The 142578-nt window shown below is 43.8% G+C and overlaps 8 protein-coding genes across 16 annotated transcripts; 6 read left to right on the top strand and 2 right to left on the bottom strand.

Moving 5' to 3' along the window:
• The first annotated feature begins 29893 nt into the window (after positions 1–29893).
• On the top strand, positions 29894–47402 carry LOC121537695 (TBC1 domain family member 22B). Of its 2 annotated transcripts, XM_041845294.2 has the most exons (13): positions 29894–30159; positions 32776–32832; positions 33783–34135; positions 34322–34489; positions 42202–42272; positions 44534–44662; positions 44891–44956; positions 45294–45408; positions 46105–46211; positions 46351–46426; positions 46593–46720; positions 46842–46937; positions 47202–47402. In XM_041845294.2, the coding sequence occupies exons 1-13, from the start codon at positions 30104–30106 to the stop codon at positions 47328–47330; spliced, it is 1551 nt and encodes a 516-aa protein (XP_041701228.2). In that variant the 5' UTR covers positions 29894–30103; the 3' UTR covers positions 47331–47402. The 2 variants fall into 2 exon arrangements, with proteins under 2 accessions (XP_041701228.2, XP_041701229.2); XM_041845295.2 differs by lacking the exon at positions 32776–32832.
• An 8459-nt stretch (positions 47403–55861) lies between these two features.
• Positions 55862–59129, top strand: si:ch211-148l7.4 (uncharacterized protein LOC563603 homolog). 2 transcript variants are annotated; one of them, XM_041844998.2, is made up of 2 exons: positions 55862–55978; positions 56616–59129. In XM_041844998.2, exons 1-2 carry the CDS (start codon positions 55874–55876, stop codon positions 58197–58199), a joined length of 1689 nt encoding a protein of 562 aa, XP_041700932.1. In that variant the 5' UTR covers positions 55862–55873; the 3' UTR covers positions 58200–59129. The 2 variants fall into 2 exon arrangements, with proteins under 2 accessions (XP_041700932.1, XP_041700933.1); XM_041844999.2 differs by having other exon boundaries at positions 55869–56072.
• Positions 59130–59448: 319 nt separating this feature from the next.
• Positions 59449–63725, top strand: LOC121537696 (small nuclear ribonucleoprotein G). Its single transcript, XM_041845296.2, has 4 exons — positions 59449–59556; positions 62833–62855; positions 63228–63352; positions 63496–63725. Exons 1-4 carry the CDS (start codon positions 59525–59527, stop codon positions 63544–63546), a joined length of 231 nt encoding a protein of 76 aa, XP_041701230.1. The 5' UTR covers positions 59449–59524; the 3' UTR covers positions 63547–63725.
• A 351-nt stretch (positions 63726–64076) lies between these two features.
• LOC121537699 (pyridoxal phosphate homeostasis protein) lies at positions 64077–69963 on the top strand. 3 transcript variants are annotated; one of them, XM_041845300.2, is made up of 8 exons: positions 64077–64208; positions 66977–67084; positions 67180–67215; positions 67307–67382; positions 67659–67799; positions 68841–68983; positions 69087–69185; positions 69346–69963. In XM_041845300.2, the coding sequence occupies exons 1-8, from the start codon at positions 64119–64121 to the stop codon at positions 69499–69501; spliced, it is 849 nt and encodes a 282-aa protein (XP_041701234.1). In that variant the 5' UTR covers positions 64077–64118; the 3' UTR covers positions 69502–69963. The 3 variants fall into 3 exon arrangements, with proteins under 3 accessions (XP_041701234.1, XP_041701235.1, XP_045063236.1); XM_041845301.2 differs by having other exon boundaries at positions 64131–64208; positions 66963–67084; XM_045207301.1 differs by lacking the exon at positions 64077–64208 and adding an exon at positions 64290–64314.
• A 442-nt stretch (positions 69964–70405) lies between these two features.
• On the bottom strand, positions 70406–72988 carry LOC121537700 (transmembrane emp24 domain-containing protein 4-like). 2 transcript variants are annotated; one of them, XM_041845302.2, is made up of 5 exons: positions 72804–72988; positions 72376–72476; positions 72113–72238; positions 71857–72003; positions 70406–71390 (listed from the first exon to the last, which is right to left on the bottom strand). In XM_041845302.2, exons 1-5 carry the CDS (start codon positions 72940–72942, stop codon positions 71241–71243), a joined length of 663 nt encoding a protein of 220 aa, XP_041701236.1. In that variant the 5' UTR covers positions 72943–72988; the 3' UTR covers positions 70406–71240. The 2 variants fall into 2 exon arrangements, with proteins under 2 accessions (XP_041701236.1, XP_045063237.1); XM_045207302.1 differs by lacking the exon at positions 70406–71390 and adding an exon at positions 71409–71626.
• Positions 72989–73074: 86 nt separating this feature from the next.
• On the top strand, positions 73075–82020 carry LOC121537698 (protein FAM50A). 2 transcript variants are annotated; one of them, XM_041845298.1, is made up of 13 exons: positions 73075–73377; positions 73610–73694; positions 73795–73894; positions 74351–74484; positions 74572–74648; positions 77770–77836; positions 79522–79583; positions 79710–79786; positions 80131–80185; positions 80893–80941; positions 81039–81109; positions 81246–81356; positions 81898–82020. In XM_041845298.1, exons 1-13 carry the CDS (start codon positions 73267–73269, stop codon positions 81904–81906), a joined length of 1008 nt encoding a protein of 335 aa, XP_041701232.1. In that variant the 5' UTR covers positions 73075–73266; the 3' UTR covers positions 81907–82020. The 2 variants fall into 2 exon arrangements, with proteins under 2 accessions (XP_041701232.1, XP_041701233.1); XM_041845299.1 differs by lacking the exons at positions 80893–80941; positions 81898–82020 and having other exon boundaries at positions 81246–81286.
• Positions 82021–94118: 12098 nt separating this feature from the next.
• On the top strand, positions 94119–126641 carry LOC121537701 (SRSF protein kinase 1). Of its 3 annotated transcripts, XM_041845304.2 has the most exons (16): positions 94119–94180; positions 95006–95060; positions 99895–100013; positions 102401–102509; positions 102703–102790; positions 102935–103129; positions 104000–104165; positions 104310–104335; positions 105095–105329; positions 105641–105810; positions 105841–106213; positions 110640–110740; positions 111044–111151; positions 112290–112359; positions 125476–125568; positions 125982–126641. In XM_041845304.2, the coding sequence occupies exons 1-16, from the start codon at positions 94168–94170 to the stop codon at positions 126215–126217; spliced, it is 2157 nt and encodes a 718-aa protein (XP_041701238.2). In that variant the 5' UTR covers positions 94119–94167; the 3' UTR covers positions 126218–126641. The 3 variants fall into 3 exon arrangements, with proteins under 3 accessions (XP_041701238.2, XP_041701237.2, XP_041701239.2); XM_041845303.2 differs by having other exon boundaries at positions 105641–106213; XM_041845305.2 differs by lacking the exons at positions 125476–125568; positions 125982–126641 and adding an exon at positions 117186–118509 and having other exon boundaries at positions 105641–106213.
• Positions 126642–127146: 505 nt separating this feature from the next.
• Positions 127147–135444, bottom strand: LOC121537923 (LHFPL tetraspan subfamily member 5 protein-like). The gene is made up of 4 exons (XM_041845579.1): positions 135213–135444; positions 134082–134252; positions 129050–129286; positions 127147–127187 (listed from the first exon to the last, which is right to left on the bottom strand). The coding sequence occupies exons 1-4, from the start codon at positions 135442–135444 to the stop codon at positions 127147–127149; spliced, it is 681 nt and encodes a 226-aa protein (XP_041701513.1).
• Positions 135445–142578: the final 7134 nt, after the last annotated feature.

Below are 142578 nucleotides of genomic sequence, written 5' to 3'. Positions count from 1 at the left end.
ATTGTATTGTGGTGTTTTAGGCTACTATAGTCTAGGTAGGATAATTGTATTGTGGTGTTTTAGGCTACTATAGTCTAGGTAGGATAATTGTATTGTGTTGTTTTAGGCTACTATAGTCTAGGTAGGATAATTGTATTGTGGTGTTTTAGGCTACTATAGTCTAGGTAGGATAATTGTATTGTGTTGTTTTAGGCTACTATAGTCTAGGTAGGATAATTGTATTGTGGTGTTTTAGGCTACTATAGCCTAGGTAGGATAATTGTATTGTGGTGTTTTAGGCTACTATAGTCTAGGTAGGATAATTGTATTGTGTTGTTTTAGGCTACTATAGTCTAGGTAGGATAATTGTATTGTGGTGTTTTAGACTACTATAGTCTAGGTAGGATAATTGTATTGTGGTGTTTTAGGCTACTATAGTCTAGGTAGGATAATTGTATTGTGGTGTTTTAGGCTACTATAGTCTAGGTAGGATAATTGTATTGTGTTGTTTTAGGCTACTATAGTCTAGGTAGGATAATTGTATTGTGTTGTTTTAGGCTACTATAGTCTAGGTAGGATAATTGTATTGTGTTGTTTTAGGCTACTATAGTCTAGGTAGGATAATTGTATTGTGGTGTTTTAGGCTACTATAGTCTAGGTAGGATAATTGTATTGTGGTGTTTTAGGCTACTATAGCCTAGGTAGGATAATTGTATTGTGTTGTTTTAGGCTACTATAGTCTAGGTAGGATAATTGTATTGTGTTGTTTTAGGCTACTATAGTCTAGGTAGGATAATTGTATTGTGGTGTTTTAGGCTACTATAGCCTAGGTAGGATAATTGTATTGTGTTGTTTTAGGCTACTATAGTCTAGGTAGGATAATTGTATTGTGTTGTTTTAGGCTACTATAGTCTAGGTAGGATAATTGTATTGTGGTGTTTTAGGCTACTATAGTCTAGGTAGGATAATTGTATTGTGGTGTTTTAGGCTACTATAGTCTAGGTAGGATAATTGTATTGTGTTGTTTTAGGCTACTATAGTCTAGGTAGGATCATTGTATTGTGGTGTTTTAGGCTACTATAGCCTAGGTAGGATAATTGTATTGTGGTGTTTTAGGCTACTATAGCCTAGGTAGGATAATTGTATTGTGGTGTTTTAGGCTACTATAGTCTAGGTAGGATAATTGTATTGTGTTGTTTTAGGCTACTATAGTCTAGGTAGGATCATTGTATTGTGGTGTTTTAGGCTACTATAGCCTAGGTAGGATAATTGTATTGTGGTGTTTTAGGCTACTATAGCCTAGGTAGGATAATTGTATTGTGGTGTTTTAGGCTACTATAGTCTAGGTAGGATAATTGTATTGTGTTGTTTTAGGCTACTATAGTCTAGGTAGGATCATTGTATTGTGGTGTTTTAGACTACTATAGTCTAGGTAGGATAATTGTATTGTGTTGTTTTAGGCTACTATAGTCTAGGTAGGATAATTGTATTGTGTTGTTTTAGACTACTATAGTCTAGGTAGGATAATTGTATTGTGTTGTTTTAGGCTACTATAGCCTAGGTAGGATAATTGTATTGTGTTGTTTTAGGCTACTATAGTCTAGGTAGGATAATTGTATTGTGTTGTTTTAGGCTACTATAGTCTAGGTAGGATAATTGTATTGTGGTGTTTTAGACTACTATAGTCTAGGTAGGATAATTGTATTGTGTTGTTTTAGGCTACTATAGTCTGGGTAGGATAATTGTATTGTGTTGTTTTAGGCTACTATAGTCTAGGTAGGATAATTGTATTGTGGTGTTTTAGGCTACTATAGTCTAGGTAGGATAATTGTATTGTGGTGTTTTAGGCTACTATAGTCTAGGTAGGATAATTGTATTGTGGTGTTTTAGGCTACTATAGTCTAGGTAGGATAATTGTATTGTGGTGTTTTAGGCTACTATAGTCTAGGTAGGATAATTGTATTGTGGTGTTTTAGGCTACTATAGTCTAGGTAGGATAATTGTATTGTGGTGTTTTAGGCTACTATAGTCTAGGTAGGATAATTGTATTGTGGTGTTTTAGGCTACTATAGTCTAGGTAGGATAATTGTATTGTGGTGTTTTAGGCTACTATAGTCTAGGTAGGATAATTGTATTGTGGTGTTTTAGGCTACTATAGTCTAGGTAGGATAATTGTATTGTGGTGTTTTAGGCTACTATAGTCTAGGTAGGATAATTGTATTGTGTTGTTTTAGGCTACTATAGTCTAGGTAGGATAATTGTATTGTGGTGTTTTAGGCTACTATAGTCTAGGTAGGATAATTGTATTGTCCCTAAACAAGATCAATAGGGGAGCTTTTTGAGCTGCGTGTCTTCACTGTTCTTTCATGCACAATGACACACCTGACCTCTCCGCTTATATTGAAAATTGGTGCAGCTTTGATGTGTGGTATGATTGCTAGTTAGCCTTATTTCAGATCTGGCTAGGATGGAAGAAATTATATAGTAAAACCTGCAAAAGAGCAAACGTAAACCAGGGGAAAAACACTACCCTCCCCTGTGCACAATAAAAAACCACACAACCCTCCACAAAGCAACAAAAAAAAAAAGTTAGACAACCCTCCCCTATTTTGGACCAACAATCTTGCCCAGCTAATAGCCTAACCACCGATCAAGCAACATTATGGACTAAATATTAAGATCCTGTTGCTGCAGAATTATTTTGCTCTGACAATACTGGTCTAATTAAGATCCTACATCTGTACCTCACAGGGGAAGTCGATCCACAACATACTGCAGGGAGAGGCTGGGAACTTAGAAGCAGGAGTGTTGTGTTGCACTGGTGCGTGGGTGATGATACGAAATAAGAAACCAAAAAACACAGAGGCGACTGACTGTACGTTTTAACAGTCCCCAAGCAACACAGATATTCACTAAAGGAACATTTGAAATCAATCTGCTAGTAAAACAACACATGGACTACAGACGGCTACCACTGTTGTAACTTTAATGGGTTACAGAGTTAATGTTTACGTTAATTCATTGAGCTGTATCTAAAGATATTTTCTTTACAGTTATTTACATATGTAATTGTATTAGAATTGGTTGTATTGGTTAGTATTGAATTACTCTTTTGACTGCAAGTTCCAGAATGCCTGGCGACCAGGGGGGGGGGCTCCAGTTATGTCAAGTGTCAAGTGATTATCCTGACTTTTCGCTAGCAACTTACTTTTATTGTTTTATAGAATCTAAAGTTGTTAAATGTAACGTGAACAAGTATTATTACTAAAATAAGCTTTCATTTCAAACCCGACATCCCGAGTCATTACTTTGAAGATGGTTATTCTATAACCACACAAAGAGTGTTTGTACACCACCACACTCCTCTTCATTTGGTTGGATCTGTTTATTGATTGGCTGCTGTTAAGTGGTGGAGTGAAACAGATCTAGCGAGACCAGATAGTGATCAATACAGAGTGGGTCAGGAGATTCACTGGGACTCACATTAATAATAATGTCTTAAAGGCCAGCGGGAAGAACAACCCTCCAATCTGCAATACTGCTGCCTAATGTTGTGTGTGTGTGTGTGTGTGTGTGTGTGTGTGTGTGTGTGTGTGTGTGTGTGTGTGTGTGTGTGTGTGACCACTGTCCAGTCCGCCATTCTAATACACATACGCTGTTCACTGAACTCCCTTTACATTAGAAACATCAACAACACATTCGCTGTTCACTGAAATCCCTTTAAATTAGAAACATCAGCAATACAAAGAGCACAAAATACATCCGGCATCAACAGAATTCATACAAAACATATAGATAGTGATGGTTCTGCAAATACACAGCACACACACACACACACACACACAGCACACACACACACACACACACACACACACACACACACACACACACACACACAGCACACACACACACACACACACACACACACAAACAAAGTGTCTTTCTAAGAAGATGGAAGCTGGCTGATTTAAAACCCACTGCTCATTATCTCTTCAGAGATGAGATCACAGTGGCGAGTGGAGGCCAGGGAAACTCATCACCATGATGAGACCCTCAGGCATACGGCAGTGGTGCTATCTGCCTCCCTCCCTCCCTCCCTCCACCCTCCCTCCCTCACACAAACACAGAGGACGCAGCACACATATATACATATACACCCTACACAACAGCACACAGATCAACTATAGACTGCATTGAGTGGCAAGCCTATTTTGCCTTTATGCTTGGTGCTCCAGCTCTTAGCTTTTTAGCTGTATGGCGATAATGGTATTCCTGTATTCCTCCCCCCATTTTCTCCCTTTCTCCCATCCTCTTCGCCATCCATTTGAAAAGGAAGGCACTGTATTTAAATTACATAGGCAGTTTACAGTAAGAGTACACTGGGGAAATAGAAGGACAAAGAGAGAGAGAGCAAAGGGGGGTGGGCGTGAAACAGAGTTCTAGTAGATTGAAGAGAGAGAGAGAGAGAGAGAGAGAGAGAGAGAGAGATAGCGAAAGAGAGAGAGAAAGAGAGAAAGAGAGAAAGAGAGAGAAAGAAAGAGAAAGAGAGAGAGAGAGAGAGAGAGAGAGAGAGAGAGAGAGAGAGAGAGAGAGAGAGAGAGAGAGAGAAAGGGAGAGAAAGGGAGATAAAGGGAGAGAAAGGGAGAGAGTGACAGAGAGAAGGAGAGGAGAAAGCTCATTGTAATGCTCCTGACATTGATCTCTGACCTCTATGTTGTTGTGATGGGAGGATAATATTTTTTGTTGATCATTCTCCCTCCTCTGTTAGTGTGGGCTGTTGTTGTCCAAGGAAGGCCTATGGGAGTAAGATGTCGTTAGTTTCAGAGTGAGGCTCAATGCGTTCTGACCATGCCTGAGTCCCACTCCTTATACATTATCAAATAAACCAAGGCAATCCCAGAGTGCTCTTTGTCATCCCTGCAGTGGACGGAAGGCTGGTGCATGGCTATTTACATGCAAATGGCCGCCCAACGCTCCCCCTCCCTTTGTCCCACGCCGCATTCACTTAATCTCCCAGCCAGAGGAGATGTGCACCGTATGATGATGACGAGGGTTACGGCCAGGGCTCCCTTCCCTTCCTCTACCACCCACAGAAACATCAACATCACAGGAGTGTCAACCAATGATACATGGAGAGATGATGAGGAATGGAGAGACTTAAGGTGTTCCTAATATTTGGTATACTCAGTGTGTGACCCATACCAATATTTACTCACATAGACACACACAGAGAGAGAGAGAGAGAGAGAGAGAGAGAGAGAGAGAGAGAGAGAGAGAGAGAGAGAGAGAGAGAGAGAGAGAGAGAGAGAGAGAGAGAGAGAGAGAGAGAGAGAGGAAAAAACATACAACATTATAGAATCCAGGTACACAAACAACAAGTGTGCGGGTAGAATTGGCTAAAAACACACACATTTCTTTCCACAGGGCCGTGGGGTGAGACAGGGATACAGTTTAAGCCCCACCCTCTTCAACATATATATTAACGAATTGGCGAGGACACTAGAACAGTCTGCAGCACCCGGTCTCACCCTACTAGAATCTGAAGTCAAATGTCTACTGTTTGCTGATGATCTGGTGCTTCTGTCACCAACCAAGGAGGGCCTACAGCAGCACCTAGATCTTCTGAACAGATTCTGTCAGACCTGGGCCCTGACAATAATCTCAGTAAGACAAAATAATGGTGTTCCAAAAAAGGTCCAGTTGCCAGGACCACAAATACAAATTCCATCTGGACACCGTTGCCCTAGAGCACACAAAAAACTATACATACCTCGGCCTAAACATCAGCGCCACAGGTAACTTCCACAAAGCTGTGAACAATCTGATAGACAAGGCAAGAAGGGCCTTCTATGCCATCAAAAGGAACATAACATTCGACATCCCAATTAGGATCTGGCTAAAAATACTTGAATCAGTTATAGAACCCATTGCCCCTTTATGGTTGTGAGGTCTGGGGTCCGCTCACCAACCAAGAATTCACAAAATCGGACAAACACCAAATTGAGACTCTACATGCAGAATTCTGCAAAAATATCCTCAGTGTACAACGAAAAACACCAAATAATGCATGCAGAGCAGAATTAGGCCGATACCCGCTAATTATCAAAATCCAGAAAAGAGCTGTTAAATTCTATAACCACTTAAAAGGAAGCGATTCCCAAACCTTCCATAACAAAGCCATCACCTACAGAGAGATGAACTTGGAGAAGAGTCCCCTAAGCAAGCTGGTCCTGGGGCTCTGTTCACAAACACAAACAGATCCCACAGAGCCCCAGGACAGCAACACAATTAGACACTGAGCAAACTAGAATGCTATTTGGCCCTAAACAGAGAGTACACAGTGGCAGAATACCTGACCACTGTGGCTGACCCAAACTTAAGGAAATCTTTGACTATGTACAGACTCAGTGAGCATAGCCTTGCTAATGAGAAAGGCCGCCGTAGGCAGACCTGGCTCTCAAGAGAAGAAAGGCTATGTGCACACTGCCTACAAAAGGAGGTGGAAACTGAGCTGCACTTCCTAACCTCCTGCCAAATGTATGACCATATTAGAGACACATATTTCCCTCAGATTACACAGATCCACAAAGAATTCAAAAACAAACCCAATTTTGATAAACTCCCTTACCTACTGGGTGAAAAACCACAGTGTGTCATCACAGCAGCAAGACAACAATGGTGCCAGAGAAGATGGCTGCTGTTTTACAGTCCTCTAACCAATTGTACTATTATGTGTGTACTACTATTATTATTTATTCTGTACATAATGTTTCTGCCACTGTCTCTTATGACCTGGATATCAGGACAGCGATTACTCACCTCGTATTGGACGAAGATTTTTTCTTCAACGAGTCGGACGCGAAGGATATCCTATAGACACCCGACAAGGCCCAAATCCCCGTCATTCGCATGAGAAAGAGACTGAGATATCGTGGACCTAGGTCGGGGTGCCTTGTAAGGATCCGACGGCGAGCGAGTAAACTGCCTCTTCCATCAATCCTATTAGCCAATGTTCAATCATTTGAAAATAAATTGGACAACCTAAGATTAAGGTTATCCTACCAACGGGACATTAAAAACTGTAATATCTTATGTTTCACAGAGTCGTGGCTGAACGACGGCATGGATAACATACAGCTGGCGGGATATACGCTACATCGGCAGGATAGAATGGCTGACTACGGTAAGACAAGGGGTGGCGGTCTATGTTTGTAAACAACAGCTGGTGCATAAAATCTAATACTAAGGAAGTCTCGAGGTTTTGCTCGCCTGAGGTAGAGTGTTTTCATCTATATGTTTCGTAGCTGTCTATTTACCACCACAAACCGATGCTGGCACTAAGATTGCACTCAATGAGCTGTATAAGGCCATAAGTAAACAGGAAAATGCTCATCCAGAGGCAGCGCTCCTAGTGGCCGGGGACTTTAATGCAGGGAAACTTAAATCCGTTCTACCTCATTTCTACCAGCATGTTAAATGTGCAACCAGAGGGGAAAAAAACTCTAGACCACCTTTACTCCACACACAGAGACGCGTACAAAGCTCTCCCTCGCCCTCCATTTGGCAAATCTGACCATAACTCTATCCTCCTGCTTATAAGCAAAAACTAAAGCAGGAAGCACCAGTGACACGGTTAATAAGGAAGTGGTCAGATGACGGAGATGCTAAGCTACAGGACTGTTTTGCTAGCACAGACTGGAATATGTTCCGGGATTCTTCCGATAGCATTGAGGAGTACACAACATCAGTCACTGGCTTCATCAATAAGTGCATCGATGATGTCGTCCCCACAGTGACCGTAAGTACATACCCCAACCAGAAGCCATGAATTACAGGCAACATCCGCAGTGAGCTAAAGGGTAGAGCAGCCGCTTTCAAGGAGCAGGACTCTAACCTGAACACTATGCTATGCCCTCCGATGAACCATCAAACAGGCAAAGAGTCAATACAGGACTAAGATTGAATCGTACTACACCGGCTCTGACGCTTGTCAGATGTGGCAGGGCTTGAAAACTATTACAGACTACAAAGGGAAGCACAGCGGCGAGCTGCCCAGTGACACAAGCCTACCAGACGAGCTAAATCACATCTATGCTCGCTTCGAGGCAAACAACACTGAAGCATGCATGAGAGCAACAGATGTTCCGGATGACTTTGTGATCACGCTCTCTGTAGCCGATGTGAATAAGACTTTTATGCAGGTCAACATTCACAACGCCGCAGGGCCAGACGGATTACCAGGACGTGTACTCCGAGCATGCGCTGACCAACTGGCAAGTGTCTTCACTGACATTGTCAACATGTCCCTGACTGAGTCTGTAATACCAACATATTTCAAGCAGACCACCATAGTCCCTGTGCCCAAGAACACTAAGATAACCTACCTAAATGACTACCGACCCGTAGTACTCACATCTGCAGCCATGAAGTGCTTTGAAAGGCTGGTCATGGCTCACATCAACACCATTATCCAAGAAACCCTAGACCCACTCCAATTTGCATACCGCCCCAACAGATCCACAGATGATGCAATCTCTATTGCACTTCACACTGCCCTTTCCTACCTGGACAAGAGGAACACCTATGTGAGAATGCTATTCATTGACTACAGCTCAGCGTTCAACACCATAGTGCCCTCAAAGCTCATCACTAAGCTAAGGACCCTGGGACTAAACACCTCCCTCTGCAACTGGATCCTGGACTTCCTGACGGCCACCCCAGGTGGTAAGGGTAGGTAACAACACATCTGCCAAGCTGATCCTCAACACGGGGGCCCCTCAGGGGTGCGTGCTCAGTCCCCTCCTGTACTCCCTGTTCACCCATGACTGCATGGCCAGGCACAACTCCAACACCATCATTAAGTTTGCCGACGACACAACAGTGGTAGGCCTGAGCACAGACAACAATGAGACAGCCTATAGGGAGGAGATCAGAGACCTGGCTGTGTGGTGCCAGGATAACAACCTCTCCCTCAATGTGATCAAGACAAAGGAGTTGATTGTGAACTACAGGGAAAAAAAGAGGACTGAGCACGCCCCCATTCTCATTTACGGGAGTGTAGTGGAACAGGTTGAGAGCTTCAAGTTCCTTGGTGTCCACATCACCAACAAACTATCATGGTCACTACAGAGGGTAATGCGTACGGCCCAGTACATCACTGGGGCCAAGCTTCCTGCCATCCAGGACCTCTAGACCAGGCGGTGTCAGAGGAAGGCCCTAAAAATGATCAAAGACTCCAGCCACCCTAGTCATAGACTGTTCTCTCTGCTACCGTACGGCAAGCGGTACCGGAGCGCCAAAAGGCTTCTTAACAGCTTCTACCCCCAAGCCATAAGTCTCCTGAACAGCTAATCATGGCTACCCAGACTATTTGCTTTGTTCTGGTCCATTACAGTTTTAAACTGAAAGTTCTCTCACGCAGCATCCCGTTGTGTTGAACCCGGGGCAGAGGAGTTCCTCTCAGCCACAGAGTGGGGACACAGCTGCCTCTCTGGCCTTCTTCTGAGACACCTCTATCTCCCAACCAACACCATTGGGACACAGACAAACCCTTATGCCTGAATGCATAATGGCAGGGATAAACACATACACACACACACGCATGCACACACACACACGTTAACACACAAGCGCACAAAAAAACCTCCTCTTTTTATGAATGAAAGGGCGGAAACTTGGAAGAAAAGAGACGTTTGTATAGACTTCTCCGTCTCGTGTGTCACTTCTCAGCATAAATAAAAGAGACATGCAGCCTCAGTGAATAATTCATGATGCCAGTACACCGCACAGGAGCTTGTTCTAGAAAACATCCCCACGGTCATTTAATCATGCCAGTCAAAAACACTGTCATTTTCATAGTTAAAATACCAATCATGGACTAAACACAATAGATCCTTGTTCCAAAGTAATCTTTCCCTAAATCCGTAGAAGACTGTTTTTAATTTCTCACAGGAGGCTCTCTATTACATGCAACTTCAGGGACAAGACAGGCATGGGTACTCTCACCTGAATTCACATTCACAGACTGGCTAAGATTGTGAGTTAACCAGCGTTGTCTTTAAGTAATGAGGCCAAGATAACAAGACAAGGCTTTTCTAATCTTGCCAGTCTTTGTTGTCCCTCTTTAAACAGAGATGAAAGTGTCCTCCATTTTCAAAATGGTGGCTCCTTTTCTCCCATCTGGCACACTGGTACAGAATGCTACATCCGGATCAAAGAAAGAGGTTGATGACTTTTATCAGAACAGACTTTCCTTTCATCAATGTGAAATCACACAGAAATAGCTGTTACTTGTGATTACAACAAAAACAGCATCCCCATTGAACCATGGGCCTTTTTTCTTTCAGGCATTTCAGGTCTAATCTCTTCATTTTTTGGGAGATCACTGATAGGCGATAGCCTCTTAAAGGAGAGGAGACAGAAGTGATCACTGATAGGCGATAGCCTCTAAAAGGAGAGGAGACAGAAGTGATCACTGATAGGCGATAGCCTCTAAAAGGAGAGGAGACAGAAGTGATCACTGATAGCTGCCCAACACAGGGGACCAGCGTTCAGAGGCCCACAAGCCCACATGTCTGGGTGCCAAACCTGGACAACTAGGGCTCCTGGAGGCTTGGGGGGGCTGCTTTGCCCTGCTGTACAGTATGTGGGTCACTGGGAGCCTCTGTCTGTCTGTCTGTCTGTCTGTCTGTCTGTCTGTCTGTCTGTCTGTCTGTCTGTCTGTCTCTCTATGTCTGTCCGTCCGTCCGTCTCTCTCTCTGTCTGTCTCTCTCTCTGTCTCTCTCTCTGTCGGTCCGTCCGTCTCTGTCTGTCTGTCTGTCTGTCTGTCTGTCTGTCTGTCTGTCTGTCTGTCTGTCTGTCTGTCTGTCTGTCTGTCTGTCTGTCTGTCTGTCTGCCTGCCTGTCTGTCTGTCTGTCTGCCTGCCTGCCTGCCTGCCTGCCTGCCTGCCTGCTGTCTGTCTGTCTGTCTGTCTGTCTGTCTGTCTGTCTGTCTGTCTGTCTGTCTGTCTGCACCCACACTGCCTGGGGTAATTTAGGGAAGGTCTCTCTCTAGGAGCACTCAGTGGAGTGTAAAGAGGACACACAGGCCTATATGAGGAAACAGTAAGAGCAGACAGAAAAACACACAAGCAGAAATACACAGCATTCAAAACATTATACACATTAGGTAGTCCTTTCTATATAAAAAAAATCATATTACAGCGATGTACAGTAACACTACAGTACAGGTAGAAATACTGTGCAGCTCACAGCTAACAGCTCACAGCTCTCTATTTCAAACAGCGTCTCTGGTCTCTGTGTTTCACATGAATATTACATATGATTCCTGAAAACAGGGCCCTGTGGAACTGCCAAGCAGAATGCAGTCTTCAGCAGGTCAGTGTGTTTCATCTACTGATACATACTACTGGGCCAAGCAGAGATGTCTCACACTGCTAAGGGAGGGGTCTAACTCACACGCAGCAGGGAGGGGGAGGGGTCTAACTCACACGGAGCAGGGGGGGAGGGGTCTAACTCACACTGAATTTGGGAGGGGGAGGGGTCTAACTCACAATGCTCAGGGAGGTGTCTAACTCACAATGCTCAAGGAGGTGTCTAACTCACACTGTTCAGGGAGGTGTCTAACTCACACTGTTCAGGGAGGTGTCTAACTCACAATGCTCAGGGAGGTGTCTAACTCACACTGTTCAGGGAGGTGTCTAACTCACACTGTTCAGGGAGGTGTCTAACTCACAATGCTCAGGGAGGTGTCTAACTCACACTGTTCAGGGAGGTGTCTAACTCACAATGCTCAGGGAGGTGTCTAACTCATAATGCTCAGGGAGGTGTCTAACTCACAATGCTCAGGGAGGTGTCTAACTCACAATGCTCAGGGAGGTGTCTAACTCACACTGTTCAGGGAGGTGTCTAACTCACAATGCTCAGGGACGTGTCTAACTCACAATGCTCAGGGAGGTGTCTAACTCACACTGTTCAGGGAGGGGTCTAACTCACAATGCTCAGGGAGGTGTCTAACTCACAATGCTCAGGGAGGTGTCTAACTCACACTGTTCAGGGAGGTGTCTAACTCACAATGCTCAGGGAGGTGTCTAACTCACAATGCTCAGGGAGGTGTCTAACTCACACTGTTCAGGGAGGTGTCTAACTCACAATGCTCAGGGAGGTGTCTAACTCACAATGCTCAGGGAGGTGTCTAACTCACAATGCTCAGGGAGGTGTCTAACTCACAATGCTCAGGGAGGTGTCTTACTCACACTGTTCAGGGAGGTGTCTAACTCACAATGCTCAGGGAGGTGTCTAACTCACAATGCTCAGGGAGGTGTCTAACTCACACTGTTCAGGGAGGTGTCTAACTCACAATGCTCAGGGAGGTGTCTAACTCACAATGCTCAGGGAGGTGTCTAACTCACACTGTTCAGGGAGGTGTCTAACTCACAATGCTCAGGGAGGTGTCTAACTCACAATGCTCAGGGAGGTGTCTAACTCACACTGTTCAGGGAGGGGTCTAACTCACAATGCTCAGGGAGGTGTCTAACTCACAATGCTCAGGGAGGTGTCTAACTCACAATGCTCAGGGAGGTGTCTAACTCACACTGTTCAGGGAGGTGTCTAACTCACAATGCTCAGGGAGGTGTCTAACTCACAATGCTCAGGGAGGTGGCTAACTCACACTGTTCAGGGAGGTGTCTAACTCACAATGCTCAGGGAGGTGTCTAACTCACAATGCTCAGGGAGGTGTCTAACTCACAATGCTCAGGGAGGTGTCTAACTCACACTGTTCAGGGAGGTGTCTAACTCACAATGCTCAGGGAGGTGTCTTACTCACACTGTTCAGGGAGGTGTCTAACTCACACGGAGCATGGAGGGGGAGGTGTCTAACTCACACTGTTCAGGGAGGTGTCTAACTCACAATGCTCAGGGAGGTGTCTTACTCACACTGTTCAGGGAGGTGTCTAACTCACACGGAGCATGGAGGGGGAGGTTTCTAACTCACAATGCTCAGGGAGGTGTCTAACTCACACTGTTCAGGGAGGTGTCTAACTCACACTGTTCAGGGAGGTGTCTAACTCACAATGCTCAGGGAGGTGTCTAACTCACAATGCTCAGGGAGGTGTCTAACTCACAATGCTCAGGGAGGGGTCTAACTCACAATGCTCAGGGAGGTGTCTAACTCACACTGTTCAGGGAGGTGTCTAACTCACACGGAGCATGGAGGGGGAGGGGTCTAACTCACATGGAGGGGGAGGTGTCTAACTCACACTGTTCAGGGAGGTGTCTAACTCACAATGCTCAGGGAGGGGTCTAACTCACACTGTTCAGGGAGGTGTCTAACTCACACGGAGCATGGAGGGGGAGGGGTCTAACTCACACTGAGCAGGGAGGGGGAGGGGTCTAACTCACACTGAGCAGGGAGGGGGAGGGGTCTAACTCACACTGAGCAGGGAGGGGGAGGGGTCTAACTCACACTGCTCAGGGAAGGGGAGGGGTCTAACTCACACTGCTCAGGGAGGGGGAGGGGTCTACCTCACACTGAGCAGGTATGGGGAGGGGTCTAACTCACACAAAGCAGGGAGGGGAGGGGTCTAACTCACACTGAGCGGGGGGGAGGGGTCTAACTCACACTGAGCTGCGAGGGGTCATATTTCCTTCTTTTAAAGAAAGGGCGATGATCTTTTTCAACTGATGATAATAGCAATATACACAATGGCGAAGGTGTTTTGATAAAACACCAAGATGGTTTACACTGAAAAGTCTGTAGACACACATGGAAAAATACACACCGCAATGAAACCTCTTTTGTGGAACTTGACATACGTTACACAAAATGTCCTTCTCAATTTCAGACCCAACTCCCACTGACATCCTCATCTGCAGGCAAACTGCCACTCCCTCACTCTCTCCCTCTCATTCACTCTTTCTGAAAGTCATCTGCTCCCTAAGCAGTAAGCAACATCTCGGCCCGCTCACCGAAATGAGAGCATACAAATGATTTGTGGCACGGCCGTCCCAATGGCGCCAGCCGATGGCAGCCGAGGGGGGTGGGGAGAAGAGGGAGATAATATCATTTTCACCTTGTGTTTCTGCACCAGCCCATGATGATCATTTCCCCCATTTTCACAGAAAATTGGTTTCGGCGTCGGCAAGTCCCCCAATGGTGTGAGTATAAAGACAGAGAGAGAGAGAGAGAGGGAAACATGGTGCCAACGAGAGAGGTAGGGGATAGAGAGAGAGAGAGAGAGGTAGGGGACGGAGAGAGAGAGAGGTAGGGGACAGAGAGAGGGAGAGAGGTAGGGGACAGAGAGAGAGAGAGGTAGGGGACAGAGAGAGAGAGGTAGGGGACGGAGAGAGAGAGAGAGGGGTAGTGGATGGAGAGAGAGAGCGGTAGGGGACGGAGAGAGAGAGAGGTAGGGGACAGAGAGAGGGAGAGAGGTAGGGGACGGAGAGAGAGAGGTAGGGGACAGAGAGAGGGAGAGAGGTAGGGGACGGAGAGAGGGAGAGAGGTAGGGGACAGAGAGAGGGAGAGAGGTAGGGGACAGAGAGAGAGAGGTAGGGGACGGAGAGAGAGAGAGGAAGGGGACGGAGAGAAAGAGAGAGGTAGGGGACGGAGAGAGAGAGAGGTAGGGGACAGAGAGAGAGAGAGAGGTAGGGGATTGACAGAGAGAGAGAGGTAGGGGACAGAGAGAGAGAGGTAGGGGATGGAGAGAGAGAGAGAGAGAGAAAGAGAGGTAGGGGACGAAGAGAGAGAGAGGTAGGGGACGGAGAGAGAGAGAGGAAGGGGACGGAGAGAGAGAGGAAGGGGATGGAGAGAGAGAGAGGTAGGGGACGGAGAGAGAGAGGTAGGGGACGGAGAGAGAGAGAGGAAGGGGACGGAGAGAGAGGAAGGGGATGGAGAGAGAGAGAGGTAGGGGACGGAGAGAGAGAGGTAGGGGACAGAGAGAGAGAGGTATGGGATTGACAGAGAGAGAGAGAAAGAGAGGTAGGGGACGAAGAGAGAGAGAGGTAGGGGACGGAGAGAGAGAGGAAGGGGATGGAGAGAGAGAGAGAGTGTAGGGGATGGAGAGAGAGAGAGAGAAAGAGAGGTAGGGGACGAAGAGAGAGAGAGGTAGGGGACGGAGAGAGAGAGAGGTAGGGGATGGAGAGAGAGAGAGAGAAAGAGAGATAGGGGACGAAGAGAGAGAGAAGTAGGGGACAGAGAGAGAGAGGTATGGGATTGACAGAGAGAGAGAGAAAGAGAGGTAGGGGACGAAGAGAGAGAGGGGTAGGGGACGGAGAGAGAGAGGAAGGGGATGGAGAGAGAGAGAGAGGTAGGGGATGGAGATTGAGAGAGAGGGGGATGGAGAGAGAGAGGTAGGTGATGGAGAGAGAGAGGGGCAGGGGATGGAGAGAGAGAGAGGCAGGGGATGGAGAGAGAGAGGTAGGGGACGGAGAGAGAGAGAGCGGGGTAGGGGATGGAGATTGAGAGAGAGGTAGGGGACGGAGAGAGAGAGGTAGGGGACGGAGAGAGAGAGGTAGGGGACAGAGAGAGATAGAGGTAGTGGACGGAGAGAGAGAGAGAGAGAGAGAGAGAGAGAGAGAGAGAGAGAGAGAGAGAGAGAGAGAGAGAGAGAGAGAGAGAGAGAGAGAGAGAGAGAGAGAGAGAGAGAGAGAGAGAGAGTGGTAGGGGATTCACAGAGAGAGAGGTAGGGGATTGAGAGAGAGAGAGGTAGGGGCCGAAGAGAGAGAGGTAGTGGATTGAGAGAGAGAGAGGTAGGGGACGGAGAGAGAGAGAGGTATGGGATGGAGAGAGAGAGAGGTAGGGGACGGAGAGAGAGAGAGGTAGGGGACGGAGAGAGAGAGAGAGGTAGGGGATGGAGAGAGAGAGAGAGAGAGAGAGAGAGGGGTAGTGGATGGAGAGAGAGAGAGAGGTAGGGGATGGAGAGAGAGAGCGGTAGGGGACAGAGAGAGAGAGAGGTAGGGGACGGAGAGAGAGAGAGAGAGGTAGGGGGATGGAGAGAGAGAGAGAGAGGGGTAGTGGATGGAGAGAGAGAGAGGTAGGGGATGGAGAGAGAGAGAGAGGTAGGGGACAGAGAGAGAGAGAGGTAGGGGACGGAGAGAGAGAGAGAGGTAGGGGATGGAGAGAGAGAGAGGTAGGGGACGGAGAGAGAGAGAGAGGTATGGGATGGAGAGAGAGAGAGGTAGGGGATGGAGAGAGAGAGAGGTAGGGGACGGAGAGCGAGAGAGAGGTAGGGGATGGAGAGAGAGAGAGAGAGAGAGAGAGAGGTAGGGGACGGAGAGAGAGAGAGGTAGGGGACGGAGAGAGAGAGAGAGGTAGGGGATGGAGAGAGAGAGAGAGAGAGAGAGGGGTAGTGGATGGAGAGAGAGAGAGAGGTAGGTAGGGGATGGAGAGAGAGAGCGGTAGGGGACGGAGAGAGAGAGAGAGAGGTAGGGGATGGAGAGAGAGAGAGAGGGGTAGTGGATGGAGAGAGAGAGAGGTAGGGGATGGAGAGAGAGAGAGAGCGAGAGAGAGAGAGAGAGAGAGAGAGAGAGAGAGAGAGAGAGAGAGAGAGAGAGAGAGAGAGAGAGAGAGAGAGAGAGAGAGAGAGAGAGAGAGAGAGAGAGAGAGAGAGAGAGAGAGAAAAGAGCAGGGTGATCTGATCCAATCTCACTGGTGAATCCTAATGAAGGAATTAATAAAATCACAGTTTACAATCTGCCTCTGCATCAATCGAATTCAAAACAGACCCCTTTTACACTTCCAATATCATCTCCAGCCCATCAACCCTCCAATGCAGCCCCCCCAACCCCCTGATGCAGCCCCCCCATCAACCCCCTGATGCAGCCCCCCATCAACCCCCTGATGCAGCCCCCCAACCCCCTGATGCAGCCCCCAACCCCCTGATGCAGCCCCCCCAACCCCCTGATGCAGCCCCCCAACCCCCTGATGCAGCCCCCCCATCAACCCCCTGATGCAGCCCCCCAACCCCCTGATGCAGCCCCCCAACCCCCTGATGCAGCCCCCCAACCCCCTGATGCAGCCCCCCATCCCCCTGATGCAGCCCCCAACCCCCTGATGCAGCCCCCCTCAACCCCCCGATGCAGCCCCCCAACCCCCTGATGCAGCCCCCCTCAACCCCCGATGCAGCCCCCCATCCCCCTGATGCAGCCCCCCAACCCCCTGATGCAGCCCCCAACCCCCTATTGCAGCCCCCCCTCAACCCCCCCGATGCAGCCCCCCTCAACCCCCCGATGCAGCCCCCCTCAACCCCCGATGCAGCCCCCCATCAACCCCCCGATGCAGCCCCCCATCAACCCCCGATGCAGCCCCGCCATCAACCCCCGATTCAGCCCCCCCCATCAACCCTCCTATGCAGCCCCCCTCAACCCCCCGATGCAGCCCCCCATCAACCCCCCCGATGCAGCCCCCCTCAACCTCCCGATTCAGCCCCCCATCAACCCCCCGATTCAGCCCCCCCATCAACCCCCTGATGCCATGGGGTAATTTGAGCCAATGGCCATGGGGTAAATTGAGCCAATGGCAATCATACCCCATTCAAATGAGGATTACATATTGTCAGTTTTATGCATAATATGCATAGTATTTTTGCAATGTGTAATGCATATGAACTCAAGATGCAAGTGCATTTGTATTGTTACAGAGCAAACATCATCATGCCCCGTGTATACAGGGGTCTGGCCCCCCTTGAGGTTCTTGAGAGAGCAGCCAAGGAAATAAGAGAGGGGAAGAAGTCCATTGGAGCATCAGCAAGGGATAAAAAAAAATAGATTGAATGACACTGAAGAGGTACTGTACACTGACAAAAAAATAAAACGAACGTGTACCTGTGTGGAAGAGAGGCTATGACAGAGTAGCAGAGGAACACAAGGTCTTGTCTGATGACATGGAGTCTGAGCTTGCTAAACATGTCAAGAATCTCACAGAACTGTTTCATGGGCTTAGTAGCCTCAAATGCAGAGAACTTGCCTATGAATTGGCACATTGTAACAACATCCCTGTACCTGGCAATTGGTCAAGGAATGAAAGGGTAAGTGATATTGAACAGAAAGATCTATATCTGAATGGAGGCATACATTTAAGATAGACAATATACCCCCATTGCATGAATTAAACTTTGACCTACCAGCACCATCACCCACTGTCACAGGACACCATCACCCACTTACCCCAAGGTGGCTCAGCTTACCCAGTCCCTATGCTCAGCCTACCCCATACCCGGTGTAAATTGTGCCAAGAGACCACTTTTTTGGGACAAGCTATGTTTTTTAAAACTGTTATGTTTACACAAATTCTGATTATTTCCAGGGATACACAACATCCTGAAATATATGTAGATATGTTTGTTAGAAAGAATACTATATTTCCCTTGAAGTAGTGATGCTGAATGTCAGCATACCCCACTCTCTCTTAGTACATGTGCTGCAGGGGATAGCGGCCGCATTGGTGATTCCTTCCATCTACATCAACTTTGTCCTCTGCTTAACCTAACATGGCGATACATAGAATACAGCGATACGTAGAATACAGCGATACGTAGAATACAGCGATACGTAGAATACAGCGATACGTAGAATACAGCGATACGTAGAATACAGCGATACATAGAATACAGCGATACATAGAATACACATAACAAATATGTACATATTTCAACATTAAACAACACATAAACAATATTCTCAAGTCCATATGAAGACACAAATACACACACACGATGTATTCACATCTAATCTGCATGTTCACCGTTTTCTCTAGATAAACCTTGTCATCAGATGAATATCAATATGATATGAGTAGATGAAAAGGTTTCAAATTCATAGATTCCGTTTACCTAAAAATACTGTTGGTTTGTGATCCCTCGCCTCTTAGATCAATTTAAAACCGTTAACTACTCTGCAACAGGGACATCTGCTGGTGAAAAAGCACATGGCAACCAGTAAATTAAACCCCCAACAATTACAGTTTTTTTCAATTGTTTAAGCACAATTTTGAAAACAGGGCCCGGTTTGTCAAAACACTACACACAATTAGCACAACCCTACACCAAAGTAACACAACACTTCAGATCATTTGCAAAATGGAACACTTTTGTCAAAACTATACACGACTTCATAAAAACTATATTTTGTTACCATACGAAACACACACATTTCATATGACTTCAATCTTTTTGAACCAGTTACACACTGCTGTTGCTAACCTAAAACACTTTTAGCAAGTCTAATTCTCAGTGATTAGAGTACTGTAAATGAAGTACACAGAGAAAGTGCAACTATACAAACACTACACAAGACCAATGCTGCAGACTGAGGAAAATATCATTTATTTCTCTCCATATACCCAAATCAGTCAACATGTCAATATGGAGAATCACAACAAAACATGTCCCAGTTTTCATGCTACTACAGTAGTGTGCAGAACACTGTTAGCTCAGCAAACAACAGACAAACGTAAAACACTGTATCCAGTACAGGTTACAATTACAGTAAATAACAACAACAAACATACAAAATAATCTGAAAAAAACGGACAATATTGTACAGAAAATACTACAGTAAACATACTATACATTATCTCTTCTCTTAGCTGGATCTGGCCAGAGAATTTCATCAACATACACAACAACAAAAAAAAACGCATGACTGTAAGTCGCTTTGGATAAAAGCTTCTGCTAAATGGCATATTATTATTATTATTATTAACATCACAAGCAATATCCTCATTAGCAAGACAACGCGGGAAGAACCGTCTTGAATGTCGAATCCATCCTTGCACAGCTGCGGCGTCGACTTGGTCACAGGCGTCCTCCATGGCCTGAATGAGGGGTACCTGAGCCTGGGGCTGGAGATCGTAAACCTTTCACCGCCATGCAGAGAAAAACTATTTGATAGGGTTTAGAAACGGAGAGTATGGTGGAAGGTATAGGACTGTCAACTGTGGATAGTGTTGAAACCAGTTCTGGACTAAAGCAGAGCGGTGGAATGACACATTGTCCCACATGACAGTGGATTGCATCTGGTGAATTTCATTACCTGCTGTGACGATGTGGTGCAATCGGTCCAAAAATGCGAGAATGTGAGGTGTGTTGTAAGGGCCCATTTTGGCATGACGGAGGAGAACCCCATGCTGTGAAATGGCAGCGCAAAGGGTGATGTTACCCCCACGTTGCCCTGGGACATTGATTATAGCCCTGTGGCCAATGATATTTCTGCCTCTCCTTCTTGCTTTTGTGAGGTTGAACCCTGCCTCATCAATATATATGAATTCATGGAGGATTTCCTCAGCATCCATCTGCAAAACTCTCTGAAATACAGTGAAAGACAAGATTGTGTAGTTCAGGATAGGTCTAGTATACAGTCAATGTAAAAAAGTCATGTGTGCAGTATGCAACATCACAGTGCTAAAGTGAACAATACAAACCTCCACATACTCATGCCGCAGCCGTTTGACCCTCTCTGAATTCCGCTCAAAAGGCACTCGATAAAGTTGTTTCATTTGAACCTGATGTCTTTTCAGGATGCGTGCCAGTGTTGACTGAGAGACCTGATGGACATTATTGAAAATGGCATGGTCACTGATAATGTTGGCTTGTAGTTCTCTGAGCCTGATAGCATTATTGGCCAAAACCATGTTTATTATCTCTCTCTCTTGTTCTTGCGTGAATATGGGCCCCCTTCCTCCTTGTCGTTCCCGACCCTCAATCCTATGTAGAGAATAATACATGTAACTTACTGTACAATGTCACAGGAAGGGGTATCACAAGTGCTGATATGGTGCATACAATAAGCGGCTGATTACTGTAACTGTAGACAGATCTTCTTTTACCTGTTTTCCTGTCGAAAAGTCCTTATGACAGATTACACTGTATATCTGCTAAGATTTGGCTGAACTCTCAGTCCAGCCTCCCTCAGCGTCAATCCGTGGTTCACAACATGGTCCACTAGTGTTTTGCACGAATGTCATTTGATAAGTTTGGTCCTCTTCTTCTTTGTGCACGTTCTCCTCCTGCTTCAGGTCTTCCTCGACCTCTGGCTCGGCCTCTGCCTCTTCCTCTACCTCCTTCTCCTCCTCTGTGTACTCCTCCTCTCACCCTCACTCTTCTTCTGACTCCTTCCATTTTGGTTGAAGGCAGGTGAACCTACCTGCTGCATTTTTATAGTGCTTAAACCTGATTGGTGTGTCTACAATTTAGCAATCGTGTGTTTGTGCACCTGATGGCTGTGTTTAACATATTGGCTCATAGGTGTGGTAATTTGACAGTCAGTAGTTCTGTGTCTGATGTATACAAGTGTGTTTAGTGTTTTGCAAATCACTGTGTGTAATGTTTTGCAAATAGTGTTAAGCTGACAATGTGCTTACAGTTGTGCAAATCTAGCCTTGTGTTTTGCTCCTTGAGTGTAAGGTTTTGCTAATTGTGGGAAAAGTTTAATTTTAGTGTGTAACTGCAACAGATTTTCAACCACACTCTCAAGCAACCATGAAACTTAGATGCATTTATTAGTACAAAAGCATAGCTTGTCATTTACACATTGAATATGTGGAAAGAAAAGTGAGTGAAGTAACATATACCAACTCAGATAAGAGACATGTTTGCAGAAATAAATATATGAGAAACCAATGGAAATGACAAGTCATTTTAAATAGTTTGAACTTTAAATGGCTTGTGTTTCAAGGTTTGCATGATAACGTCTTTGTCCATTCATCCTCACTCTGGGAGGTAATTCCGCTATCCATATTGTATAGATCCAAGGTTGCTTTGAGTAAAATACCCATTGATTGGAAATGAGATAAGCAAAGCCAGACTGCTGTAACTGAATGGCTGTAATTGTTCACTGATTATATTTAAAACTGCAATTACTTAGGCCCATATCAACTACATGTGTAAGTGAGAATGTTTGTGCCAGCATAACAATCAACATCAACCCAAGTGTGTGTTCCAGCGTGTATGTGTGTGTGTGTGTGTGTGTGTGTGTGTGTGTGTGTGTGTGTGTGTGTGTGTGTGTGTGTGTGTGTGTGTGTGTGTGTGTGTGTGTGTGCGTGCGTGTGGGTGTGGTGAGAGTGTAATGGCTGTGAGTGTGTATGCATCCACAGAAGAGTTGATCAGAGTGTGGAACGACAGCTGTGCTACAAATCAGAGCCCATTTACTAGTGACAGAGTCATTACAGCCTGCTCATCTCATAAAGCACAATGCACATGGTCAAATACCAGCCTCCATTCACTCTCATAACTCAGTCTGCTAGGCACACACATACGCACGCACGCACGCACACACACACAAACACACGCACGCACACACACACACACACACAAACACACACACACACACACAACGCTAAACCGAATGTGTCAATAGGATGGTGGTGGGGAGTGTGTGTGTGGGAGGAGGGGGTTCTGTTATGTGCGTGCAGATGCATGACAAGTAGGGTGCTAACCATAGCAGTAACAATGGATATTTTCTCAAATCAGAGGAGCAGTAAATACTGTCACGCCTTCCTTGACTCATTTGTAGTTTACGATAAGTGCAAAACCACAAGAACACACTGCCTTCTATTCATGTTCTCCAACAACAACTCCTGTCCTCCTCTCAGTATTCATAGTATGATAGGGGCCAACATAACATGCTTTACACTACAGGGTAAACAACCTTCCCCTCTGTCTGTCCTAACCCTGTGTGTCATGATAACCAGGACACAGACTACAGTACTGTAACACAGGGAGAGCTGAGCCTTGGTCCACACGCACACACACACACACACACACACGTGCACACACACACACACACGTGCACACACACACACACACACACACGCGCACACACACACACACACACACACGTGCACACACACACACACACGCGCACACACACACACACGCGCACACACACACGTGCACACGCAGACGTACATGCACACACGCACACGCACACACACGCGCGCACGCACACACACGCACGCACTCACTCACGCACACACAAACACACACACACACACACACCTGATTTATGCAGCGTGAGCGAGAATGCCATCTCCAGATTAAATGTGTCCAGGGGCACTGAGGTGCGAAACACCACTGCTGCCCTCAACCTGATCTGAAGTCAGTCAGTCAGTCAGTCACCTAGCTACATGTAACAGTCATTTTGGGATACCATCCTATCTAAATGTACCATGTTTCTAGCCCTTGAACGAACCATCCTGATCTCACGAGTTTACACTCTTACTGACAGTTCCGACCGTCACATTTTGTTGAAGGTCCCCAAAGCACACACATCCCTGGGTCGCTCCTCTTTTCAGTTCGCTGCAGCTAGCGACTGGAACGAGCTGCAAAAAAAAAACACTCAAACTGGACAGTTTCATCTCCATCTCTACATTCAAAGACTCAATCATGGACACTCTTACTGACAGTTGTGGCTGTTTCGCGTGATGTGTTCTTGTCTCTACCTTTTTGCCCTTTGTGCTGTTGTCTGTGCCTAACAATGTTTGTACCATGTTGTGTTGCTACCATGTTGTTGTTATGTTGTGTTGCTACCATGCTGTGTTGTCTTGTGTTGCTGCCATGCTGTGTTGTTGTCTTAGGTCTCTCTTTATGTCGTTTTGTGGTGTCTCTCTTGTCGTGATGTGTGTTTTGTCCTACATTTTTATTTTTAATCCCAGCCCCCCGTCCCCCGCAGGAAGCCTTTTGGTAGGCCGTCATTGTAAATAAGAATTTGTTCTTAACTGACTTGCCTAGTTAAATAAAGGTTAAAATAAAGGTTAAAAATACATTTAAAATGATGTGCGAAATCAGGATGGTTCATACGAGCCTACCATGTTTTTCCCCCCAAATGAAAACGAAACAACCAAACACGTGTCAGCAGCACACAACGTGTTCTCTGCAATAATAATGTTATGACTGGGCAAATGGCCTCTGAGATGATCCTATCCTTTATGGTCCCATCTTGTACCAGTGACATACCGTACACACATAAAAGGCAATGGCATACATAAATGATGTTAGAGAACAGAGAAATGGGACAGATGGGTCAACTTATTTCCACCCACAGAAAGAATGCTTATACTTAGCACACACATTCAAGAAGTGGTCATTATGGCAAAATTGAAGTTTTTTTTTACCATATGGGTTTTCTGCTCTTTGCCAAGAGTATCATCTTCTGATTCTTATTGCTGGGTATGTTTACTATACATCAGCACAAGGATCCTATCTTTCTCTGAGAATTCACAGTCCTCCATGACCTGGGCAGAGTCTCTGCATAGGGTTACAGCTGACAGCTTAACCTTCAAGTTCAGACCTCTGACTTGGCTCGGCATCACCGACCACCCGAAGAGAAGACACACAAAGTAAACTCTGTTCTGTTCTGTTGTCACAACACCTTGCACTGCCCCTGATGTGGTTTCTCAGCTTTACAACAAAGCTTTCACTTTCTCATACCAACAAAATAAAGTTATGTTTCTCCTGAAAACACATCTGACAGTGCCCCCTTCCCTCCAAAACATACATTACACTTACAGTGCAGTTAGCTGAAGTTTAGTTAAACGTTCAGTTAAACAGAGGGAGTTGTCTGTAAATAAATAAAATAAATGTAAAGGCTTCTGAGAGGAGGACGGCTCATAATAATGTCTGGAATGGAGTAAATGGAATGGCATCCATGTGTTTGATGTATTTGATACCATTCCACATTCCAGCCGTTACCACAAGCCCATCCTCCCCAATTAAGGTGCCACCAACCTCCTGTGCTCTGCAAATTTATTTATTTTTTTACTTGAAAGTTAACTTTTGAAAAACTTTATGTGAGCTCTTACTTCACTCTAAACCATTGCTAACAACATCCAGCATAGTAGCCCAACAGTACAAAATAAGAAAAAGTTTGTATTTTCTGAAAGAATGCTGTTGGAATGGTTTTATTGCTACTTAAGCATTCAGGAAGAGAAAGTCACAATGCTTTCCTTTCAGAGTGTCACACCAGCCTTCGCTTTGGCTCCCCCTCCTGTCCAGCTCAGGCGTTCGGCGTTCGCCGGCCTTCTAGCTGCTGCCGAACCTTCTGCTGGCAAACGCCCTTCACTCATCAACCCCGGACTTGTCTCGTCATCATTACACACACCTGGTTCCAATCCCCACTCTATCACTGTATATATATATACTCCCTCTGTCATTTGTCTTGTCGGTCATTGTATATGTTGCTTGTTTTCCTGAGAAAGAATCTCGCCTACGATTTCCTGAGTACTTTATATTTTGCACTGTGGGTTTCGTCCCGCTTTAAGCTATGGTGCTTTAATAAATTCAGTAGTTCTAAACCTGCGACTGCCTCCTGCCTACTCCTCTCTACACGTGTGACACAGAGGGGAGCGCGAGACCAAACAAGGGGGTTACACAAACCAAAATATGTCTGGGGGCTTTAATGCTACTGAGCATGTCTCTTCAAACAAAAACATACAGAATGTACCTCTTCATAGCTTAGACCAAGACCCCCACAATTCAGAAGCCCATCAAGTCCCAGGGTTGTCCAAAGTCCTCAACCCTGCCTGAACTACGCAATGTCATGTTTTAATTTAGGTGAAAATGTAACAACAGTTGGTACTGTATTGACTGTATGATTTTTGTCTCTAAACTTCTAAAGCAAATTACTTAATTGATACAGTACAACTTGGCTGTGATTCTAGAACGTTTATGGAACTATAAAAGGTGTGCTTGTGTTCTCATGATATTATACATGTAGGCCTAAATATGTTCTTGTCACGATCGCTCATTAACGAGAAGGACCAAGGCGCAGCGTGATATGTATTCAAATTTATTTCCGTACTGAACACACGACAAAACAACAAACGAAATGTGAAGTCCGAGGTAGACAAAATAACATACCTCACACGGAACAAGATCCCACAACTGACTGGTGCCAAAAGGCTGCCTAAGTATGGTCCCCAATCAGAGACAACGAGCTACAGCTGCCTCTGATTGGGAACCACCCTGGCCAACATAGATCTAAACCAGGGTTCTTCAATTCCGGTCCTGGAGGGCCGAAACACTTCTGTTTTTTATTTATACCTGGTAGTTAATTGCACTCACCTGGTGTCCCAGGTCTGAATTAGCCCCTGATTAGAAGGAGAGGATGAAAAACAGAGGTGTTTCGGCCCTCCAGGACCGGAATTGAAGAACCCTGATCTAAACGATCTAGAAACTAAACAATGAAATAAACACAACACGAAATATACACACCCTGACTCAACAAATGACCGTCCCCTGAGTCAGGGCGTGACAGTTCTCATAATACGGTAAAATATCATCGCTCTTAAAAAAGAAGTAGCATGAGCAATATGTCCTAATTTCCGCCCCAAAGGCCGTTATAACCCATATTCCTGTATCACTCTGAAAGTTCAAACTGACTTGGTAAGAAGACTCTTTCTGCATCAGGAACCATTAACAGTCCCTCATTTCAGAAACTGTTATAAGACATGACAATAACTTAGTTATTGTCATGTCTTGTGACATTCTTCCCAACCATGTTTTTGTTAAGTTAACCCATATCAAAAGGAAAGAGGGAAAGAGATCACAAGAACTGCTTGAGAGAAAAATGTTTGAGAAAGTTTTCAAAAAGTTAACCCAGTTGATTTACATAGATAGTAGGCTAGTGAGTCACGCAGAGGCACAGTCAAGAAGGAACTTAGTCTGAGAGAGATACATCAATTACCCTAAACACACATAACAAACACATCAGTATTTTTGTTTGGAGGCTAGATTAGCTACTCTTCTCACTGTTTACGAGAAATAAAAGGTTATTACAGAAAACATTATACAGTAGGTAGTAAAAACAGTCTCACCTGCATTTTGCCAGTTGAAGGCCTTTTCCCCTAAGCAACCAGACAGAAGAGTCTACCTGACATTTCCCTAAGCAACCAGACAGAGGAGTCTACCTGACATTTCCCTAAGCAACCAGACAGAGGAGTCTACCTGACATTTCCCTAAGCAACCAGACAGAGGAGTCTACCTGACATTTCCCTAAGCAACCAGACAGAGGAGTCTACCTGACATTTCCCTAAGCAACCAGACAGAGGAGTCTACCTGACATTTCCCTAAGCAACCAGACAGAGGAGTCTACCTGACATTTCCCTAAGCAACCAGACAGAGGAGTCTACCTGACATTTCCCTAAGCAACCAGACAGAAGAGTCTACCTGACATTTCCCTAAGCAACCAGACAGAGGAGTCTACCTGACATTTCCCTAAGCAACCAGACAGAAGAGTCTACCTGACATTTCCCTAAGCAACCAGACAGAGGAGTCTACCTGACATTTCCCTAAGCAACTAGACAGAGGAGTCTACCTGACATTCAAATATAGGGTGATGTGGAAAGACCAGCTCATTTATGTGCATAATTGTAATTTCCCTACATTTGCATTTGAAAGAGCGTTATAAATGACTTGATCTGTGAAAACCATTGAGTAAGGGGTCTTTGAGTATGTGCTCTATAGATTCAGATAAGAATATGCTGTACTGAAGGAAATAAACAGAATAACAATATGCTGTATTGAAGGCAATAGAATAACAATATGCTGTATTGAAGGCCATAGAATAGCAAAATGCTGTATTGAAGGCCATAGAATCGCAAAATGCTGTATTGAAGGCCATAGAATAGCAATATGCTGTATTGAAGGCCATAGAATAGCAATATGCTGTATTGAAGGCCATAGAATAGCAATATGCTGTATTGAAGGCCATAGAATAGCAATATGCTGTATTGAAGGCCATAGAATAGCAATATGCTGTATTGAAGGCCATAGAATAGCAATATGCTGTATTGAAGGCCATAGAATAGCAATATGCTGTATTGAAGGCAATAGAATAGCAATATGCTGTATTGAAGGCCATAGAATAGCAATATGCTGTATTGAAGGCAATAGAATAGCAATATGCTGTATTGAAGGCAATAGAATAGCAATATGCTGTATTGAAGGCCATAGAATAGCAATATGCTGTATTGAAGGCCATAGAATAACAATATGCTGTATTGAAGGCCATAGAATAACAATATGCTGTATTGAAGGCAATAGAATAGCAATATGCTGTATTGAAGGCCATACAATAACAATAGCCCACAATTCTGCGTAGCACTAATCTACATCAGAAAATGCCTGCCCTCTTGTGGGAATAAGATCACAATGCAGAACCTTGAAATGAGGAACAAGTAGTGATGTGGGAACAAATCGATACAGCAAAGGAGGTTGGTGGCACCTTAATTGGGGAGGACGGGCTCGTGGTAATGGCTGGAGCGGAATTAGTGGAATGGTATCAAACACATGGTTTCTATGTGTTTGGTGACATTCCATTAGCTCCATTCCAGACGGGGGGCTAGTATGACAAAAATAAAAATAAAAATAATAATGATGTATGCACTCACTAACTGTAAGTCGCTCTGGATAAGAGCGTCTGCTAAATGACTAAAAATGTAAATGTAAAATGTAAATTATTATGAGCCGTTCTCCCTTCAGCAGCCTCCACTGCTACAGTTACATATTGTGATATTAAGTACCAACTTGTTCTCCATCTTCTTTTTAAATAGTGAGCCAATATGTTTTCAGCACTTTTATTTCCCTGACTGATCAAAACTCGTTTTCTCATGCTCTCTCTTTTCTCTCTGCAGCAGACATATAGTGAGCAATATGTTTGGAACATCGAATTGCAATACATATCGTATCGGCACCTAAAGTATTTTTATTTATTTTACTTTTACTTCACTACATACCTAAAGAAAAATTGTTTTACTTTTTACTCCATACATTTTCCCTGACACCCAAAAGTCCTTATTACATTTTGAATGCTTAGCAGGACAGAAAATTGTCAAATTCACACACTTATCAAGAGAACATCTCTGGTCATCCCTACTGCCTCTGATCTGGCGGACTCACTAAACAAAAATGCTTCATTTTTAAATGATGTCTGATAGATGGAATGTGCCCCTGGCGATCCGTAAATAAATAAAAACAAGAAAATGGTGCCGTCTGGTTTGCTTAATATCAGACATTTTAAATGATTCATACTTTTACTTTTAATTTTTGATACTTAAGTATATTTAAAACCAAATACTTTTAGACTTTCACTCAAGTAGTATTTTACTGGGTGACTTTCACTTTTACTTGAGTCATTTTCTATGAAGGTATCTTTACTTTTACTGAAGTATGACAATTGGGTACGTTTTCCACCACTGATAATATCGTATCGTGATGTCCCTGGCAATTCCCGGCCCTAGGAACAAAGTCAATAAAATGATTGCTTCTGCTTTGAAATATATTAAATAATTTATTTTTTCTCATGCTGATTTGTTTCTGTTTGGAAAGAATAACACTGTCCCTTACAGAGTACTAACTATGTAACATAAAATACAATAGTTGTGGAACTAGAAGTAATAAATAGCCTTCTATCTCTTCTATCGCAACAAATCGGACTAACAAAATCGGATAATCAGCCTATAGACTTTAGCAGAATGAGGCAAGGCCTGATGTAATAACTTCAGAGTGGTCTATATCTGAACTTCATCTACACAGTAGGCCTAGCAGATCGTATAGCCATTAGCCCATAGTAAAACCCCAACTCTTTGCAGGTTATATAATCTCAAACAGTGTACAGTATGAATGGACCGTAGACCTACGGACAGATTCAGACACGATGTTGTCAAAAATGTAAAGGTGATACCTGGGGTGTAGGAGGCCCGAGGCTAGCTAGTTTACTATTTATTACACATTAGTCATAATAACATAATAGCCGAATGTTTATATTTCCCCCTTCATCTAAACCGTTGGCCGTTAAAACCTGTAACACCACGCGATGAAGGACGCGTGTTTAGAGAAGGTTGACTCTCTTTCACTATAGTATTTCTATTGGTAAGTGTCTATGCACCTGTTAAACCCGTCCGCCAATCACACGTCCATGTAAATGTGTCCAAGATGGCGACCTCCATCGTTCTGTATTATACGGTCTCGGCAATTGCAACAAAATAACATTATTATCACACGTCAAAACGTTGTTGTTGGTCGCAGAAAATACAAGCCGGTTTAGTATATCGAATCCGAAACGTTAAAATAGTCTCCAATGCTGTGTAGGTTTGTAGAACTGCGCGCGGTGTTAGTGTGAGGGGACTTCCAAGCATGGCCACCGACAACAGAATACATTTCTGGAGGAAAAACGCAAAGGTTCCAGGAAGGTAGGTTTCAGTTCTTCCTCTCTTCTATGATAACAATCTCGTGATTCTTAAGATTAGAATTGTGTATTCTGATAATGAGTTAACTCTGTATTTTAGTGGGCGTAACGTCGTTGATTTTGCGTAATTACAGTGCCATTAAAGGTTAATAATACTTATGCTTAACCTTGTTTGATATATAGTTTATAAAGCCTTTAGACAATAAGGACGTGGTGGTCTTTGTTGCATCAAAGCACTTATTAGAGCGCATACTGAGGTCATCTTCATGTCTTTGTCTTGGCTACCATATGTTGTTACCTATATATACAACCTATGGTTCAGACATGTCAGGTGGTCTGTAACGGGTGAATGTTGACATGTAGCATATACAGCAGACTGAGAAAATACTTCAGAAACGTCCCCAATAGATTATTAACAAATAGACTGGTGTATGGTTTATCTTGTGGAAACCCTTTACCGGTGGGAAAATGGACACAATGTGTCTATCTAATTATGGACCATAATGACGTTTCACAATGTATCTCTTCAGAAACGATCATAGGGGAAGTTGGTTGCAACATTGTAGCTATCAGAGTTGACAGTCATTTCTGGTCTAGAGTGAGGATCTTGATTTATTCATTTTAAACTCAAGAACCTAGTTTAAATATTTAAACATAATGTTTTTTGAAAAATCAAAAGCTTTATCCTGAGTTTCCATTTGTGCTGTTCCTGTGAACAATTAGTGGATACAGTTATTCTATCCCAATAGGCTACATTTTAGTTGTCATGCACAGTTTTATGAATGAATATTATCCATTATTTTAGATACATAATGTTGAACGGAAAGTACAAATCATTCCTCGTTACAGGTTTATCCTCCGCGTTGGTGCCCCTCCTAAGTCAGTAATTGAGTCAGTCACATGGGGGATGAGAGAACACTCACTCAGCAGCAGATGTCAGTCACATTGGAAATGTGGTCCTCTGTAGCTCAACTGGTAGAGCACGGCGCTTGTAACGCCAAGGTAGTGGGTTCGATCCCCCGGGGCCACCCATACACAAAAAAAAAAAAAATGTATGCACGCATGACTGTAAGTCGCTTTGGATAAAAGCGTCTGCTAAATGGCATATTATTATTATTATTATTTTAAATGCATGACCAAGGCCCATATTCACAACGTGCTGATCCAGGATTGGTTTAGCCTTTTAGATCACAATGAATACAATTATATGAACAGGGGGGGATTTGATCCTAGATCAGCACACACACTCCGAGACACTTTGTGAATACATTTTACATTTAGGTCATTTTAGCAGACGCTCTTATCCAGAGCGACTTACAGTTAGTGAGTGCATACATTTTTCATACTGGCTCCCGCCCGTGGGAAACGAACCCACAACCCCTGGCGTTGCAAGCGCCATGCTCTACCAACTGAGCTACACAGGGCCTAGCCCGAATCAGCCCAGGCAGTTTAATGGTTGTTTTCCTGCCAGGCTGCCTGTGTCTGTTGAGGCTCCAGGCCAGGCAGAGGCAGGGTGTGGTGGGTGCCAAGGTAATGCGAGTAGTCTCTAAGGAGTGGGAGTTGCCTTTGTAAGGAAATAACACTGTTCCCAATCCTGACAGAACAAGTTACGTAATAAGCCATTATGAGATACCATCCAGACATGATAGGGTATTGCCATTGTCCATATTACAGTCTGTAAAGAAATACGTTCTACTAAAAGGTTACCAGGTAAAGTTAAGCTCCTACAAATATCCCTGAAAGACCCATCTGATGAGCCATTTTACTACAACATGAGATACTATTGTGTCAAAGACCCAACATAGTCCAGATAACATTAGGCTATTTCCCCCTCCACCGAGCTTGGTTCACGTCAGAAACACAAAGGGAGACAGACACGCAGGCGCCTTTGGACTGTGTTGCAGGTCACAGCTCTTGTAGCATCATCAGATTTGGTGGTGAGTGCTCAACATGCTAGCATCCGCTGAACAGGATACTCTCTCCATGGGGTGGCAGTAAGACTGTCACTCGCCCTGGCAAGCTGTTCACATAATCTCTTAAAGCTACAGTATACGCCTACTGTTCCAGTCAGCAATCACTTGATCATCTGCTTCATTGTGTTGAGAAAGCTGCTGATTAAGTAAGAGTGACTGTTTTATTATCTATCTATGCATAGTCACTTTACCCCTACCTGCATGTACAAATTACCTCGACTAACCTGTACACCCCCGCACATTGGCTCGGTACCGGTACCCCCTGTATATAGCCTCGTTATTGTTATTTTATTGTGTTACTTTTTATCTTATTTTTTACTTCAGTTTATTTAGTAAATATTTTCATAACTCTATTTCTTGAACTGCATTGTTGGTTAAAGGCTTGTAAGTAAGCATTTCACAATAAGGTCTACACCTGTTGTAACAACCCTTACCCAACACCAAAACATATCATTTTTATGACTATTTTAGGAGCGTATCTAAGAAGTCCTCAGTCTGACCGTTATGGCTGCTCTGGGAAGTCTATGCTTTCATAATGAGTCCACTATAATGGCCGACAATTGTCAATGAAACATGAAAAGAGGCCTCAATGGGCCCACATGCTCCCAGTGACGTACAGGTAGGCTACTGCTCTTTGTCTTCTACAGTATACAGCCAGTTTATGGAGCGCAGCATCCTCCACTTGACCCCAGAATACACCGCACGTAAGTGCTCTGCGTAGCTGGTCTGCATGGAACCCACAGGGATTTATAATATGTGTCATTCAGCAGATGTTTTGATTTCACCCTTTATTTTAATTGATTCAACATAGATTTTTCGCATGCTTACTTTAGATTGTTGATGTTTGTGTCTCGTCTATATTGCCAAGCACTTGAACAAGTGTGGATGGTATTTTTTTTATTTCTTTAGATTTTTTTTTTTTAAGGGGGTAGATCTGCTTTAATATTGCAGATAGATTGTAGCTTCCATCAATGTGGATGGTATTGTTGGTTTGATTGTTCCATGTTATTACATTGATCTTCTTTTTAGACTATTTTTTTATTGACCTTTTTATGCCTTTTGTTCAGCGGTTCCTTTTTATATTATACACTGAGTATACAAAACATTATGAACACCTGCTCTTTCCGTGACATAGACTGACCAGGTGAATCCAGGTGAAAGCTATGATCCCTTATTGATGTCACTTGTTAAATCCACTTCAGTGTAGATGAAGGGGAGGAGACATGTTCAAGATGTATGTGTGCCATTCAGAGGGTGACTGGGTAAGATAAAATATTTAAGAGCCTTTGAACGGGGTATGGTAGTAGGTGCCAGGCGCACCGGTTTGTGTCAAGAACTGCAACGCTTCAAGGATGGTCCACCACCCAAAGGATATCCAGCCAACTTGACACAACTGTGGGAAACAGAGTCATCATGGGCCAGCATCCCTGTGGAACGCTTTCGACACCTTGTAGAGTCCACGCCCCGACAAATTGAAACTGTTCTGAGGGCAAAAGAGGGTGCAACTCAACATTAGGAAGGTGTTCTTAATGTTTTGTACACTCAGTGTATGTTGTCAATGTATCATATTGTCTTTACCATGAGAGAGCTTTAGCTGCTCAGTGGTTTCTTCTTTGTGGCACGTAGATTAAACGTTTTCATTTTTTCTCTGCAGGTTTCCTAAAGACACGCCAAAGGCAAATAATCTCAAGTCCAAAAAGGCGTCTAGTTTCCACGAGTTTGCCCGTAGCACCAACGATGCCTGGGACATTGATGATGAGGAGGATGAGGACTTCTCAGCTCCAATCCATCCCTTATCTCTCCCGCCCACCCTGCACTCCACGCACCAGGTACAACAACCCATTAACACCACCACTGAGTCAGAAACAGGGCCGGGGCTTGCAGACCGGCTGGCTCCCCCAACAGCAGAGGTCCGTCTTCAGCATGAGAAGGCCACAGACTGTGGACAGATCAATGGCAGAGTGGTGGTGAAGTCCAGCAGTGAGGCCCTGCTCAACACCAATACAGGTAATGTGGACACTGGCCACTAAAGTCAGGGGTAGAGAACATGTATTTGCGTTTAGTGTTAATATCAATTAAAGATATTGCTCCATTATCAACTCAAAACTGCCTTGATTATTATTGATAATCTGCTCTCTATGACTTGTCACTCAGCAATTCCCATGATCCTCCTCGCACTCTCTTCCTCCACAGTGCGCTCAACTCTGCAGAAGCAACAGTCTCTCCCAGTTCGCCCCATCATCCCGTTAGTCGCCAGAATCTCTGACCAAAATTCCTCGGGGGCCCCAATCATGACAGTGCGAGACAAGAGCCGATTGGACAAATTCAAATACCTTCTGTCCTGTCCTAACACCGACCTCGGTGAGACTCAACACCATATTTACTGAAGAAAAATATAAACGCAACATGTAAAGTGTTGGTCCCATGTTTCATGAGCTGAAATAAAAGATCCCAGATATTTTCCATACACGCAAAAAGCTTATTTCTCTGAAATGTTGTGCACAAATTTGTTTACATCCCTGTTAGTGAGCATTTCTCCATTGTCAAGATAATCCATCCACCTGATAGGTGTGGCATATCAAGAAGCTGATTAAACAGCATGATCATTACACAGGTGCACCTTGTGCTGGGGACAATAAAAGGCCACACTAAAATGTGCAGTTTTGTCACACAACACAATGTCACATATGTTTTGAGGGAGCGTGCAATTGACATGCTGAACTGCAGGAATGTCCACCAGAGCTGTTGCCAGATAATTACATTTTCATTTCTCTACCATAACCCGCCTCCAACATCGTTTTAGAGAATTTGGCAGTACGTCCAGCCGGCCTCACAACCACAGACCACGTGTATGGCGTTGTGTGGGCGAGTTGTTTGCTGATGTCAACGTTGTGAACAGAGTGCTCCATGGTGGCGGTGGGGTTATGGTATGGACAGGCATAAGCTATGGACAATGAACACAATTGCATTTTATCAATGGCAATTTGAATGCACAGAGATACCGTGACGAGATCCTGAGGCCCATTGTCATGCCATTCATCCACCGCCATAACCTCATGTTTCAGCATGATAATGCACAGCACCATGTCGCAAGGATCTGTACACAATTCCTAGAAGCTTAAAATGTCCCAGTTCTTCCATGGCCTGCATACTCACCAGACTCACCCATTGAGCATGTTTGGGATGATATGGATCGACGTGTATTGACAGCATGTTCCAGTTCCCGCCAATATCCAGCAACTTTGCACATTGAAGAGGAGTGGGAAAACATTCCACAGGCCAAAATCAACAGCCTGATCAACTCTATGCAAAGGAGATGTGCTGCTCTGCATGAGGCAAATGGTGGTCACACCAGATACGGACTGGTTTTCTGATCCACACCCCTACCTTTTTGTTAAGGTATCTTTGACCAACAGATGCATATCTGTATTTCCAGTCATGTGAAATCCATAGATTAGGGCCTAATGAATTTATTTCAATTGACTGATTTCCTTATATGAACTGTAACTCAGTAAAATCTTTGAAATTTGTTTAATGTTGCGTTTATATTTTTGTTCAGTGTAGATTGAAGTAGCTATCACAAGAAGGTGTCACGAACAGAAGAGGACCCAAGAGCGCAAGTTCAAATTCAGAGTTCTTTATTCAAGGTTACAGGCGGGAAGAGGAGTCCCAGGGGTGTCAGGGGTCTTTCAGGGTCCTCCTGTGGGTACCTGTGCTCCGGGGGTCACCAAATGTCCGGGGGTGTCCAGTCCAAGTGCTTAGTGTGTGTGTTCCCCAGTGATGGAGCGGCGTATCGGGCTGAGGGTGGTGAAACGTCTGGGCACGCTCATCTGGTGGTCGGAGACCTGGGGGAACACACACACACAACAGCAATATGAATGGCAGGCAGAAGTACAGATCAGGGCTGGGCAAATATCGTGGTGAGAGACAGAAGGCAGAAACGAGTTACCGGAGGGGCTGAAGATCGGAGAGTAGTCGAGGTCCAGAAGGCAGGTTGGGATAGACGGGGCAGTAGAACAAGGAGGCAGTCAAGAAAGGATCGGTATCACAAACAGGAGTCAGAGCGCAGACAGGCAGGTTACGGGTCCGGGTTTGAAGACGATCTGACAGGGCTTGGCTGAAAAACAGGGCTTGATATACTGGGAGAGGTAGTGGGGAAATGCAGTTCAGCTGGCAGAGTAATTAGAACAGAGTGAGGCAAGGTGAGGATGGTGAGTGGGAAATGCAGTGCAGCTGGCCAGGTAACAAGAGCAGAGCAGGGCAGGTGGAGCTAGTTAGGCTGAGTAGAGAGAGGGAGGTGAGCAGAGTGGAAGATAATTGAATGCAATTAATGTTGCTACCAGGGAGAGAGAGTGCTCATGACAGGACCCCCCTCCAAGGGACGGCCCCAGAAGTCCCAAGAACAACATCATGCCGGGAGGGTGGAGGGGAGCAGGCGGCGGGTCAGAACTCCTCCGAGCGGTCCGAGTGAATCTCCTCATCCTCAGAAGGAGCTGGAGGGTCACGGTCGGGAGACAGGACAGGCACTGAGACAGGAGCAGGGCGGGCCGGACGGCTAGGAACCCCTCTTGGACGGCCCCTACGGATTGCAGGCTGATCAGGATGTAGTCGGTGGAAGTCAGTGATAAGGGTCCGGTCCACTATCCTCCTGGCCGGGATCCAGGTCCTCTCCTCTGGACCATATCCCTCCCAATCAACGAGGTACTGGAGACCCCTACCCCTTCGCCTAGAGCGGAGCAGCCGCCGGACGGTGAAGACAGGACCGCCATCTACGAGGCGCGGAGGAGGTGGCGCCGGAGCTGCAGGGACCAGGGGACTTTCATGGACCGGCTTGACCTTGGAGACGTGGAAGGTGGGGTGGACCCGCATGGAAGCGGGCAACTGAAGTCGGACCGCCGTTGGACTGATGACTTTCTGCACAGGAAAAGGACCAATGAAGCGAGGGGCCAGCTTTCGTGATACAACCCGCAGCGGCAGATCCCGGGCAGACAGCCAGACCTTCTGACCAACCCGGTAAGTAGGTGCTGGGGTCCTCCGTCGGTTGGCACCGACGGCGTAGCTGGTTCCAGACTTCAGGAGCACAGTGCGAGCCTGGGCCCAAGTGCGGCGGCAGCGGCGGGCATACGCAAGAGCAGACGGACAGGTGGCATCCGCCTCCTGGCTGGCAAACAGTGGAGGTTGATACCCGTAGACACACTGAAAGGGGGAGAGCCCGGTGGAGGAACTGGTGAGTGAATTATGGGCATATTCCACCCAGAGCAGGTGTTGAGCCCAGGCCCGGGGATTTTGGGAAGCCACACACCTCAGTGCCTTCTCCAGCTCCTGGTTCATGCGTTCAGTCTGGCCGTTTGACTGCGGGTGGAATCCAGACGATAGGCTGGCGGTGGCCCCAAGGAGATGACAGAACTCCTTCCAAAAGGTTGCTGAGAATTGCGGGCCCCGGTCTGACACTATATCCTGGGGTAGGCCATGGATACGAAACACATGTTCCAGGACCACCTGGGAGGTCTCTTTAGCAGAGGGTAGTTTGGGAAGGGGCACGAAGTGGGTCATCTTACTAAAGCGGTCAACAATGGTAAGGATGACTGTGTGTCCGTCAGAGGGCGGAAGGCCCGTAACAAAGTCCAGTGAAACGTGGGACCAGGGCCTCTTGGGTATGAGTAGGGGTTGCAGTAACCCAGCAGGAGGCTGGTTGGGAGTCTTGTTTCGGTTACAAGTGGGACAAGCTCGGATGAATTCTCGGACATCCCGTCTCATCCCCCGCCACCAGAACCGCTGGCGGACCAGATGAAGGGTGCGAGTGATGCCGGGATGACAGGCCAGACGGGATTCGTGCCCCCACTGAATCACAGGTGACCTGAGATTTGCTGGAACAAACAGACGGTTGGGGGCGCTGGTGCTTGGACCTGGCTGGTCCCGAAGAGCCTCCATGACCTGCTTCTCGATCTCCCAGGTGAGGGCCGCTACGACCAAGTGGCTGGGAAGAATGGGAGCTGTCATGGCGGTGGTCTCGTCCTTCTGAAACATCCGGGAAAGAGCATCAGGTTTGATGTTGCGAGATCCCGGGCGGTAGGAGAGCGTGAAATTGAAGCGCGTAAAGAACAGAGACCACCGCTGTTGACGGGAGTTCAGCCTCCTGGCTGTTTGGATATACTCCAGGTTCTTGTGGTCTGTCCACACTACGAATGGTTCCTTTGACCCCTCTAACCAGTGCCGCCATTCTTCAAGGGCGAGCTTGACAGCCAACAGCTCGCGGTTCCCAATGTCGTAGTTGCATTCGGCAGGGGTTAGCCGACGGGAGTAGAAGGCACAGGGGTGCATCTTGCCATCCTCAGCTGCTCTTTGAGAAAGCACTGCACCCACTCCCACGTCCGAAGCATCTACCTCCACCACAAACTGCCTTGCTGCATCTGGCATCTGGAGGATGGGAGCAGAAGTGAAACATGTCTTGAGGATATTGAAGGCCTTATCAGCAGCTGATGTCCATTGGTACGGTTGTTTAGTGCTGGTTAGCGCCGTGAGGGGTGCAGCCACTGTGCTATAGTTTCTGATGAATCTCCTATAAAAGTTGGCAAAGCCCAGGAACTGTTGCAACTTCTTCCGAGACTCAGGAACTGGCCAGGAAGTGACAGCCGACACCTTCGTGAGATCCATCTGAATGCTGCCCTCGGTCACCACATACCCCAGGAATGAAACGGTCTTGGCATGGAACTCGCACTTCTCTGCCTTCACGAAAAGAGAGTTCTCCAGCAGGCGGCGCAGGACCAACCGGACGTGGTGCGTGTGTTCTGACAGAGTCTTTGAGAATATTAAAATATCGTCAAGGTACACAAATACGAACGTATTTAGCATGTCCCTGAGGATATCATTCACTAGGGCTTGAAAAACTGCTGGGGCATTGGTGAGGCCGAAGGGCATGACGAGATATTCATAGTGGCCGGTTGGTGTGTTGAACGCTGTCTTCCATTCGTCTCCCTCCCTCATCCGCACCAGATGGTAGGCATTGCGAAGGTCCAGCTTAGTGAATACAGTGGCTCCCTGCAGCAGTTCGAAGGCAGACGAAAGTAAGGGCAGTGGGTAGCGATTCTTAACCGTGATGTCGTTCAGACCCCGGTAATCTATGCATGGACGAAGAGAACCGTCCTTCTTGCCGACAAAGAAGAATCCCGCTCCTGCGGGGAAGACGACGGTCTAATTATCCCCGGAGGCAAGAGAGTCATTAATGTAGTCCTCCATGGCCTTTCTTTCCGGGGCTGACAGTGAATACAGACGACCCTTGGGAGGTGCTGTGCCAGGCAGGAGATCAATCGCGCAGTCATAGGGTCTGTGTGGGGGTAGAGATGTCGCCTTGGATTTGTTGAACACCTCTTTCAGGCTGTGGTAACAGGCCGGAACATTGGATATGTCGGAGGTAGCGCTAGATCCTTCCCGGTGAACGGGCAGGGTGGCCCCCCTTAAACAGGTCTGGTGACAACTCCTTCCCCACTCACGGACTGTTCCTGTCTCCCAGTCGATGTGGGGGTTGTGCTGACGGAGCCACGGGTATCCAAGAATGAGTGGTTGGCCAGGTGAGTGTAGGAGGTGAAACTGGATGGACTCCTGGTGGTTTCCTGACAGCAGGATTGTCACAGGGGCGGAGATATGAGTGACAGTGCCAAGATGATGCCCATCCAGGGCTCGTGCAGGAATGGGTTGTGTCAGTTGATGATGGTTCACGCCCAGTTGCTGTGCAAGCTCAGGGTCCATGATGTTTGCTTCGGCTCCGGAATCCACAAGGGCGGCCAATGTATGAGTCTTGTCAGAAAGCTGAAGGCGGAGATGAAGCAAGGTCTTTCGGATGGAGGGAGACTGAAGGCTTGTTGAGCTCACCCGGATCTCCCCTACACCTGGTGAGCTGCGGCTTTTGCCGGACAAGTAGCGACACGGTGATTCTCGCCACCACAGTAGAGGCAAAGGTTGGAGCTTAGACGGCGCCCGACGCTCCTCGGGAGTCAGAGAGGCACGGCCAATCTCCATGGGCTCAGGCTGATTGAGTTGGCTATGGGACTTGACAGGCAGGGGCTGGACAGAAGCGGTATCGACCCGAGTACGGATGGCAGGTTGACTGAGACGGCCCTTCTCCCTCCTCCGGGTCTGTATACGGCGGTCAATGCGAACGGCAAGGTCAATGGCGGCATCAAGCGTTGAGGGCGGGTCATGGGAAACAAGCTCGTCCTTGATATAGTCCGCCAGGCTATGGAGGAAGGCTTGCACCAGTGCCTCTGGGTTAAACGAGCTTTGACTGGCCAGGGTACGAAAGTCAATGGAGAAGTCTGCCACTGTCCGATTGCCCTGACGGATGGTGAGCAGAGCTTGTGACGCTTCGGCTGTTGGCGAGCCTAGGTCAAAGACCTTTAACATCTCCTCCTCAAAGGCACTGAAGGAGGCACAGGCTGGGGTTTGCCGGTCGAATTCCGCCGTTCCCCACAACCGAGCTCGACCGGTGAGATGTGTGATGACATACCCCACCTTGGCTCCCTCTGTTGAGAAAGTCCTGGGCTGTAGTGCAAACTGGATTCGGCAGCTGCTCAAGAATGGTCTTACTTGCTTCTGGTTGCCATCAAAACGTTCCGGGTTCCCAATCCTTGGTTCAGGAGCGTGGGGATCTGGTGGCAGCACTGCCGGGCCTGCAGCATTGGGACCTCCAGCGGAGGGATGAAGGAGTATCGGTGGTACAGGAACAAAAGGACCAGGGGGGTGCAGGGGGAGTAGCCGGGCTTGAGAGTAGTTGCAGGGCTTGGGCTAGCTGTTGTTGCTGCAGTTGGAACTGTTGTTGCTGCTGGTTGAATAGCTGGAGAAGGGAAGCGATGTCGCCAGCCATCCGATTTATGTCTCCCTCAGAGCGTTCCAGTCGCTGTAGGGCAGTCCTCTCTGGCTCTTCCTCCATCGTGGTCAGGGGAGTGCGCTGGGTCCATGATGGTCAGATCGTTCTGTCACGAACAGAAGAGGACCCAAGAGCGCAAGTTCAAATTCAGAGTTCTTTATTCAAGGTTACAGGCGGGAAGAGGAGTCCCAGGGGTGTCAGGGGTCTTTCAGGGTCCTCCTGTGGGTACCTGTGCTCCGGGGGTCACCAAATGTCCGGGGGTGTCCAGTCCAAGTGCTTAGTGTGTGTGTTCCCCAGTGATGGAGCGGCGTATCGGGCTGAGGGTGGTGAAACGTCTGGGCACGCTCATCTGGTGGTCGGAGACCTGGGGGAACACACACACACAACAGCAATATGAATGGCAGGCAGAAGTACAGATCAGGGCTGGGCAAATATCGTGGTGAGAGACAGAAGGCAGAAACGAGTTACCGGAGGGGCTGAAGATCGGAGAGTAGTCGAGGTCCAGAAGGCAGGTTGGGATAGACGGGGCAGTAGAACAAGGAGGCAGTCAAGAAAGGATCGGTATCACAAACAGGAGTCAGAGCGCAGACAGGCAGGTTACGGGTCCGGGTTTGAAGACGATCTGACAGGGCTTGGCTGAAAAACAGGGCTTGATATACTGGGAGAGGTAGTGGGGAAATGCAGTTCAGCTGGCAGAGTAATTAGAACAGAGTGAGGCAAGGTGAGGATGGTGAGTGGGAAATGCAGTGCAGCTGGCCAGGTAACAAGAGCAGAGCAGGGCAGGTGGAGCTAGTTAGGCTGAGTAGAGAGAGGGAGGTGAGCAGAGTGGAAGATAATTGAATGCAATTAATGTTGCTACCAGGGAGAGAGAGTGCTCATGACAGAAGGCCAATGTTGTGTTTACATTGTATGTATTCTCATTATATTATTTATAATGTATATATTCTCATTATATTATTTACAATGTATGTATTGTCATTATATTATTTACAATGTATGTATTGTCATTATATTATTTACAATGTATGTATTCTCATTATATTATTTACAATGTATGTATTCTCATTATATTATTTACAATGTATGTATTGTCATTATATTATTTACAATGTATGTATTCTCATTATATTATTTACAATGTATGTATTCTCATTATATTATTTACAATGTATGTATTGTCATTCTATCTCCTGGGCCTTGGGATCCACAGAGGAGCTCCGGAAGCACAGCTGGTCAGGCATTCCACGAGAAGTGCGACCCATCACATGGAGGCTCCTCTCAGTAAGTACCATGATGACCTTGGACTTCCTCTCTGTAAGTACCATGATGACCTTGGACTTCCTCTCTGTAAGTACCATGATGACCTTGGACTTCCTCTCTGTAAGTACCATGATGACCTTGGACTTCCTCTCTGTAAGTACCATGATGACCTTGGACTTCCTCTCTGTAAGTACCATGATGACCTTGGACTCCCTCTCTGTAAGTACCATGATGACCTTGGACTTCCTCTCTGTAAGTACCATGATGACCTTGGACTTCCTCTCTGTAAGTACCATGATGACCTTGGACTCCCTCTCTGTAAGTACCATGATGACCTTGGACTTCCTCTCTGTAAGTACAGTGCCTTGCAAAAGTATTCATCCCCCTTGGCGTTTTTCCTATTTTGTTGCATTACAAATGGAAAAGTGGTGCGTGCATATGTATTCACCCCCTTTGCTATGAAGCCCCTAAATAAGATCTGGTGCAGCCAATTACCTTCAGAAGTCACATAATTAGTTAAATAAAGTCCACCTGTGTGCAATCTAAGTGTCACATGATCTCAGTATATATACACCTGTTCTGAAAGGCCCCAGAGTCTGCAACACCACTAAGCAAGGGGCACCACCAAGCAAGCGACACCATGAAGACCAAGGAGCTCTCCAAACAGGTCAGGGACAAAGTTGTGGAGAAGTACAGATCAGGGTTGGGTTATAAAAAAATATCAGAAACTTTGAACATCCCACGGAGCACCATTAAATCCATTATTAAAAAATTGAAAGAATATGGCACAAACCTGCCAAGAGAGGGCCGCCCACCAAAACTCACGGACCAGGCAAGGAGGGCATTAATCCGAAAGGCAACAAAGAGACCAAAGATAACCTTGAAGGAGCTACAAAGCTCCACAGCGGAGATTGGAGTATCTGTCCATAGGACCACTTTAAGCCGTACACTCCACAGAGATGTGCTTTACGGAAGAGTGGCCAGAAAAAAGCCATTGCTTAAAGAAAAAAAGAAGCAAACACGTTTGGTGTTCGCCAAAAGGCATGTGGGAGACTCCCCAAACATATGGAAGGAGGTACTCTGGTCAGATGAGACTCAAATTGAGCTTTTTGGCCATCAAGGAAAACACAATGTCTGGCGCAAACCCAACACCTCTCATCACCCCGAGAACACCATCCCCACAGTGAAGCATGGTGGTGGCAGCATCATGCTGTGGGGATGTTTTTCATCGGCTGGGACTGGGTGAACTGGTCAGAATTGAAGGAATGATGGATGGCGCTAAATACAGGGAAATTCTTGAGGGAAACCTGTTTCAGTCTTCCAGAGATTTGAGACTGGGACGCAGGTTCACCTTCCAGCAGGACAATGACCCTAAGCATACTGCTAAAGCAACACTCGAGTGGTTTAAGGGGAAACATTTAAATGTCTTGGAATGGCCTAGTCAAAGTCCAGACCTCAATCCAATTGAGAATCTGTGGGATGACTTAAAGATTGCTGTACACCAGCGGAACCCATACAACTTGAAGGAGCTGGAGCAGTTTTGCCTTGAAGAATGGGCAAACATCCCAGTGGCTAGATGTGCCAAGCTTATAGAGACATACCCCAAGAGACTTGCAGCTGTAATTGCTGCAAAAGGTGGCTCTACAAAGTATTGACTTTGGGGGGGTGAATAGTTATGCACGCTCAAGTTCAGTTTTTTTTTCTTATTTCTTGTTTGTTTCACAATAAAAAACATTTTGCATCTTCAAAGTAGTAGGCATGTTGTGTAAATCAAATGATACAACCCCCCCCCAAATCAATTTTAATTCCAGGTTGTAAGGCAACAAAATAGGAAAAATGCCAAGGGGGGTGAATACTTTCATAAGCCACTGTACCATGATGACCTTGGACTTCTTCTCTGTAAGTACCATGATGACCTTGGACTTCTTCTCTGTAAGTACCATGATGACCTTTGGCTAAACTGGAGATCACACACAAGGAGTATGACGATATATTGGGGTGGGTTTGACCCCTATTTTTCTTTAGATGTTTTTATTTTATTATTACTTGTTAAACAAAATCTCTTTCTCTGAGCAATTGTAGTCGTATAAATATAATTTCCCAAATTGTCACCGTATGTGACAACTGCACACACATTGCTCTTGGTATTTGTCGCGATATGTTCAAAATTCTCTTATCGCACTTCCTGTTCCGGTACTGTTCACATCTTCAAGAGTATATCCTCTTGTTTAATAAACAACATGTTTTCTTCGCTTTCATTGTCGTCCTCTCTGTCATGGCAGGGTTACCTCCCAGCCAACATGGAGCGCAGAGACCTGGTGCTGAAGAGGAAGAGAGATGAGTACTTTGGCTTCATTGAACAGTATTACCACTCCAGGACAGACGAGACTTACAAAGACACATATAGACAGGTAATACATGAATCACCAAATCCTAAACTACCAATGCCACCTACTGTAGTGAGTCAATGTTTAAGTAGCATATGCCTACTCTAGTGAGTCAGTGTTTAAGTAGCATATGCCTACTCTAGTGAGTCAGTGTTTAAGTAGCATATGCCTACTCTAGTGAGTCAGTGTTTAAGTAGCATATGCCTACTGTAGTGAGTCAGTGTTTAAGTAGAACATGCTTTGTTTCCACAGATCCACATTGATATTCCGAGGACAAACCCGCTAATTCCACTTTTCCAGCAGCCCACGGTGCAAGAGGTGAGCTTCTCTCTCAGCTCTTCATACTATTTGCATGGCTTGGTTAGTCAACATAAAAAAAATCTTCTGGAGATGGGTTTTCTAATACACTCTTTGAAAAAAGGGTTGCAAAAGGGTTATTCAGCTGTCCCCATTGGAAAACCCTTTTGGGTTCCATGTAGAACCCTCTGTGGAATGGGTTCTACATGGAACCCAAAAGGGTTCTTCAAAGGGTTCTCCTATGGGGACAGCTGAATAACCCTTTTAGGGTCTAGATAGCACCTTTATTTCTAAGAGTGTAGACATGTAATATCACTTTGGACTGTATCCTGGCCTGTCTGTGCCTTGTGTTCATCAGGTGTTTGAGCGGATCCTCTTCATCTGGGCTATCCGCCATCCAGCCAGTGGCTACGTCCAGGGAATCAACGACTTGGTCACTCCATTCTTTGTGGTATTCCTTTCCGAATTTGTTGGTAGGTTGGATGATGTGTCATAGATCTGCAGGAACCAGACGAGGCTTTTCCATATGAAATGAAAATGGCCTCTGAATCCACTGACAGGGTGTCCAATAATCTTGTCGTATATTACATTCAGAAGGATTAATAAAGGAAACACTTGAGTAAATGAGGGATACAAAGTATATTGAAAGCAGGTGCTTCCACACAGGTGTGGTTCCTGAGTTAATTAAGCAATTAACATCCCATCATGCTTAGGGTCATGTATAGAAATGCCCAGTTGCCCATTATTTTGGTTACCATGGCTAGAAGCATAGGGGGTTCAAAGGGCGTGTGTGCGTGTCTCAGTCACCAGATCTCAACCCAAATGAACACTTATGGGAGATTCTGGAGCGGCGCCTGATACAGCATTTTCCACCACCATCAACAAAACACCAAATTATGGAATTTCTCATGGAAGAATGGTGTTGTATCCCTCCAATAGAATTTCAGACACTTGTAAAATCTCTGCTATGGCGCATTGAAGCTGTTCTGGCTTTTGGTGGCCCAACGCCCTATTAAGACACTATGTTGGTGTGTCCTTTATTTTGGCAGTTACATGCATTCGTTTTGTCTGTGTGGTTATTTGTCAGCATTGCAAACCGTGCTTCCCTGAGTGAGCTGGATGTACAGGTATTTGTTGCTGACTGTGATATTTTGGGTGTGTCTCCACAGAGGAGGATGTGGAGAATTTTGACGTAGCGTCCCTTCCTCTTGACACCCAGAGGAACATTGAGGCAGACAGCTTCTGGTGCATGACCAAGCTGCTGGATGGAATACAGGTTGTTATTCAGTTATTTTCTCCATCTGCGCCTATGGTATTTATTTCCGACACTCTTGTCTCCAGCAGCCCCCCCTACAATCACAAATGAAATCCTCCTCATGATGTGTTGTTGATATTATTGTGGTGCATCTGTGCAGGACAACTACACCTTTGCTCAGCCAGGGATTCAGAACAAAGTGAAAGCTTTGGAAGAATTGGTCAGCAGAATCGATGGTGAGATATGATCTCCTCATGTTGTTACAGTATCTGAGGCAAGACACCTTTTCAATTTATATGAAAATAGATATCCAGTTTCCATTATTTCAGATGGCCTCAGGGTCAGTTTTCATCTCTCTTGTCTTTTCTCTACTCACTGTGTGGCTGCGTCCTTTTCTCTCAGAGGACATACACAACTACTTTAAGAGGTATGAGGTGGAGTACCTGCAGTTTGCTTTCCGCTGGATGAACAACCTGCTGATGAGAGAACTGCCTCTACGCTGCACCATCCGCCTCTGGGACACCTATCAGGTCACACACAAACGCATAGACATTTGCATTAAAACCTTTGTGTTTAGATCTGAATGTTTGTGTGATTTAGAGATGATGTGTTTGTGTTCTTCACATGCTCACCTGTCATGTATCCCTGCAGGCTGAGCAAGAGGGCTTCTCCCACTTCCACCTGTACGTCTGTGCTGCTTTCCTGATCGAGTGGCGCAAAGAGATCCTCTCCATGGTCGATTTTCAGGTACCATTAATTCTGTCCACTGTTGAACTGTTTGAGTGTACAGTAATCTGTTGATGAGGGTATTTGAAAACATATTACCTTTTTTGTATGGCCTGACAGACCCTCCAGTGAAAAGCTCTCATTAAAAAACAAATCTGCATATTTCAGTGTTCATGACACTTTGCAGATGGTGACCGTGAGGCCCACCAGGGATTATTCACACACTTCCTTCCATCCAGTTCCAAAATGGTGCTTATGTCATAAAATGTGTCTCTGCCTTTCCAGGGTCTTCTCATGTTACTCCAGAACCTTCCCACAATCCACTGGGGGAACGAGGAAGTAGGCCTTCTCCTGGCTGAAGCATACAGACTCAAGTATATGTTCGCTGACGCGCCCAATCACTACAAGAGATAGGCCTCTACAGTGCCTTGCAAAAGTATTCATCCCCCTTGGCGTTTTTCCTATTTTGTTGCATTACAACCTGTAATTTAAATTTATTTTTATTTGGATTTCATGTAATGGACATACACTAAATAGTCCAAATTGGTGAAGTGAAATGAAAAAAATAACTTGTTTCAAAAAATTCTAAAAAATAAATAACGGAAAAGTGGTGCGTGTATATGTATTCACTCTTTGCTATGAAGCCCCTAAATAAGATCTGGTGCAACCAATTACCTTCAGAAGTCACATAATTAGTTAAATAAAGTCCACCTGTGTGCAATCTCAGTATGTCACATGATCTCAGTATATATATACACCTGTTCTGAAAGGCCCCAGAGTCTGCAACACCACTAAGCAAGGGGCACCACCAAGCAAGCGGCACCATGAAGACCAAGGAGCTCTCCAAACAGGTCAGGGACAAAGTTGTGGAGAAGTACAGATCAGGGTTGGGTTATAAAAAAATATCCGAAACTTGAAACATCCCACGGATAAATCCGTTATAAAATAATGGAAAGAATATGGCACCACAACTCACGGACCAGGCAAGGAGGGCATTAATCAGAGAGGCAACAAAGAGACCAAAGATAACCCTGAAGGAGCTGCAAAGCTCCACAGTGGAGATTGGAGTATCTGTCCATAGGACCACTTTAAGCCGTACACTCCACAGAGCTGGGCTTTACGGAAGAGAGGCCAGAAAAAAGCCATTGCTTAAAGAAAAAAAAAAGCAAACACGTTTGGTGTTCGCCAAAAGGCATGTGGGAGACTCCCCAAACATATGGAAGAAGGTACTCTGGTCAGATGAGACTAAAATTGAGCTTTTTGGCCATCAAGGAAAACACTATGTCTGGCGAAAACCCAACACTTCTCATCACCCCGAGAACACCATCCCCACAGTGAAGCATGGTAGTAGCAGCATCATGCTGTGGGGATGTTTTTCATCGGCAGGAACTGGGAAATTGCTGTACACCAGCAGAACCCATCCAACTTGAAGGAGCTGGAGCAGTTTTGCCTTGAAGAATGGGAAAAAATCCCAGTGGCTAGATGTGCCAAGCTTATAGAGACATACCCCAAGAGACTTGCAGCTGTAATTGCTGCAAAAGGTGGATCTACAAAGTATTGACTTTGGGGGGGTGAATAGTTTTGCACGCTCAAGTTTTCTGTTTTTTTTGTCTTATTTCTTGTTTGTTTCACACAAAAAAACATTTTGCATCTTCAAAGTGGTAGGCATGTTGTGTAAATCAAATGATACAAATCCCCCCAAAATCCATTTTAATTCCAGGTTGTAAGGCAACAAAATAGGAAAAATGCCATAGGGGGTGAATACTTTCACAAGCCACTGTATGCCAGTGGTTCCCAACCTTTTTTTAACTGTGGCACACCTTGATGGGATAAAACATTCTGCTGCACACATACAATTTCCCTATTAAATTATTTAGTGGTAATGACATCCATCTCATCTGAATTATATATTTTTTCTCCTGTAAAATATATCTTTTTTTTTTTACGGTTTGGGCTACATATGAACGGTTTTCTGCTTCGTAAAGGTCCAACCATGATGGACATAAAGCCGTGCTCTGTTTGTTTCTATGGCAGAGGCTGTGGTTCAGCTCAGCCTAAACCAGACTTGCCTTTGCTAATGGTTCTCACAGGAAAAGTAAAATGATGCAAATGACTTTGCTGGTGATGCGCGCCCCTCAAATTATACTAATGTAACAACAGCCTGAGCGCACTGGACTTGAAACAGCAACACAGATGTAACCATGTGCCATTCAATGTATTATCTGAGTGGCACTGTTGCTCCCAAGTCAAAATTCCACAGTTCACGTTCGTTAGTGTTTCCAAACAGAATCAAGATTAGGAATGTTTTCGCTGCACACCTGAAAGTTCCTCAAGGCACAACAGTGTGCCTCGTCACACCAGTTGAAAACCACTGCTATATGCAATGGAGAACAGAGTGTAAAACAGAGTCTGATATACTGTAAGGAGAAATGTTGGTTTTTATTCCTCTCGGACGTGACTGACGGACATACTGTAAATACCATGCACACAGGGACAGATTATTCACTCAAAACCCTGAATCCCATTTGTACAATATTTTTATTGCTGGTTCTCTCTGTTAAGAATTGCATTGGCAAGTTTCATTCCACTGACTCTGCAGTGTATTATCTCAGAGACACTGGCTTGAACATCTCAATAGTAGTATGTTACAATTCATTTCGTAGGCATCGAGTAGGGTCTGCACATACAGCCTTGAGTTCTGGTATTGGAACTCAATATTGTACTCTGTAATGTACTGTACTGTATAAATGACTGGTATTTTTAATTTGGAGGGCATAAATACTTGGCCATCGGTTAATGGCCTTTTTAAGTTCAAATTCATTTATACTGGCATTAATCAGTATTGGTTATTTTAGAAGTTTTAACATACACTGGAAAGAACACTGAATGGACGATGAATGTTTGTGATCATCCTTCAAGTCTCAGAGAGAATATATTTTGTTTATCGTTTGTTTATAACAGAGTTCTGTGGTAAAGCAAGCCCACATATTTTACCACTTTTGTCCTTACTTGTTCTCTTCATGGATATATTGAGTCCAGTAAAAGGCCAGTCTGAATATCGACTGAAGCAATGGTACAATGTAGTACAACATGGTACAGGAGGTGCCACAGCTGTTACTAATAGCCACTCTGTATACCAGGAAAAGGTACTTTATTTCAGGGCTTATCTATAGTGGTGCCATACTCAATCCCAAGGCCTCGATGAGAATGGGGACCTTCAATTTTTTTATGTATTGTTGTAAAGTTCGGACTAGAGAACTGATCAGTTGAACTAGATATAAGTTCTGTTTTTATCATCTGATTACTTGCTGTTTTGTAAATCGTCAGACTTAAGATTTTCACATTCCGATTAGTCGTACTTTCTTTTTAGATTATTTGAAACTGTGGCACATATGAAAGTTGCTAAATTGGTCCAAAATGAAGTTGTCATTTACAACTGAACGAGACTTGTTTACCCTTCAAGTAGTGTAAATCTGAGGGTATCTGACAATTTACCAAATGTATATTATGTATGTTTGTGGTGTTCATAACAATGCGATGCATCAAATGTTGCTTTGTCTATTTCCTCTTTCTGAAGGAATATACAAACCAGTGCAATCTACATCAACGATCTGAAACACAATGTAACAACCATCATGGAAGTTCTTCAAATAATAGATAAAATGACTGAAGAATTGTTGTACTTCCCTGTCTGTTGTTTGCAACATAATCTACTCTTATTCAGTATGGTTAACTTAAACAGTTGTCTGTAAACTTTAATAATATAGAAGTGAAAATTGAGTATATTTAAGAATTCAAATGTTCAGATTTGTTATATAGTAAATGACTGTGTTTTGCCTTGCCTCTGAGGGATGCTGATGCTGATGGTGATTTTCAAAAGGCAACTTTTAGTAAGCCTCCCTATACAGTTATTTGATCTATTGAAAACTGTGTCCTGTGATATCAACACAGCTGTATTTCAAGCCTTTGTTATAAGCATTTGTAATGCACTCTTTCTTTTACTGTCTAACATGGAAAACTGAAATGTTGTCATTTGACCTTGTTTTGTTTGTACATCATTTTTGTTTCAGTTGATATTGGGGTTATGTAGTAGCCTACTAGTTAATATTGGGATTATGTAGTAGCCTACTAGTTAATATTGGGATTATGTAGTAGCCTACTAGTTAATATTGGGATTATGTAGTAGCCTACCTGCTGTGACCTCACTTAGATGATGTTAAGCGTAAATAGTTATTACATTTAAGCAATGGAATGTGAATATTTCATTTCTATTTCACAAACCTTCATAACCATTTCTCTGCTACGGTAGGACAGATTTGACAGTCATTCTTTAGCTTTCATCATTCTTGTATTCACGGGTTGCATGTTTCGTCACAACATTGTTTTGAACGTTTGTTTTGAACTGATGCCCGACTGAGCATTCTACTCAGTGCATTTTAGATTGAGGGCAGATCGAGAACGTTCATAACGATGGCATGACGCGACCGAGTGACGGAGGTGCAACCTATGAATTGATTGGCATTTAGGTTCAGTTTGAACAATGTGGCGCAAATTAGTTTTGTCAGGTTTTAGTGACCCTATGACAACCTAACATAATCAACTGAAGTTTAATTTGTTCGTAAATCGGTTTTTCTGGCACAATCTGAAGATCATGGGTAGTTTTTCAATAATCAATGCTAGAACAGTGAGCTTGGTGGGACTGGATCTGTAATCAAAATAATGAGCAAACTGAAGTGCCATAACTTCTGTACCAATATTATTCTCATTGGTTTTCAAGATCACCATGTAGTTCAGTGAGGATTTTTCAGCAATTTAATAATCTAATTGTCATTCTACTTTAGATTTCTGCTTGTTCCAGGTACACATTTTACCATGTCTTCTCAATTCAATTCTCAAGTGAGTGTTTTTGTAGGAAAAATGCAGACTTATGTTCTTTTTTGGCATTTGCACATTTTATTATGATTTGTTGGTATATTTAAATATTTGCCGTTCAGCCTTAAACTGTGCTCTGTCCTCATTTGTTTATTTGCTCCAAAATGTATGACTTTGTGTAATTTAAATTTCATTCAATCTACGATTGTATTATTCACTCCATGTCGTGTTGTTTTATGGTCATGCAAAGGTTCACTGCATTTTGGATTTAAAAACAAGATATATAGGACTATGAAACCTGAATTCATTGTCTAAATTCACTTTTTCTTATCTTCAATGCAAAACTATTCGGCCAATAATGTTTTCTTTCAGTCCAATGCTTCTGTAGTCAATACTGGTTTTAGCCTAAAATGGAGGAAATATTACAGTAATCTGCTGTATATTAACTTTTTGTTTATATTAAACGATTGTTGGTGTTGTTATTGTTTTGACTGAACCATGCTGTTGTGTGTTGTGCATTAGGGGGTTTAGTGGGAGTGATCGATGCACACATCACCTGACTGACATACACCTGAAAAGCTCAGATGTATACTCCTCTCTGGCTAAATCAAATATTTGTATATTTTACTTTCCACTTACTTCTCTAATCATAAACTATGGGGTTCATCCAATGATTTATACACTACCAGTCAAAGGTTGGACACACCTACTCATTCAAGGGTTTTTATTTATTTTTACTAATTTTTACATTGTAGAATAATAGTGAAGACATCAAAACTATGAAATAACACATATGGAATCATGTAGTAACCACATCCTAGATCTGAATGAATGAAATAATCTTATTAAATACTTTTTTCTTTACATAGTTGAATGTGCTGACAACAAAATCACACAAAAATGATCAATGGAAATCAAATGTATCAACCCATGGAGGTCTGGATTTGGAGTCACCCTCAAAATTAAAGTGGAAAATCACACTACAGGCTGATCCAACTTTGATGTAATGTCCTTAAAACAAGTCAAAATGAGGCTCAGTAGTGTGTGTGGCCTCCACGTGCCTGAATGACCTCCCTACAACGCCTGGGCATGCTCCTGATGAGGTGACGGATGGTCTCCTGAGGGATCTCCTCCCAGACCTGGACTAAAGCATCCGCCAACTCCTGGACAGTCTGTGGTGCAACGTGGCGTTGGTGGATGGAGCGAGACATGATGTCCCAGATGTGCTCAATTGGATTCAGGTCTGGGGAACGGGCGGGCCAGTCCATAGCATCAATGCCTTCCTCTTGCAGGAACTGCTGACACACTCCAGCCACATGAGGTCTAGCATTGTCTTGCATTAGGAGGAACCCAGGGCCAACCACACCAGCATATGGTCTCACAAGGGGTCTGAGGATCTCATCTCGGTACCTAATGGCAGTCAGGCTACCTCTGGCGAACACATGGAGGGCTGTGCGGCCCCCCAAAGAAATGCCACCCCACACCATGACTGACCCACCGCCAAACCGGTCATGCTGGAGGATGTTGCAGGCAGCAGAACGTTCTCCACGGCGTCTCCAGACTCTGTCACGTCTGTCACATGTGCTCAGTGTGAACCTGCTTTCATCTGTGAAGAGCACAGGGCGCCAGTGGCGAATTTGCCAATCTTGGTGTTCTCTGGCAAATGCTAAACGTCCTGCACGGTGTTGGGCTGTAAGCACAATCCCCACCTGTGGACGTCGGGCCCTCATACCACCCTCATGGAGTCTGTTTCTGACCGTTTGAGCAGACACATGCACATTTGTGGCCTGCTGGAGGTCATTTTGCAGGGCTCTGGCAGTGCTCCTCCTGCTCCTCCTTGCACAAAGGCGGAGTTGCAGTCCTGCTGCTGGGTTGTTGCCCTCCTACGGCCTCCTCCACGTCTCCTGATGTACTGGCCTGTCTCCTGGTAGCGCCTCCATGCTCTGGACACTACGCTGACAGACACAGCAAACCTTCTTGCCACAGCTCGCATTGATGTGCCATCCTGGATGAGCTGCACTACCTGAGCCACTTGTGTGGGTTGTAGACTCCGTCTCATGCTACCACTAGAGTGAAAGCACCGCCAGCATTCAAAAGTGACCAAAACATCAGCCAGGAAGCATAGGAACTGAGAAGTGGTCTGTGGTCACCACCTGCAAAACCAGTCCTTTATTGGGGGTGTCTTGCTAATTACCTATAATTTCCACCTGTTGTCTATTCCATTTGCACAACAGCATGTGAAATGTATTGTCAATCAGTGTTGCTTCCTAAGTGGACAGTTTGATTTCACAGAAGTGTGATTGACTTGGAGTTACATTGTGTTGTTTAAGTGTTCCCTTTATTTTTTTGAGCAGTGTATAAAGTCCCACAGTTGACAGTGCATGTCAGAGCAAATACCAAGTCATGAGGTCGAAGGAATTGTCCGTAGAACTCCGAGACAGGATCACAGATCTGGGGAAGGTTACCAAAAAATGTCTGCAGCATTGAAGGTCCCCAAGAACACAGTGGCCTCCATCATTCTTAAATGGAAGAAGTTTAGAACCACCAAGACTCTTCCTAGAGCTGGCCGCCCGGCCAAACTGAGCAATCGGGGGAGAAAGGCCTTGATCAGGGAGGTGACCATGAACCCGATGGTCATTCTGACAGAGCTCTAGAGTTCCTCTGTGGAGATGGGAGAACCTTCCAGAAGGACAACCATCTCTGCAGCAATCCACCAATCAGGCCTTTATGGTAGAGTGGCCAGATGGAAGCCACTCCACAGTAAAAGGCACATGACAGCCCGCTTGGAGTTTGCCAAAAGGTATCTAAAGACTCTCAGACCATGAGAAACAAGATTCTCTGGTCTGATGAAACCAAGATTGAACTCTTTGACCTGAATGCCAAGCGCCATGTCTGGAGGAAACCTGGCACCATCTCTACTGTGAAGCATGGTGGTGACAGCATCATGCTGTGGGGATGTTTTTCAGTGGCAGGGAGACTAATTAGGATCAAGGCAAAGATTAACTGAGCAAAGTACAGAGAGATCCTTGATGATCCTTGATGACAACCTGCTCCCGAGCGCTCAGGACCTCAGACTGGGGCGAAGGTTCACCTTCCAACAGGACAACGACCCTAAGCACACAGCCAAGACAACACAGGAGTGGCTTCGGGACAAGTCTCTGAATGTCCTTGAGTGGCTCAGCCAGAGCCCGGACTTGAACCCGATCGAACATCTCTGGAGAGACCTGAAAATAGCTGTGCAGCAACGCTCCCCATCCAACCTGACAGAGCTTGAGAGGATCTGCAGAGAAGAATGGGAGAAACTCCCCAAATACAGGTGTGCCATGCTTGTAGCGTCATAATCGCTGCCAAAGGTGCTTCAACAAAGTACTGAGTAAAGGGTCTGAATACTTATTTTATATAAATAAGAAGAAATTTCTGAAAACCTGTTTTTGCTTTGTCATTATGGGGTATTGTGTGTAGATTGATGAGGGGGAAAACTATTTAATAAATTTGAGAATAAGGCTGTAACATAACAAAATGTGGAAAAAGTCAAGGGGTCTGAATACTTTCCGAAGGCACTGTAGATGCAGAAAGTAAACAGCATAGTGGGTCAATTTCCGCAACAACTAAGAGCGTTGAAGCACAAGGCTCAACTTCTTTGCTGTTTTGGTGCTCTGGCTACCATGCTGTAACAGCGTAAGGTGAACCCGTGCACATGTGCAGATAATGTTTGACTGTGAGAGCAAAGTGTTGCATCTCACTCATCTCAATATACACAATGCTGCTCGTGGCAACGTCATATCGCTGAGTCTAACTTTAAAGTATAATTTTTAGAGAGTACTAATGTTACTGTTCCCACTACAACAACAAAAATACTTAAAATACATGTACATTTGTTCTTTAAATACTGTAGAATTCCAATCATTCCTATGGAGGACTCCTTCTTCTGAGGAGTATCAATATGGCCGACCGGTGGCGTCAAAGTCTCATTAGCCAATACATACCATCCGCTATCTGGTGTGTCTATACATCATTGGGTTACCAACTTTCCTGAACCCGTTTGTGTTCTTGAATGACTCATTGGTGGAAAGGGAAGTACCAGAATGCTAGGTTTTGTAGTCGTATCAAATCTCAAAGTACACAAACAACTTGGCTTCACTTTGGAACACATGGCTACGGTGCTACAGGGAAATGAAAACAAAGTTTTGGTAACGTTAGCCAAGTAGTTATCTTGAAAAATTACTTCTACACTTGTTGGAAACTGATGAAATGCCAGTATTGAAGTTTGTTTGACAAAAAAAGGTAGGCTCATTTCGTTGTAGGAGCGGGGGCACTTTTAACATTCGGTCTTGTTTGGCTAGCTAGCTAACGCAACTAGCTATAGCGATTTCCTGCATAATGGTTCATGCTATTTGCTTTATTACCACTGCATGTAGCCTTTTTTGCTATACAGGCGGTAAAGCTTTTTTGTCGTTTACAAATAGTTAAATATTCACCTACCACATTTGCAGTGCGTGCTGGGATTTGAGTTGTGAGACGCAGTAGGTTGTTACATGTGAATAAAATATACAATTTAGGGGACACTTTTATCCAAAGCGATTTACAGTCATGTGTGTATTGATTGTACGTATGGGTGGTCCCTGGAATCGAACCCACCATTCTGGCGTTGCATGGGACATGCTCTACCAACTGAGCTACAGAGGGTGATAGTTATACAGCCAACCATTGTGCTATAAAAAAAGAGAGAAGAAGGAAATGTTTACCCTCGCATCAGGATGATGAATTTCATATATTTACTTTATTCATGAACGTGTCTAATAGACTGTCCTCTGTACCTCCAACTAGGTGCCTTGGTTGAAGATGGATGCAGTTCCTTGCACTTGGAACACTACAAGAGTTCAGGAGTCGTTTGCTCGGACTAAGCCTGCATCAGACGCTCTAACAAAGCTGGCAAAACTTGTGGCACAAAAGCAAGAGAGTCAAAGCCAAAACCAACTACTGCCTGATGTGTCCCCATGTGTGTGCGCAGAGTGCGGCCAGGGATTCTCTGACATGGCCGAGTTATTGCACCACCAACAGGGAGAACATGCCTTACGTAAGCGTCACCGATGCCTTTCCTGTGGCAAGGAGTTTTCTCTCCTATCCTCTTTGCAGTTGCACAAGTGCATTCAGGATGCAGCCCCTTGTCAGCTCTGTTGTGGCAAACCTCAGCTAGGTGCTCCATGCAGTGCGTGCAAGGCGTCAACCTCAGACTCTCAGAGTGTCAAGGATAAGTCTCTCCATCACCAGTCCCACCATCATGATAGCAGATCCTATGCCTGTGCTCCGTGTGGTAAAAGCTTTAGCCAAAAGCAAGCGTTGCTTCACCATCAGCAGGCTGGCTGCAGTAAATCTGCCTCACGAACTGCGAAGGTTGCCAGCCCTCCAGCTGACTCTCCCTCGCCTGAATCTACCCTCTCTGACTCTTCTCCCCCTGACTCTCCCACCTCGGACTCTCCTTCCCATGATGCCACTAGTGCCCCAGATCCTGACAGGCCAAGCCAATGCCCACTTTGCCCCAAGAGCTTTCGCTCAGGAGCTGGCCTTGCCTGTCATCAGCGATCCACCCATCAGAAGGAGTGGAGCATCTCTAAGTATCTCCCACCAAAAGGAGGAGGCACAAATGGGGTCGATAGAATATCCCAGAAGAAGTCTGGGCCACCCCAACCCAAAGGAAGAGGGAGGAAGCAGGCAAATGGAAAATCCAAGCAGAGGAGCCAACTTCTCTCCTGTCGTTCCTGTGATAGGGTCTTCCTAAGCACTGCCAAACTCTACTTGCACAGACAAGAGTCCCACAGCAGAGAGAAGGATATCAGAAGAGATCCAAGGCCGCTGATTAGCAAGCGGAGGAAAAGAGAGACTTACCCATGTGAAGTTTGTGGTAAAGTGTTCTTGCACCACTTGTCACTTAAGGCACACGTCAAGAACCATAGTCAAGAACCACCATGCCAAGTTCAGCAGGTTGGGAAAGCAGCCAAGGAGCCCAAGTTAGCTGAGAAGATGCCAAAAAAGCCAAAAAGCAACCTAGCAAGGAAGATTGGAGGAACATCGGTCAAGGCTGGCAGAGGGAGACCAAAGAAAATTCCCATGAAAGAGGAAGAGGGAGAGTTTCCTTGCCCGTCTTGTGCTGAGGTGTTTTCTTTGCAGTCTGCCCTGAAGGAGCATGAGGAGCTGCATCAGCCTACAGGGAGTATGAGACACTGCAGCGTGTGCAGTCAGGGCATGGGTATTTCTAAGAAGCCTGGGGCCAAGCTTCGGAGGGCCTACCACTGTGTGCCCTGCCTGAAGGCTTTTGGAACACTGGACACTTTCTTACAACACTGCCAAGATCACCTCGTTGTCAGTGGCGTTGAGGAAGGGAGCTATTCAGACACTGATGGCAAAATCTGAGATTATGTACTCCTCCTTCGTTTTTTTTAACAAGCTGTACTGAGTTCCCAAGAGAATATTATGTGTACATGTAGATTTTAAAGTGTGATATATTTAGACCACTCACCAGAATAGCTGTTTGGATGTCATTCATATCAACATGCCATTCAAGTTGCAACAATTTTATTTCCCCATGTTTTTGTGCTGTCTGATACCATTTGTGACAGGCGTTTTATATCCCATCACAAATTGTTATCGGTTCCAAACATCCTTGTTGATTTGGTTGAAATGAAATTAATATACGCGAGAACTAATTTAGCATGTTGCTGGAGCATTAACATATAATATTACATTTTTATAAACAACCCAATTAAACTTCAACAAATCTGGGTTGCAATATTAACTGGGCTGTTACAAATAATAAGATGTGGTTTCAAAAAGCTTTTAATAAAGTATTTTTTTAATGTAACATTGCAGTTGGAATGGAGAGTGATATAGTATACTATATATAATATTGACAGGTTTTGATTTGATTACTCAAATGAAGACCATATTTCCATTTAATGTGATTTTTTATTTTTTTTTCAAATCTTGATGGCGTTGTACTTGTAAGTGTGACACTGATTTAGCATCAATTTCATTATGATTTACCTCTGTGTGTGAGAGAGAGAGAGATGCATACTCATGGAGCCACTTAAGGCAGTCTTTAACAATATGACAGAGGTTCATTTTCTCTGGAAGAAGTTTTGTCTTGGATATTATTATGCAAAACAAGCAGCGATAGCAACCTTCCTGCTATTGTTTGTTAACAATTGGTGTACCAGGTTATCCATTTTCTGCTGTTTTGTAAAAAATTAAATAAATACATAAAAGAAAGTCATAAATGTTTTTTTGTTTTGTTTTTTTTAAGGATTTTAGGTTTCTACTTAGGAAAGTGCCTTTGTATCTGAGTTAGCAACTTTTTCTTAGAACATACCTCATTAAAAGTGTTATCCCATTAAAACGTTTTGTGTTTACTCCTGTAGCTCAGTTGGTAGAGCATGGCGCTTGCAACGCCAGGGTTGTAGGTTCGATTCCCACAGGGGGCCAGTATGAAAAATGTATGCACTCACTACAACTGTAAGTCGCTCTGGATAAGAGCGTCTGCTAAATGACTAAAATGTAAATGTTAATATGAAGAGAAAAAGCAAGCTGCAATACATCTCCTCCAATACAGTAGGCGGCGATGTGCCCACTTATGTTAGAGGAAGTCTGCATGACGTTTTCCGGATGTGCTTGTTGCGCATGCTTTCCGCTTTTACACGAACGCAAGTCTCACGAACTGAAGGCCCGCTACAAAAAGAAACATGAGTAAAGCACACCCACCAGAGTTGAAAAAGTGAGTTCCTTTTATAATACATATTTGGTCTACGATCATATTTCGCGGTTCATTGTAGTAAATGTGCATAGCAAGCGAACATAGCTAGATACGCGCTAGCCAACAAAGCTACTGGTAGTCGGTAACGTTAGCTAGCTAGCGTTGCGTGGCTAGTAAAATTACTAGCTAACTTAGTTAATGAAAATGTTAGCTAGTTAAACCATGCAAACATTGAATATCATTTAAAAATGGTCATGTTTTACAAACGAAAGTGATTTTAATGGATGGGTTTTCTGGTTTTGGTTTATCAGTCTTTGACCAATCGTGTTGCAGGCTAGCTCTGGTCCATCGCTGCTGGAGAGAGACGCTATGCTACTAGCCTCAAACATGAATATGCATAGCCCTCGAGGCAACTCTGCTATAAAGTGTTTTTTCTCAAAGTTGCCGGTGTGTCACGTGTCCTACTTATATCAGTACACTCGTAACAACTAAAGCGTTACGAAACTTCTATTCGATCAAATAAACTTAACGTAGCAAATAAGCCATTCATTTTGTTTGTTGACCAAATTCGACAGTAATTTACCTCCATACTGAAACGCCTTGTTTGGTGGGCGAAAAAACGCCTGGGTTCTGGTCTAGAAGCACGGTTTCGACTGCTCCTACAGGTTTGTTTTCCTTACTGCAGTTTAACTGACGCCCGGCACAGAAATACAATTTTCATACACAGCCACATAGAGTCAGATTTGAACATTCCTAATGAGACACTTTAGTCATCACCTTTGTGCACAAAACATTATTCAAATAATTGTTGCTGAGGCCGATTTTTTTCCCTTCATCATTCACAGCGGAAGATATTAAACATTGTATATTCATCCAATGTATGCCATGTTTTTGGATGACGCTGCTTCCTGTGCGCACTGAGTGCTAGTGCGCATGTGATTTTGGTCCGTATAAACCGGATGCAACCCAGATATAGACGGTTCATGAATCGGCGTATGTGAACGTGAGTAGATTACCTTGAAAACAATGGTTGGACATCTTGGACGCAGTGTCCAGTTATTATACTTCTGGTCCAGAAGCGACTTCACCATTAATTTATTTTGGGAGAAGCTATATGGACATGCCTGGTGCCCAAATGGATGACATATGTCGCTCAGCTGAGAGTCGAGACGAATGAATTTGGTTCAGTCAGTCGACCTGATGAGCACATCCCAGCTAGCTAGTTTATGCTGCCAACAACAGCAGCATGGCACTAGTTAAAACTAGTAAAATAAAGTGTTTATTTTAATGGTCAAGGGAGGGGAAAAACTTGTAGTATTGGTCACCATCTGGATTTGGTCCCCATCTCCAATATGTTTCATCCCACTTGATTTTATTTCTAGTAGGATAGCAGCCTACACGAGAAATAACTTGTAGTGTTGATAGAAACCGTCTACACTTGTCAATGGGGAGAGTTTGCGCTACAACCTGGCAACACAAGAACGCGGGGCAGTAAGGAGAGGGAAGTAGCTAGATAGTGTAGCCAATATCAGGTCAGGGTGACAGCTGAAGCACATTTACCGAAAATGTTCAACTACGGCATTAACGTCTAACGTTACATTTTCGTAATAAACCCCCCCCCCAAAAAAAAAAAGTTTTATTTACTCAGATAAACGGAATGATTCTGAACACTCCCAAGTCACAACTAAGGCAGACGTTTTATAAATTCTTGCTAAAGTTTCTATCCACAAGCATATAAGCTAAGTGGGAAGACTTGTGTTAAGCTAGCCAAAATAAGGATTCACATGATCTCATCAGGACAATTGACTGAACCGAATCCGTTCGTCTCCACTCGACTCTCAAACGTCATCAATTTGGGCACCAGGCGTGTCAGTATAGCCCCTCACATTCATTTTCATTAAAGCGTTGTTTTACTATTGACAGTTACAGCTGATTTCGGGATTGTATATCGATTCGCTCTCCTTAAAAATGTCATATGCTTTATTCGTTTCGGTCTCTGAATTCTTTAAGCAAACTTTTCGCCGCCAGCTCCTGATATATCGGGGCATAAAATGACAATCGGAATTAGCCTAGTGCGCATGGGTGTGTGCGTGTACTAGGCCTGAGCTCGTTTTCTAAACTAGCTTTCTAGCTGAACTATGCTAGTTCTCGTCCTCATTTACAAACGTCATAAATACTGCACCTTTAAAGTCAAAACTCAATTTGCTAGTGATACAATCATGTAACTTAAGAAATTCGCTGCAAAGAAACTTAAATTCTTTATTGTTTTGTTGAATAGTCATGACTGGTTCAAGATATGTCGTAAGATGACGGTGGCGAAGGATATCATTGCTACTTAACGTGGATCCAAGTTCAGTTTTGAGATCTATTGGCGTAGGGCTAGCTGGACATTTCTGACTGGTCTTCGAACTGTGACAACAGACAGCCTCTCCCCGCTTGGCTCCATGGGATATGTAGTGATTTTGCCAACACAGCCAGATATGTACACAGTCTTGTACCCTTAACCTTTTTTAAACTGACTATCATCATATTAAACCACAGAAAGAGGCTGCGCCCCTCTTTCTGTGGTTATGGTTCCGGAACTGACACACCCACACATGTTTTGCATACAACAACATGCTGGTCACGTGGTTTCAAACGTTGAATAGTCTCCGGGGTGAACCATTAATTCAAAAGATAAGAAATCGTGTTTAAAAACTACTGTTATATGGGGGGGAAATGTCACGACTGTACCTACCAGAGTTAGTTGTTAAACTACTCATCCCTACAGCATTGCTGTCTGTATCGTCCAATCACAGAGCCAATACAAGGCATGTGATCGCTAACATCACATTACTTGTATCTGCTCTGTGATTGGACGATACCGACCGTGAGGCTCATGGTTAGTGTACGTTTTGGTGGTCTTTGAGACGGAAATGATTTCTCAACACAGAGGTTGAAACATTCATAACCGATGGGCTCTACATCAACATACGAATTGTTTTGCAATCTCGGTAGAAAATAGAACGATTACGTTGCACAGTAACATTGCTAATATTTGATATCACCACGGGTTTCGAGGATTGAGAATCCACGTCCGGAACCCCTCGTTGCAGCCCTATTTCAACAAATGTTTGAACACTTTACCACCAGACTAGTTCTGGTCCATGCGCATGCAGCTCGTAGTGCAAATCAGAAGCATGCGCGTGGACCAGAACTAGTCTGGTATACACATAGCCAAACCCCCTCTGGAATAGTCAGTTTGTGGTGTAACTATCTTTTAGCAAATAATAACAACATATTTTCTTCTAATTTCAGGTTCATGGACAAGAAGCTATCTCGTGAGTACTGATTCTGAATATCAATGGTTCTGCTGAGTTGACTGGACAAACTATTATATCTTTGCATGCAGAGCCAGCCAAGGTTCTGATTGCATGAATTGACAAACCCAATTTACAATTTCTTAGCCATAACTTCAAGGACTGAAATGGAAAGTGTCTCCAATTTGGCTTGCCTTATTGCCTCATTATTACGGTTGTTGAAATGTAGTCCAGGTGTGTAATCATTAGTCCAAACAGAGAGTTTCTATTGGACAAATTCAGGTAGGTTCCCCCCCCTGTTCACTTTGCTTCCATTTTTAAGAAACTTTTTGCAACAGAATCGACGTAATGAATACGCCCCAGGTCTTCAATGTTCTACATCTTGTCCCTCAGTGAAGCTGAACGGTGGCAGGCAGGTCCAAGGAGTCCTGCGAGGGTTTGACCCCTTCATGAACTTGGTGATGGATGACTGCTTGGAGATGGCCCCCGGGGGACTACAGACCACGATAGGCATGGTGGTCAGTATCTACAGCGTTGTTAACTACGTCCACACTACCTCTGGGGACAGACACATTTTGCTTTTATTCATCCGTGTCACCACATACCTTTTTTATGCATGTAAATCAATACTTTTTTTTTTTGTTTTGTTTACTTTCTGTAGGTAATCCGAGGAAACAGCATCATCATGTTGGAGGCTCTTGAGAGAGTATGAGGGTGGGGATGGCAGGCTTCAAGAAAGTGGAATAATGGACATTATTGTAAACACTTTTGTAATTTCCTGTTTTTTCCTGTTGATAGAGTATGTATCTGATACGTTTAGACAGATGTTTCATTTGGAAATGTTTTGAATTGTGAAATCTTGTGAATAAACTGGGTATTTTGTTTTCTTTATTTTTGCGCAATAGTTTTTATTTTTTTATTTTACCTCTACACGTTTGAAGCACTTGATTGATTACATGTAAGGTCAAATTATAGTTAAGTGATAGCATACAATGTAGATTGAATAGATTTATCCTAACTTTGAGGGCTATTATCCCTAATAAATTCGCGTAACTGACTGGCCAAATTTCGCAAATGTATTTTTTTAAACACACATTGTACACGCGTGACTACAATGAATGGACACTGATTGATTTATCAACAGTCAACACAAGGGGTCGCCGTCTCACTTCACACAGGCTTTCTAGGGTCGAGAAAGGACTTTTATTTTGACAGGTTGATCACGTTTGTGTTGAATACGCACTGGCGGTCTCTGTACCATTGGTTGCGCAGTGTATTGAGGGTATGTGGAAAGTAGGAATGTCGGAAGAGGTTGGAAAAGCGTTACACGCGGTGGTAGACAGGGTAAATCAAGCGGCGGCACGTCGCCCCAAGGTAAGCCAAGTTCAGTATTATATTGGGAAGAACCCGTATCGACTTTTGATAGTCGTGTCGTGCGAAATTGTCTTATCATTTCAAAGCGGGGGTGGACCAGTTGTATGTAAGGCAAAACATCTCAACCTTTGAGATGGCACACCATAACATGCACATTACATTTTTGGTATCTACTAATTAGCTCAGCGCTGCATGCATCCACTATGTATGTGTTATGGGTGGAAGTATCGCGCGGAGGGTCCTAGACGATTTGCTCACGACTTACTCATTGCTGCTGGTGCTCTTATCATTTTGTCGGTAACGTCAACAATGTTTCGTAAGTGTTGCAAAACATTTCCAACTTCCGTTCACTCCTGTTTCGTCATTTAATTAACGTTTTGATTGATTCAATTGACACCGTCCCACCACAATTGAACTAGCCTAGGCAGCCGATAGTGGGCGCTACGTCTGCACCAAAGACAGTAGTATGTAGATACGCTAAAATTGCTTCTCCAGTAGTTTTTGACGAAAATAAAAACGTTTCACTTTCACGAGGTTCGAGTAATAACATGTTCAACTACATAACTTAAGACATTTGCTCGAATCTAGGTTGTGCCTTTTAGAATTCGAGAAAATTAACAACTAAGAAATAATTGTGAACTTCTCTCATTGACTTATCAAACCCCGGCCTGGTCAGTTTGGTCTGTTTCGCAAGCGTTCCCGGAAGTCTCGCGATGTTTCGCCTCTGGGTTTAGAAACTGTGTTGCACTATCGCCTAGGGTTGATGTGCCCAGCCGGTAGGTAATGCCAGAGAGGAAGAGAGGCCCAACTCGGCGGAAAATCTGTCTCCCTCCAGCAGGTGGCGTTTGTTCGTTATTTAGCCCGCCAAGCAAGGACTTTTTGTGTAGAGGTCAATGACCACGTTTACATGCACACCAATATCCCGTTATTATTCGGGATACTCTTATGTATTCTGTTTTTGAGTTGAAGCATATAAACATCATATCCCGTTTACAATAACCCGAAAAATCCTCATCCCGGTTATGAGAAACCCGGATAATATACTTGGGATATGTTGTTCTTAGATGGGATACTGTGGCATGTAAACATCTTATCCCATTGACTGATGTTTTTCGCTGGCGGTCTGCGCAGGCCCAGTTTCACATCATGTGTGTTGTGATTTTTTTTTTCTTCATCTGATTGTCAAACAAATCACTTTGTATGCTATCTGCGCAGTTCGATCCACCGTAATTCCATAATAATGTATTTAGCTGATACTCTGTACAGGACCGTATAGCCTACTGGCTACATTCGCCCCTAATTTAGACACATTTCTGTTTATAATTTCCGACATTTGGTAGGCCATATTATAATTTCCGACATTGGTAGGCCATTTTTACATGCAGCTTGTCTTCTGTCATAACTTGTTGCCCCAGAAGACTAGATAATGTAGTGCTCACCAGAATAATGTCTTGCATTTATAGAATTCATGCATTAGTAATCTAGTTAACACCGGTACAATTGTCTTTTTCGTTTAGGGACCGGGGAGAAAACACATTAACTCCAAAACAGTGGATAGATTAGTCCTGTGGAAAATGTAAAAATGCTGATAAGACTTCAGTTAATCTTGGGTGCATATTCTATGTGGTTGAAATACTGTCTGCTTCCATAAGTGTCAAAGATAACGCATTACATTTGCATTTTCTCAAGAGATGCTGAAATAAATAAATAATATTTTTCCACTCCTGTTCCAAGACAAAATTAACATTTGTTGTATAATTTTACTGCAAGAAATGCATAATTCTGCAGGAGTTATTAAGCTACGTGAGGTCTACAGTCAGTGTCCATATTTCAGTTACTATTCCATTTAGCCCATATACTTAAATTAGGAATATTCTGTTTATTCATGGATATAGGGATACTCGTGAGTGAGATATCAAAGGTGCATGTAAACATCTTATCCCGAATAAGACCTTAAGTGGGATATGAGCTACTATCAGAATACTGTGCGCATGTAAACTCATTCATTTGAACTCGGAGGTCACGAGTTTCCAACATGACGTGAATGTGGCATTATTTGTAAATGTTTAATTTAATTGTATATTTGATCAACAATACAAAACATACACATACAAACAACAACATCATACAAACATCAACTACATCACACACCCCCATCTCTAGCGCCAGCATCATTTTCCTCCACATGGCCTGAAACTGCACCATTTCTGTTTCTCTCCGTAGCCCACGCACTTTCAATATTTAAATAATAAATCATTATGTTTTTCCATTGTGTTAATGATGAGTGATGAGAAGAGAATCCTCCAACCCATCAGGTTTCACTAATAACTTGCGTTCATTTTAACTCGGCGGTCCCGAGTTTCTGACATGACGAACGCGACATAATAGCCTACTGCATGGGCAGACGCAGACAACCATTTCAGATTTTAATGACAGGCTCTCATCTTCTTGGTTGTAAGGAAATGCCAGCAGGCTAAAATAAGTGCATTTGGGCAGCATATCTGGGTTGTGTTCAAAACGTTGCCAATAGAGCTAACACAATTCTTCATTTTCTACACAATCTATTTCTGTTCGTTCCATATTGTGGCCCCAATATGCCCTCCTGAATGAGCGCCAGATATCCACTGGGCTGTCCTTAAGTAGTTCAGGTTTATCAAGACGTGACAATCTCTTTGGCTATGATTGTCATCCATAAAGAGAACTGTTATCATTCATTTATTCACCATATATTTGATTTCTCTTCTTGTTCCTCTGATCTCTCACCCAAGACGTTGCCTGCGGTGCCGCCCCGCCTGGTAGCTGTAAGTAAGACGAAACCACCAGACATGGTGATCGAGGCGTACCGAAAAGGGCATCGCAACTTTGGTGAAAACTATGTAAGTATTGTATGTGATGGTAACATGTTATACAGTTACACATAACACCTTTTTAATGGTAGTTTTACTTTTTAATTTGACCCCCTCACTTTTAGGTGAATGAACTTGTGGATAAAGCATCAAATCCTCAGGTTGGTTCTAAAGGTTTGAAGTCACATTATTCTTCTCATGACGTGTCTATCCAACACCCGATTTACAAATACTTTTTATGTCCTAATCTAGATTTTAGAATCATGCCCAGAAATTGAGTGGCATTTTATTGGCCATTTACAGAAGAATAATGTCAACAAACTTTTGGGTAAGTAACATCTTGTGCAACATGTTATGCTTTGCTTTTCATATTATTTATAGTGTAGTGTTCCACTCAGGTGCACCATAGGCCTCCATATTTAAAGATGTCAACATCATATCTCCCTAATACCCAGCAATCTACTCACACACTTCAAAAAATTAAAAGGCCGACATGTTTTCGACTTTCGACCTCAATCAGTCTTTTGTCAAGCTTTGAACACCATTCCATAGAAACCTTTAGCAGCGCCGGCATATCTTAACTCTACTCACACACATCCCATAGGTGTACCAAACCTGTTCATGGTGGAGACGGTGGACTCAGCCAAGTTGGCCGACAAGGTGAACAGCTCCTGGCAGCGGTTAAGAGCAGCTAGCACGCACAAGTTAAAGATCATGGTTCAGATCAACACCAGTGGGGAGGAAAGTAAGTGTTCGCACGCACGCACACACACACACACACACGCACACACACACACACACACGCGTTGGCATTTATTGGGATGGCTCATGTACTGGAGGCAGCTCTGCAGAGAGGTCACTAGCTGGTACAGCCACAGTCATGAAATCTGATTTTAAACCTAACCTTAACCACACTGCTAACCCTAATGCCTAATCCTAACCTTTTTTTTTTTTTCATTTGTTCATTTTTTAGATCAGCTTTAATACTGCAGATAGATTGTAACTTCCATCAATGTAATTGTCTGCATCACTTCCAATCCCCCATATAGATTTCTTACATATAAATATCTACACATATATATATATACATACATGCATACATATACATATCCTTTAAAAATATATATATTTATCTTTATTACTTTCTAACCCTACCACCCCTCCCCTAATTGGAGTAAACTAGTGAACAACAATGCTTAGGCCTCTACTTCCAGCCCATACATACTATATACATTTTATGGACACAGTCAATTTTACAATAGTTATATTTTGTTTGTTTTTACTCCTGAACTTCCTCTACCCTCAACCTCTCCGATTATTTTCATGATGTCCATCCGGTTTGCTTCTATATGTCATATCTTTCAAACTGTGCTCTTTCACAAAAGTTCTTAACCTATATACGTATTATGGACAGAGTATGTTTTACATGAGTTATCTTGTTGTTATTAGTCCCAACCTTCAGCGCCATTCAACCCTTCCCATCTATCCCTTAACCCTAACCTTAACCACACTGCTAAACCTAATGCTTAACCTTAACCACACTGCTAACCCTAATGCCTAACCTTAACCACACTGCTAACCCTAATGCCTAACCTTAAATGAAGACCAAAAAGCAAAAATGTTTGTTTTCATGTATTTTTACGATGTAGCCAATTTTGACTTTGCAACTGGCCCATCTAGAGGAACCAACTCAGTTCTGCCTCCAGGGCAAGACTCATGACAATAAACGTCAACCTGCCAGACAGACAGACGGACAACACTAACTACCGTTCTATGTTGCCTCTAGGTAAACATGGACTGCCTCCTGGCGACACGGTGAACACAGTGAAACACATTTTATCCAAATGCTCTGCCCTACACTTCTCCGGACTCATGACCATTGGTCGCTATGGCTACGACCTAGCTGATGGCCCTAACCCAGATTTTCAGGTATTTGGCTGTTATGATTACCCTAACTTTTTATGTTAAGGCTTTTGGTAAAGATCTATAGGTGTGTGTGTGTGCGTTAAGTCTGTTGTGCATCACCAACCAGGCTTTGCTGAGTCGGCGACAGGAAGTGTGTACCAGTCTACAGCTCCCGCTTGAGGATGTTGAGCTTAGTATGGGCATGTCCACTGACTTTGAACACGCGGTAAGTTCCACTGTCTCAGCCTTCTTAATTGCTAACACAATATGTTCTTAACATATTGAATGATCAGATATTGATTAGGCTACCCATTACTACTCGAATGCTCATGCTGTTTGTATAAGTTATACCCTTCTGAGGTATTCTCTTCCATTTCCTCCTTTAGATTGAGGTGGGTTCCACTAATGTGCGAGTTGGTAGTACTATTTTTGGTAATAGGGATTATCCCAACACTCCCACTCCCAGTCCAGAGAAAAGGTCAAAGGTTCCGACAGAAGAGGCAGCTAAGAAGATGGAGCGTCTCACTGTGACAGAACAGTGATGTTTCTCCTTCCTACACTCACACAGGCTGAAAAGGATTTAGTATTTTATGAGAATTTCTGGAAGAAAATGTATTTGGTTGATCTAGTTTAATTCATTTCTACGGAGCCCATTCATTTGAGCATTTGTGGAAGGAATTCGATCTTCAAATTGACATTATAAACAGATTTCTAAACTACTTCTCACGTCTCGATCTTGTGCCAACCCTAGATTCAATAGATACCATTTAACACGATAACGTAAATAGAGATAATTCAGAGAGTGAAGCAGAGATGGAGTTTATATCAAATCTAGCAAATGTTTTGATAATTTTATTTTTACTCCACATTTACAACCCAAAACGTGACAACCTGAACTCTTGACCGTGTTGAATATCCCAGTGATTGGGAATCTTACATGTTAAAATTTCCTATTTTTCTGGCAAAATACTTGTGATTTAATAAACATATCCCCCTTTATGATGTATGGTATTGTGAGTCAATTACATTTTCTATGGTGTTGTCAAATACTTAACATTTTTATTTTTTGATAAACACAATTCTAGAACTGCATGTAAAGAGCGACTCATACAATATGTTTACACTACAGTATTATTTAATTGTGATGTCAGTGATTCTTTTGGTCTGAATTGTGTGTTGGTGCACTGAAAGATTTAACCTATGCAAAGAGGAAATAGTTTTGTTTGCACTGTTATGAGATGTATCTTATAGTTATCAATGTAAAACTAAATCCATTACTAAGGGAACTGTGAATGAAAATAAACATTGCAAAACATTCACTTAAACGAAATACAGGATTAAATTGATACGGCGGGAGGTGATAAGCAATAAAATAATTGTTGAAAATAACTTGGTTTTGTATTTTTCCTATTCAGGAAATGTACAATAATTGTATATAAACAAAACCACATGAGAATCATTTACTTTTTCCATTGTTATTGCATACATTGAAATGACAGCCAACCAAAAGTAAAAACCTTGTGAATGTATACCTCATCATACTACTGTATTGTCATCGAAATATTGTATTCACATCTTACTGATATCTAGATCTTAACCTAGATCAGTTTTGAATAACTCTAGGGTATTTTATCATAGACCTTCATTACATAACATTCAAATGTAATCTGCACCTGATTCAAACATGTTGGTCTTTGAAAAAAAACGGTGCTGCTTGGACCATCCTCTAAAAATCAATAATACCCTGTTTCCTGGAATGATATTGCTCTTCAACAGAAGTTAAGAACGTGCATGCCATTCTGTTTGTGAACTGGTGTTTTGGAGTGAACAGGTTAGTCATTGAGCTAAAACTATTATTAGCTCTGCTATAATCATTTTTAGACTAAATCACAATAATCTACTCCAAATAGAAGTGTTTACACCAAAAGTATACAGTATGCAGAAAGACAAATCTACAAAATTATAGTCCAGATCTGTGACTGCTTAATGCAAAGTGAAACAAAATTGAAAGTTACATTTGCCACTCCTTTTGTGCAGTCCAACAAAGTTGATATAAAACAAAGGTTGGAGAAAAAATACAAGGAAATGGACACAGTAAGGTGCTTGCTTACTGATCAGAATAATTCATAATGGACAATACATAACACACTGAATGTTCTCAATTAATTTGCTTCCCAGGTTTAAGCATCTCTACTAGTCACAACAGCATCTCTCTCTACCAGTTCGCTCCGTATGGGTGTAACTCCTGTCTTGGAACTCAATCAGTGATGTACTGTGGGCATTACACCAACTTCTTGGCCTCAAAGAAGCTCTTGAGGTGCTTCATCTGCCAGATGCCAGTGGTGAGGAGGATAAGTGTCTGAGCTATAGACCACCAAAGCACACGCTGGTTAGTGCTCTCACTCGTCATGCGGAACCGCTCCTCACGATACTGTGAAGAGACAGACAGTCACTAGAACACTGAAAGACAAGGGGAAGTCCTCACGATACTGTGAAGAGATACGCAGACAGTCACTAGAACACTGAAAGACAAGGGGAAGTCCTCACGATACTGTGAAGAGACAGACAGTCACTAGAACACTGAAAGACAAGGGGAAGTCCTCACGATACTGTGAAGAGACAGACAGTCACTAGAACACTGAAAGACAAGGGGAAGTCCTCACGATACTGTGAAGAGATACGCAGACAGTCACTAGAACACTGAAAGACAAGGGGAAGTCCTCACGGTACTGTGAAGAGATACGCAGACAGTCACTAGATCATTAAAAGACGAGGGTAAGACATCGATTCCACAACAGCTTTGTATGACATTATGCAGGTTAAAATAAATCAATATTATCACCTATGTTGTGGCTTAGTTATTCAACTCAAAATGTAGAAGTTCTCTTTAAACCCACCTGCTGATAGTTTTGCTCTTTCTGGATTTGTTCTACTTGGTCCAGTAATTGTCGAGCTCTTAATTGCAGCTCTGTGAGCTTGTCTTTTGCTGCGATTTCGGGGTAGTTGTTGGTATGTTCACCAACCTGAATATCCAGGTGGACTCTCTGTAAAATGGAACACAAGGTTAGTATGTCAGACTATCTGCATATTTACTGCTATACAGAAGGTTTTTGTGAGAAGAAAATGTCCAGAACAACAACATCCCACTCATACCAGTTTGCCGCCAGCGAAGAGGGCCATCTTGGTGGAGTTGGAGTGCAGGCAGATCTGATGCGCGCCTGGTGTATGGGACGTAAAGGTGAACCGTCCATCTGACCCATACTGACGAGACAGGATTATCTAGAATAGAGGGTTGGGGAGAGAGAAACATGCCGATTAAACATACGTGGAGGCATTGTGTGTATGAAGACACATACACAAACTGTAGTGAGTGTGGTAACCTTATATCTAATCTTTATTCTCATTGTTTGACTGACCTTAGTATCCGAATCCTTGATCTCCACATGCATTCCAAGGCCAGGGGTGGCTGGGAGGAAGGATCCCGTCTGCTTGTCCCACAGCTGAGTCCTGTATTTCCCTAATAATAGAGAGATCCCAGATGAAAGGCTATTCCTCACATCCTCACTAGAGGGCATACTCCATCTCAAATAACACGTTGGCTGATCCCACAGTCAGTGACTGTATAATCTTCTCATCTTTTGTAGCTAGCCAGCTAGAAAACATTTATTAATTAAGACCCATGAGATAGGATATATTTTTTATCCATCAAATCTAGCTACATCAGTCAGGAAATTAAAGACATGCATGCACTGACTAACTGGATTAATCAAAATAGCCTATGAGCCAGAAGCAGCTAGCTAGTTAACCAGCTATAACGTTATCTAACGCTAAAATAATAATTTACCAATAACCATAGTCTCATCTGGAATTTCCTCTATAAAGCATTTTTTCTCCGTCTCTCCAATGTGAAAATAGAGAGCGTAACTTGGAGAGAGCCAAGCAAATAATACGACAATTCCAGGGCCAGGTGCAGCGAGCATCATGTCAAATCAACTTTGTTGTCCCCAGCAGCAGGGTCAGTGTAGTAAATGCAACCAGCTGCTACTGCACTTTTATTTTGAAATTCATACAAACCCCGCCGGAAGTGGTTGCACTGGGTCGCACACTACCCAGAATGCACTTCACCGAGACCATTTTTGGTGGTGTTTGTTATGGTGCGAGGATATCTCAGCATCTAGCAACAATAGCGTTTCGCCCTACACTGTTATAGAAACAGTGTTTAGTTGTTGTTTAGACAAGTTGTCTGTGGCTGTAGCGTTTAGCTACTTTTCCCAAATTATTGCTGTTTGATTCTCGAAGATATAGGCATGGCGCAGTACAAAGGAGCAGCAAGCGAGGCTGGAAGAGCCATGCAGCTGATAAAAAAGCGTGAAAAGGAAAGAGAACAACTTTCACAGCTAAAGGAGAAAATTGCTCAGGTCAGTCACTTGTTAGCTAAGTTAGCTATGTAATATTCTTGCTTATTCACTGCTATCTAGTTACTGAAAGCCATCAAACGAACAGGATTAATATTCCTGCTTATTCACTGCTATCTAGTTACTGAAAGACATCAAACGAACAACCTATAGCCATTGTGCAAGACTGTGTACAGTAGTAACCTTAACGTACCTAGCTATGTGTCCCCTCTTACTATCTGAACATCTCCTGCAGGACAATATGGTCAAGTCTAACATCGACAAGAAGTTCTCAGCTCATTATGATGCGGTGGAAGCAGAGCTCAAATCCAGCACTGTTGGTAAGTATAGTATGGGACTTCTGCATGTCAGACTTTACTTTTTATAAGGAAATACTTGTGAAGAACACAGTCTTACTGCAATACTGTCTTCCCTTGTCAGGTCTGGTGACACTCAATGATATGAAGGCCAGGCAGGAGGCTCTTGTGAAAGAACGAGAAAAGCAACTGGCCAAGAAGGAGCAATCAAAGGAGTTGATGCTGTGAGTTACTGTATTCCCAGAGTTACTGTATACCCCGAGTTACTGTATTCCCAGAGTTACTGTATTCCCTGCCTCTTATGTCTGTTATGATCTCTCAATGACCCCTGAGTATGGGGCGAAGTCTTCTGTCGAAAGCTGTTGTCAGTGTCTCGTCTCTGCTCTCTTTCTGTCTACCTTCAGGAAGCTGTTGTCAGTGTCTTGTCTCTGCTCTCTTTCTGTCTACCTTCAGAAAGCTGTCAGTGTCTCTGCTCTCTTTCTGTCTACCTTCAGAAAGCTGTTGTCAGTGTCTCTGCTCTCTTTCTGTCTACCTTCAGGAAGCTGTTGTCAGTGTCTCGTCTCTGCTCTCTTTCTGTCCACCTTCAGAAAGCTGTTGTCAGTGTCTCGTCTCTCTTTCTGTCTACCTTCAGGAAGCTGTTGTCAGTGTCTTGTCTCTGCTCTCTTTCTGTCTACCTTCAGGAAGCTGGAGAAGCAGAAGGAGAAGAAGAGAAAGGAAGAGCAGAAGAGAAAGATAGCCAGTTTATCCTTTAATCCTGAAGATGAAGAGGAGGAGGAAGAGGAGGAGACAGAGGAGGAGGAGGAGGAAGAGGACTGTGAGTGGTGTTCATAATAAATCTGTTCTTTATAGCCACAAGACTGTCTAAGAACAATCAAGGAATACTGACCTTTATCTTCCAAAGATTTCCCTGCTAAGAAGAAGAAGCTAGGGAAGAACCCAGATGTGGACACCAGTTTCCTGCCAGACCGGGACAGAGAGGTGAGCCTTATGCAGATAACACCAGTCACACTCATTTTCTCCAAATCAAACCTCTCACATTGAAATCTCGCCTGCATATAAAGAAAGAGTTCTCTTTATTTCTATTTATGAAGGATGCCCATTAGTTCCTGCCAAGGCAGCAGCTACTCTTCCTGGGGACCAGCAACATTAGGGCAGTTATATACTATTTAAAATATTTGTATAATTTTCAAAACACATTAAGTGTGTTCCCTCAAACCAATCTGGTTATACTGCTTGCATCAGTTACCTGATGTGGAATAGATTTCCGTGTAGTCATGGCTCTATGTAGTACTGTGCGCCTCCCATAGTCTGTTATTGACTTGGGGACTGTGAAGAGACCTTTGGTGGCATGTCTTGTGGGGTATGCATGGGTGTCTGAGCTGTTTGCTAGTAGGTTAAACAGACACCTCGGTGCATTCAGCATGTCAACACTTCTTACAAAAACAAGTAGTGATGAAGTCAATCTCTCTTCCACTTTGAGCCATGAGAGATTTACATGCATGTTATTAATGTTAGCTATCCGTGTACATTTAAGGGCCAGCCGTGCTGCCCTGTTCTGAGCCAATAGTCATTTTCTGAAGTCCCTCTTTGTGGCACCTGACCACACTACTGAACAGTAGTCCAGGTGCAACAAAACTAGAGCCTGTAGGACCTGCCTTGTTGATAGTGTTGTTAAAAAGGCGGAGCAGCGTTTTATTATGGACAGGTTTCTCCCCATCTTAGCTACTGTTGTATCAACATGTTTTTACCATAACAGTTTACAATCCAGGGTTTCTCCAAGCAGTTTAGTCACCTCAACTTGCTCAATTTCCACATTTTATTTATTTCAAGATTTAGTTGAGGTTTAGGGTTTAGTGAATGATTTGTCCCAAATACAATGCTTTTAGTTTTATAAATATTTAGGACTAACTTATTCCTTGCCACCCATTCTGAAACTAACTGTAGCTCTTTAAGTGTTGCAGTGATTCCACTCACTGTAGTAGCTGACGTGTATAGTGTTGAGTTATCCACATACATAGACACACTGGCTTGACTCAAAGCCAGTGGCATGTCATTAGTAAATAATTAAAAAATGGGGCCTAGACAGCTGCCCTGGGGAATTCCTGATTCTACCTGGAATATGTTGGAGAGGCTTCCATTAAATAATACCCTCTGTGTTCTGTTAGACAGGTAACTCTTTATCCACAATATAGCAGGGTGTGTAAAGCCATAACTCATATGTTTTTCCATCAGCAGACTATGGATAATGTCAAAAGCCGCACTGAAGTCTAACAAAACAGCTCCCACAATCTTTTTATCATACATTTCTCTCAGCCAATCATCAGTCATTTGTGTACGGGGCCGTGCTTGTTGAATGTCCTTCCCTACAAGCATGCTAAAATTCTGTTATCAATTTGTTTACAGTAAAATAGCATTGTATCTGGTCAAACACAATTTCCCCCAAAAGTTTACAAAGGGTTGGTAACAGGCTGATTGGTCGGCTATATGAGCCAGTAAAGGCGGCTTTACTATTCTTGGGTAGCGGAATTACTTTAGCTTTCCTCCAGGCCTGAGGGCACACACTTTCTAGTAGGCTTAGATTGAAGATGTGGCAAAATCGTCCACTATTATCCTCAGTAATTTTCCATCCAAGTTGTCAGACCCCGGTGACTTGTCATTGTTGATAGACAACAATAATTTTTTCACCTCTTCAACACACACTTTACAGGAATCACTACAGAACTTCTTGTATGACCTCTTATACACAATATTAGGCCCAGCCTTTGGAACTTTGGTTTTCCTAGATATGGCTACTATATTGTGATCACTACATCCGATGGATTTGGATATATACCTCTCTGTTGATATCACATATTATCAAGCATTTCACACGTTATCCAGATACTGACTGTTAGCACTTGGTGGTCTATAGCAGATTCCCACAAGAATGGGCTTTAGGTGAAGCAGATGAACCTGTAGGCATATTACTTCAACAGTGTTTAACATGAGATCATCTTTAAGCTTTACAGGAATGTGGTTCTGAATATAAACGGCAACACCTCCACCATTGGCATTTCTGTCTTTTCTGTAGATGTTATAACCATGCATTGCTACCACTGTATCATCAAAAGTATTATCTAAGTGAGTTCCAGAGATTGTCAGAATAAGAATGTCATCTGTTACTTGCAAATTATTTATTTCATGAATGTGTTAACGTGGACTATAACGTGGACTATTTTTAGCACTTCTGGGATGCTTGATTGTTTTCATTGCTTTACTGGGAAGCTTAGCAGAAGTAGACATGCTCATGTTAGTGCAGGGTGAGCTGCACACAGTGGACTTCCTACTAGGCAACACCGCCTCAGTGCTAACAGTATAACTCTGGTTCATAGGCACATGATTACTGCATACAATAGCTGTAGGATCAGCAGAGGCATTCGGGGAAGTTAGAGGTACATAAATTAGGTTGCTTACATTGTGTCTACCAACGCCCCTGGTATAATGTACATTTGCTGAAGCATTATGACAACTCAGCGACACAATGATAGGGATTAATTGAGCTGGGCTTGGGTCATTGATGTCATTGTCTTAACGCAGCCTTATAATGCTATGAAAGGATCCAGGAACCCAAATGATTTGGGTGGATTTGTTTCCAGAAGAAATCAACATTGTCAATAAATGTTACACCCAAAGAGCTGCAATAGTCACATAGCCAGTTAGGGAGGGCACAGGGACAGAAATTATGGGGCGTTTGTTGGTGTCAAGCAGAGACCCAATCAGTTCTTTAAAATCCATCTTCAGCTGTTCTGAGCTGCCCTTCATAATGTTATTGAATCCCACATGAACTATGATAGACTCAGTTTCCTGATGCAGGTTGAAATGTTTGGGAGCAGCTTATTGATGTCCTGTGCTCCTGGATAGTACAACGTTTTTACTCCAGGGACTGAGTCATTTCTCACCGTTGAACTGCCCAATACAACAGCCAGAGAAGGGGGTGGAGAAACCATTCCTACCCCTTTGACTCCTGTCCATAATGCACAGAGGATACACTATATAAATGTCCTATATATACACACACACAGAGCCCAAGCTTAAAATGTGTTCATTATTGTGAGTTTAGGAGGAGGAGAATCGTCTTCGAGAGGAACTGCGCCAGGAGTGGGAGGGAAAGCAAGAAAAGATTAAGGGTAGGTTTGATAATAAATATCCATGACGATGACATCCACTGCCCTGCCATTGGTCCCTATGGTACATCCACTGCCCTGCCATTGGTCCCTATGGTACATCCACTGCCCTTCCATTGGTCCCTATGGTACATCCACTGCCCTGCCATTGGTCCCTATGGTACATCCACTGCCCTGCCATTGGTCCCTATGGTACATCCACTGCCCTGCCATTGGTCCCTATGGTACATCCACTGCCCTGCCATTGGTCCCTATGGTACATCCACTGCCCTTCTATTGGTCCCTATGGTACATCCACTGCCCTTCTATTGGTCCCTATGGTACATCCACTGCCCTTCTATTGGTCCCTATGGTACATCCACTGCCCTTCTATATTGGTCCCTATGGTACATCCACTGCCCTTCTATTGGTCCCTATGGTACATCCACTGCCCTTCTATTGGTCCCTATAGTACATCCACTGCCCTTCTGTTGGTCCCTATGGTACATCCACTGCCCTGCCATTGGTCCCTATGGTACATCCACTGCCCTGCCATTGGTCCCTATGGTACATCCACTGCCCTTCTATTGGTCCCTATGGTACATCCACTGCCCTTCTATTGGTCCCTATGGTACATCCACTGCCCTTCTATATTGGTCCCTATGGTACATCCACTGCCCTTCTATATTGGTCCCTATGGTACATCCACTGCCCTTCTATTGGTCCCTATGGTACATCCACTGCCCTTCTATTGGTCCCTATAGTACATCCACTGCCCTTCTATTGGTCCCTATAGTACATCCACTGCCCTTCTATTGGTCCCTATAGTACATCCACTGCCCTTCTATTGGTCCCTATGGTACATCCACTGCCCTTCTATTGGTCCCTATGGTACATCCACTGCCCTTCTATTGGTCCCTATAGTACATCCACTGCCCTTCTATTGGTCCCTATAGTACATCCACTGCCCTTCTATTGGTCCCTATAGTACATCCACTGCCCTTCTATTGGTCCCTATGGTACATCCACTGCCCTTCTATTGGTCCCTATAGTACATCCACTGCCCTTCTATTGGTCCCTATAGTACATCCACTGCCCTTCTATTGGTCCCTATGGTACATCCACTGCCCTTCTATTGGTCCCTATGGTACATCCACTGCCCTTCTATATTGGTCCCTATGGTACATCCACTGCCCTTCTATTGGTCCCTATAGTACATCCACTGCCCTTCTATTGGTCCCTATAGTACATCCACTGCCCTTCTATTGGTCCCTATAGTACATCCACTGCCCTTCTATTGGTCCCTATGGTACATCCACTGCCCTTCTATTGGTCCCTATGGTACATCCACTGCCCTTCTATTGGTCCCTATGGTACATCCACTGCCCTTCTATTGGTCCCTATGGTACATCCACTGCCCTTCTATATTGGTCCCTATAGTACATCCACTGCCCTTCTATTGGTCCCTATAGTACATCCACTGCCCTTCTATTGGTCCCTATGGTACATCCACTGCCCTTCTATTGGTCCCTATGGTACATCCACTGCCCTGCCATTGGTCCCTATGGTACATCCACTGCCCTTCTGTTGGTCCCTATGGTAATGATGAGGTTAAATGAAAAGTTCACTACCCTGCTAGTTGCAACCTTACCATGATAATGACACTTATTGATAATGCCATTATAATGACATATTCATCTTCCATACAGGTGAAGAAATTGAGATCACATTCTCCTACTGGGATGGATCGGGGCATCGTAAGACTGTCAAGGTACAGTAAGAGAAAACCGATTGCTTAGCAATGGATGTGCTGCTGGCAAGCATTAACTTTGGTCCCATGAGGTATACCTGTATACTATAGCATGTATCAGTATGCATCGTTTTGTGTTTACGACAGATGAAGAAAGGCAACACCATGCAGCAGTTCCTTCAGAAAGCACTGGAGGTCCTGAGGAAAGATTTCAGTGAGCTCAGGTAAGAGGTGATTTGATAAGTGACTGAAGCAGTGGCTTTGGTTTTATCCAGGGGTTATTCACTAGAAAACAGAAGCAAACTGGAATGAAACGGAGAGGGACCTACCTGAATTTGTCCAATAAAAAAACGTGCGTTTTCGTTTTCAAAACCTTTTCCAGTTTGGAGTAAACGGTTTCCTTTGCAAAACGTTTGCAACTGTTTGCTACGGTCTTCGTCTAATGAATACACCCTAGGTTTATAGTGTCCGTCCGGCAGCCAGTGCCCATTGGCACTAACATTATAGGATTTCCCTTGACTTTATTCTTTATGAAGGAAGGTTGTAAAATGTTGGGTGTTCTTTGTAGGGCTGCTGGTGTCGAGCAGCTGATGTACATCAAAGAAGATCTGATCATACCACATGTGAGTACTGCTGGACTCGTACATCAATCTGAACTATTATACATTTACAGCTCTTCATATTAAATTGGAACAATTATCTCTGTTTTCTCTTCTAGAATCACAGTTAATTATCTCTGTTTTCTCTTCTAGAATCACAGTTAATTATCTCTGTTTTCTCTTCTAGAATCACAGTTAATTATCTCTGTTTTCTCTTCTAGAATCACAGTTAATTATCCCTGTTTTCTCTTCTAGAATCACAGTTAATTATCTCTGTTTTCTCTTCTAGCATCACAGTTAATTATCTCTGTTTTCTCTTCTAGAATCACAGTTAATTATCTCTGTTTTCTCTTCTAGCATCACAGTTAATTATCTCTGTTTTCTCTTCTAGCATCACAGTTAATTATCTCTGTTTTCTCTTCTAGCATCACAGTTAATTATCTCTGTTTTCTCTTCTAGAATCACAGTTAATTATCCCTGTTTTCTCTTCTAGAATCACAGTTAATTATCTCTGTTTTCTCTTCTAGCATCACAGTTAATTATCTCTGTTTTCTCTTCTAGAATCACAGTTAATTATCTCTGTTTTCTCTTCTAGCATCACAGTTAATTATCTCTGTTTTCTCTTCTAGCATCACAGTTAATTATCCCTGTTTTCTCTTCTAGAATCACAGTTAATTATCTCTGTTTTCTCTTCTAGAATCACAGTTAATTATCTCTGTTTTCTCTTCTAGCATCACAGTTTCTATGACTTCATTGTGACAAAAGCTCGAGGCAAATCTGGTGAGGTCAAAGGTCATCTCAAATCTACAGTATATTGAAATATGTATGTAACTTCACTGATGGCATTTTTTTTTTTTTTTACTTTATTCCACTACAGGTCCACTCTTCAGCTTTGATGTCCACGATGACATTCGGCTGGTGAATGACGCCACTGTTGAAAAAGATGAGGTTAGGAGATCCATCCGTATTTGTTTAATTACAATTAATATACTATTCAATTTCCAAGTGTGTTTGATACTTATTCGAATCGAAGGCATTTGCCAGCGCAGCTTTAACAGTAATGAGCGTCCTTGGTGTGTCGTAGTCTCACGCAGGTAAAGTGGTGCTGAGGTGCTGGTATGAAAAGAACAAGCACATCTTCCCCGCCAGTCGCTGGGAGCCCTACGACCCAGAGAAGAAATGGGACAAATACACCGTGAGTGGTTATCGCTAACCTTGACACACTGCCAATATCTACATTGGAATATTATAATTGCTTTCTTTTTATAGTTTTATCAAACGATCTGATTCGTATTCTAGGTTTATGTAGAGTGTGATGTAATGTGTTCCTCCACAGTAGTTCCTCCTGTGGCCAATCGCACGTCACGGTGTACAAATTAATCATCAAAAGAATGTAGCATCAATGGCTGGATAGATTATCGCGCATAATAGTATCTTATGGTTCATAGCCTTTTCCAAATGTTGGGCCGCAATGAACGGGATTGTTTCATAAGTATGCCCCACATGACACTGTATGAGTGTCGGTGCTTACAGCGCATGGGCCTGTTCACGTTCAGCTGTTAGTTCATAAAACATGTAGGAAATAGCAAAAATAGACCTATTATCAATCATTGAATCATTATAGCCAAAATGTTATTATTAGGTAAAGAATGGATAAGAAGTTGGGAGGTTTATTGTAAAACATGCAGATGTTGCAACCTAAATTAAATATTCTTGTTAATTTCTTTGTTTTTCAGATCCGGTGAAAATATTGTCTTCAGGATCATTCTGGACACACATTTTATTTCAATGTTGTTTTACTATTAATGTATTGTCAGAAGCATTTTACTTTCAGATTAATAAACTATATTCACTTTAAATCATTAGGTTACTCTTCATTGTTACTGCTCAATCTTTTGCTTCAATTCCACAAAGTGTTGTTGCCTAAGAAATCATAGTGATTTCTTTACCATAAGATAACAACTCTGTTTAAGAAATATTCCTACTTTAATTTCGATGAAAATATGTGATCCTTAAAAAAAAATTAAAAAATTAACTGCACTTGGATGCTGTTCACTGCGTTAATTAGAATATTTCAACTTTACTAATTTATGTCATTAAAAATAGATATATTTGGCCTTGTTTGTGATGTGTCATGAATGTGGTTTTTTTGGCACCTCCATTACTACCGAGGGACTCGGCTGTTGGAGATAATTGAAAAACTAGAACAATACTGTCAACTTGCAGTTTGAGCTACAAAAGAATAGGAATCAGACCGGATTCTTCTGGATTACGACTTGTACTAACAAAGTTGTGTTGATTGTAACTTTGGGCAATATTTTGGCAGCTGCAATGTTTTCAGCTCCTCCGATGAATACTTGTAAGGTAAAATGTAAAAGGAAATGCTTCGATTTCTGGCGCTATGAAAATGTATGCACTCACTTAACTGTAAGTCGCTCTGGATAAGAGCGTCTGCTAAATGACTTAAATCTATACACTTACTAAGAAAATAGTGTTATGTGAAAAATCTGATATATGTCCTGTTTATCATATGCATTTCAATAGACATTTTCAGGTTTTGGCAAATGCTTAAATATTACACAAAGGCAACTGGACAGATGCAGGATTAAAAAAAAATAAAAACCTGGATAAGGACATTAAAAAAAAAATAATAATAATCCCAGTAAATGGTCATTGTAGAGTTGATTTAGAGTAGTAACAGTGGTTGAAAGTGTGACGTTTTACCGTTGTAGGGTAATTTCTCCCCTCTTGGACTTTGAAAGTAATATATAGTGCATTCGGAAAGTATTCAGACCCATTGACTTTTTCCACATTTTGTGAAGTTACAGCATTATTCTAAAATGGAATCTAAACACAGTACCCCATAATGACAAAAAGGCGAAAACAGGATTATAGAAATGTTTGCACATGTATTAAAAATGAAAAACCTTATTTGCATAAGTATTCAGACCCTTTGCTATGAGACTCGAAACTGAGCTCAGGTGCATACTGTTTGCATTGATCATCCTTGAGATGTTTCTACAACTTGATTGGAGTCCACCTGTGGTAAATTCAATTGATTGGACATGATTTGGAAAGGCACACACCTGTCTATATAAGGTCCCACAGTTGACAGTGCATGTCAGAGCAAAAACCAAGCCATGAGGTCGAAGGAATTATCCGTAGAGCTCTGAAACAGGATTGTGTCGAGGCACAGATCTGGGGGAAGGGTACAAAATCATTTCTGCAGCATTGAAGGTCTCTAAGAACACAGTGGCCATAATTCTTAAATGGAAGAAGTTTGGAACCACCAAGACTCTTCCTAGAGCTGGCCGCCCGGCCAAACTGAGAAATCGGGGGAAAAGGGCCTTGGTCAGGGAGGTGACCAAGAACCCGATGGTCACTCTGACAGAGCTCCAGAGTTCCTCTGTGGAGATGGGAGAACCTTCCAGAAGGACAACCATCTCTGCAGCACATGAGAAACAAGATTCTCTGGTTTGATGAAACCAAGATTGAACTCTTTGGCCTAAATGCCAAGCGTCACTTCTGGAGGAAACCTGGCACCATCCCTACAGTGAAGCATGGTGGTGGCAGTATCATGCAGTGGGGATGTTTTTCGGCGGCAGGGACTGTGAGACTAGTCAGGATTGAGGGAAAGATGAACAGAGTAAAGTACAGAGAGATCCTTGATGAAAAACAGCACCAGAGCGCTAAGGACCTCAGACTGGGGCGAAGTTAGTTAATTAAATTAATATGGCTTTTACCCACGCACCACTACTGGATACCAATGCTGTCTTTGCATGTGCAGTGCAAACGTTTTCCTCTAACAAGAATATTGCAATACAATACAATTCATACAAACTGTTTTGTGCTTTTCAAAAATAATCTGGCAAGAATTTGAATGAGGAACTTGCATCACTGACCATCAGGTTGACTCCGCCTCCACTACTGACCATCAGGTTGACTCCGCCTCCACTACTGACCAGCAGGTTGACTCCGCCTCCACTACTGACCAGCAGGTTGACTCCGCCTCCACTACTGACCAGCAGGTTGACTCCGCCTCCACTACTGACCAGCAGGTTGACTCCGCCTCCACTACTGACCAGCAGGTTGACTCCGCCTCCACTACTGACCAGCAGGTTGACTCCGCCTCCACTACTGATTTGCTACAGCAGTAATGACGACCCTGCCCATGTCAGAGCAGTAATGACGACCCTGCCCATGTCAGAGCAGTAATGACGACCCTGCCCATGTCAGAGCAGTAATGACGACCCTGCCCATGTCAGAGCAGTAATGACGACCCTGCCCATGTCAGAGCAGTAATGACGACCCTGCCAATGTCAGAGCAGTAATGCAACTAGAAGCCTTCATACAGCGGCACATGGTTACCCGGGTAACACTGTGAGGAGGATATCAGAAAGACCAATTCCTGAGGCGCGTTCAGAACGGTGTGCAACGTTTAATTCAACGGAAATGTCACTGAACGACCAGCTGAAGAACGTTGTGATTATAGTGTTCCCGAGGGCGATAGCATATTTACATTACATTTTTAGTCATTTAGCAGACGCTCTTATCCAGAGCGACTTACAGTTAGTGAATACATATTTTTTTTATACTGGCCCCCCGTGGGAATCAAACCCACAACCCTGGCGTTGCAAACGCCATGCTCTATCAACTGAGCTACATCCCTGCCGGCCATTCCCTCCCCGGCCAATTGTGCGCCGCCCATGAGTCTCCCGGTCGCGGCCGGCTGCGACAGAGCCTGGATTCGAACCAGGATCTCTAGTGGCACAGTTAGCACTGCGATGCAGTGCCTTAGACCACTGCGCCACTCAGGAGACATATGCATTGCTGCACGTGATTTCAAATAGTCACACCCATATTGATCAGGCCACACCCACCAAACAGGAGCTAATGTACCGCAGGGGGTGTTGAATCATCTGATGAAGGGGGCGGTAAAGAGCAAGACAAACATTTACATTTTAGTCATTTAGCAGACACTGTTATTCAGAGCGACTTACAGTAGTGAGTGCATATATTTTTGTACTGGTCCCCCGTGGGAACTGAACACACAACCCTGGCTTTGCATGCGCCATGCTGTATCAACTGAGCTACATGTGGAATGAGTGTGAGCATCCCAGCTGGGCTCTGCAAACTCAGTGGCCATTGACGGCCGGGACTGTTGAATTAAATTTATTTAAAAAAACAATAAAATCAAATGTTATTTGTCACATACACGTGTTTAGCAGATGTTATAGCGGGTGTAGCGAAATGCTTGTGCTTCTAGCTCCGACAGTGCAGTAATATCTAACAATTTCACAACATATACCCAATACACACAAAACTAGTAAGGAATGGAATTTAAGAATATATACATATATGGACAAACAATGACAGAGCGGCATGGACTAAGATACAGTAGAATATAATACAGTATATACAGTATCTCACAAAATTGAGTACACCTCTCACATTTTTGTAAATATTTGAGTATATCTTTTCATGTGACAACACTGAAGAAATGACACTTTGCTACAATGTAAAGTAGTGAGTGTACAGCTTGTATAACAGTGTACATTTGCTATCCCCTCAAAATAACTCAACACACAGCCATTAATGTCTAAACAAAAGTGAGTACACCCCTAAGTGAAAATGTCCAAATTGGGCCCAAAGTGTCAATATTTTGTGTGGCCACCATCATTTTCCAGCACTGCCTTAACCCTCTTGGGCATGGAGTTCACCAGAGCTTCACAGGTTGCCACTGGAGTCCTCTTCCACTCCTCCATGACGACATCACAGAGCTGGTGAATATTAGAGACCTTGCACTCCTCCACCTTCCGTTTGAGGATGCCCCACAGATGCTCAATAGGGTTTAGGTCTGGAGACATGCTTGGCCAGTCCATCACCTTTACCCTCAGCTTCTTTAGCAAGGCAGTGGTCGTCTTGGAGGTGTGTTTGGGGTCGTTATCATGTTGGAATACTGCCCTGCGGCCCAGTCTCCGAAGGGAGGGGATCATGCTCTGCTTCAGTATGTCACAGTACATGTTGGCATTCCTGGTTCCCTCAATGAACTGTAGCTCCCCAGTGCCGGCAGCACTCATGCAGCCCCAGACCATGACACTCCAACCACCATGCTTGACCGTAGGCAAGACACACTTGTCTTTGTACACCTCACCTGATTGCCGCCACACACGCTTGACACCATCTGAACCAAATACGTTTATCTTGGTCTCATCAGACCACAGGACATGGTTCCAGTAATCCATGTCCTTAGTCTGCTTGTCTTCAGCAAACTGTTTGCGGGCTTTCTTGTGCATCATCTTTAGAAGAGGCTTCCTTCTGGGACGACAGCCATGCAGAGCAATTTGATGCAGTGTGCGGCGTATGGTCTGAGCACTGACAGGCTGACCCCCCCACCCCTTCAACCTCTGCAGCAATGCTGGCAGCACTCATACGTCTATTTCCCAAAGACAACCTCTGGATATGACGCTGAGCACGTGCACTCAACTTCTTTGGTCGACCATGGCGAGGCCTGTTCTGAGTGGAACCTGTACTGTTAAACCGCTGTATGGTCTTGGCCACCGTGCTGCAGCTCAGTTTCAGGGTCTTGGCAATCTTCTTATAGCCCAGGCCATCTTTATGTAGAGCAACAATTCTTTTTTTCAGATCCTCAGAGAGTTCTTTGCCATGAGGTGCCATGTTGAACTTCCAGTGACCAGTATGAGGGAGTGTGAGAGCGATGACACCAAATGTAACATACCTGCTCCCCATTCACACCTGAGACCTTGTAACACTAACGAGTCACATGACACCGGGGAGGGAAAATGGCTAATTGGGCCCAATTTGGACATTTTCACTTAGGGGTGTACTCACTTTTGTTGCCAACGGTTTAGACATTAATGGCTGTGTGTTGAGTTATTTTGAGGGGACAGCAAATGTACACTGTTATACAAGCTGTACACTCACTACTTTACATTGTAGCAAAGTGTCATTTCTTCAGTGTTGTCACATGAAAATATATACTCAAATATTTACAAAAATGTGAGGGCTGTACTCACTTTTGTGAGATACTGTACATATGAGATGAGTAGTGCAAGATATGTAAACATTATTAAAGTGACTAGTGTTCCATTTCTTAAAGTGGCCAGTGATTTCAATAGGCTGCAGCAGCCTCTAATGTGCTAGTGATGGCTATTTAACAGTCTGATGGCCTTGAGATAGAAGCTGTTTTTCATTCTCTCGGTCCCAGCTTTGATGCACCTGTACTGACCTCGCCTTCTGGATGATAACGGGGTGAACAGGCAGTGGCTCGGGTGGTTGATGTCCTTGATGATCTTTTTGGCCTTCCTGTGACATCGGGTGCTGTATGTGTCTTGGAGGGCGGGTAGTTTGCCCCAGGTAATGCGTTTGGCACCACCCTCTGGAGAGCCCTGCGCTTGCGGGCGTTGCAGTTTCCATACCAGGCAGTGATACAACCCGACAGGATGCTCTCAATTGTGCATCTGTAAAAGTTTGTGAGGGTTTTAGGTGCCAAGACGGATTTCTTCAGCCTCCTGAGGTTGAAGAGGCTCTGTTTCGCCTTCTTCACCACACTGTCTGCGTGGTTGGACCATTTCAGTTTGTCGGTGATGTGTACGCCAAGGAACTTGACGCTTTCCACCTTCTCCACTGCGGTCCCGTCGATGTGGATAGGGGGGTGCACCCTCTGCTGTACAACTATATGTACGATGTATTCCCAGAGGATAGCACTTAAAGTATGAATTAAAACACCTGTTTCCAAAGTGGTCCTCGATGGGGAACTATTCTGTGACTGTTGAGCCCAGATAAGCTTTTAAAAATAGCCTTTTTTTTTTATGTTAGAAGGACTATATTCTTGATGTGCTGTGATTAGGGTTGGCCATGGGCTATGGTGGATAATTTTCTATTCCATATAGTCTCAGAGGATACCAGAAAACGGGAGTAAAAAAAATATTGAAATCTTTTTTTTTTCACCTTTATTTAACCAGGTAAGCCAGTTGAGAACAAGTTCTCATTTACAACTGCGACCTGGCCAAGATAAAGCAAAGCAGTGCGATAAAAACAACAACACAGTTACATATGGGGTAAAAAAACATAAAGTCAAAAAATACAACAGAAAATATATATACAGTGTGTGCAAATGTAGTAAGTTATGGAGGTAAGGCAATAAATAGGCTATAGTGCAAAATAATTACAATTAGTATAAACACTGGAATGCTAGATGTGCAAGAGATTATGTGCAAATAGAGATACTGGGGTGCAAATGAGCAAAATAAATAACAATATAGGGATGAGGTAGTTGGGCGGGCTAATTTCAGATGGGCTGTGTACAGGTGCAGTGATCGGTAAGGTGCTCTGACAACTGATGCTTAAAGTTATTGAGGGAGATAAGAGTCTCCAGCTTCAGAGATTTTTGCAATTTGTTCCAGTCATTGGCAGCAGAGAACTGGAAGGAATGGCGGCCAAAGGAGGTGTTGGCTTTGGGGATGACCAGTGAGATATACCTGCTGGAGCGCAGACTACGGGTGGGTGCTGCTATGGTGACCAATGAGCTAAGATAAGGCGGGGATTTGCCTAGCAGTGATTTATAGATGGCCTGGAGTCAGTGGGTTTGGCGACGAATATGTAGTGAGGGCTAGCCAACGAGAGCGTACAGGTCACAGTGGTGGGTAGTGTATGGGGTTTTGGAGACAAAACGGATGGCACTGTGATAGACTACATCCAATTTGCTGAGTAGAGTGTTGGAGGCTATTTTGTAAATGACATCGCCGAAGTCAAGGATCGGTAGGATAGTCAGTTTTACGAGGGTCATGTTTGGCAGCATGAGTGAAGGAGGCTTTGTTGCGAAATAGGAAGCCGATTCTAGATTTAACTTTGGATTGGAGATTCTTAATGTGAGTCTGGAAGGAGAGTTTACAGTCTAACCAGACACCTAGGTATTTGTAGTTGTCCACATACTCTAGGTCAGACCCGTCGAGAGTAGTGATTCTAGTCGGGTGGGCGGGTGCCAGCAGCGTTCGATTGAAGAGCATGCATTTAGTTTTACTAGTGTTTAAGAGCAGTTGGAGGCTACTGAAGGAGTGCTGTATGGCAGTGAAGCTCGTTTGGAGGTTTGTTAACACAGTGTCCAATGAAGGGCCAGATGTATACAAAATGGTGTCGTCTGCGTAGAGGTGGATCTGAGAGTCACCAGCAGCAAGAGCGACATCATTGATATACACGGAGAAAAGAGTCGGCCCAAGAATTGAACCCTGTGGCACCCCCATAGAGACTGCCATAGGTCCAGACAACAGGCCCTCCGATTTCACACATTGAACTCTATCTGAGAAGTAGTTGGTGAACCAGGCGAGGCAGTCATTTGAGAAACTAAGGCTATTTAGTCTGCCAATAAGAATGCGGTGGTTGACAGAGTCGAAAGCCTTGGCCAGGTCGATGAAGACGGCTGCAGAGTACTGTCTATTATCGATCGCGGTTATAATATCGTTTAGGACCTTGAGCGTGGCTGAAGTGCACCCATGACCAGCTCGGAAACCGGATTGCATAGCGGAGAAGGTACGGTGGAATTCGAAATGGTCGGTGATCTGTTTGTTAACTTGGCTTTCAAATACAAATACTAATTTTCATGAGATGATTTTTGGGATGTAAATATTGTTGTGAATAAATTACCACACTAATATCACTCAAGAAACACCTCAGACTGTACAGTATATCCAGATCGCCACGCTGCCGACAGATTGACGTCTACACTGCTGACATATTGAACATTATTTTTGAGATGTTGAAACAGGCAATAATAAGCTGAGGAAATTCTGATTGTGAAGCACATTTTTGAATGATATGTGATCTTAATTTTAATTAACTAAATACAAAATCCAGATGTATTTTCTTGTACTGTGTGTTGTACGTGCTATGTAGTGGTACTGCTAATATTTATTTAGAGGCATTATACAGTGCTTTAGCTAGCCTGAACAGCCGCTAGTGGTCGCTGTTTATCTGTCCATTGACGGTCTCACTATCTGCCGGTTAGGATTATAAACTAAATCAAAAATACAATATAAACTAATTTGACAGTCAGTTCCTTCAATCCAGAAAAAAGTAGCAATCAAATGAATATAGCTTTTCTTTGCAATAGGCTACATTTGATGTGATTCCTTATCTTATTTTATGAAGAAAGGTGAGGATTCGGAAACTGGATTTTGATTGGCTTGCCCAGTCAGTGGGTTTGCCAGTTGAATAGGTTTTCAAATCAAATCAAATCAAATTTTATTGGTCACATGCGCCGAATACAACAGGTGCAGACATTACAGTGAAATGCTTACTTACAGCCCTTAACCAACAGTGCATTTATTTTAAACAAAAAAAGTAAGAATAAAACAACAACAAAAAAAGTGTTGAGAAAAAAAGAGCAGAAGTAAAATAAAGTGACAGTAGGGAGGCTATATATACAGTAAAATAAAGTGACAGTAGGGAGGCTATATATACAGGGGGGTACCGTTGCAGAGTCAATGTGCGGGGGCACCGGCTAGTTGAGGTAGTTGAGGTAATATGTACATGTGGGTAGAGTTAAAGTGACTATGCATAAATACTTAACAGAGTAGCAGCAGCGTAAAAAGGATGGGGTGGGGGGGCAGTGCAAATAGTCCGGGTAGCCATGATTAGCTGTTCAGGAGTCTTATGGCTTGGGGGTAGAAGCTGTTGAGAAGTCTTTTGGACCTAGACTTGGCACTCCGGTACCGCTTGCCGTGCGGTAGCAGAGAGAACAGTCTATGACTAGGGTGGCTGGAGTCTTTGACAATTTTGAGGGCCTTCCTCTGACACCGCCTGGTATAGAGGTCCTGGATGGCAGGGAGCTTTGCCCCAGTGATGTACTGGGCCGTACGCACTACCCTCTGTAGTGCCTTGCGGTCAGAGGCCAAGCAGTTGCCATACCAGGCGGTGATGCAACCAGTCAGGATGCTCTCGATGGTGCAGCTGTAGAATTTTTGAGGATCTGAGGACCCATGCCAAATCTTTTTAGTCTCCTGAGGGGGAATAGGCTTTGTCGTGCCCTCTTCACGACTGTCTTGGTGTGTTTGGACCATGATAGTTCGTTGGTGATGTGGACACCAAGGAACTTGAAGCTCTCAACCTGTTCCACTACAGCCCCGTCGATGAGAATGGGGGCGTGCTCAGTCCTCTTTTTTTTCCTGTAGTCCACAATCATCTCCTTTGTCTTGGTCACGTTGAGGGAGAGGTTGTTGTCCTGGCACCACACGGCCAGATCTCTGACCTCCTCCCTATAGGCTGTCTCATCGTTGTCGGTGATCAGGCCTATCACTGTTGTGTCGTCGGCAAACTTAATGATGGTGTTGGAGTCGTGCCTGGCCATGCAGTCATGGGTGAACAGAGAGTACAGGAGGGGACTGAGCACGCACCCCTGAGGGGCCCCCGTGTTGAGGATCAGTGTGGCAGATGTGTTGTTACCTACCCTTACCACCTGGGGGCGGCCCGTCAGGAAGTCCAGGATCCAGTTGCAGAGGGAGGTGTTTAGTCCCAGGATCCTTAGCTTAGTGATGAGCTTAGAGGGCACTATGGTGTTGAATGCTGAGCTGTAGTCAATGAATAGCATTCTCACGTAGGTGTTCCTCTTGTCCAGGTGGGAAAGGGCAGTGTGGAGTGCGATAGAGATTCTGCTAGCAGCAGGAAATTATGCTGGCAGCACAAACGTGGATTTATTTTTCAAAATAAGAGTTCCCCCTGCAAAGATAAACTAAGCTTTGGGAATATCGATTTTTGAAGCACTCTAGTGCAGTAAAACATTTTGCACAGCAATGCAACCACCTAGGAAAATACATATACCAGGATTTATTTTGATAGTTTACACAAATACTGGTATATTCAAACCAATGATGTATACTGAACAAAAATATAAAAGCAACATGTAAAGTGTTGGTCCCATGTTTCATGAGCTAAAATAAAAGATCCCAGAAATGTTCCATATGCACAAAAAGCTTATTTCTCTCAAATGTTGTGCACAAATTTGTTTACATCCCTGTTAGTGAGCATTTCTCCTTTGCCAAGATACTCCATCCACCTGACAGGTGTGGCATATCAAGAAGCTGATTAAACAGCATGATCATTACACAGGTGCACATTGTGCTGGGGACAATACAAGGCTGCTCTAAAATGTGCAGTTTTGTCACACAATTGGCATGCTGATTGCAGGAATGTCCACCAGAGCTGTTGCCAGATAATTAAATGTTCATTTCTCTACCATAAGCCGCCTCCAATGTTGTTTTGGAGAATTTGGCAGTACGTCCAACCGGCCTCACAACCGCAGATCATGTGTATGGCGTCATGTGAGCGAGCGGTTTGCTAATGTCAACATTGTGAAGAAAGTGCCCCATGGTGGCGGTGGGGTTATGGTATGGACAGGCATAAGCTATGGACAGCGAACACAATTGCATTTTATCGATGTAAATTTGAATGCACATACCGTGACGAGATCCTGAGGCCCATTGTCGTGCCATTCATCCACTGCTATCACCTCATGTTTCAGCATGATAATGCACAGCCCCATGTTGCAAGGATCTGTACACAATTCCTGGAAGCTGAAAATGTCCCAGTTCTCCTATGGCCTGCATACTCACCAGACATGTCACCCACTGAGAATGTTTGGGATGCTCTGGATCGACGTGAACGACAGCGTGTTCCAATTTCCACCAATATCCAGCAACTTCGCACAGCCATTGAAGTGGAGTGGGACAACATTCCACAGGCCACAATCAACAGCCTGATCAACACTATGCGAAGGAGATGTCGCTCTGCATGAGGCAAATGGTGGTCACACCAGATACTGGCTGGTTTTCTGATCCACGCCCCTACTTTTTTTTTAAAGGTATCTGTGACCATCAGATGCATGTCTGTATTCCCAGTCATGTGAAATCCATAGATTAGGGCCTTATTTCTATTGACTGAGTTCCTTCTATGAACTGTAGCTCAGTAAAATCTTTGAAATTGTTGCATGCTGCGTTTATATTTTTATTCAGTGTATATATAAACCCCGGATTACTGATTCTATGTATTGGCCAATGAGAGGCTTTGAAGCCCCCGGTCGGACCCCCCAGTAGGAGCAGTCCCCCAGTAGGAGCAGTCCAACTCCAGCCGACACTTGGTATTGCGCATGGTGATCTTAGGTTTGTGTGCGGCTGCTCGGCCATGGAAACCAATTTCATGAAGCTCCCGACGAACAGTTCTTGTGTGCTGAAGTTGCTTCCAGAGGCAGTTTGGAACTCTGTAGTGAGTGTTGCAACCGAGGACAGATGATTTTCATGCACTATGCGCTTCAGCACTCGGCGGTCCCGTTCTGTGAGCTTGTGTGGCCTACCACTTCGTGGCTGAGCCGTTGTTGCTCATATATGTTTCTACTTCACAATAACAGCACTTACAGTTGACCAGGCAGCTCTAGAAGTGCAGAAATATGACGAACTGACTTGTTGGAAATATGGCATCCTATGACGGTGCCATGTTGAAAGTCACTGAGCTCTTCAGTACGGGCCATTCTACGGACAATGTTTGTCTATGGAGATTGCATGGCTGTGTGCTCGCTCGATTTTATAGACCTGTCAGCAACAGGTGTGGCTGAAATACCTCAATCCACTCATTTGAAGGGGTGTCCACCTACTGTTGGCCATGTAGTGTAGCTACCAACAATGACAAGAAACTGCCATGTGGGGAATCATAAGTGACTGGTTTCATCATATTGATACCATGTCTTGTTTTGATTTCAACAAGTCCTCATTGTACAAATGTATTCATGTTTTCAATAAACATTGGAGACGAAATATAGTTTACATGTTGTCAACAATCCAAACCAACCACGTCTGTTTGCCACATAGTTGCGCACGCGTCGGTTTTGTTGCAGTGTCGAAACGCTGGCTTTTAATTTGAAGGTTTCTCGTTATCATATTCAAGTGACGTCATCGTTTGTGCTGTTGGCATAAGGAAGATCTGTGAACTACCCGGCCAACATGGAGAGAAAAGGTAATTGTTATAAAGGCATAAAAGACAAACAATTAATCAGTAAGCAGTTTTGTGTTAATATAATATATGAACAAACGTGATTTTGATGTCGTATTTAAAGTTACTGTTCATGTTATCGACGTACTCTTATGTACGAAATGTTTTGTGGAATTGCATGTCTCCTGCTAAACTGAACGCCAGGCACGCACTGGCGCAGCTAGCTAATGCTAACTAAGATAGGACAGGCATCAACCTGACCCCTATCTAACTACAATCCATTGATTCATATCATTGTTAACTATGACAAAGTAATTGAGTAAACGTGGAGGGAATCGTGCATTATTTGTGCGATTGGCATTAGCAGATCTTCAGTGAGTGGTGGTTGCACGAAAGCTAGCTAGCTGGCCAAACATCGCAGTTGTCGCTTCCTTTTTAAAGGAGGACGTTATTGATTATCTTCAACCAGTAACTCACGTATGTAGCTAATGCTGCCAACAATTTGATTTGTCTAACAATGTTAGCTAACTATTGTCGCAGGAAACAACTGTGGCTAATGTTAGCTGGCTAATAATTCATCAACCTAGCTACCTCAGCCACCTTTCAACTGTCGTTGGATAGCTAGCTAGCGCATAACGTTCCGTTCAGCGAGTCACTACATGGAAACATAGCTAGCTAAAATACTGCTTAACCAGTAATGTGATAGCTAGCTAAAATACTGCTTAACCAGTAATGTGATAGCTAGCTAAAATACTGCTTAACCAGTAATGTGATAGCTAGCTAAAATACTGCTGAACCAGTAATGTGATAGCTAGCTAGATATTGAATAAATGTCTTTCATTGCATTAGTTCTAGCTCTTCAAGCGAGGAAGAAGAGGGCGAAAGCGAAGAAGTCCAGCAAGAAGTGAGTCATTCTGCATACATACTGGTTAACAAACATGTCTTGCCGCACAACACTTGGCTACATCTAATGACACAGGCATTTGGTTTGACCCAAAGCATTGAATCAGCTGGAGGCCGAGAGCATACATCCAGTTTCCGTGGTGTCCTAAAAAGCATTGATTGACTGGGCGTTGTGGTCTGTGTCCACTCCAGACTGTACAGCAGACGTTCTGATTCAGCAATATCCATGATGAAGTCACTTCCCTTGTCAATCAGCACATCTGTTTTTTTTTTACCACACACCATATCACCTAGTTAATGATTTATTTAGGATCATAGTACAGTTGCTAGTGAAACTCTACACACCCCTTGCACAGTATTCACATTTTGCTGCCTTAAAATAAAAAGGGATTACGTTCCATTTGGTTCCCCTATCTATCTACACAACCTATTCCACTTAGAAATACAAAAATGAGGATGTATTGATTGTCTTCACAGCCCATAGTTAATACATGGTGAAGCACCTTTGGCAGCTATTACAGCTGCGAATCGTTTTGAATAGTATTCTACTGACCTTGCACAACTCTTAGGGCAAAATACTGTATATCCATTGTTTTGTCAAAATTCATCAAGCTCAGTCAATCTGGTTGGGAATCATTGATGGACAGCAATTTTCAAACCTTGTCTCTGATTTATTTTTATTTTTTAAGCAGATTTAAATCAGGAAGGAGTCTGGGCCATTCAGGAACACAACACCTCTTGGAAAGCCATTCTGGTTTGTCTTTGGCACAGTAAAATAAACGTTTTCAGAAGACTGAGGTGTCATGTTATGGTATGCGTGTTACCTGGGCTTTGCTCCTTTCATATTTATTTTGATTGGAACCAACTCCCCAGTCCCTGCCGGTGGCAAGCATACCCATAACATGATGCTGCCACCACAACACTTGAAAATACAAAGGGATCAACATTGCATTCACTCTACATGACTGGCCTGTATGACAAAGTGAAAAGAAGGAAGTGTGTGTTATAAAATCCACTCCAAATCATTCATTCTGTTTGCAACAAGGCTGTTAAGTAATACTGCAAGACAACATGGCAAAGAAATTCAATTTTTGGCCTAAATTAAAAACTACAGCTTTGGGTCAAATCCAATGCAACACAAAACCGAGTGAAACCCTCTGTATTTAAGTAATGTATAAGATCTCCTATGCCTGTGTTTACCACAGACCTTATTTTCAGCGTTTATCCCCCCAAGAATAGCATTCATTTCCCCATAGGCTTTGGCCAATGAACCATGGCGGAGTTAGTGCCTACAAAAAGACGCCATTACTATTTCTCTCTATTACATGCCAAAGACACAGCCTACACCTCTCCTCTTTCCATGAGGTGTTGAGGGTTCCTGTTTTCATGACAGACTGACCAGGTGAAAGCTATGATCCCTTATTGATGTCACTTGTTAAGTCCACTTCAATCAGTGTAGATGAAGGGGAGGAGACAACAGGTTAAATAAGGGTTTTTAAGCCTCGAGTTGAATTGTGTATGTGTGCCAGGCGCACCAGTTTGTGTCAAGAACTGCAACGCTGCTGGGGTTTTCACGCTCAACAGTTTCCCGTGTGTATCAAGAATGGTCCACCACCCAAAGGACATCCAGCCAACTTGACATAACTGTGGCAAGCATTGGAGTCAACATGGGCCAGCAGCCCTGTGGAACCCTTTCGACACCTTGTAGAGTTTATGCCCTGACAAATTGAGGCTGTTCTGAGGGCAAAGGGGGGAGGGTGCAACTCAATATTAGGACAGTGTTCTTAATGTTTGCGATATGTTCTAGAAAATGCAATGCATGCTTTGTGTGAAGTTTCTAGAAAGACTTTGTGTGGTGATTCATTATAGGCTTTGAGTGTCTTGACTATAACTGCCTCTGGTTTATCTATTCTTTGTAGTCAGAAGGAATGCAGCATATCTGGAAATGTCTTGAGCTGCTAACATCAATATTTACATAGTGTTTGTGACCTGGACAGATATGGATGTCTGAATGCAGACAGCAGGGCTACTCCTGGAGCGCCAAAGCACTTCTGGCTTTTGTTTCCCCTCTGACAGTTACTTGTACTCAGTTAATTAGCTAATTGGTGTCCCAGGTCTACAGTAAATCAGTCCCTAATTATATATCGCAAGATATAAAGCCGGCAGAAGTGTAACTGGGTCAGATTTGAGTTGCCCCGGCACGGCAGGCACACAGTTTAGTACAAATGTCAGTGCCTCTTGGGCCTGCCCAGAACGACAATGTACCTCAAAGAATCCTATAACACCCATTTTGAATATCTTAGAATGTTATGTTATGAATGATGTACAGTATTTTAGTAAATCCTGTTTATAGGAAGGATTGAGATTGTTGTGGTTTACCCAACAGCCAAGCCAACCCGCACTATGCCATCACACATGGCAGACATCCTTCTGTAGGCCCTATGTAGCTCAGCTGGTAGAGCACGGCGCTTGTAACGCCAAGGTAGTGGGTTCGATCCCCGGGACCACCCATACACAAAAAAAATGTATGCACGCATGACTGTAAGTCGCTTTGGATAAAAGCGTCTGCTAAATGGCATATTATTATATTATTATGTTATGTAATGCCTATCTGCTGTGCTGCTAGCTATATTTAAAACAGCAGGAGAGCGGTGAAGTTAACTGAAGTATGACATTATGGACGGTGGAAATGCCATGTCCATCAAGGTATTATTATAGATTATGGCAGTTTCTGCTAAAGAACACAGCCTAGTCTCAGCACCCAAAACCAAACGTTATCACGAGACTTCACATTAGCCTAGATAGGCAAAACGTTTTTGTATTTTTCGAACAATGGATTTCCACACTGCGGCCATCCTGTGTATGTGAATAACTTGCGTTTATTTCTAGAGCAGTAAGCCAGTTAGCTGGCTGTTACACTGATTTGAGACGTCTTGAATGGAAAAGGGCAACAGTCCTGTATCAAATGTCAGTGTAAATGCCATGCAAGTCACTCATCTCTGGAAAAAAGTTTACGTCATCCTTGGGAAAACGTCTATTTTTATGAAAGAGGTGGTAGAATGTAATACTGCATTTAGCGTGCGAGACATGTTAAAATTGAAGGCGATAGTCTGTGATATTTTGTTATTGTTGTCATACTGTAGTTGGTGCATTACTCAGTCTAGTATGACCTCCAGGCAGCCAGCCGACAGCGTCTCAGCAGCAGCCCCAGCCAGAGGCCTCTGTTCTAAATACAGTGCCTTCAGAGAGTACTCATACCCCTTGGACTTATTCCACGTTTTGTTGTTACAGCCTGAATTCAGAATGGATTAAATTGATTTTTTTTCTCACCCATCTACACACACAATACCCCATAATGACAAAGTGAAAGCATGTTTTTAGAAATTGTAGCTAATGTATTCAATTTAAATACAGAAATATCACATTTGCACAAGTATTCCCACCCCTGAGTCAATACTTTGTAGAAGCACATTTGGTGGTAATTACAGCTTTGAGTGGTCTTGTGTATGTCTGTATCAGCTTTGCACATCTGGATTTGGGGATTTTTTTTGCCATTCTTCCATGAAGATTTTCTCAAGCTCTGTTAAGTTAGATGGGAAGCAGCGGTGAACAGCAATCTTCAAGTCTTTCCACAAATGTTCAATGGCATTCAAGTCTGGGCTTTGGCTGGGCCACTCAAGGACTTTCACATTCTTGTTCTGAAGCCATTCCAGCGTTGCATTGGCTGTATGCTTTGAGTCGTCCTGTAGGAACGTAAATCTTCGCCCCCAGTCTAAGGTCGTTTGCACTCTGAAGCAGGTTCTCAAGGATTTGGCTCCATTCATTGTTCCCTCTCCTTACCAGTCTCCCAGTCCCTGCTGCTGGAAAGCATCCCCATAGCATGATGCTGCCACCACCATGCTTCACAGTAGGGATGGTGTTCGATGGGTGATGAGCTGTGCCTGCTTTTCTGCAGACATAGCGCTTTGCATTCAGGTCAAAGAGTTCCATTTATTTCTCATTAGACCACAGAATCTTTTGCCATATGCTCGAAGTCTTTCACATGCCTTTTTGCAAACTCCAGGCGTGCTGTCATGTGCCTTTTTCCTCAGGAGTGGCTTCTGTCAGGTCACTCTCCCATAAAGCCCAGATTGGTGAAGTGCTGTAGAGACTGTTGTCCTTCTGGCAGGTTCTCCCATCTCAGCCAAGGAACTCTGTAGTTCTGTCAGCGTGGTCATTGGGTTCTTGGTTACCTCCCTGACCAAGGTCCTTCTTGCCCGGTTGCTCAGTGTTGGTCGGACGGCCAGCTCTAGGCAGAGTCTGGGTCGTTCCATATGTTTTATATTTCCCAATGATGGAGACCACTGTGCTCTTGGGAACTTTCAGCACTACAGAAATAGTTTTCTACCATTTCCCAGATATATGCCTCATCACAATTTTATATCTCTGAGATCTCTGAGAGGTGTGTTTTCTTTCTAAATCACGTCCAAACAATTTGAATTGGCCACAGGTGGACTCCAATCAAGTAGTAGTGACATCTCAAGAATGATCAAAGGAAATTGGATGCACCGGAGCTCAATTTGGAGTGTCGTAGCAAAGAGGTGTGAATACTTATGTAAATTCGATTTCTGTATTTCATTTTCAATACGTTTTGCAAAAATGACTAAACATGTTTTCAATTTGTCATTATGGACTATTGTGTGTAGGTGGGTGAAAAAAATTATATTTAATCAATTTTGAATTCAGGCTGTAACACAACAAAATGTGGAATAAGTCAAGGTGTATGAATACTTTCTGAAGGCACTGTATGTTCTGTTATCGTTGTTATACTTCCAGAACATTCATGTGTCTTCCAGGCACCCAGCTGCTCAGCAGCAGTCCCAAGCAGAGGCCTCTCCCCAGGAGCCAGAGGAGCCGGAGGAGATCCTAGGCTCTGATGACGAGGAGCAGGAGGACCCCAATGACTACTGCAAAGGTGAGTGGTCCTCGTATACTCACAATGTACTGGACGTCTTCACGGAACTACCCGAGATCCGACGTGGAAAATATGTGAAATACCGACAGTATCCAAAATGTATATTTTGAAGAGTTTAGTTCCTAAACAACAAATGCAAATTTCACTCATTTACATTTTATTCTCTTAAGTTATTGTCAGGGGGTCGGTCCCCTTTCATCAAACCGAATGTGTCAAAATATCATTTTGTGACAACTGCATGTTCTCTTTATGAAAACTCGCCATTGACGTGGGATATTGGAGCCTACTTGTTGTGAGAGAGGAGGAAGACTCCGGGGGGGAGAATGATAGCCTAGGCTATAAGAAAGTGAGTTTCTGAAACACTGAGTCGTTATTTGCTAATGTGAAAAAACTGAATGAAAGGGAGTACAGGGAATGGGAGAGGCTACAGGGAATGGGAGAGGCTACAGGGAATGGGAGAGGCTACAGGGAATGGGAGAGGCTACAGGGAATGGGAGAGGCTACAGGGAATGGGAGAGGCTACAGGGAATGGGAGAGGCTACAGGGAATGGGAGAGGCTACAGGGAATGGGAGAGGCTACAGGGAATGGGAGAGGCTACAGGGAATGGGAGAGGCTACAGGGAATGGGAGAGGCTACAGGGAATGGGAGAGGCTACAGGGAATGGGAGAGGCTACAGGGAATGGGAGAGGCTACAGGGAATGGGAGAGGCTACAGGGAATGGGAGAGGCTACAGGGAATGGGAGAGGCTACAGGGAATGGGAGAGGCTACAGGGAATGAGAGAGGCTACAGGGAATGAGAGAGGCTACAGGGAATGAGAGAGGCTACAGGGAATGAGAGAGGCTACAGGGAATGGGAGAGGCTACAGGGGAATGGTAGAGGCTACAGGGGAATGGGAGAGGCTACAGGCAATGGGAGAGGCTACAGGGAGGGAAAACCAACGTCTGTATGGTCTCATGCACGTTGTGGATACGGAGGAGGCTCTTGGCCCATATTTTCAAGACCTGAGTTATTTAATGCATTTGTTTAATTTATTCAATTTATTGGTTTAAATATCTTAATTTATTAATTTAGGCTTAGCCTATTTAATAGTCCTATGGGCTACTTTGCTATTGTATTTGGGCTATTTTCTAAGTTTTCTAATGTTGAGTGACTCGAGTCAGTGTGATATTTGTCAGCATAAATTCTGTTCGGGGGCGGCAGGTAGCTTAGTGGGTAAGAGCGTTGTGCCAGTAACCGAAAGGTCGCTGGTTCTAATCCCCGAGCCGACTAGGTGAAAAATCTGTCGATGTGCCCTTAAGCAAGGCACTTAACCCTAATTGCTCCTGTAAGTCGCTCTGGATAAGAGCGTCTGCTAAATGACTAAAATGTAAATTTTGAAGAAAAAAAATCGGATCTCAATTTCGGCATCTGAGAAGACCTCTACAATGTACACACTTGCCACTTTTGTTCAAAGTTCACAAAATAAACACAGCTGTAGAAGAGTCTCCTCACTTTGATCAATGGCAATTTCAGTCAATTTCAGACTTAAGTAAACCCACACAGGATGTTATTATACTGAACAAAAATATAAACGCAACATGTAAAGTGTTGGTTTCATGTTTCATGAGCTGAAATAAAAGATCCCAGAAATTTTCCATACGAACAAAAAGCTTAATTTTCTCACATGTTGTGCAGGCATTTCTTTACATCCCTGTTAGTGAGCGTTTCTCCTTTGCCAAGATAATCCATCCACCTGATAGGTGTGGCATATCAAGAAGCTGATTAAACAGAATGATCATTACACAGGTGCACCTTCTGTTGGGGACAATAAAAGGCCACTCTAAAATGTGCAGTTTCGTCACACAACACAATGCCACAGATGTCTCAAGGTTTGAGGGAGCATCCAATTGGCATACTGACTGCAGGAATGTCCACCAGAGCTGTTGCCAGATAATTAAATGTTAATTTCTCTACCATAAGCCGCCTCCAACGTAGTTTTAGAGAATTTGGCAGTACATCCAACCGGCCTCACAACCGCAGACAACGTGTAACCACACCAGCGGAGGACCTCCACATCCAGCTTCTTCACCTGCGGGAACGTCTGAGACCAGCCAAGCGGACAGCTGATGAAACTGAGGAGTATTCTGGTCTGGCTCCCCAGTGGGTGGGCCTATGCCCTCCCAGGCCCATCCATGGATGCACCCCTGCCCAGTCATGTGAAATCCATAGATTAGGGCCTAATTAATTTATTTCAATTGACTGATTTCCTTAAATATACTGTAACTCAGTCAAATTGTTGAAATCGTTCAGTATACATAAAAAAAAATATTATTAGTCCTAATAACAAATAATGAATGTTGAACTTGTTTTTCTTCTGTCACCAATCTCCCTCTCATGTGTGTCTAGGTGGCTATCACCATGTAAAGATAGGAGACCTGTTCAACGGGAGGTACCATGTGATCAGGAAGCTGGGCTGGGGACACTTCTCCACTGTGTGGCTGGCCTGGGACATCCAGTAAGAACATCTTATCATACGTTTCTCTGTCCATTACACACGTAAAGGTGGATGTTTTTCTCTGAGCACATCTGAAATGGCATCGTATTGGCTCAGGCCGTAAGTATTGCACTATTTAAGGAATAGGGTGCCATTTGGGACAAAGAGACTGTCTTCTGTGTCAGCTTGACTGATTGACAGTCTGTTTTTTTAGGGTGAAGAGGTTTGTGGCTATGAAGGTGGTGAAGAGTGCAGAGCACTACACAGAGACAGCTGTGGATGAGATCAAACTGCTGAGATCTGTGAGTACTAACTTAAGTCAGCTATACCCAACATGACATCAGCCTGATCTTTTCATCTGTAAAATGCCTCCTTTGCTCTCCTTTTCTTTTCATTTCGGACACATTTGTTCTGATACGTTTGGTTTTCCTGGCTTTGCTTCGTAGGTGAGAAACACAGACCCTGATGACCCCAAGAGGGAAATGGTGGTCCAGCTACTAGATGACTTCAAGATCTCCGGCATCAACGGGACTCATGTGTGCATGGTGTTTGAGGTGCTGGGGCACCACCTACTGAAGTGGATCATCAAGTCCAACTACCAGGGCCTTCCTCTGCCCTGCGTCAAGAGCATCATACGACAGGTAACTATTACCAAGAGCATCATACGACGGTTAACTAGTACCAAGAGCATCATACGACAGGTAACTAGTACCAAGAGCATCATACGACAGGTAACTAGTACCAAGAGCATCATATGACAGGTAACTAGTACCAAGAGCATCATGTGACGGTTAACTAGTACCAAGAGCATCATACGACAGGTAACTAGTACCAAGAGCATCATGTGACGGTTAACTAGTACCAAGAGCATCATATGACAGGTAACTAGTACCAAGAGCATCATGTGACGGTTAACTATTACCAAGAGCATCATACATTTACATTACATTTACATTTTAGTCATTTAGCAGACGCTCTTATCCAGAGCGACTTACAGGAGCAATTAGGGTTAAGTGCCTTGCTCAAGGGCACATCGACAGATTTTCACCTAGTCGGCTTGGGGATTAGAACCTGCGACCTTTCGGTTACTGGCACAACGGTCTTAACCACTAAGCTACCTGCCGCCCACATGTAAAGACATGTAAACATACGACAGGTAACTAGTACCAAGAGCATCATATGACGGTTAACTAGTACCAAGAGCATCATGTGACAAGTAACTAGTACCAAGATACATATACTCATACCTTGGCTAGCCTAATCTCAGAATCCAGAACCAAATATTGCGTGTGCTAGCTACTCAATTTGACATTTATCTAAACAATGTGTCATGAGAGACATGGGGCTGGCATCTGTTTCTCCCATACGTGTTTGTGCTTGTTTTGAAGGTTTTACTTGCAGTATCTGTGACATGTGGTTGTTTTACCTACCTTCATTGAATGCACTGAATGTAAGTCACTCTGGATAAGAGCGTCTGCTAAATGACTAAAATGTAATGGAACGTTATCCAGGTCCTCCAGGGGCTGGACTACCTTCACACCAAGTGTAAGATCATCCACACGGACATCAAGCCAGAGAACATCCTGTTGACGGTGAATGAGCCGTACGTGAGGAGGCTGGCCGCGGAGGCTACAGAGTGGCAGAAAGCAGGGGCTCCCCCCCCCTCAGGGTCAGCGGGTAGGGGCCATACACACACCGTACAGACCGACTACTGTGATGCAGTGCCCTAGTTCCAGTTTATTGGGAGGCTCTGCATTTTCTGGGTTTGGGCACAAGATTATTATTGTTTTGTATTCTTACTTGGTTCTGTTGTCTTTTCAGTCAGCACAGCGCCCGCTCCAAAAGCAGTAAGTTGCCTCTTTTCATTCGTTGCCTCTGCTTGAGATTTGTTTGTTGGTGTTGTTACTAAACCCTGTTGGTGTTGTTACTAAACCCTGGTGGTGGTGTTACTAAACCCTGGTGGTGGTGTTACTAAACCCTGGTGGTGGTGTTACTAAACCCTGGTGGTGGTGTTACTAAGCCCTGGTGGTGGTGTTACTAAACCCTGGTGGTGGTGTTACTAAACCCTGGTGGTGGTGTTACTAAACCCTGGTGGTGGTGTTACTAAACCCTGGTGGTGGTGTTACTAAACCCTGGTGGTGGTGTTACTAAACCCTGGTGGTGGTGTTACTAAACCCTGGTGGTGGTGTTACTAAACCCTGGTGGTGGTGGTGTTGTTGTTACTAAACCCTGGTGGTGGTGTTACTAAACCCTGGTGGTGGTGTTAAACCCTGGTGTTACTAAACCCTGTTGTTGTTACTAAACCCTGTTGTTACTAAACCCTGTTGTTGTTGTTACTAAACCCTGTTGTTACTAAACCCTGTTGGTGTTGTTACTAAACCCTGTTGTTACTAAACCCTGTTGTTACTAAACCCTGTTGTTACTAAACCCTGTTGTTGTTGTTACTAAACCCTGTTGTTGTTACTAAACCCTGTTGTTACTAAACCCTGTTGTTGTTGTTACTAAACCCTGTTGTTACTAAACCCTGTTGGTGTTGTTACTAAACCCTGTTGTGAGTCCTGTCTGTCTGTCTCACTGTTCCTTTTCCTCTTCCTCCTGTTCTCCAGATGGCCAAAATGTCCAAGAACAAGAAGAAGAAGTTAAAGAAGAAGCAGAAGCGTCAGGCGGAGCTGTTGGAGAAATGCATTCTGGATCTGGAGGAGATGGAGAAGGCTCCGGGGAGGGAGGAGGAGGATGAAGAGGAGGACCCAGAGTCTCCAGTCTCTTCCAAACAGGAGCGGACATATTGTGCTCCTCTCAGACAGGTTTCCTTACAGGAGGTAGCCATCCAAGACTCAACCAGTGAGTGTCTGGAATTCAATTCAGTACAATTTTGTCCCTCAAGGGGATGTTGGTTAGATTAGTATTTTTCAATCATGGGCCTGGAGATCCACACTGGGTTGTACAGGCTTTTTGCTCAGCCCAGCACTGATGCACCTGACTCAACTGATCTACTAATTATCAAGCCCTTGATTAGTTGAATCAGCTGGGCTGGGACAAAAACCTGCACACCCAGTGGGTCTCCAAGACCAGGATGAAGAACAACACAGAATTAGACTAATTAGAAGGGAACTACTAGTCCAGCCTGACATGTTATTTTCTTGTTTACCCAGCGTGCATTGCGGGTGTGGATGTGACGCGGTTAGGACCACAAGGCATAATAACTGCGGGAAAGATGTACTGTAACGGCCTTCATCCTGAGGAAGAGGATAAAACAAAGGAGAGGGAGGAAGACCAACACAACGGTAACACAGACCCAGCAGAGGATCACGGTCTTCTTCAGGAGTCAAACCCACAGGAGTCAAACCCACAGGAGTCAAACCCACAGGAGTCAAACCCACAGGAGTCAAAAAAGGAGTCAAATGGTCAGGAGTCTCCACCTCCTCAACCCGTGTGTAACGGCCTGGTGTCCCCAGAAACAGAGGAGCCTGAGACCCCAGAGAGTGAGGAGTGGAGTGGAGCTCTGACCAGGAAGATAGCTGAGACTGAAACAACAAGCTTTAGAGTCCGGGAGGAGGAGCAGCTGTCACCGGAGGAGGAGGAGCATCATCAGGAGAAGAATCAGGACAGGAGTCAGGAGGAAGTCACAGAGGAGGTGCAGGACAGGAGTTGGGGGGAGGAGGAGGCCACAGAGCTGCTGGATGATGTCCGTCAGTATGGAGAAGAACAGGAGAGTCTGAAGGATGGTGAGTAGACCACCATGATGTTGAGAACATTACGCTGATATGCAGGGAGGAGCACGTGTGTGCCTAAACTGAAAAATGTAGGGGCATAATGAAAAATATTTGAGTAAACATTTTCTTTGTAGTAATGGTGCAAGCACGACGTTCATGAATCTGCTCTGTGTATTTTCCATGGCACTCAAGGGCTGCTGTACAGTGAACTAATCATTGCAACAATGATCATCTGGGTGATCATTTTTCTAGGCCCACTGGTGCTCCTAAATACAAATTCCAGGTCGCACAGCAAAATATTTAGACGCATATGCAAGTAAAATGGTTGCACTTTAGAGCCCTGCTATGTGGTGGAGCTCTATACATGGCTATGTGTTTATCTCTAGCGATACAACCAGGAGGTTAGTAGGGCTTTTCATTATGATTCAACAAAGTCATCTCCTCATCTGAGTTTAAGTACAGTAGTTTGTTGTGTTCCTCCTTTATTTGACTGTCAGGTCAGTGTTGAAATGGCTGCTTGTCCTCTCTCTCTCCCCCTTCCCCTCTCTCTACCTCCCCCTTCCTCCCTCTCCCTTCCCCTCTCTCTACCTCTCACTTCCCTTCCCCTCTCTCTACCTCTCACTTCCCTTCCCCTCTCTCTACCTCTCACTTCCCTTCCCCTCTCTCTACCTCTCACTTCACTTCCCTTCCCCTCTCTCTACCTCTCACTTCCCCTCTCTCTACCTCTCACTTCCCCTCTCTCTACCTCTCCCTTCCCTTCCCCTCTCTCTACCTCTCACTTCCCTTCCCCTCTCTCTACCTCTCACTTCCCTTCCCCTCTCTCTACCTCTCACTTCACTTCCCTTCCCCTCTCTCTACCTCTCACTTCCCTTCCCCTCTCTCTACCTCTCACTTCACTTCCCCTCTCTCTACCTCTCACTTCCCCTCTCTCTACCTCTCACTTCCCATCTCTCTACCTCTCACTTCCCCTCTCTCTACCTCTCACTTCCCCTCTCTCTACCTCTCCCTCTCCCTCCCCCCTTCCCCTCTCTCCCTTCCCCTCTCAATTTCAATTTAAGGGCTTTATTGGCATGGGAAACGTATGTTAATATTGCCAAAGCAAGTGAAGTAGATAGTAAACAAAAGTGAAATAAACAATAAATATTAACAGTAAACATTACACTCAGAAGTTTCAAAAGAATAAAGACATTTCAAATGTCATATTATGTATATACAGTGGGGAAAAAAAGTATTTAGTCAGCCACCAAATGTGCAAGTTCTCCCACTTAAAAAGATGAGAGAGGCCTGTAATTTTCATCAAAGATACACGTCAACTATGACAGACAAAATGAGAAAAAAAAATCCAGAAAATCACATTGTAGGATTTTTAATGAATTTATTTGCAAATTATGGTGGAAAATAAGTATTTGGTCAATAACAAAAGTTTCTCAATACTTTGTTATATACCATTTGTTGGCAATGACACAGGTCAAACGTTTTCTGTAAGTCTTCACAAGGTTTTCACACACTGTTGCTGGTATTTCGGCCCATTCCTCCATGCAGATCTCCTCTAGAGCAGTGATGTTTTGGGGCTGTCGCTGGGCAACACGGACTTTCAACTCCCTCCAAAGATTTTCTATGGGGTTGAGATCTGGAGACTGGCTAGGCCACTCCAGGACCTTGAAATGCTTCTTACGAAGCCACTCCTTCGTTGCCCGGGCGGTGTGTTTGGGATCATTGTCATGCTGAAAGACCCAGCCACGTTTCATCTTCAATGCCCTTGCTGATGGAAGGAGGTTTTCACTCAAAATCTCACGATACATGGCCCCATTCATTATTTCCTTTACACGGATCAGTCGTCCTGGTCCCTTTGCAGAAAAACAGCCCCAAAGCATTATGTTTCCACCCCCATGCTTCACAGTAGGTATGGTGTTCTTTGGATGCAACTCATCATTCTTTGTCCTCCAAACACGACGAGTTGAGTTATGACCAAAAAGTTCTATTTTGGTTTCATCTGACCATATGACATTCTCCCAATCCTCTTCTGGATCATCCAAATGCACTCTAGCAAACTTCAGACGGGCCTGGACATGTACTGGCTTAAGCAGGGGGACACGTCTGGCACTGCAGGATTTGAGTCCTTGGCGGCGTAGTGTGTTACTGATGGTAGGCTTTGTTACTTTGGTCCCAGCTCTCTGCAGGTTATTCACTAGGTCCCCCCCGTGTGGTTCTGGGATTTTTGCTCACCGTTCTTGTGATCATTTTGACCCCACGGGGTGAGATCTTGCGTGGAGCCCCAGATCGAGGAAGATTATCAGTGGTCTTGTATGTCTTCCATTTCCTAATAATTGCTCCCACAGTTGATTTCTTCAAACCAAGCTGCTTACCTATTGCAGATTCAGTCTTCCCAGCCTGGTGCAGGTCTACAATTTTGTTTCTGGTGTCCTTTGACAGCTCTTTGGTCTTGGCCATAGTGGAGTTTGGAGTGTGACTGTTTGAGGTTGTGGACAGGTGTCTTTTATACTGATAACAAGTTCAAACAGGTGCCATTAATACAGGTAACGAGTGGAGGACAGAGGGGCCTCTTAAAGAAGAAGTTACAGGTCTGTGAGAGCCAGAAATCATGCTTGTTTGTAGGTGACCAAATACTTATTTTCCACCATAATTTGCAAATAAATTCATAAAAAATCCTACAATGTGATTTTCTGGATTTTTTTTTCTCAATTTGTCTGTCAGAGTTGACGTGTACCTAAGATGAAAATTACAGGCCTCTCTCATCTTTTTAAGTGGGAGAACTTGCACAATTGGTGGCTGACTAAATACTTTTTTCCCCCACTGTATACAGTGTTGTAACAATGTGTAAATAGTTAAAGTACAAATGGGAAAGAAAATAAATAAACATAAATATGGGTTGTATTTACAATTGTGTTTGTTCTTCACTGGTTGCCCTTTTCTTGTGGCAACAGGTCACAAATCTTGCAGTTGTGATGGCACACTGTGGTTTTTCACCCAGTAGATAAGGGAGTTTATCAAAATTGGGTTTGTTTTCGAATTCTTTGTGGATCGCTGTAATCTGAGGGAAATATGTGTCTATATGGTCATACATTTGGCAGGAGGTTAGGAAGTGCAGCTCAGTTTCCACCTCATTTTGTGGGCAGTGTGCACATAGCCTGTCTTCTCTTGAGAGCCAGGTCTGCCTACGGCGGTCTTTCTCAATAGCAAGGCTATGCTCACTGAGTCTGTACATAGTCAAAGCTTTCCTTAAGTTTGGGTCAGTCACAGTGGTCAGGTATTCTGCCACTGTGTACTCTCTGTTTAGGGCCAAATAGCATTCTAGTTTGCTCTGTTTTTTTGTTTGCTCTTTCCAATGTGTCAAGTAATTCTCTTTTTGTTTTCTCATGATTTGGTTGGGTCTAGTTGTGTTGTTGTTGTTGTCCTGGGGCTGTGTGGGGTCTGTTTGTGTTTGTGAACAGAGCCCCAGGACAAGCTTACTTAGGGACTCTTCTCCAAGTTCATCTCTCTGTAGGTGATGGCTTTGTTATGGAAGGTTTGGGAATCGCTTCCTTTTAAGTGGTTATAGAATTTAACGGCTCTTTTCTGGATTTTGATAATTAGCGGGTATTGGCCTAATTCTGCTCTGCATGCATTATTTGGTGTTTTACGTTGTACACGGAGGATGTTTTTGCAGAATTCTGCATGCAGTCTCAATTTGGTGTTTGTCCCATTTTGTGAATTCTTGGTTGGTGAGCGGACCCCAGACCTCAGAACCATAAAGGGCAATGGTTTCTATAACTGATTCAAGTATTTTTAGCCAGATCCTAATTGGTATGTCAAATTTTATGTTCCTTTTGATGGCATAGAAGGCCCTTCTTGCCTTGTCTCTCAGATCGTTCACAGCTTTGTGGAAGTTACCTGTGGCGCTGATGTTTAGGCAGAGGTATGTATAGTTTTTTGTGTGCTCTAGGGCAACGGTGTCTAGATGGAATTTGTATTTGTGGTCCTGGCAACTGGACCTTTTTTGGAACACCATTATTTTTGTCTTACTGAGATTTACTGTCAGGGCCCAGGTCTGACAGAATCTGTGCAGAAGATCTAGGTGCTGCTGTAGGCCCTCCTTGGTTGGTGACAGAAGTACCAGATCATCAGCAAACAAGACATTTAACTTCAGATTCTAGTAGGGTGAGGCCGGGTGCTGCAGACTGTTCTAGTGCCCTCGCCAATTCGTTGATATATATGTTGAAGAGGGTGGGGCTTAAACTGCATCCCTGTCTCACCCCACGTTCCCTGTGGAAAGAAATGTGTGTGTTTTTTGCCAATTTTAACCGCACACTTGTTGTTTGTGTACATGGATTTTATAATGTTGCATGTTTTTCTCCCCTCTCTTCCTCTCCCTTCCCCCCCCTCCCCCTCTCTCTCTTCCTCTCCCTTCCCCCCCCTCCCCCTCTCTCTCGGGATGCAGCCAAACTGGCAGCGGGAAACCTCCTGGTCAACCCCCTGGAGCCACTTAACGCAGACAGACTGAAGGTTAAGATAGCAGACCTGGGGAACGCCTGCTGGGTGGTGAGTATCTGTGCAGATGACCCAAGGAACCGAAGGGATTTCATGCTTAAGTCTAACAGGCGTTGATGTTGCCTGCCTGATTGGTTGAGCGTGCCTGGTGCAATGGAAAATGGCAAACCTCCAGATAGTCTCACTGAAATGCTCACTCTTAGACCCTTTTTTAAAAGTATTTGAAAACTGCTACTATTTGAACTCCAGTCTGGGCAATATTCCCGTTGACCTCCTGTCTCTGTCTATTTGAACTGATCTGAGTAGACACAGTAGTTGTTAGTAGTCCCATTGACCTGTGTGTCTCCTCCGCAGCACAAGCACTTTACAGAAGACATCCAGACGAGACAGTACCGTTCTCTAGAGGTGCTCATAGGGTCTGGCTACAATACACCAGCCGACATATGGAGCACAGCCTGCATGGTAAGCCTGGACAACAGCACTTACACACTCTACATGCATAACACACTGAACAAAAATATAAACGCAACATGTAAAGTGTTGGTCCCATGTTTCATGAGCTGAAGTAAAAGATCCCAGAAATGCTCCATACGAACAAAAAGCATATTTATTATTTATTTTTGTGCACAAATTTGTTTACATCCCAGTTAGTGAGCATTTCTCATTTGCCAAGATAATCCATCCACCTGACAGGTGTGGCATATCAAGAATCTGATTTAAACAGCATGATCATTACACAGGTGCACCTTGTGCTGGGGACAATAAAAGGCCACTTTAAAATGTGCAGTTTGTCACACGACACAATGCCACAGATGTTGTGAGGGAGCGTGCAATTGGCATGCTGACTGCAGCAATGTCCACCAGAGCTGTTGCCAGAAAATGGAATGTTAATTTCTCTACCATAAGCCGCCTCCAACGCCGTTTTAGAGAATTTGGCAGTACGTCCAACCGGCCTCACAACCGCAGACCACGTGTAACCACTCCAGCCCAGGACCTCCACATCCGGCTTCTTCACCTGTGGGATCGTTTGAAGGAGTATTTATTTCTGTAATAAAGCCCTTTTGTGTGGAAAAACTCATTCTGATTGGCTGGGCCAAGCGCTCAAGTGGGTGGGCCTATGCCCTCCCAGGTCCACCCATGGCAGTGCCCCGGCCCAGTCATGTGAAAACCATAGATTAGGGCCTAATGAATTTATTTCAATTGACTGATTTCCCTATATGAACTAACTCAATAAAATCTTTGAAATTGTTGCATGTTGCGTTTATATTTTTGTTCTATATATATATATATAATATACGTGTGTGTGTGTGTGAGAAGAAGAGGTTCATTTTGTCGTTTCTGTAAATTAGGTGGTCTTGGATGTATCACAAAGTTAAGAAGGACTAGAATTCCCTTTTACTAACCAAGTGAATTTCCCAATTTGGGATAATAAAGGATATTTGACTTGAATTAAGGGAAGAGGAATGTCTGGACAGAAAGGAGGTAATATTTAGAACGGCTGACTGTCTTTCTCCCTACAGTACAGTGTCTGTTTCCTGTGATTTAGTCCGCCTGTTTGTGTTGCTATTTATGTTTATAGTTTGTTTACTTGTCTCTGTAGGCGTTTGAGCTGGCCACGGGGGACTACTTGTTTGAGCCCCATTCCGGGGAAGATTACGCCAGGGATGAAGGTAATGATACATACTCTGCTGCTTGATTTGGATCTACGTAGGCTGGTCTTTTCCTGTTTTAGTGTTGTTGCCTCTACACTGTAGCAGTCTGTTTTTAATGTTTGTTGAATATAGGGCTATATACAGTGTGGAGAACAAGTATTTGATACACTGCCGATTTTGCAGGTTTTCCTACTTACAAAGCATGTAGAGGTCTGTAATTTCTATCATAGGTACACTTCAACTGTGAGAGACGGAATCTAAAACAAAAATCCAGAAAATCACATTGTATGATTTTTAAGTAATTAATTTGCATTTTATTGCATGACATAAGTATTTGATCACCTACCAACCAGTAAGAATTCCGGCTCTCACAGACCTGTTAGTTTTTCTTTAAAAAGCCCTCCTGTTCTCTACTCATTACCTGTATTAACTGCACCTGTTTGAACTCATTACCTGTATAAAAGACACCTGTCCACACACTCAATCAAACAGACTCCAACCTCTCCACAATGGCCAAGACCAGAGAGCTGTGTAAGGACATCAGGGATAAAATTGTAGACCTGCACAAGGCTGGGATGGGCTACAGGACAATAGGCAAGCAGCTTGGTGAGAAGGCAACAACTGTTGGCGCAATTATTAGAAAATGGAAGAAGTTCAAGATGACTGTCAATCACCCTCGGTCTGGGGCTCCATGCAAGATCTCACCTCGTGGGGCATCAATGATCATGAGGAAGGTGAGGGATCAGCCCAGAACTACACGGCAGGACCTGGTCAATGACCTGAAGAGAGCTGGGACCACAGTCTCAAAGAAAACCATTAGTAACACACTACGCCATCATGGATTAAAATCCTGCAGCGTACGCAAGGTCCCCCTGCTCAAGCCAGCGCATGTCCAGGCCTGTCTGAAGTTTGCCAATGACCATCTGGATGATCCAGAGGAGGAATGGGAGAAGGTCATGTGGTCTGATGAGACAAAAATATAGCTTTTTGGTCTAAACTCCACTCGCCGTGTTTGGAGGAAGAAGAAGGATGAGTACAACCCCAAGAACACCATCCCAACCGTGAAGCATGAAGGTGGAAACATCATTCTTTGGGGATACTTTTCTGCAAAGGGGACAGGACGACTGCACCGTATTGAGGGGAGGATGAATGGGGCCATGTATCGCGAGATCTTGGCCAACAACCTCCTTCCCTCAGTAAGAGCATTGAAGATGGGTCGTGGCTGGGTCTTCCAGCATGACAACGACCCGAAACACACAGCCAGGGCAACGAAGGAGTGGCTGCGTAAGAAGCATCTCAAGGTCCTGGAGTGGCCTAGCCAGTCTCCAGACCTGAACCCAATAGAAAATCTTTGGAGGGGAGCTGAAAGTCCGTATTGCCCAGCGACAGCCCCGAAACCTGAAGGATCTGGAGAAGGTCTGTATGGAGGAGTGGGCCAAAATCCCTGCTGCAGTGTGTGCAAACCTGGTCAAGACCTACAGGAAACGTATGATCTCTGTAATTGCAAACAAAGGTTTCTGTACCAAATATTAAGTTCTGCTTTTCTGATGTATCAAATACTTATGTCATGCAATAAAATGCAAATTAATTACTTAAAAATCATACAATGTGATTTTCTGGATTTTTGTTTTAGATTCCGTCTCTCACAGTTGAAGTGTACCTATGATAAAAAATTACAGACCTCTACATGCTTTGTAAGTAGGAAAACCTGCAAAATCGGCAGTGTATCAAATACTTGTTCTCCCCACTGTATGTACATATGTTGGAAATTGCTTCAGCTGCCTAATATACAAGGAAGAGCTATTTTGGATTTGTGACCTTAACCATCGGCCTACTGTGAAAAAGCTTTACCAAAATATGAATGAGTTGTCATTTTATCTCATCACTTTTAGGTTTTAGTTGGTCCTAAATATTACTGATTAAAAACCAACAATGAAGCTTTTTGCAGTGGACGGTGTGTGTATTCAATGGTACAATACTGTGCAATGCGTTTGGTGGTACAATATTGTATGATTTGAATAGTAGTGTAGTTGACAATATAAACACCACAGTCTCTGCTACTCCAATTACAACGATATGAATGAGTTTACTAGCCATTTGGTTTCTCCAACCCTGTTCTTGGAGAGTTATCATCCTGTAGGGTTTCGCTCAAAACCTCATCTAACACACCTGATTTGAATAATTTAGCTGGGTGATGAGCTGAATAAGGCTAGCTACAACTGGGGTTGGATTGAAAACCTACAGGAGGGTAGCTCTCCAGGAACAGGGTTGGAGAGAGACTTGGTTCAGCATATGTCAGCTATCCTGGTCCTATACACTGTGCTTTAGCCAACTGTTCCATCACGGTCATGCCATATATATCCGGAGAGTTGGCAACAGCACGTCTTACGGTATGGTACCTGGCTATATGTCAATTATAGTCAATCTTAAAGGGCCAGTTTCCCAGATATTTTAAGCGTAGCCTTGGACTAAAAAGCGTGTTCAGTGCAGATCTTCCATTGAAAGTGCTTTTTAGTCCAAGGAAACCTGTTCGGTGTTTATTGGACATTGTTATAAGTAAATCTACGATCATGTGATGTTGAGTACCTGCATTCCTGTGTCTATTTCCCTATAACAAATTGGAGCCATATTTCTGAAGATGGGCCCAAATCCACATCCTTCTCTCCTCATCCCTAATTTACTCCTCACCTGTTCTCCTCCCTCCCCTCCTCCTACTCCTCCCTCATTTACTCCTCACCTGTTCTCCTCCCCCCCTCCTCCTTTGCTGCCTCTGCACGATGCTTTGCTCACATCTGCATGTGGAGTAACTTTAACCTTTTCAGTTTGTAACGGCTTGATTGTTTCAGTGGCATGTTAGGTGTTGGCTGAGTTAGATGTAGCCTAGCCCAGGGCTAACTGGCATACCTTGGCTTGTACAGCCTTGTAATGAGGAATGTCATTTCAGTTTACTATATGAAGTCTTCAGGTGCTGCGATCAGCTACAGCTATCTATCTGCTACTGCCACATGTTAACTGCTCATACCTTGAATCTAAACACTTAGTTATAGATTGGCTGTGTGTGTGTGAACTGTCTTGGTGAGTTTCTGTCTATTTCCAACAGCTAACCCCAATTAATGATTTCATTACCATTCTCCATCTTACTGGCGTGTCTTATGTGAAACAGAAACCACGTATCTTCCTCCTGGATGTGTGTTTATGTCACAAGACTTCAGTCCACTGATACAGAGGCTTTCTGCACTGAAACCTCTGTTCGAACCACTGAAGTTGTTTGGTTGGCAAAGATACTGTGGATTTCTCTGTTGGACTAGAGTAACTCTAGGGTTTTGTCATCTGTATCCATTTGTCTTAAAATTCTGCCACTTGGCTCTGTTCTGCTTCTTCACCACCCCCTCTATTTCCCTGTATCCTCCGCTTGCTCTCTCCCCCACCCTCTCTCTGCTCTCTCCCCCACCCTCTCTCTGCTCTCCCCCCACCCACCCTCTCTCTGCTCTCCCCCCACCCACCCTCTCTCTGCTCTCCCCCCACCCTCTCTCTGCTCCCTCCCCCCCACCCTCTCTCTGCTCTCTCCCCCCACCCACCCTCTCTCTGCTCTCCCCCCCACCCACCCTCTCTCTGCTCTCTCCCACCTCTCTCTGCTCTCTCCCCCACCCTCTCTCTGCTCTCTCCCCCACCCTCTCTCTGCTCTCTCCCCCCACCCTCTCTCTGCTCTCTCCCCCCACCCTCTCTCTGCTCTCTCCCCCCACCCTCTCTCTGCTCTCTCCCCCCACCCTCTCTGCTGCTCTCTCCCCCACCCACCCTCTCTCTCTCCTCTCCCCCCACCCACCCTCTCTCTGCTCTCTCCCCCCACCCTCTCTCTGCTCTCTCCCCCCTCTCCCCCACCCTCTCCCCTCTCTCCCCCACCCTCTCCCCCCTCTCCCCCCACCCTCTCCCCCCTCTCCCCCCCACCCTCTCCCCCCCTCTCCCCCTCTCTGCTTTCTCCCCCTCTCTGCTTTCTCCCCCTCTCTGCTTTCTCTCCCCCTCTCTGCCACCCTCTCCCCCCACCCTCTCTGCCCTCTCCCCCCACCCTCTCTGCCCTCTCCCCCCACCCTCTCTGCCCTCTTCCCCACCCTCTCTGCCCTCTCCCCCCACCCTCTCTGCCCTCTCCCCCACCCTCTCCCCCCACCCTCTCTCTGCCCTCTCCCCCCCACCCTCTCTCTGCCCTCTCCCCCCACCCTCTCTCTGCCCTCTCCCCCCCACCCACCCTCTCTCTGCCCTCTCCCCCCCACCCACCCTCTCTCTGCCCTCTCCCCCCACCCACCCTCTCTCTGCCCTCTCCCCCCACCCACCCTCTCTCTGCTCTCTCCCCCCACCCACCCTCTCTCTGCTCTCTCCCCCCCACCCACCCTCTGCTCTCTCCCCCCACCCACCCTCTCTCTCTCTCCCCCACCCACCCACCCTCTCTCTGCTCTCTCCCCCACCCACCCTCTGCTCTCTCCCCCCACCCACCCTCTGCTCTCTCCCCCCACCCACCCTCTCTCTGCTCTCTCCCCCCACCCACCCTCTCTGCTCTCTCCCCCCACCCTCTCTCTGCTCTCTCCCCCCCCCACCCTCTCTCTGCTCTCTCCCCCCACCCTCTCTCTGCTCTCTCCCCCCACCCTCTCTCTGCTCTCTCCCCCCACCCTCCCCCTGCTCCCTCCCCCCGCTCCCTCCCCCGCTCCCTCCCCCCTACCCTCCCCCTGCTCCCTCCCCCTACCCTCCCCTGCTCCCCTCCCCCTGCTCCCCCCTCTTATCTTCTCTCCTCTTTCCCTGTTCTATCCTGCTCTCCTCCACCCCCTCTCTCTCCGTGACCTGCCCCGGGCCTCCAGACCACCTAGCTCTGATTATTGAGCTGTTGGGAAAAGTTCCCCGCCACTATGCACTGAGTGGGAAATTCTCACAGGAATACTTCACCAGAAGAGGTATGCTACTGTGTGTCTGCGGCCTGCCCTGGGGGACGTGGGAGAGTAGGGAGGTAGTGCAGGCAAGGTCCTATGACAGCAACAAAAGTCCCACCACCCAATTGCTACATTCCAATGTCCGGTTGGTACCGACAATAGTAGGGATTGGTTGAAGCTCAATGTTCTATTCAAATCTCCCGACCATCATAGCTAACACAATATGACACCAATGTTGATGGACATAATCTAATCAACTTGATTTGAGGTAAGCAACACACTCCTCGCCTCTCGTCATGAGCCGTCCGGCCGTTACCGAGAACCACATACAGGATTTTTAACAGGGTCGTTACTTTCTTGCCCCGACCTAGCTCAATATCTAGGCGTTGGATAAGAACGAGACTACAGCGTCCATAAAGTGATCATTAGACTTGCCACCTTTCGGACTGAATACGTTTGTAGGGGCTCTCACGTGCTCGTTTCTGTACATTTAAGAACCAACTATGTGCTACCTTTTTGTAGCATTTCTGACAATGCTAACGTTTTTTTTTTTAGTCGAAGCTCAGAGTTCGAACACCGGGTCGGTTGCTCGGCAACAACACAACTGCTTGCACCAGGCTGCCAGTCATAAGAAGTGTATGCGAGCATATCTAGGCTACTGTAGATAGCGATATGGTGGTATTCAAGCTGAGATTAATCAAGAAATGCAAACTGATATTTTGATTTAACTAGCTAGCTAACATTAGCTAATGTTAGGTAGCTTGTCCAAAGTCCAGTGACTAGCCTATGTAGCTAGCTAACACCAGTCAGCTTAAAGCTAGCTAGCTAGTTAGCGAACAGGCAAATAAAGGTAGTTGGCCAATGAATGTGGTTTTGATTAGCTAGGTAGCTAGCTAATGTAGCGATCTAGCTAGCTAACGTAACGTTATACCAGTCAGATAAGAGCTAACGTTGGCTAGGTAGCTAAACAACAAGCGAGGAACGCTAGCTATGTTTTGCCAAGTAAGGCTTTTCATATAAGGCTGAATTCGTGTAAACTGCTGACCTAGACACTTGCGTGTAATCAGAGCACTAACAAATATGCACAAATAAGCTAGCGAACGTCCTTGGCTGCTATGCTAGCCAGTTACCATTGTGTGCTAGCTACAATCAATGAGCGGCATTGCTTAAGTTTACTACCGAACTAACTTTTGTGTATGGGTGGTCCTCTGTAGCTCAGCTGGTAGAGCACGGCGCTTGTAACGCTAGGGTAGTGGGTTCGATCCCCGGGACCACCCATACACAAAAATGTATGCACGCATCACTGTAAGTCGCTTTGGATAAAAGCGTCTGCTAAATGGCATATTATTTTATTATTTTAACTAGTTGAGTAGCCAACGTTACCCCAACAAGACTGTACCATAACTCCAATTTTGGTAATGTGCCATAGCTACATTCTTCCACAAAACATAGCTAGCTAAATAGGCTCAAAGCAGGTTCAAAGCCAACGGCAAACTTTGGGAACGTGTCACATAGCTAGCTAACTACCTTAGAATGTATGCAATGGGTATTGCAAAACTAGCTAGGTAGCCTACTCAATAGACCAAGCTACAGTAAGACAAGGTAGACATATTTCAGGCAGGACAAACACTGCAGTTAGCTATGCTACATTTCCTCGGCTAAGAACAACCAAGACCACAACACAAACCATAGCCGAGAAAATGTGCTTTAAGAAACGGTAAGATAGCTATGTTGAACTGCATGTAGAAAATGGTTGAACCCCAAACACACATGTAAACATAGCCTCGGTTCAGTTGTGCACTGCAAGTGTGCAAATGCATGTTAGCAATTTACCAGACTCGACTGACAGCATCGCTGTTTGAAACATGTAGAATAAATTCCGGCATACTGATAGTGTCAAGTTACTTTTCAGTGTGTTCCCAGAAAATCTGAAGGTTAAAAAGTAGTCTGCGGGTGCTGCACACGGTGCACCCAGGTAAAACATCAGAATCATTGCTTGCTTGCGCAACCTGCTGTGCGCAGTCAAAATAAAATAAAATGCTTGCTAACTTGGTTAGCTACGTCATTAAATTAACACAATCATTTTGGAACGAACGCTTCCAGACTGTCCATTTTAAATGGTCTGTCAGTCAATGAGTACGTTTACATGCACAGTATTATTTTAATATTAAATTGATTATGGCAGTAGGCAAATTATGCAATAGTCATGTGAAAGTCTTACTCTGCTCATCTTAATTGGCGTAAGGTCAAAATCTAAGTAAGCATACACCGATTAAAACACCTGGGTTTCTGAGGACTTTTTTATGCATTATTAGGACATGTAAACACACGGCTGGATCACCGATTTTAAGGTATTTGATCTGCGCATGTGCTAGCACCAGACGAGCTAGCCTCCCTCTCTAGTGTGAGGGAAGTGTCAAATATGCTTCCCAAAAATAACATGGACGCTGTGGTAGAACATTTATTTTGATTGTCGATATTCTGCATTTATCAGTGCCATCACTAGCCTGATTTTCAGATGTGTCCATGTAAACAGGATTATTAGGGAAATGTTCTTCTTGCAAAGCATGTAAACATTTGAATCAAACTATTATATTAATCTGACTATCCGCAATCACATATGTGCATGTAACCATACTCAATGTGTTTAGAACAGGGTTCGTGGTGTAATGGTTAGTTACTGCCTGTGGATCTGAAGATTGCGGGTTCGCCTCCCAGAGGAGACATTTTGACCATTATTTCGTCTATAGTTATGACAGCCCCGTCCCGACACACACACAAACACACACTTCATTTATTAGGTGGCTCTTAAAAGAGCCTTTGGGTTCGTGGAGTGGCAGTGAGTGTGGTGTGTACTACTGCGTGCGTCTTGCTAGAACAGAGGAGAGTCCAGCTCTCAGACTCTCAAGGAAGAGGTTGTTGCCCTCATTTGTTAGATGCACGCCATCCCTACTGTACTGCCCAGAGACACACTGCTTGATGCCAGGGTGGTGAATTGTGGGCATGCGCCTATCACGGAGAAATGCAAAACCAGCTGGTTGACAGAGAGCCGGGCCATTTCTATGTGCTTATTGATGTCCTCCTCCCACTGGAACATCTCTATGGGCTTATTGATGTCCTCCTCCCACTGGAACATCTCTATGGGCTTATTGATGTCCTGCTCCCATTGGAACATCTCTATGGGCTTATTGATGTCCTCCTCCCACTGGAACATCTCTATGCTCTTATTGATGCCCTCCTCCCACTGGAACATCTCTATGGGCTTATTGATGTCCTCCTCCCACTGGAACATCTCTATGGGCTTATTGATGTCCTCCTCCCACTGGAACATCTCTATGGGCTTATTGATGTCCTCCTCCCACTGGAACATCTCTATGGGCTTATTGATGTCCTCCTCCCACTGGAACATCTCTATGGGCTTATTGATGTCCTGCTCCCACTGGAACATCTCTATGGGCTTATTGATGTCCTCCTCCCACTGGAACATCTCTATGGGCTTATTGATGTCCTGCTCCCACGGGAACATCTCTATGGGCTTATTGATGTCCTCCTCCCACTGGAACATCTCTATGGGCTTATTGATGTCCTCTTCCCACTGGAACATCTCTATGGGCTTATTGATGTCCTCCTCCCACTGGAACATCTCTATGGGCTTATTGATGTCCTCCTCCCACTGGAACATCTCTATGGGCTTATTGATGTCCTCCTCCCACTGGAACATCTCTATGGGCTTATTGATGTCCTGCTCCCACTGGAACATCTCTATGGGCTTATTGATGTCCTCCTCCCACTGGAACATTCAACTCCTCCATTGTCTGATGTCAGAGTAAACCACTGTTGTCCCGGGGAACATTCAGATGACTACCTCAAAATCAGCTCTCATCTGACGCACCAGGGCTGGCCCCTGTGTGTCCCCTAGTCTTTTCCACTGAAGTTTGGGCCAAAAATCAACCGGACCAAAAATCAACGTCCATGGAAGAGATTCCCTAAAAACACGGCACTTCGATACAGCTAGTTTGGAGAATTAACGTAGCAGGTTAGGATAATTAGTTTAAGGTTAGGAAAAGGGTTAGGGGTAGCGAAAATGCTCTCCTAACCTGCTACGAAAAGTCACTTGTATCGAAGTGGCGTGTTGTTAGTGAGTCCCGTCCGTAGACGTTGAAATCAAGGACAGTCCGGACAGGACCAAAAAAATATGTTCAAAAGATGCCGGCATAGGTCCCCTTAGTGTGAAATAACCGTAAACAACTGGAGGGGGGACTGGGGGGACTCACTTATTCAGTACTTTGAGTTACTTACAGGAACTGGTATGTGCTTAATGAAAAGCAGCTGTTGATATTCACCCCCCTCTTTAAAGGGAGAATCCATATGTTTTGCATGAATGCAAATAGCCATGTCTACGAAGTAATAGCCAGGGCCCGGTTTCCCGATAGCGATGGAACTCGTGTTTTAACGATTCAGCATTTTCAATAACGGCCGAAGAACTCTCACTCGTTTCCCAAAACACCACGTAGGGAGAACTTTCAAATAGTACAGTACCAGTCAAGTTTGGACACACTTACTCATTCAAGGGTTTTTCTTTATTTTTTACTATTTTCTATATTGTAGAATAATAGTGAAGACATCAAAACTATGAAATAACACACATGGAATCATGTAGTAACCCAAAAAGTTTTAAACAAATCAAAGTATATTTTATATTTGAGGTTCTTTAATGTAGCCACCCTTTGCCTTGACAGCTTTGCATTCTCTCAACCAGCTTCATGAGGTAGTCACCTGGAATGCTTTTCCAACAGTCTTGAAGGAGTTCCCACATATGCTGAGCACTTGTTGGCTGCTTTTCCTTCACTCTGCGGTCCAACTCATCCCAAACTATCTCAATTGGGTTGAAGTCAGGTGATTGTGGAGGCCAGGTCATCTGATACAGCACTCCATCAATCTCCTTCTTGGTAAAATAGCCCTTACACAGCCTGGAGGTGTGTTGGGTCATTGTCCTGTTGGAAAAACAAATGATAGTCCCACTAAGCGCAAACCAGATGGGATGGCGTATCGCTGCAGAATGCTGTGGTAGCCATGCTGGTTAAGTGTGCCTTGAATTCTAAATAAATCACTGACAGTGTCACCAGCAAAGCACCCCCACACCATCACACCACCACCTTCATGCTTCACGGTGGTAACCACACGTGCGGAGATCATCCTTTCACCTACTCTGTGTCTCACAAAGACGCGGCGGTTGGAACCAAAAATCTCAAATTTGGACCCATCAGACCAAATGACAGATTTCCACCAGTCTAATGTCCATTGCTTGTGTTTCTTGGCCCAATCAAGTCTCTTCTTCATATCAGTGTCCTTTAGTAGTGGTTTCTTTGCAGCAATTCAACCATGAAGGCCTGATTCACGCAGTCTCCTCTGAACAGTTGATGTTGAGATGTCTGTTACTTGAACTCGACAGTGCAAATAAATACTTCACAATTTCTGAGGCTGGTAACTAATGAACTTATCCTCTGCAGCAGAGGTAACTGTGGGTCTTACATTCCTGGTGCGGTCCTCATGAGAGCCAGTTTCATCATAGCGCTTGATTGTTTTTGCGAATGCTCTTGAAGACACTGAAAGTTCTTGACATTTTCCGTATTGACTGACCTTCATGTCTTAAAGTAATTATGGACTGTCGTTTCTCTTTGCTTATTTGAGCTGTTCTTGCAATAATATGGACTTGGTATTTTACCAAATAGGGCTATCTTCTGTATACCCCCCCACAATACAACTGATTGGCTCAAACGCATTAAGAAGGAAAGAAATTACACAAATTACATTTTAAGAAGGCACACCTGTTAATTGAAATGCATTCCAGGTGATTACCTCATGAAGCTGGTTGAGAAAATGCCAAGAGTGTGCAAAGCTGTCATCAAGGCAAAGGGTTATATTTGAAGAATCTCATGGTTCCATATGTGTTATTTAATAGTTTTGATGACTTCACTATTATTCAACAATGTAGAAAATAGTACAAATAAAGAAAAACCCTTGAATGAGTTGGTGTGTCCAAACTTTTGACTGGTAGTGTACGTCGTTAGAGCATGTGTCTATACTGATAGGATTGAAAGAAGGCAGTGCTGCTCTCCGTTCAGCGTTCTCCATTCAAATCTTTCCTTAACATTCGATACTGATGATGGATCAGCTCCTAGAGAGAAATAATCACTTATGGCAAATATTGAGGCGGCTTATTCTAATGCTTAGGCTATGCGCTAAAGCGAATACTTGACACATCATTGTGCACATGTTGTTAGGCCTACACATCAATAAATTGATGCAAAACATTTGACAGTATCCTACAATTAGCAAAATAGAGCTAAATTGATTGATCATTAAATTGATTTCAATATAATTTAAATATATCGGCCTATGCAACCTACTGCATTTATCTTTTAATGCAGTCATCTTGGTTTTCATTTGAAGCATCTTTTTTGACCCTTTGCTTGTTTATAACAATTGCTAAGACATTGGCAATGTTGTATTGTAATCAACTTCGTTCTGAAGTTATCAGTGGTCACAGAAGGACAGACGAACATCTTGATTCAATGTTTAGCTGAGATCTTCTGTGTATAAAGTGATGCGGAAGGGCAAAAAAAGCATCTGACTCCAGTTAGCAGTTCTACGAGTGGTCTGAGGCAGTCGGTAAATAGTGTTTTTAAGTGCATATTTAGTTAACGATGGTTTTGGGAAACAGCTCTGAGATTTAATGATGCCCCTACGACGGGGGCATCATTAAGTGTTTTAAGTGAGAAGTAGGCATTGGTCTGAGGCCGAAAAAGAAAGGAAATTAAGAGCACCATGATGCCTACTCCACCCATGCTCCACCAAGGTTTTTCAGTTTTCCTACTACAGTAGCAATGTTGGTCTATTGTACTTCAAACAATGTGTATGCAGGTTGCTTAGGATTCAAACAGCCTAATTCATTCTCTTTAGAGGAATAAATTACTTTACAGTGTCCTGCTATTAAATGTGTATTTTTTTATATAGGCCTATTGTAAATGTGTATTGTTTCTGAGCTGATTACACAGGTAAGCTAACGGTTACAGAAATCAGGAATGTAGACGGGCTCTATAGACCTCTATATATGAGGGACTTAACACCACCACTTGGTGTTATGTTGGGCACCTACTGACCAATTTTTTAAAAATGAAATATATATTTTTGCTAAAATAAAGGTTGAAGGAACTAAAGGCAGGCACCACATTAATACAAGACAAAACAGCTCGCTCAATCAAGCAGAATGGTCTTGTAAGTATAAAGCAAAGCTTGCTTTCATAAATAAATAAAGAAGTTTGAAAAGGTGTGTGTGTGAAGAATACAATATTTGAACTTGCATGCGGTACAAATCACATTGTGGGAGCACCTCCTCTAACCGTATGAATTAGGCTGTTTGAGAAGGTTTGAATCCTAAGCAACCTTAGGATTCAAACCTAGCCAAGCCAAAATGAGTTGACCTGTCAGTCAATCTGCAAATCCGTGGCTCAAAACCACCAGATCTATGCAATAAAAACGAATTGTTATCAAAAACAAAAATGTTAGTTCCAAAAACAATTAAAAAAGACACTTTTAAAATAACTAAATATTTAACAATTTACAGGAGTTCTCTGTCGAGGCTGCTACCAGGGCGCCATGGCAACTACTAACTTGTATTCAAGAGAATGTGTCTCAACCGATGGCGGGCACAACACAAAAAAACGTCAGAGTATGTGGAAAGTCTAAACTACAACAAATGCGAATAGGAAGACAAAAATTACTGAGTTTACACGTTTTAAATAATTTACGTTAAAGGTATAAAAAGGAGAAAAAAAATTACTCACATTTTTAAAATAAATAATACAATTGTTTGACAACACTTTGTAAGGTTTTAAATTATACCTTTTATCTCCTGAATGTTTTGGCAAATCTTCCATAGGCAAATCAAAACATATGCTGTCAAAAAGTAATTGAATTCAAATTGATTGACCCCTCTACTTAGTTTTAAGTGGGTTTAAAATGGATTGTACACCCCAAAAATAAAAGGTGGATTCCTCTAAGTGCTGTCAGACTGACCCCCTCTTACCTCTCCCTCGCCCCTCCACCCAGGGTGGGCATGTGACTGGAACACTGTCTGATGAATATGTTGTCTGTCTCGTCCTCCCCTCCCCTCCCCTCTTCCCTTCCCCCTCTCTTTTTTTGCTCTTTGTCTGAGCAGACCATATTGCATTGATCATTGAGCTGCTGGGGCAAGTCCCACGCAAACTCATAACGGCTGGGAAATATTCCAAGGATTTTTTCACCAAGAAAGGTAAAGCTGTTATGTAACGTTTTAAAATTAAGACCCATCACCCCTTTGTTGTAAACGCAAACATCTGTGCGTGTAGTTCATAGTGCCATTCGTTTTTTTGTTGGATGTCCCTCTATGCTCCTTAATCAGTCTTGAAGGATGTCAATAGTATACTGTTAAGTCACAATCACTGGTTTACTGCTGAATGACGGTCTTGATTTTTATTTGTAACAAGAGCATAAGGAAGACTTTAATGACAGTCTTGAGTGGTGTGTGTGTTTGTCATGTTGGAGTTTTGTCATTGTATTGTCATGTCCCACCGTCATGTTGGTGGTGTGATGTGAATCCCTGTCTCTGACTGACCTACCTACCTAACCCTGCTATCTTTCTGAGACTGACTGTCTCTCTGTGTCTAACCCTGCTATCTTCCCTAGGTGACCTGAAGCACATCACCAAGCTGAAGCCGTGGGGGTTACTAGAGGTGCTGCAGGATAAGTACGAGTGGCCCAAAGAGGAGGCTGATTGTTTCGCTGACTTCCTCCTCCCCATGCTGGAGCTGGTACCGGAGAAGAGGGCCACGGCTGCAGACTGCCTGCGCCACCCCTGGATCGCCCCCCCAGTGACAACATCCAGTACTGCAATGCAAAATACCCTGGGGCCTGTTCAGTAGGCAAACATTGTGGAATGTTGCAGATAACTGTCATGACTGGAGCTGACATGGTTCCCTTTTCTACATGTCATAGAGGCATGATTGTTCTACATTTAGAGATTTCTATCAGAACGTTCCATAACGTTTTGTCCTGCTGAATGCACCCCTGGCCTGGATTGCCCTCTAATGGAGCCTTCCAACAACTGCAATGTAAAACCCTGGGGCTGTGTTCAGGAGCATGTAACGTTACTGAACCTTCAGATGTATGGCGTTGAACAGAGATATGATCATCTGTCAAATAGAATAGGGAATCGTGTCCACTCTATTCTTTCAATTTCTATCTGCAATGTCACATTATGAAATGTTTGTAATTTAGTAGACGCTCTTATCCAGAGCGACTAAGTATCTGCTAAATGACTGAAAAGTAAAATGAGCATTTAATTTGTGGTCCTCTGTAGCTCAGCTGGTAGAGCACGGTGCTTGTAACGCCAGGGTAGTGGGTTCAATCCCCGGGACCACCCATACACAAAAATGTATGCACGCATGACTGTATGTCGCTTTGGATGAAAGCGTCTGCTAAATGGCTTATTATTATAATAATAATTTCCCTGAAAACACCCCTGGATGTATGCCCTCTAGTGGTGGCCTCCAGTCACTGCGATGCATATTAAACACCTTACAAGAGACTTGTTGCAACAGATCACTTTCCGATTCAAGCATATCTGAGATGACTTATTTATTTCTGTTTTGTTTGTGTTTTAGGTTTTGTTTTCTTGTTCTTATCATCAAGGAGCGTCTGATGTTTGTAGGCTTGTTATTCCTTTCTTTCCTTTGTACTGATGGTGTTTAAAGCAGCCACTAGGCAATATTGGTTTTATGGTCAATCATTTTGGCGTTCTAGAATTCTGTACTCTCCTCACCTATATGAGGACTTGTCTTTGTAATTGTTGTTATCGTGACTCTCCTACCACCATCTTGTTTCGTTCTACGCCTGCACAAGACCCGGAACAGATCAAGATCAATGAACTGTAGTGCCCCTCCACTTTTGTAACCCTGTCTCTGTTTTAAATATCTTGATACCACTTGGTTTTTCTCTGATTTACATGTCATTGGTGTCGGTCTGTGTTCCCTTTTTTAAGGCGAAGAGTATACTTCTGTGTTACACCTTCACCCATAAGGCATCGTTTTCCTTTGTATTAAAGCGTAGTATTAGGAAGTTACACATAGAGCAGACAAACATGAATAGACTTGTAGGATGCACTCCACTCTCTTTTATTTTTATTTCTAGGTCTCCACCACCAATAAGTAAAATCGAGGACTGTCTTGTTCAGATTAGCCAGTAAAACCCATAAACCCATATCACCTGACATCATTCAGAATCTGTTTATAGTACTGACTTTTTCATATATTCACTTTCAGCCAATGGGAGACTGGTTTTCACGTTTTGTGGTTTTCATTAAGTAATATGTTCATAAGAACACCAACCCGAAAGAAGAGATTGTGGAAAGATATCTAAAATGACGTGTGTGTGTGTATATATCTCTCTCTCTCACACACCTGTACCAAGGAGTTTGCCTTTCCGTGTATTACAGCCATGTACAGTTTTTAACAAATCCTAGGGTGCGGCTGAAATGGCAGCATATTCCCTATGTAGTGCGCACTACTTTTGACCGGAGCCCTGGTCAAAAGTAGTGCACTACATATGAAATAGGGTGGCGTTTTGTGATGGACCCTACTATGTCTTTTAGCTAAAATTATTTAGCTTGGTAGTAATGTTTTAATAAAGCATTTGGAAGAAGTGTGCGAGCTCTGTGTGGAAGTCCATCCAGCTGTTTTGTAAATGTCACTATTATTTGTCCATAAGATGAGACGGTGCTCTAATGTTCAGGGGTGGTAATGGGGAAAATGTCACTGTGAAGCGCAAACCTTAGAGCTCATTTTAACGTGTCAAAATTATTTCCCCAGGTTCCTCTTCATTTCCACCCCTCTCTATACTGTAGTGATGTCCTAAGTAAATGTTTCACATTTTGAGTCTTGGGATCTACTGGGAGGGACGGCCATTTACATCAAGCTCCATTTAGCCAGTCAGGGTTAAATCACACATATTTGAAATGTCAATTTAGGACACTATAAAATTGCATACTACCCCACACCGTACAATAAAACAAAAGGCCTTCATATTATGACTTCTGCGACGCTTCTTGTCTAGCTTGGTTCTTTGCCCAACTACTGTTGATGGGATAGTTTTTCATGAGAAGTACAATGACCTTACCAAGGAGCAGAAAACGTTGGAACTTAATTTCATTCAGAAAGTAAAACGTGTATTGACGATTGTTTACAGAAAACATTTCATTCATCCAAAATATAAAAAGGAAAAAATAAGACTGTTTAATTACCAAGGCTCAAAAGAGGGCAAAACACATGAAAACAGGGTGCCATTGGGTACAGTACAGTCTAAAGAACTGCCCTCTAGCATAATGACTAATAAAATGGAATAATGTTTTTGGAGGAAAGGACAACTTTGTGTCTATTGTAAAAAAATAAATAAAGAACCCCTAGCCATGGAGGCCTTGCCATATCCCTGGCCTGATGGTCACGAGCGCCAGAATGATGTTAACATTCTTCTGTTTTAAAACGTGGCCTCTCTCTCGTCTTACTCCAGTGCCTCATTGGTTTTCTGTAATGGAAACGGGATGAATTAAAATTTGATAAATAAAAAAAGTAGGGAGATGTCCTGAGATAATCCCAGTGTCCCACACTCCAAAACCTTTACTCTTCTGTCCCCCCACCCCCACCCAAACATTTAGAATGAATCCCTCATGCAACAAATATCACCTAATGTTATCCTCTCACCTTGCCCCTCCACCTCGAAGTCGTCCGGCAGCAGTTTGTCCTGTCTGTTACCCAGTGTGAAGGCTAGGAAGGCCAGGATGAGAGAGTCCAGGACACAGATGATAGCCAGGATGTAGGTCCACCTCACCGTACAGTTCCCCAGGGTGTACTTGTCTGTCATCTCGCCACACATCCTCTTCACCTCCGGGGCGTCCCAGCCGTCAGGGTAGATCATACAGCCCATCACCATCAGGATGGCTGGGGAGGGACAGACAGACAGACATTACCATCAGGATGGCTGGGGAGGGAGGGACAGACAGACAGACAGACAGACAGACATTACCATTAGGGTTAGGGTTAGACCAGGTGTGCCAAACTCATTTTCACCGTGGGCCGCATTCGGTCTTCACCGTGGTCCGGAGGGCCGCACTTAAAATGGATTGTATTTACTCACTGTTAAAATTTGTTCATTAGGCCCATTTTTTTAAGGTATCTGTGACCAACAGATGCATGTCAGTATTCCCAGTCATGTGAAATCCAAAGAGTAGGGCCTAATTAATTTATTTCAATTGACTGATTTCCTCATATGAACTGTAACTCAGTAAAATCGTTGAAATTGTTGCATGTTGCGTTTATGTTTTTGTTCAGTATTTACAGTGCATTCGGAATGTCTTCAGAACCCTTCCCTTTTTCCACATTTTGTTACGTTACAGCCTTATTCTAAAATGGATTAAATATAAAAGTATCCTCATCAATCTACACACAATACTCCATAATGCAAAAGGAAAACAGGCTTTTATAAATGTTTGCAAATGTATAAATAAACAAAAACAGAAATACCTTATTTACATAAGTATTCAGACCCTTTGCTATGAGACTCGAAATTGAGCTCAGGTGCATCCTGTTTCCATTCATCATCCTTGAGATGTTTCTACAACTTGAGTGGAGTCCACCTGTGGTAAATTCAATTGATTGAACATGGCACACTACCTGTCTATATAAGGTCCCACAGTTGACAGTGCATGTCAGAGCAAAAACCAAGCCATGAGGTCAAAGGAATTGTCCGTGGAGCCCTGAGACAGGATTGTGTCGAGGATACCAAATAATGTCTGCAGCATTGAAGGTCCCCAAGAACACAGTGGCCTCCATAATTCTGAAATGGAAGAAGTTTGCCCACCCGGCCAAACTGAGCAATCAGGGGAGAAGGGCCTTGGTCAGGGAGGTGACCAAGAACTCGATGGTCACTCTGACAGATCTCCAGAGTTCATCTGTGGAGATGAGAGAACCTTCTAGAAGGACAACCATCTCTGCAGCACTCCACCAGTCAGGCCTTTATGGTAGAGTGTCCAGACGGAAGGCACATGACAGCCTGCTTGGAGTTTGCCAAAAGGCACCTAAAGGACTCTCAGACCATGAGAAACAAGATTCTCTGGACTGATGAAACCAAGATTGAACTCTTTGGCCTGAATGCCAAGCGTCACGTCTGGAGGAAACCTGGCACCATCCCTACGGTGAAGCATGGTGGTGGCAGCATAATGCTGTGGGGATGTTTTTCAGCGGCAGGGACTGGGAGACTAGTCAGGATCGAGGGAAAGATGAACGGGCGAAGGTTCTCCTTCCAACAGGACAACGACCCTAAGCACACAGCCAAGAAAACGCAGGAGTGGCTTCGGGACAAGTCTCGGAATGTCCTTGAGTGGCCCAACCAGAGCCTGGACTTGAACCCGATCGAACATCTCTGGAGAGACCTGAAAATAGCTGTGCAGCAACGCTCCCCATCCAACTTGACAGAGCTTGAGAGGATCTGCAGAGAAGAATGGGAGAAACTCCCCAAATACAGGTGTTCCAAGCTTGTAGCGTCATACCCAAGAAGACTCAAGGCTGTAATCGCTGCCAAAGGTGCTTCAACAAAGTACTGAGTAAAGGGTATGAATACTTATGTAAATGTGATATGTACGTTTTTTGAACATTTTATTTTTGCAAAAATGTCTAAATAACTGTTTTTGCTTTGTCATTATGGGGTTTTGTGTGTAGATTGATGAGGGGAAAAAAACAATTTAATCAATTTTAGAATAAGGCGGTAACCTAACAAAATGTGGAAAAAGTCAAGGGGTGTGAATACTTTCCGAATGCACATATATAAATTATATATATTAATACTGTATATATGTTGTTGTTTTTTACTCAAAAGACCTGTGGGAAAGCTTGAATGGGTTAGACAGTCAGTTACGCAGACAGGGAGCTTCTTAGCCGTCAGGGTAGATCATACAGCCCATCACCTTCAGGATGGCTGGGGACAGACCAAGGATATACGCTGACCTGTGTGACCTCCATATGTACAGTGGGGGAAAAAAGTATTTAGTCAGCCACCAACTGTGCAAGTTCTCCCACTTAAAAAGATGAGAGAGGCCTGTAATTTTCATCATAGGTACACGTCAACTATGACAGACAAATTGAGAAGAAAAAAAATCCAGAAAATCACATTGTAGGATTTGTAATGAATTTATTTGCAAATTATGGTGGAAAATAAGTATTTGGTCACCTACAAACAAGCAAGATTTCTGGCTCTCACAGACCTGTAACTTCTTCTTTAAGAGGCTCCTCTGTCCTCCACTCGTTACCTGTATTAATGGCACCTGTTTGAACGTGTTATCAGTATAAAAGACACCTGTCCACAACCTCAAACAGTCACACTCCAAACTCCACTATGGCCAAGACCAAAGAGCTGTCAAAGGACACCAGAAACAAAATTGTAGACCTGCACCAGGCTGGGAAGACTGAATCTGCAATAGGTAAGCAGCTTGGTTTGAAGAAATCAACTGTGGGAGCAATTATTAGGAAATGGAAGACATACAAGACCACTGATAATCTGGGGCTCCACGCAAAAGATCTCACCCCGTGGGGTCAAAATGATCACAAGAACGGTGAGCAAAAATCCCAGAACCACACGGGGGACCTAGTGAATGACCTGCAGAGAGCTGGGACCAAAGTAACAAAGCCTACCATCAGTAACACACTACGCCGCCAGGGACTCAAATCCTGCAGTGCCAGACGTGTCCCCCTGCTTAAGCCAGTACATGTCCAGGCCCGTCTGAAGTTTGCTAGAGTGCATTTGGATGATCCAGAAGAGGATTGGGAGAATGTCATATGGTCAGATGAAACCAAAATAGAACTTTTTGGTAAAAAGTGTTTGGAGGACAAAGAATGCTGAGTTGCATCCAAAGAACACCATACCTACTGTGAAGCATGGGGGTGGAAACATAATGCTTTGGGGCTGTTTTTCTGCAAAGGGACCAGGACGACTGATCCGTGTAAAGGAAATAATGAATGGGGCCATGTATCGTGAGATTTTGAGTGAAAACCTCCTTCCATCAGCAAGGGCATTGAAGATGAAACATGGCTGGGTCTTTCAGCATGACAATGATCCCAAACACACCGCCCGGGCAACGAAGGAGTGGCTTCGTAAGAAGCATTTCAAGGTCCTGGAGTGGCCTAGCCAGTCTCCAGATCTCAACCCCATAGAAAGTCTTTGAAGGGAGTTGAAAGTCTGTGTTGCCCAGCGACAGCCCCAAAACATCACTGCTCTAGAGGAGATCTGCATGGAGGAATGGGCCAAAATACCAGCAACAGTGTGTGAAAACCTTGTGAAGACTTACAGAAAACGTTTGACCTGTGTCATTGCCAACAAAGGGTATATAACAAAGTATTGAGAAACTTTTGTTATTGACCAAATACTTATTTTCCACCATAATTTGCAAATAAATTCATTAAAAATCCTACTAAATTCGATTTTCTGGAAAAGAAATTCTCATTTTGTCTGTCATAGTTGACGTGTACCTATGATGAAAATTACAGGCCTCTCTCATCTTTTTAAGTGGGAGAACTTGCACAATTGGTGGCTGACTAAATACTTTTTTTCCCCACTGTATTTGGACAGTGAAGCTAAACATTTTCATTTGTCTCTATACTCCAACATTTTGGATTTGAGATCAAATGTTCCTATTGGGCAGAGTGTAATCTGAAACACAACCAAAACAAACTGCAAATGCATCCAAGTTTGTAAAGTCACAATTTTTATGTTGTCATTGAGTGCAAGGAATATGGGACAAAATACTACACTACTTTAATACACTGTAAGTGAATTTGTCCAAATACTTATGACTCCTTCAAATTGGGGGACTAGATACATAAACAGCTTTTATTTCTAAACGATAAAACAGATATGTATGAAAATACCCTCAAGTGAAAGGTGACATTCTGTACTGTCGCCTCATATGTAACATTTGTTCTCAAATCCCAAATGCTGGCATTTAGAGACACATTTATAATTTACTGTCTGAATACATATGGAGGTGAGTGTATAGAAATACAATGAATGAATGAGTGAATATGTACTGTATGTCTGGGGGAGGGGCAGACAGGCACAGTGGAGACTATCCACAATGGTTGTGTCAAAACTTTTGTGCAGACGAGCTCATCAAAAATATCTGATGTATCACAACAGTTCTGTCAAAAGCCTTGTACATCAGCTGTAAAACCCGAGTGTGTACGGAACCTTTCATGTAGATGTAGACTCGTACCGAGAGACAAAACGATACATGTATCATGTTACATGTATTGTGTGAACATAGGTGTCAGAGTCTGGACTGAAACAGAATCCCTTTGGGCTGGCGTCCACAGTGTTGTTGTCACCTAGTGACGATAGCACTGGACGCACGCCACCTCTGAAAGAGGAGAGATTTCACTGGGGTGTCACTGACTGGACACGATAGGTTTGTCACCTCTCCTGGACAATAGGGATGAGAACTACAACCAGGGGCCGGTATGACAGAACTACAACCAGGGGCCGGTATGACTGTTCATGAGCCAAGGTTGCCTAGAGGCAGGATACAGAGGTGGACCAGCAAGGGCATTTTGAAACGGCCCCCCCAATCTCCCCTAGGCCCGCTCCTGGATATACATTTATTATTATTATTATTATTACATTTGGCTCACCAAACATGGGACACTATACATTAAAATGTGCAGGTTAGAGAATGTCTTCTAATCTCACCTGATGCAAACTGCATCCACCCACAGATCTTGTAGACGCTCCCGGTGTTGCAAAACCAGAATAGAGTGAAACAGACCATACATCCCACTATCAGCAGCATGGACGTACCCACGAAGAAGAGGGCTGTCCTAAAGGCTGGGGACGGGATGGACGCAAAGTCCAAGGCACTTCCTTTATGAAGGAGAGGAGGAGGAGGAGGAGGAGGAGGGGGAGGGGAAGAAGAAGAAGTAGAAGATTACTGCAATGTTCTCTGATGTCCAATGAAAAATAGGCAACACATACATAGAGGTTGGAGCAGAGAATTACATAATATGATTAGAATGTAATAGGATCTCTGAGGGTTGGAGCATAGGGCAGCCATACTATGGTGCCCATTAAGCAGTTTAGTGGTTATAGCAATGGTTCAATGGGATGCGTTTTATAGCAATGGTTCAATAGGATGCGTTTTATAGCAATGGTTCAATGGGATGCGTTTTATAGCAATGGTTCAATGGGATGCGTTTTATAGCAATGGTTCAATGGGATGCGTTTTATAGCAATGGTTCAATGGGATGCGTTTTATAGCAATGGTTCAATGGGATGCGTTTTATAGCAATGGTTCAATGGGATGCGTTTTGCATCCCCATCACAGTCTTTACTCTGTACTGAAGGTGCTCTGTCTTGAAAAATTAACTGCTGACATTGTGTCAACGGTGGACTAATTAACAAAATACTAAAAGATAGTTATTGAGTAAAGTGACCCTTTAAAGGGGCAATCTGCTGTTGAAACAATTACAAAGCGACTCACTGCCACTGTTTCGGTAAAAAATCGGAGGGATGGGGCTGGAGAAATGTTACCACTCTCAAATGTATAGACAGAGCTATGGATGCAAGGACTGACCATCCATGATATCAAAATTATATTTGTAACCATATTTTGAGGCTATACAGTGATTGATTACATTTACTTTGTTTACAAACATTGGAGTAAAACAAGCTTATAGTTTGGGTTTTGATGAGGTACAATAGTTTAACTAAGCTTAACTAAGCTCATAAGTTATATTCTCCAAGAATCAACGGGTTCACATCATTCATTTTTAAGTCCAGAAATGGATGTATTAACTGCAGATTGGCCCCTTTTAAGTGCTTTGCCTTTACAGATGAGCTCGGAGGTCAGGGCGTTGCCGATACAGTAGTGAAACAGTCCGAAGTATCCAGCCTGCGGGGTGTTGACGCTGTCCCCGATCCAGTACGGTTGGATGAACACCACCATTTCTATGATGGAAAAACAGATGGTGAATATCGCCCACAGGACGCCGACGGCTCGCGCGTTCCTGACGTAGTTGGTGTGGTAGATTTTGGCCGCCTCCTGTGCAGGGAGCATTTTCTCACTTTTCGAAGTCTTAACTTTGGTCTCAACTTTCTCTGTTGTCGACATCTTGTTGACAAGGAAATAGAGGGGGATGAGGGTGAAGACGTGGAAGATGCGCAGATAACTCTTCTTGAGTCACCAGAAAGTATGAGCATGAAGCTTTCAGATGAGGTACTTTTCAGCACGTACTGTCAGTTACTGTCAGTTTGAGTTTCTCTTCACTGCCAGCTTGTTTTCAGTGAACGCTCCGTTTGGTCGTCTGCCAGACACTTCCAAGCATCCAGATTAACTTGTCATATGAAGTTATAATTGAATGTATAAAAGGCTGACTTAAGTCCACAAAACGAATCCTTTCTAATACAAGACCCCAGTAATTGAGCGCTCAGGTCGTTCTCTTTACTTTCCTTTGGCTCGTGCTGAAGTCCGTGACGAGATCAGTGTTCTCCTGCAGCTGGACAGCGGACCAGTGTTTCAGCACTAGGGACAGCGCCGCGCACCTTCCATCCCGCCTGATGACGTAACGTTACATTGACGCCCAGCGCACTCTGGTCAGGCTTTCAATCGAGGTGAACTCTCTACTCTCACAAACTAACTTGAAAAGCATGATGATTATGAGGATATTCGCCTGATTTACAACAAGTAAAAGTAGTTTAAAACAAATAGTTTAATTAAACTGTCTGCTTCCCTTAATCATGCTAACAGATCCTACTTGTTAGAGTTGGTGTGTCTCCAAGGTGTTGGAATCAACCCCTGCCAGTAAAGGTGTGATATGTTGAATTATTCAAGGTAAGGAGATGAGAGGCGTTAGGAGTAAGGTGATGGAACATGTTGCTTAGTGGAACCAGATACATCTAGCTAGGTGTTCATCTTATGATTTATTTATAAGACTTTTGACTAACTAACGTGACATTTCTCCAATGTGATGTAATAACCTCAACATTGTTCACAAATGCAAAAAGTAGTTGTTTTTAATAACATAACATAGCTTTGTTACAATATTAAAGGTCCAATGCAGACGTTTTTATCTCAATATCAAATCATTTCTGGGTAACATTTAAGGACAAAGCCATCAATCACTTAACACCATTCATTTCTATTTGAAGACTCAATAGCGCATTGAAGCCAAATGAAATCTGTTAAAATGGCATCTCATGGAGACATAACATGAGCAGTTTGAGCTACTCCAGGAAGTGACGTTGCAGGCTATCTCAATGCTGCCCCCTCTCATTGAGTAACTCAAGTTGAAGGCCGACAGCAACTAAATGATCCTTATAACTTTTCTGTGTGCAATTAAAAAATTATCGGTTCAAGGAGTGCATCTTACATGAAGATTCACTATAATGGGTGATCCTGTTTTCTGCAGTACAACGGTCGGCCTTGAACTTGCTTCAATGAGAGGGGGCAGTCACACGGTAAAGGTAAATGTAAATGTAAATGTACAGTTTACTGGCATGTCACATTGGAGTCACACGGTACTAGCACAAGGCATAGCTAAATACTGTATATACACTATATAGCTCTGGACCATGTTATGTATGTTGTCGACTGTTCTTTTCCACATGGGAATCACACCAGATGTACCTCACACACAGGGTTTCCATTAGCCAGCAATTGTTGGCTTTGGGCCGATCCAAAAAATGAAAAGCTAATAAATAAAACTGTTGCATGTCAAAATGACCGGGATAAATAGGCCTACAATTTAAAAAAAAATGGAAATACCAGTCAATGTAAATACATTTGACCGTCATGCTTATCGGTCTATAGGTTAATTTGCATAATTGTGTGGAATTAAATTGGCCTGTGTGTATTTCCGTCAGTTGTCATGTATCTTATTTATCCAACACTATCACACAGCATACGGAGTCTATTCTGAGAGGGATTTCTCCTGAAGCTCCTCAGCTGGTTGCTGCTGGAGTGAAACGTGCTTTTATAAGCCCATTCATTGAGCAACAATTCTAAATGCAATTGCGTGTTAAAAACACGATTAAAAAGCGCTACTATATATATAAAAAAAATCAACTGGTAATTGAAGCGCGCCTCCCATTCTCCATTTAAGTGTAGGCAACAGGCTGTCAGCGCTTCAACATGTGAGCTGGAGGCAGTATGCATTTTCAAAACATACTTGATTGTTTGAAACCGGCATGTTTTACTTCATATTATGAGGCATGTCTTACCTTGCTTCGAAGTAGCCTATAGGCAAATTCCGACCATGGAAACTTGTATGCAATTATTTTATAAATAATTCATAGGCAGCGCGTGAGTTTCTAGTTTGGGGAAGCTTACAATTTATCCTACATTTCTACAGATCTGCGTGCCAGTTATGATTTTCATATGTGTATTTTTGTGGAACAGTTTCATTTCAACAATAATGTTTTTGTTTCTCAAAATCATTGTCATGTGGTTAAATCATACAAATCTGAATAAAAATGATACAAATTAAAAAAGTAAAAATTCAACTAATTCGAGAGCACCAGCCTCTGCCATATGGACACACTGAAACACCGTGATCCATTAGCGGTTAAAGAAATGAGCGCGTGGAACTCATAGCCTATAGGCCAATGCAGCAGTAGGCCCATAACTTTAATTGTCAAATAATTTCTGTAAAAATAGGCCAACATCATGCTGACAAATAAAAACAGTAGAAAATATGAAAACTCAGATTCTTTCAATCACATTAATCTCTCTACTCGGCCTCTCTGCCTCCCTTTCTATCTGTCTTGACTTGAGCTATCGCTATAGTGAAGTGCAACATTTGTATCAAATCAATCAACTGTGTCCGTCCCGAAGCTTTCGCTAGCGGACTTGCAACATCTTATCAACTAGCCTATTCCGGGCCCTTAGAGTTTTCCGTGCCAGTGAGCTGTTTTTGCCCAAGGAAAAAGTGTTCAGGTATTTTAAGACATTTTGCTGGATATATAGGATCATCAGATCATTATATTTTGCTCTTTCACACCGAGGCTTGTTGATTATCGAGGGGGAGATTGTAGGAAAGATTTTTCAAATAACCTACTGTGAGGAACTATAGTTTTAATAGGCTATATTATCATTCGCAATGGATACTAAAAGAACTGACTGTGTTGACTTCCCTACATTCCGCCCAGCAGGCCAGGTACTTCTGTGTGTGCTCAGGCTCCCTCAACATTAACTTTGCCTCGATCCTGACTAATTTCCCAGTCCCTGCCGCTGAAAAACATCCCCACATCATGATGCTGCCACCACCATGCTTCACCGTAGGGATGGTGCCAGGTTTCCTCCAGATGTGACGCTTGGCATTCAGGCCAAAGAGTTCAATCTTTGTTTCATCAGACCAGAGAATCTTGTTTCTCATGGTCTGAGAGTCTTTAGGTGCCTTTTGGCATACTCCAAGAGGGCTGTCATGTGCCTTTTACAGAGGAGTGGCTTCCGTCTGGCCACTCTACTATAAAGGCCTGATTGGTGGAGTGCTGCAGAGATGGTTGTCCTTCTGGAAGGTTCTCCCATCTTCACAGAGAAACTCCAGAGCACTGCCAGAGTGACCATCGGGTTCTTGGTCACCTCCCTAAGGCCCTTCTCCCCCAATTGCTCAGTTTGGCCGGGCGGCCAGCTCTAGGAAGAGCCTTGGTGGTTCCAAACTTCTTCCATTTAAGAATGATGGAGGCCACTGTGTTCTTGGGGACCTTCAATGCTGCAGACATCTTTTGGTACCCTTCCCCAGATCTGTGCCTTGACACAATCCTGTCTCGGAGCTCTACGGACAATTCCTTCGACCTCATGGCTTGGTTTTTGCTCTGACATGCACTGTCAACTGTGGGACCTTATATAGACAGGTGTGTGCCTTTCCAAATCATGTCCAATCAATTGAATTTACCACAGGTGGACTCCAATCAAGTTGTAGAAACATCTCAAGGATGATCAATGGAAACAGGATGCACCTGAGCTCAATTTCGAGTCTCATAGCAAAGGGTCTGAATACTTATGTAAATAAGGTATTTCTGTTTTTTATATATTTTTTGCTTTTTCATTATGGGGTATTATGAGTAGATTGCTGAGGAAATGTTTTTATTTAATCAATTTTAGAATAAGGCTGTAACCTAACAAAATGTGGAAAAAGTCAAGGGGTCTGAACACTTTCCAAAGGCACTGTATATAGGAAGGTTAAAAAATTGTCAAAGACTCAAGTCACCCAAGTCATAGACTGTTCTCTCTGCTACCGCACGGCAAGCGCTACCAGAGCGCCAAGTCTAGGTCCAAAAGGCTCCTTAACAGCTTCAACCCCCAAGCCATAAGACTGCTGAACAATTAATAAAATGGCCACCCGGACTATTTACATTGACACCCCCCCCCCTTTGTTTTTATACTGCTGCTACTCACTGTTCATGATCTATGCATAGTCACTTTACCCCTACCTACATGTACAAATTACCTCGACTAACCTGTAACGTACATTGATTCGGTACCGGTACCCCCTGTATATAGCCTCTGTATTGTTATTTTATTGTGTTACATTTTTTTACTTTATTTAGTAAATATTTTCTTAACTCTATTTCTTGAATTGCATTGTTGGTGAAGGGCTTGTAAGTAAGCATTTCATGGTACGGTTGTATTCGGCGCATGTGACAAATACAATTTGATTTGATTTAAGCCCTTTTTTTTGTTGGCACAAAACTACCTCTATACCATTCATTTTTTAAGCCGGTACCGGTTTACCTTCAGACTAGTCCCGTGACACTTGTGGACAACACAATGGTGTTCGTAAGAATCTAATCACGATGCTTCACTGTGGGGATGGTGTTCTCGGGGTGATGAGAGGTGTTGGGTTTGCGCCAGACATAGCGTTTTCCTTGATTGCCAAAAAGCTCAATTTGTGTCTCATCTGACCAGAGTACCTTCTTCCATATGTTTGGGGAGTCTCCCACATGCCTTTTGGCGAACACGTGTTTGCTTCTTTTTTTCTTTAAGCAATGGCTTTTTTTCTGGCCACTCTTCCGTAAAGCCCAGCTCTCTGGAGTGTATGGTTTAAAGTGGTCCTATGGACAGATACTCCAATCTCCGCTGTGGAGCTTTGCAGCTCCTTCAGGGTTATCTTTGGTCTCTTTGTTGCCTTTCTGATTAATGCCCTCCTTGCCTGGTCCGTGAGTTTTGGTGGGCGGCTCTCTCTTGGCAGGTTTGTTGTGGTGCCATATTCTTTCAATTTTTTAATAATGGATTTAATGGTTCTCCGTGGGATGTTCATAGTTTCGGATATTTTTTTTATAACCCAACCCTGATCTGTACTTCTCCACAACTTTGTCCCTGACCTGTTTGGAGAGCTCCTTGGTCTTCATGGTGCCACTTGCTTAGTGGTGTTGCAGACTCTGGGGCCTTTCAGAACAGGTGTATATATACTGAGATCATGTGACAGATCATGTGACACTTAGATTGCAAACAGGTGGACTTTATTTTAACTAATTATGTGACTTCTGAAGGTAATTGGTTGCACCAGATCTTATTTAGTGGCTTCATAGCAAAGGGGGTGAATACACCACTTTTCCATTATTTATTTTTTAGAATTTTTTGAAACAAGTAATTTTTTTTCATTTCACTTCACCAATTTGGACTATTTTGTGTATGTCCATTACATGACATCCAAATAAACATCTATTTAAATTACAGGTTGTAATGCAACAAAATAGGAAAAACGCCAAGGGGGATGAATACTTTTGCAAGGCACTGTACACCTGAAGTGGTCAGCCAGATCTGAACACAATCAGACCACAAAGCAACTGTTTTGGGTCTTGGCCTGTCTTTTCAATGCGATTTTCTTATTCTGATAGCAGAAGTTGCATGTAAATGTCAAGAGTCTCTAAAATAGAACGTGGTTCTAAAATAGAACTTAAAGTTGGTTGCCAACCGCCATATACAATCCACAGTGGAAGAAGAAGACTGAAAGAGGAGAGATTACTAGAAACTAGGGTTCCACTTTTATCTGTGGTTTAATTGTTGGACAAGAGAACACACGGTTTTGTGTGACTCAAAATTGGTCAACATTCTACAAAGATCCAGCAAAAATTAATGACCATGTACATTTCAGGTAAAATAACAACCCAATGTTTATATCCCAGGACAAATTAGCTAGCAACAGCAAGCTAGCTAGCTAAATGTCCATGAATGTTTTATATGTGTTTCGACCTGTCCCCAAATTAATATATAGTTGTTGGCAGTGGTGTAACATACTTAAGTAAAAATACTTGAAAGTACTACTTAAGTAGTTTTGGGGGGTATCTGTACTTTACTTTACCCTTTACATTTTTGACTACTTTTACTTTTACTTGACTAAATTCCTAACGAAAATAATGTACTTTTTTACTCCATACATTTTCCCTGACACCCAAAAGTACTGATTACATTTTGAATGCTTAGCAGGACAGAAGAATTGTCCAATTCACGCACTTATCAAGAGAACATCCCTGGTCAACCCTACTGCCTCTGATCTGGCAGACTCACTAAACATACGTTTCGTTTGTAAGTGATGTCTGAGTTTTGGTCATCATGTGAGTATTATGTGGGACTAATGTATAAACCCTTGTAAACAAGATATGGTCAACAGTACACTCCAGTGGACAGAACTGGTAATACTTCTGCTACTGAGGACAGGGATTGAAGGATTTTGCTCTCTCTACCGCTTACTCCTAAGGATATCCTAACTGATGTCCATGTTGATAGTGATGATACGGTGTGATAGAGGTGTATTAGCCTGCTGGTCCTAGATCTATGGAGGGTGATCAGTGCCAGTTCGAAAATGCAATGCTTAAATGCTCAAATGAATGCGAAAATTATAAATGCATTTATATCTTCATATCAGTGCACATGATTCATGCCACAACGAAAATGGTTCATTCAAAATGGTAAACGATCAACAGAAATTGGAAATGAAAATGGTAAACAGAAATGGCAAATGGTTAACAGTAAATGGTAAATGCACTGTGCAAATTTAAATGGAAAGTGTCTGTTTTCATTTTCCAACTGCCCAATTTAGCATTTTGTCTTTTAATTTTCAAAGTGTATGCAAATTGCTTGCTGGAGGCATGATCCAGGAGAGAAACACAACACCCCCATGCAGTGGTACAACCTAGCCATGTCATGCTCTCTGTGCATTGATTTTAGACTAGTGTACCCGACTGGGTTTGA

Source organism: Coregonus clupeaformis, chromosome 24, assembly GCF_020615455.1.
Source record: "Coregonus clupeaformis isolate EN_2021a chromosome 24, ASM2061545v1, whole genome shotgun sequence".
Classification (NCBI taxonomy): Eukaryota; Metazoa; Chordata; class Actinopteri; order Salmoniformes; family Salmonidae; genus Coregonus; species Coregonus clupeaformis.
This window is presented reverse-complemented; position numbering and strand designations above follow the sequence as displayed.

Excerpts from the sequence above, each read along its gene's own strand:
- LOC121537700 (XM_041845302.2), bottom strand. The coding sequence starts at position 72,942 with ATGATGCTCGCTGCACCTGGCCCTGGAATTGTCGTATTATTTGCTTGG. Across the intron at positions 72,004-72,112 it reads TCTTCGCTGGCGGCAAACTG|AGAGTCCACCTGGATATTCA; the intron begins GTATGAGTGGGA and ends TCCATTTTACAG. Across the intron at positions 71,391-71,856 it reads AAGAGCAAAACTATCAGCAG|TATCGTGAGGAGCGGTTCCG; the intron begins GTGGGTTTAAAG and ends GTCTCTTCACAG.
- LOC121537696 (XM_041845296.2), top strand. The coding sequence starts at position 59,525 with ATGAGTAAAGCACACCCACCAGAGTTGAAAAA. Across the intron at positions 59,557-62,832 it reads CACCCACCAGAGTTGAAAAA|GTTCATGGACAAGAAGCTAT; the intron begins GTGAGTTCCTTT and ends TTCTAATTTCAG. Across the intron at positions 63,353-63,495 it reads AGACCACGATAGGCATGGTG|GTAATCCGAGGAAACAGCAT; the intron begins GTCAGTATCTAC and ends TACTTTCTGTAG.
- si:ch211-148l7.4 (XM_041844998.2), top strand. The coding sequence starts at position 55,874 with ATGCTAGGTTTTGTAGTCGTATCAAATCTCAAAGTACACAAACAACTT. Across the intron at positions 55,979-56,615 it reads GAAATGAAAACAAAGTTTTG|GTGCCTTGGTTGAAGATGGA; the intron begins GTAACGTTAGCC and ends ACCTCCAACTAG.
- LOC121537699 (XM_041845300.2), top strand. The coding sequence starts at position 64,119 with ATGTGGAAAGTAGGAATGTCGGAAGAGGTTGGAAAAGCGTTACACGCG. Across the intron at positions 67,085-67,179 it reads GCAACTTTGGTGAAAACTAT|GTGAATGAACTTGTGGATAA; the intron begins GTAAGTATTGTA and ends CCTCACTTTTAG. Across the intron at positions 67,383-67,658 it reads TAATGTCAACAAACTTTTGG|GTGTACCAAACCTGTTCATG; the intron begins GTAAGTAACATC and ends CACATCCCATAG.
- LOC121537923 (XM_041845579.1), bottom strand. The coding sequence starts at position 135,444 with ATGCTCCCTGCACAGGAGGCGGCCAAAATCTACCACACCAACTACGTC. Across the intron at positions 129,287-134,081 it reads GTGGATGCAGTTTGCATCAG|CCATCCTGATGGTGATGGGC; the intron begins GTGAGATTAGAA and ends GTCCCTCCCCAG. Across the intron at positions 127,188-129,049 it reads CTTCGAGGTGGAGGGGCAAG|GCGTAGAACGAAACAAGATG; the intron begins GTGAGAGGATAA and ends GGTCTTGTGCAG.
- LOC121537698 (XM_041845298.1), top strand. The coding sequence starts at position 73,267 with ATGGCGCAGTACAAAGGAGCAGCAAGCGAGGCTGGAAGAGCCATGCAG. Across the intron at positions 73,378-73,609 it reads TAAAGGAGAAAATTGCTCAG|GACAATATGGTCAAGTCTAA; the intron begins GTCAGTCACTTG and ends CATCTCCTGCAG. Across the intron at positions 73,695-73,794 it reads GCTCAAATCCAGCACTGTTG|GTCTGGTGACACTCAATGAT; the intron begins GTAAGTATAGTA and ends TTCCCTTGTCAG.
- LOC121537695 (XM_041845294.2), top strand. The coding sequence starts at position 30,104 with ATGGCCACCGACAACAGAATACATTTCTGGAGGAAAAACGCAAAGGTT. Across the intron at positions 46,212-46,350 it reads AGCTGCTGGATGGAATACAG|GACAACTACACCTTTGCTCA; the intron begins GTTGTTATTCAG and ends GCATCTGTGCAG. Across the intron at positions 46,938-47,201 it reads TCTCCATGGTCGATTTTCAG|GGTCTTCTCATGTTACTCCA; the intron begins GTACCATTAATT and ends CTGCCTTTCCAG.
- LOC121537701 (XM_041845303.2), top strand. Across the intron at positions 102,510-102,702 it reads TGGCTGGCCTGGGACATCCA|GGTGAAGAGGTTTGTGGCTA; the intron begins GTAAGAACATCT and ends CTGTTTTTTTAG. Across the intron at positions 104,166-104,309 it reads CCCCCCCTCAGGGTCAGCGG|TCAGCACAGCGCCCGCTCCA; the intron begins GTAGGGGCCATA and ends TTGTCTTTTCAG.